General features: G+C 45.4%; 3 protein-coding genes across 4 annotated transcripts; 2 read left to right on the top strand and 1 right to left on the bottom strand.

Annotated features, from left to right (window-relative positions):
* Positions 1–8,608: 8,608 nt before the first annotated feature.
* Positions 8,609–39,572, top strand: FAM120C (family with sequence similarity 120 member C). Of its 2 annotated transcripts, none has more exons than XM_075259504.1 (16): positions 8,609–9,394; positions 13,467–13,713; positions 24,996–25,078; positions 26,245–26,373; positions 26,631–26,733; positions 26,809–26,891; positions 27,702–27,982; positions 28,118–28,397; positions 29,591–29,762; positions 30,550–30,799; positions 30,884–30,998; positions 31,076–31,285; positions 31,426–31,627; positions 31,704–31,842; positions 32,644–32,707; positions 33,377–39,572. In XM_075259504.1, exons 1-16 carry the CDS (start codon positions 8,846–8,848, stop codon positions 33,599–33,601), a joined length of 3,132 nt encoding a protein of 1,043 aa, XP_075115605.1. In that variant the 5' UTR covers positions 8,609–8,845; the 3' UTR covers positions 33,602–39,572. The 2 variants fall into 2 exon arrangements, with proteins under 2 accessions (XP_075115605.1, XP_075115606.1); XM_075259505.1 differs by having other exon boundaries at positions 31,728–31,842.
* An 8,266-nt stretch (positions 39,573–47,838) lies between these two features.
* FGD1 (FYVE, RhoGEF and PH domain containing 1) lies at positions 47,839–100,840 on the bottom strand. Its single transcript, XM_075259507.1, has 18 exons — positions 99,930–100,840; positions 68,696–68,887; positions 66,659–66,836; positions 66,040–66,490; positions 63,517–63,606; positions 62,499–62,647; positions 62,169–62,325; positions 59,922–60,060; positions 58,788–58,846; positions 58,109–58,255; positions 57,689–57,781; positions 57,527–57,606; positions 56,329–56,359; positions 53,861–53,962; positions 53,611–53,736; positions 52,746–52,904; positions 50,598–50,741; positions 47,839–50,514 (listed from the first exon to the last, which is right to left on the bottom strand). Exons 1-18 carry the CDS (start codon positions 99,955–99,957, stop codon positions 50,248–50,250), a joined length of 2,592 nt encoding a protein of 863 aa, XP_075115608.1. The 5' UTR covers positions 99,958–100,840; the 3' UTR covers positions 47,839–50,247.
* Positions 77,317–85,012, top strand: ITGAV (integrin subunit alpha V). The gene has a single exon (XM_075259529.1). The coding sequence runs from the start codon at positions 77,393–77,395 to the stop codon at positions 80,528–80,530; it is 3,138 nt and encodes a 1,045-aa protein (XP_075115630.1). The 5' UTR covers positions 77,317–77,392; the 3' UTR covers positions 80,531–85,012.
* Positions 100,841–128,460: the final 27,620 nt, after the last annotated feature.

Genomic DNA, 128,460 nt, shown 5'->3' on the forward strand with positions numbered 1-128,460 from the left:
TTCATGTGGCCCTGCAGTGTCACCATGCAGCACTTAGGGTGCTAGGTAAGAAGTTGGGGGTGGGGCAGTGACGACACAACCTTTGATAGTGGATGGGGCTGTCCCGGACTATGATTTTGACTGCTGCAGCCTCTTCACTACTTACCAAGCACAGTGCCGTTCATTGTATAGTGTCTGTGCTTGGTATTGCAGCTCATCCCTATTTATATGAATGATTATGTGACCACGGATGTATGACCACGGGCCTGAGAAGAGGAAGTGGAGCTCAGGATCCTAGTCCTGGACACCCCTCTTTAAAGTGCATGTTGTATATAAGATGGTGTAGAGTTGTGATCTCCTAACTTGTGGCTCTATGTAGGCTGTCAGGACATGCTGGGAGTTGTAGTACCACACGAGCTTGAAGGGTAATAGTTTGGAGATTACTGTTCTAGAAAGAGTTGCTATACGGAAACTAAATGGCTCCAGTAAATCTATTCAGCAGCGCCCTGTCTGCATGGTGATCATGGTGGTGACAAAGCAAGCAATCCTTTTGTCAGAGCTGACATTATTCTCTTTTCCCCCTCCATTCCTTGTATTGAGCAGGAATCATTGGGCGGGAAGTAAGCACCTTGCAGGTCTGACATAATCGTGGATTTGCTTATACAATGCACAAGCAAGTCAATCTTCATGGTCTGAAGTCCAAAACTCTGCACTGAACAATTTCTTAATATATCTTTAGGGGGGCCCAAGCTCAGTTTTCCTGATGCAGAGCTCTAAATCCTCTGTATAGTTTTAGAACATGACATGCTGGTTACCTGCTGCCACCACTAGAGGGAGCTTCTTCCATAAACAATCACTCCATGAGCTCCCTCAAGTGGTGGATGCAAGCTAGTGTATTTCATTTTATGTTTGTGGGGATTTGGTGCTCTATCACAAGAACTGAGCAGTGAACGCTCTAAAGATAGGAATTGGCTTAAGATGATACACCATGGTATACATTAGACCAATAACCATACAATCAGATTGGAGCCTCATTGTAAGGTATATCATGTCTTTCACTGGTTTGGTTCTCCACACTCGCTGGCCTAGGAGAGGTCGATGATCTGGATGTTATTGTAGCTACAACTGAACTGTGAATACCCTTACCTTTCTCTTTCTGAAGCGCTGGATTGTGCAGGAGCCATGTTCTAGTAGCCTGCAGGTAGTGCTGTCACATGGAGACTTTGCTGTTACACAGCCGGAAGTGTCCTCCTTACACACGTCTGCTTTCCTCTTTTTACTCTGCTGTTGGTTTGTCTTAAGGTGAATGTAGCTTTGCAGAATGTATTCCACATTTCTCCAGCTCCCCAGTGATCAGACCACACTGCTGGAGGAGGTTATGTATGAGGCCCCCCACTCCTCACTGACTATGTGTCCTGGAGACGTCTTCTGCCCAGCTGTTTACTTGCATGATTCTGGGAAAGCTGGGTTCAAGGGAGTATTCAGATGGGTGGGACCCATATAATGAATTAACCCATATAATTTTGCAGCCAACTGCACCCCCAACCATACCGTCTGAATAAACCCTTAAAAACATGTGAAGTATTACAGCTCCCCCTAGCTCACCACTTACTTCTTAGTCCCACATACCTAGCAGGCCAGGGGAAAAGCTGAGTGATAAAGACAGCAGCAGTCGATACAACTTTTGGGGGCGCTACAGTTACCAAATACATATGTATTGGCCAAATCAAAGTTCTAACAACTTGATGATAAAGGACGACTCCAGGATTTGTATTTGCAGATGATAGAGGGCCGCTCACTTGTCTTTGATGTTTTAGTAAATGCTATAGCATTGGGCTTTGTTGTTCCTCTATTATTCCTCCTGGAAATGTACAAACGATTTGACAACTGGTTATGACTGTTCCTTTTGTCAAAGTCAGTGGCGATAGGGTCTGCAGAGAAAATAGGACCGGTTTTTCCAGGAGGAATAATAGATGGATGGCAGGAGGTTTTAGTAAATCCTGATAAATCTGACCTGTCTGGAGAGGAGAGCGGTATTCTTTAAGGGACCATGTAGTAGTACCGTAGTACTGTAAACCTTACAAGGAGCAGTGAGCGGGTGTGGTAAGTGTCATGGCCTGGACCAGCACACAAGCTTTATTATCTTATGCTGTACTTACACTGCGTCTTTGCAACCAGGTGACTCTCGGCTCTCAACAATTTGCGGTTTTCGCGGTCTAAAAAGCAAGAATCCGGTTTCCGTTCCTTTACATGAGCGCCGTCTTTTTCTCTGTTTGAGACCTTGCGCTGCGATTTTGGTCTCTGATCCGTAAGATGAGCCGAGTCGTAAAGCTTCATTCACACTTCTACACAACCTACTGATTTCGGAACAACGTTTCTGTACACGTTTGTTTTTTTTAACTATTATTTTATTGTCGACATTTCCAAACTGTGAATATTTTTTCGCTCTCTCCCCAGGGATTTGTTCAGAATGTCTGTCCCTTTTAGCGCTTTGTTGCCCCCTCCCCAATTCCTTGTTTCCTTTTTACTGCTGGATACCAAATAGCAGTGAACATTGCAACGATTTAAAGAGCCGAAGCTAAAACCAGCGTTTCAGTTCTGTTGAAATGGCGGCTCCGGCTCCGTCTCTTGTGTGTGTGTCTCTCTTTGCCTTTTTGTATTATTTCTTATGAGTCTGAACAGATCCCTGCTTTAAATCTACCAGTGGTTTGTGTTTTATACATAATATATATATATTCTTATTACAAGTACTGTGTTTATTTTTGAAAGTTGGTCTTTTACTGCAATATACTTAAGTTTAGAGACGCAGCATGCACTTTTTTGGGGTATTTTAGAATACTAACATTCCATCACTGGAATTGTAATTGTTTAACTACAGGAGGGTCTTGTAAAGTTTGCATAAAAAACAAAAAAAATCATTAAACTGTCATTATTAAACGTTTCCATGTCTTCTTTCTTGCATGGGCGCTCGCACAAAGTTGTGGTGTGTTTGTGGTGTGTTTTGTTTTTTTGCTAATGTAGGGGACATTTTGATCCCGACCCCCTTATAAGGGAGCCTGTGTGATACAGGGGCATGAATTGAGTGGGTGCAGTCACGTCCGGGCCTAGAAGCCTCGGGTCAATAAGGAGACCAGGACTATAAGCAAAAATTTTTGCCTTAGGGCTAAGGCGTTTCATGTTGTACCTCTGACCAGAGGATTCCTCCGATCCTTATCGCAGACACCACATCCTGATGGGTTTGGTTTTTAGGCAAAGGCCCCACATTGTGAAAAAGCTACGCCTTTATTTATTTTGCTGCAGTTTCATAGCAGTATTTGAGTTCTATTTCAGAGGCCGGTTTTGTTCATTCATTGGGTCCCGTTTTTATCTCCTTTCCACTTACAGGACCTTTCATGTCCTCACAGGTCATTGGTATTACTGTATACACCACTAGAAAGCTGAATTCAGCGTGCTGTCTGCTTTGCCAGTATGTGCCTTGGTTTCCGTATGATATCTCTCCACTGTCAGAAGAGGCAAGCCTTACAGCTCATCATCATCATCATCATCATCATAGTGCTGTGAGGAACGTCCTTCTGACAGTGAAGGGTTATTTCTTCCGAAGTGAACTGCACCAATATCTCTTGCACCTTGGCATATACTGGCATGTAAAGTTCTTTAAGTGAATGGGCCTGAAGCCCAATACCAAGCTCAGCAACTATACAGTGTACAGCGCTATGCCTGCTGTTCAATGAAGAAACTGCAGTTTCTTCAAACCCCCACCGATCCGATATCAATGGCCTCCCCTTCGGACAGGTCATCAAAATTTGCTTTAGAGCAGTGGTCCTCTCTGACTTCTTTACACCCTGCTATGCTGGGTTAACAGGTCTCTCCCTATTTCTGTATAGGCAAGAGTCAATAAAGCCAGACTAGATGATGCCCCCTAGTGGACAATTCTCTGGCCTGCTTGTAAACAATGTCCGCTCTATGTCACAGGAGAACATGGCTCAGTCTGTTGGTGGTTTGGTCGTCCATGAATCTCCTGACTGGTTACCTTTTAACAAAGTTAGAAACTTGAAGGTATGATCCCAGAACCACAGCTTAGCCCATATTTTTAGGACAGGTAATGTGGGGTATCGCAAGGACAAAGGTCCCCTGTTTTCTTTATAGATACTTGTGTTGCTATCTATTTAGCTGCTAGAGCCGGCCATTCTGTCTGAGGCAGTACTCAGAGTGCAATGTGTATACATGACCACACTGCTTACTTCTAATGGAAAACAAAACTCTGACATAACATGGTCATGTGCTTTATGGTCCCTGGTCAAGTGGTTTATGGTCCCTGGTCATGTGTTGGACACAGGTGCACAGCTCGTTATCAGGCAGGTACCGTATTTTTCGGACTATAAGACGCACTGGACTATAAGACGCACCTAGGTTTTAGAGGAGGAAAATAGGGAAAAAAAAATTTTAAAGCAAAAACTGGTAAAATATTTAATGTATGGGAGTTGTAGTTTTGCAACAGCTGCAAGGCCACATTGACAGGTGACCCTGCAGCTGTACGGGGACGCATAGAGTGTTTTTTTTTTGCGGGGCCAGAAGTACTTTTTAGTTTACCATTTTGGGGAATGTCTATTGCTTAGATCACCTTTTATTGAAAAAAAAAACGGTGGTTTATGACATATGATCTTCTACTTTTATATATATATATATTCTAGGGACAGGAGGTGATTTAGAACTTTTATTTATTTCATATTTTTATTGTATATTTTTAAAGCTTTTTTTTTTTTTTTTTTTTACTCTTTAAGTTCTCTCTAGTGGCAGAGGCAGGTTGCAAAAATTTGTGAAGTGCCCAGGAGACGCCTGTGGCATTAGCTGTGCTCAGATGATCAGACTGGTAAGAATTCTGGTGGGTGGTGCATTTACATTGGATTTGACAGGGTGACCAGTCATTTTGGTTTTTGCTAATACTAGGAGGAAGATTTCTATCTCACTATCTATTTGCTGACTAGTACTTGGAAAATCTAGAATATCTGACAAGTGGTCATACACGCTCCATGGATGAAGGGAGGAAAGCAACATTTAGCCAGTGTGATGTACATGTGGAGAGATGGGGGGGCTTTAGGGATTATTAACGTGGCAGATTTGTTGCATACATTTATGACTGTCCCATCCTCTGAATCCATACATATGCTTCACAAGAAGACCCCCGAACAATTCAGATATATGGAATGTATTTTCACTTGCATAAATGATGCAGTAAATGTGCCCCATGTGAATATAACCTTATGCAGTATAACCTAAAGACCCAGGACCCCAGTGCAAACTCTGCACCAAGCCCCCAGATATAACGCTGTACCAAGCCCCCAGATATAGCTCATTTATAGCACTGGGCTTCTGACACACCTTCTGGTCCCCTAAGGCTCAAGGGCCACAGTACAACTGCAGTGCTCTACTAACAGCCTTCTAACTCATCATTGGTGTGAACTGCACAATCCTGCTGGTCTGTGCTGGTGCCTGGGCGGTGTACCCCTTGTTGTGGGGGTGTATGTGCACTGCGGCCATCATATGTACATCAGAAGAGCCTGCAGGGAGCATGCCCATGTATAGGAGATGTCACTGATGGTGCTAGTGATGGTTGCAAAGGCTTGTGTTCCCAGCCAGTACAAGGGGTGGGAAAAGTAATATCTGGAGCACTTGGCAGGATAGGTAAGACCCATCCCCCCCCCCTATATCCCCTTCCCCGGAGCACTTGGCAGGATAGGTAAGACCCTTCCCCCCAATATCCCCTTCCCCGGAGCACTTGGCAAGATAGGTAAGCTCTCTTCCATGCCAATTTGTGTATCACAATAAATCTCTTTAGATCTTCTCTGTGTGTAATTCTGCTGACAGACTCCCCTTTAAGCAGGTGGTGTCCTTCCATAGTGGCCTCTATGGTATATACTCTTTAACCAAATAGGCTAGGGCTATACAGTGATCTGGATCACCATGTTAACCTGCAATTTGGTCACTAATGTAAGTGGAGACGTGTTGTGACTAAAGGGGGCTACAGCTGCAATTACTAGTTAGAAAATGGTCCAGTTTTATAATACAAAATGGGAACATGACAACTCCTACGGCAAAGGCTGCTCCTGGTAGATATGTTCAAATCAGAAATGATAAGAGACTAGTAAGGCACTGGTGAGATAAAAGGTGAACGCTGCGGCTGTCGGTGATACTGCTGATAATCTGTCATTACGTGTGGGAACAATGATTTGGCAATAACCCGGCAGCTGACGTGTAAAGGGCCATGGGAATGTGATATCGTCTTGGCTGGTGATGCCAGCGGTCCCATTTACAGAAATAGCATTAACACTGGTATGCCAAGTAGAGCATAACATGAATATAGCAAGTACTGCTCTGCAATGACATCCTTAAAGGGATTGTCCACTGTAAAGGGCAAAGCATCACAACTAGAAATGTAGATGTTAAGTCACACAAATGCAGTAATACCATCTTAGTGGGCATGAACACAGTGTGACGTATTGTATGAAGGCCGCCATGCAACGAGAAATTATTGGTGGTGCTCAGATCAAGTAGTGAGCTGTAGGTAGAGTGGTGCAGTGAGCAAGAGCACTATTATCCTAAGAAAATGTATGGTATAGGCCAGTTTCATACCCAACGTATATTATGCGCATTTGCGCAGGTTTTCCTGTGGTCCAGGATGCTGAGAGTTTGCTTTAATGTACTCCTATAAGGCCAGGAACACTTTACAAGGTCTTAAAGGGGATGTATCATGAATGAAAGTTATTCCCAATCAACAGAATAGGGGATAAGTGTCTAATCTCCTCACAAAAATTGAGTGGTGGTCACACATGGCCATGTAAATTGTCGAAACTTCCTAAGTTTACATTATTTTAAACTTGGTTTACTTTGCACAAGGAAATCAGCGCCACATTTGTTCATTTCTGTTTCATACATGTCATATAGAGACACCCTTCCCATCCTCGCCCGCTTTGGCACATGCTCATCATAAATAGGCCGCGCAACCATAAATTTTGCCGCCAATGGAAAAGCGTCTGATTTCTATTGGTAACTATGCCCTATGGAGCAGTAGTGTGCATGTGTGATAGATGGAAGGACTTGGGGCTCCCATTCCCATGGAGCAGACGGCCATCCCCATCTCTTATCCTGTCCACAAGCCAGAAGCCCTGCAGGCCGATGTGTCACCAGCTCCTCTGATCTGTGCACGATGGATGGTATGTCCCCTTAACACGCCGCTGATTTTGTGGCAGATTCTGCCTCCCATTGTTTTTGGAACAGATTGACGTCAATCTTACTGTGGATTCCGCGGCTCAAGACTCCCCATTTTTTCTGCTACGGGTGGAAAATGAAGAGGAATCTGAGCCTGACGTCCACCTCAAGCTCTTATTCCGATATCTCAACAGGGCCTATGTCGGCCTTATTCTTCAGACTGAACACAGACCCAGACTCCAATGAAGTCACTGCCATTGTCAATGCCGTCCTACCTGACGGTACCATGTTATAGAGCAGGACGTGCCAAGTAGGTTGATTATATAGTTTTTTAAAGAAAATATTCAGTAGAACTTGCATTTTATTCATGAAAATCTCCTTCTGGGCTTAGGAGTCTGGTGGGCGGTGCTAATCAGTGATTGACAGGTCTCTCTATGCACACACATGCAGAGTAAGCTGCCAATTACTTATTAGGACCGCCCACTGGACTCCTAAGCCCAGAAGGAGATTTTAATAAATAAAACACAAGCTCTCCTGCATATTTTCTTACAGAACCTGACATCGCTCTGCTCGGCTCCTCTTTACCAGGGCGGTAAACGCCATTTCCTGTTACTTAGCAACCACTGGCCTAATGGCGGTGGCGACGCTGTGGCTGGCTCCGTGTCCATGACCTTTGATACTGCTTTATGACTTCTGATACAATGGATAACCCTGGTGGCCACTTTGAATGAATTTGTGTGCCCACCATTTTGCACAAGTACCTGACCCTGTACAGGACACCATTACCCGCCCTGTGTTATTACATGAAGGACTAGGTGCAGGTCAATGACTCCAAATATATCAAAAACTTCCACATAAAACCCTTCTAAGGGCAAAAACTTTATGCATTTTTTTCCGAAGCTGCTCTAAAGAATGGCAGAATCCTGGCGCAAGGGCTGCCGGGAAATGTAGTCCTGGCATTGTCTCAATGACTGCCAATGTGCCTGTCACTGATACGGTACAGACTACACGTCCCAGAATGCATCGGGGCTTTCCGCTTCCCCCTCCTCTACGGGACTAATTTCACTCCTAATCGCCTCCTCACGAAGCAGCAGACGTTTATTACCGTCGCTTCACAGCCGCGGACATGTTGCCTCCGTCTGGCTATATACAAGCGCTTTATCTAACTCCTGGATAAAGCTCATTAGCGAAGACGGACCGTGACCCCGCGGAGGCTCTTGGGAGTTGTAGTCTTCTTCTCTAGATTAGCATTAGCAGATAGCGAGGAGAAGACTTCATCTTCCAGAATTCACCGCGCGTCACAGAGACGCTGAGAGAAACATTGACCCCCGGGATTTGTAGTTCGCTTTCTCATAGTCATTCGTCACTGCTGAGGAGGCGGGGACTACACATCCCAGAGAACACCGCGCCCCTCAGTGTGTCTGAGGGGGAGTGTGGGGCGTAGTAGTAAGAGCTGCCGAAGAAGAAGGCGATTAAGATGGCGGCTTGTGCCGCGCAGGGACTCTCCCCCCGCACCCAGCTCCTGTGAGGAGGAGGCGGCCGCTCCAGTCAGCGCTCTTCGTCAGCCCGCGCTCTTCTCGTCATTCGCGCTCTCCCTCCATTCTCCCGCCTCGTTTAATCCGGCTTTCCTCCTTAGCTGTCCCAGCCTCGGCCCGGCACAATGGGGGTGCAGGGCTTCCAGGAGTTCCTGGAGAAGCGATGCCCGGGGGCCGTGGTGCCCGTCGACCTGCTGAAGTTAGCCCGGACAGTGGCCCGGCAGCAGCACCGGGCAGGCCTGTCACCGGGGGGTTACCCGCCAGCCCCGCCGCCCCCTCCTCCTCCTCAGCCCCCCTCCCCGGCGGCGCCCCCTCCTCCTCCTCCCTGCCGGGTCCTGGTGGATGCGGACTCTGCTCTCCAGCGGCTCTATGGCGGCTACCAGACTGACTGGGTGTGCGGGGGCCAGTGGAACGCCATGCTGGGCTACCTGGCGGCGCTGTCCCAGGCCTGTCTCTATCAGGGGGGCCTGGAGCTGGTGGCCATGTTCAACGGTACGCTGGCCAAAGAGAGGTTACCCGAGTGGGCCCGGCGGGCACAGGGCGAGCGGCAGACGGCGCAGCTCATTGTCAGCCACGTTGGAAACAAGGGCACCCCGCCCCCCCGGGCCTGGTTCCTGCCACCCGCCTGCCTGGCTCACTGCATTCGCCTGGCCATGATCCGGTTCAGAGTGAAGGTAACCAGGACTGAGCAGTGTGCCCACCCTGTGCCATGTCTGTCTGTGCCCCCTCCTCAGCTGCACGGCATTGCCCATCCCCCACACATGTGCCACTTGTAGCCTAGCCCTGAGTCATGCTATCTCTGCACAAGCATGCCACATATGCCAGGTGTTAGCATGGCTTTTAGTCCAGGTGTAGCATCGCCATAACCAGGTATTGGCTGCAATGCTGTGGGCAAGTTGTAGTCTGCACCTACTTGCCCATTCGGCCACTCGCTGATCAGGAATGCATGGCATAGGAAGCTGAATACTGGAGCACCGTTACAAGTAAAAGTGGCAAAAATTGGGCATCAATACAATACGGCATAGTTTATTTAGGGTATGGCGAGTAAGGTTGTGTGGCATCTAGTAATTGTCGTGTTGGCAAGGTGCTTTTCTGGGCCAAAGAGTGATCACTAACATTATATTGGTGGGGCTCAGACACCTGCCAGTGCATGGGAGCTGATCTGCAGTACCCAATCTGACCACTACAAAGAGAACAGTGCTGTCTTCTTCCTGCTTCATTCTCTGTTGTTCAGTTTCTGATAACAGCTGATTGATGGGAGTGACAGACCCCCACCTATCTATGTTTAGCCTGGAAATCCCCTTCAACACAACTGACACACAACTCTGCCAGTGTGATATGCAGCATGCCACATGGAACATCTTATATAGATGCACAGTAGCGAGTTGGAGATTGTTCGTAGGTTTTGATGGCATGGCTTCTTTTGGGCTTGTGATAGTTGGAGCTTACAAAGGTGGCCGTACACATTGTGTGTGCAGGGGTCACATGGCTGGCACCTTAATTGCTATTAGGTGGGTGAGAACAGGAGGATCCCACATACCCAGTCATAGAGATCAGCATTGCCAATGGCATATATCAGCCTCTTCTCTCCATCTCCCATGCTTGGCGAACACTCGGGCAGCCTAAAGTGAATGCAGTGGCGTCATGGCATGACTCAGTTCTAGTCTACCGGTGAAAAAATTGGGGTATAAGGAACCATTGTGTGGCATGTTGGCTTCCCGCATAGGCACAGCTGGGTTTTAGCAATTGTTAGACTGGGAGACCGATGTCCACCCCGTGTCCGTGAGCTGAACCCACATTACTATATGTATCTGTAGCGATCACTTGCATGGCAGGGGATCTGACTCTTGTAGCTGCAGTGTAAAGGCTTTGATGCTGCAACATGCTGACATCTGAAGATAGGGGAGATTTCTCAAGATCCTTATTAAATTTAGTTACAGAAGTGTGTGTGGAACATTGGCTCATAGCAAACAACCTGGTTATTAGATTTATTTCCAAAAGGACCTCTGAAAATGTCCATTATAACTTGGTTGCCGTGGACATTCACTGCTCCTTTTTTATTCTATGGACTACGATTGAGAAGTCTCCCCTCGTGCCCACCTGTTGCTTTGCAGACTGGCAGGGTTTGGCATCTTACAAGCAGAGGTGCTGGTAAACGGCGGTATACTTATAAGCAGTCTTAAAGGGGTTTTCTAGCTTGAAAAATATTGTTAGCCATGTGATAAGAAACGATAAGAGGAAGCAGGAGGTTGAAACCAAAGGGGATGGTGGGCAGTGTCAGAGTAGGAGTAATGGGTCATAGAGGTTTCCCATACTGAGCCTGCTGGTAAACCCACCCCCATATCACCCTAGCCCTGTATATCATTGGATATAACCTTTGGGGTGTACATAGCTCCTTTTATTTTGATTGTTCCTTCAGAGGTAAGGAAGCACTTCGGCTATCCCATTGAACTAAATAGAGCGGTGCACAAGCTGCTATATGTAAATTGGGGTACAGTATATAAGTTTCAGTGGTCACAACCCACCAATTTAATAAGGTGCCTCCTGTCCTTTGGATAGGGGTAACCAGTTGTTACTGGAATAACCCTTTAATCTGATACAGCCCCTTGTTGTGTGTTAATGACCCGTAGCTGGACTTTGGCGCGTCATGGCAGTGCCAAGTTGCAATAGTGCATGACTTCCACGTGTATGATGTGGGGCAGTGAGCCAGGTTATTACACCTCCATCCTCGGAGGCCAGTGTCCCCTGACTAGCTAGGAACATGTGACTACTCTGCATTGTAAAGGGCTTCATATGTTGTCATATGTAGATTTATTTATAGCAGAATACTCTGACACTTGTAAAAGCGTCCTGATATATTCTACATACTGTTAAACTAATAGATTTATCTGACCAATTGAGTCCAAAGGACACTTGTTCTGGATCCATTGGATAGATAGTAAGAGGTTTTCCAGGACTTACATATTGATGGCTTGTCCTTAGGAGAAGTCCTCATTGTATGGACAGAGGGGTCCTACCAATCACCTGCCTCTTCCCTGGCCATGTATTTAGGTTTGTCGGTCATATGCAATCCCAAGCACAGCCCATATGATATGCATGGCACTGTGCTGGATATCCAGTGACCAGGCCGGAGCACTCACCTGAGGGCTCGATCTCATTCAGCCAGCTGATATATGGGGTTCTCAGGTGTTGGACCCCCACAATTGCATATTGATGACCTCTCCTAATGCTGCCATGAGTATACAAGTCCTGGAACTTTTTAAAGGTGCAGTGTGCACAGAGCCTAACTTGGACTCACTGCATTTAAATTCTAATGCCCTATTAGTTGTCACCTGGTTCTCCTGTATGTTGGTCAGGGGCCCCATAGATGCCAGCTGTCTTCTAGCGTCACCCTGTGAAGTGGCCGCCTGCTCTAGTGAGGGTCTGACCCCTTTATGCTAGATATTGTACACACTGAACTGCAATGACAGCTGTGCTGATCAGCCTTTATTTACATCCGAGTTGCCATCCATTATAGCCAGGTTTGCTGTGTCTAGGAGATTTATTACATGGCGGCCATTGATATGATTGGGAATTGCATAGTACATGGTGCGTTATGTTCACCATGGCAGCATGGTGTAGGGTGATGTCGCCATAGAGATCCCTTTAGCATTTTCCACATAGGCGTCTAGGCTGTTATTGCCCCCTGTGGGCAAGAATATGGATGCATAAGGTGTAATAGTGGTTTCTCATATCTGAGGACTAGAAGAGCTGCCTGCTCCATTACCAGTGAGTACATAGGAAGCACCTAAAGTAATCCAGATGAAGCAGTCAGCAGATGTCAGATCACATTTATAAAGGGCACTGAGCAGAGGTTTGTACATTGACGCAGCCAGTACCAAGGCGACATTTACTGGGCTTTTATCTGTAGTGATATTTTAGATATGACAAGCGGGCAGGCGTTGACTGGTTTTAACTCTGCTTTTGACACTGCTTGGTTGATTCCTTATCAGTGTCGGACCAGGAAAGATCACTCGGGTGCTGAGAGATTGAACAGGAAAGGCATTAATGGAGTGGCAGACCTAAGGGGTATAGGGATGTGCCAACAAGTGGCCAATGCCAAGGTAACTGACGTTGTCCAATCAGTGTCAGACTGTAGGGACACACCCGTTTGACAAACGGGATGGTATCGCCTAGTTGCCCATTTAGTCATACATTTCTAGGAGTAACAGGAACAACAGTGTACCAGAATTATTTCATGGGGAGTGCAAGTATTTACTAAAATGGAGGTGTTGGGAGAGGTGACAGGGCCTTGTTCTATCATGAGCTAACCATTGCTCGGATGGTACTGAGTGCCTATCCCTTTCTCTTGGGAACAGCTAGCATGGGGCTGGGTCATGCTTGATACAATCTTAGCGTAACCTTTTTTGTTTTGGGCTTTTTTTTGTACATTTTTGTGCCATGAAACAATGGAAAAATGTTTTATTTTCCCTTAATAATAAAGTTTTTGAAACCGCTTCATTTTTTATTTTTTTTTGGCTTAAATGTTTAATACGCTGCTTAGTTGTCCTGCTTTAACCCTTTGCTCCTGTGCTGACCATTTGTTGCTATCACCCTTCCCTCGGCTGTGGGTGTCTGTCCGGCTCCTGTCTGCAGTCTCCTGTGTTTTGTCTTTCGGCTTTTCCTGCTCCATATCCATTGCTTGGCTGCTGAATGTGACCCCAATAAGTGATATTCACAAACACGGTGACCCTTCCTGCATTTCAGGTGTTTCAGAGTTTGGAGGATCATCACCTGGAAGTGGTCTCTTTCTTCCGGGAGAATGGATTTCATGGCCTCATTGCTCATGACTCTGAATACGCCTTGTGTAACATCCCTTCTTACTACAGTTCTCACGCCCTGAAGCTGAGCTGGAATGGGAAGAATCTCACTACCAACCAGTTTCTAATGCAAGAGGTAGCCAAACAGCTGGGCCTCAAGATGAGCAACTTCCCCATCTTCGCGGCCCTTTTGGGTAAGGCTGCAACCAAGGAGCGGGATTCTGCGGCTGTAAAGCAGGACTGTGGAGTCGCTAGGCCAAAACCTTCCTAAATTTTTCCATGGTCTGAATTTAACCCCTTTGTAAATGGATGACAGGGTCTGGCAAAAATAATAAAAAGCCAGTGAAAGTAAATAATGTAACTAATTATACAATATTAATAATTCTAAAATGCTGAGGCCCTACGGTGCAGAAACGCAGCTTCTTTTATTGCTGATTCTGCTGCATTTTTTAAATCCAAATCTAGAATAGGCTACAAAAGGAATGGGAAATGGAGAGGAAGTGATTATACTTTTATGCTTCTATCTTCTACTCAATTCACTCCTAGCTTTGACTCAAAAACTGAAGCAAAATCTGCAACTGAGGCCTTAGCCTAAGGGGACATTCACACGGAGTAAAGTGGCGTTGATTCTGCCACAATAACTGGCGGCAGAATCAGCGCTGATTAAAAAAAAAAAAAAAAAGACTCCCATTGACTTCAATGTTTTATGCCCGTTAAACAGAACCCATTGAAGTCAATGGGACTCTTTATCAGCGCTGATTCTGCCGTGAGTTATCGTGGCAGAATCACTTTACTCCGTGTGAATGCCCCTTAAAACTGTTCTTTTTACGCTAGTGTAGATGGTACCTTTTTTTCCTTCTGCAGCTCCACCCAAAATTGTCCCCAACTCTGACTCCACCGCCCTGCTTTAAAGGGCATGTTCATGCAGCGGTAGTGTATATCTATGTTAGGTCTCACAACCTTGATTAGTATTTGTAACATAAAGATCCTATGTGCTATACTAAGGCCAATTGAACTCTGCAAGCTGAGTTTTGGCAAGTAAAGATCTATTCACATGGTGGAAATTGATGAGGCATTTGCGTCCAGTTCTGCTCCACTAATTTTGACTCCTCCTTTAGTCTTTGTCTCGCATTGAATACAATGAGTGGCAGATTCAGCGTCAGATTCCTTCATGTGAACGTTCCCTAAATCTGGTTGATAGGCTGTTTTACCTCAACTATGGTGGTGGTGTTACATTGGAGAGAAAAGTGTTCTACATGGAACTTTAATGTGAATCATTACTATACGACACGCCCAAAATGTTTTGTATGAGGCCTCAGGGTTAGAGGTTTCTAATGTAAAAAAAATGCACCATTTTAATGATTTAGATTAAGGAGGCCCGTGTTCTGCTTTGAAATGTATTCTTCATACTGAAAATGGTGATAAAAGGGTATTCTGGTAATTTCCTATTATATTCCATTCCTATCATAGAATAGGGGTTATTGCTGAGAAGTGGGGGGTTAACTGATGAGATCCCCTTTGATCACAAGAATCTGGGTCCTATTTGCCCCGTATCAATGGAGCATTAGGTCATGTACAGTGTTGGCCAAAAGTATTGGCACCCCTGCAATTCTGTCAGATGATACTTATTTTTTTCCAGAAAATGATTGCAATCACAAATTCTTTGGTATTAATATCTTCATTTAATTTGTCTTCAATGGAAAACCACAAAAAGAATTATCAAAAAGCCAAATTGGATATAATTCCACACCAAACATAAAAAAGGGGGTGGACAAAAGTATTGGCACTGTTTAAAAAAAATCATGTGATGCTTCTCTAATTTGTGTAATTAACAGCACCTGTTACTTACCTGAGGCACCTAACAGGTGGTGGCAATAACTAAATCACACTTGCAGCCAGTTGAAATGGATTAAAGTTGACTCAACTTGTGTCTTTGTGTGTACCACATTGAGCATGGAGAAAAGAAAGAAGACCAAAGAACTGTCTGAGGACTTGAGAAGCAAAATTGTGAGGAAGCATGAGCAATCTCAAGGCTACAAGTCCATCTCCAAAGACCTGAATGTTCCTGTGTCTACTGTGCGCAGTGTCATCAAGAAGTTTAAAGCCCATGGCACTGTGGCTAACCTCCCTAGATGTGGACGGAAAAGAAAAATTGACGAGAGATTTCAACGCAAGATTGTGCGGATGGTGGATAAAGAACCTCGACTAACATCCAGACAAGTTCAAGCTGCCCTGCAGTCCGAGGGTACAACAGTGTCACCCCGTACTATCCGTCGGCGTCTGAATGAGAAGGGACTGTATGGTAGGATACCCAGGAAGACCACACTTCTTACCCAGAGACATAAAAAAGCCAGGCTGGAGTTTGCCAAAACTTACCTGAGAAAGCCAAAAACATTTTGGAAGAATGTTCTCTGGTCAGAGGAGACAAAAGTAGGAAAAGGCATCAATATAGAGTTTAGAGGAAAAAAAAAAGAGGCCTTTAAAGAAAAGAACACGATCCTTACAGTCAGACATGGCGGAGGTTCCCTGATGTTTTGGGATTGCTTTGCTGCCTCTGACACTGGACTGCTTGACCGTGTGCATGGCATTATGAAGTCTGAAGACGACCAACAAATGTTGCAGCATAATGTAAGGCCCAGTGTGAGAAAGCTGGGTCTCCCTCAGAGGTCATGGGTCTTCCAGCAGGGCAATGACCCAAAACACTTCAAAAAGCACTAGAAAATGGTTTGAGAGAAAGCACTGGAGACTTGTAAAGTGGCCAGCAATGAGTCCAGACCTGAATCCTATAGAACACCTGTGGAGAGATCTCTTGATGGCAGTTTGGAGAAGGCCCCCTTCACATCTCAGGGACCTGGAGCAGTTTGCCAAAGAAGAATGGTCTAAGATTCCAGCAGAGCCTTGTAAGAAACTCATTGATGGTTACCGGAAGCGGTTGTGCAGTTATTTTGTCTAAAGGTTGTGCTACCAAGTATTAGGCTGAGGGGGCCAATACTTTTGTCCGGCCCATTTTTGGAGTTTTGTGTAAAATGATCAATGATTTGACTTTTTTTTTCATTCTCTTTTGTGTTTTTTCATTGCAAACAAAATAAATTAAGATATTACCAAAGAGTTTGTGCTTGCAATCATTATCTGGAAGAACACGAGTATTATCTGACAATTGCAGGGGGGCCAATACTTTTGGCAAACACTGTATGTGTATTGTCCGTCTATTCAATAGCGTCCCATAGGGATGAATGGATTGGTTGAACTCATGCACAAACTTCAGCCCTGCTCAGAAGAGGAAATCTGGACTCCACTGATGAGTGAAATGTCTTGAACACGGGGAATAACTTAAAATTATCAGACTACCCCTTTACTTAATACATCTTTTATGCAGACCACTGTGTCTCCAGACCCAACTATCTGCCGATTCTTACTGACTTGCATTTTATGTTATGTTATTAGTAAGGAGATGGATGTCTGAACCACTGCAGGGTCATATATGTCTGTTACAGCTAGTTCTGCTTAGGAGCAGTAGATACAACAGCTTAAGGGAGCCTTCACACGATGTAACGCTGCGCTCATTCTGATAGGAAAAACACGTTCAGAGAGTGCGCGTAAAAAGCAGCTCCCATTGACTTGGATGGGAGCCGGAATACGTGTGCTCCCCATTGAAATCAATGGGAGGCGCTTTTTTTTCCCCTATGCTTTCAATGTATTACGAGCGTATCACATTGAAAGGAATAGGGAAAAAAGCAGCCCATTCATTTCTATGGGAAGCGCACGTATGCCGGCTCCATAGAAATGAATGGGATCTGCTTTGTACGCGCTCATTCTGAACGTGTTTTATGTTCAGAAAGAGCTTAGCGTATACTCTGTGTGAGTGCACCCTTAGATATACCAAACGGGATTTTTAAAAAATGGCATCGCTCCGAAGTCACAATATAAAAATTAACTCTTAATCAAGTATGAAAAGTAAAAAGAGCAAATAAAAATGAAGCAATAAACCCCTAAAATATGAACGGCTTGGGCGTTTTGAGGATGTAAGCCCCATAGCATAGTAAAACAGGAATGTTGTTTCTTTATATATCCTATAACACCTTCATTAAAGGGGTTGTCCCACATCGCATACTTACCCGTCTTCGTTCCTCTAAAATCTTCTGTCTTCCGGCTTTGTCTCGTCATTGGTGGGCGGGGTCACATATGCAAAGCCAAGCGGCGAGATGCCGCCGGCCCTGCGTGCGCGCTCATACACCAGTCTACCCTTCACAATGCGAATACAGACCCGACACCCTGCGGGTCTGTATTAGCATTGTGAAGGCTAGACTGGTGTATGAGCTTGCACGCAGGGCCGGCGGCATCTCGCCGCTTGGCTTTGCATATGTGACCCCGGAGCGGAACAGCATCGCTTCTGCCGCTGCTGTCTTCATGCAGGGCAGAAGCATAGCGATGTGCCTGTGCCAGCGTCTAACAGTCCCCAGCATCCGCCTATTACAGCGGATGCCGGGGAGTTAGATGCCGGCACAGGTGAAGCCAGCAACATCGCTATGTGCCTGCCCTGCATGAAGACAGCAGCGGCAGAAGCGATGCTGTTATTCCGCTCCTCCGCCCCGGAATAACAGCATCGCTTCTGCCGCTGCTTTCTTCATGCAGGGCAGAAGCATAGAGATGTTGCTGGCTTCACCTGTCCCCCAAAGGGTAAACTACCCCTCCCCCCTCCAGGCTCGCTCCCTGCACTTAGCCCCTCCTCCCTCCCCCTGAGAGCAGGCAGACACATCACTTGACTCAGGAGCAGCTAGGTCAGGGCTGTGGCCACAAAAAAATGAATAAAGTGAGATAGTGGCCAAACAAAGCAGTTTTGCTGAAGCAGTGTATTTAGGAAAAGTCTTACATTCACATTTACAAGCATTATAGATAGGATCCTTGTGACGGGACAACCCCTTTAAGTCCACCTGACACACAAAACAATTAACCCTTAAAGAGGATCTTTCATGTCCTCACTCACCTGCAGTTTTATATACCTCTAGAAAGCCGACAGTCCTCTGAGTTCAGCACGCTATCAGCTTTCCCATTATGTGCCCCTGGTGAAGAGCTATCAGTGCCATTACCATAGCTCTTCACTGTCAGGTGTTTCTGACTGTCCGTGAGGAACTCCCCTCCTGACAGTAGAGTCCATATCGCTGTACTGTCAGAGAAGCATTCCTTAACACCCAGTGATGACGCTGAGTGGTGAAGAATGCCCCTCGCCGCCTGTCAAAACTCCTCAATAGACTGGGGGGGGGGGGGGGGGGTCCGCACCACGCAGTGTCATGGCTGAATTCAGCGCACTGTCGGCTTCTTAGCAGTATATAAGACTGCATGTTCCTGAGGACATGAGAGGTCCTCTATAATTAGCTCGATTCCATATTGTATACACACATAAAACAATCACATACATACCTCTATTATACCTATACAGAAAACACCACTTGTCTCCGTAGATGTAGTTAACATGCTGGGAGACTTTTTGAAATTGCGTCCTTTTTGCTGCAGATTTTTTTCTGCAATGTGTGGATGGTGTTACCCTGTATCCCATCCACTTTGCAGGCGGTGTAAAACACTGGGGGGTTTTTACAGCGTTGTGTCTCCTGCAGCCAAAACAATGTGTTTTTGCAACGCGGCACCCTGGCCTTAAAGGGGTTTTCCAAGACTTGCCATTAGAGACACTTAACCCTTTAGCTTGTAGATAGGGGATAAGTGTCATATACCTGGGGAACAAAGGCTGGGCCTCCCATTGATCCACAAAATGGGGGATTCCTTGGGAGTGGAGCTCGAGTATTGCATGACCAAGCAGTGCTTCATTCACTACTGTGGGGTTGCCTCTCACCGTGGAGAATGAAGTTCCGGTCATGCACGCCCACCGGTGCTTCATTCATGAGGAGGCTTATGGGGAAGCACCAATTCCCCATTTTCCTGATCGCTGAGGAACCCAGTGATCTGACACCTATCCCGTCTCCTGTGATCTGACACCTATCCCGTCTCCTGTGACCTGACACCTATCCCGTCTCCTGTGATCTGACACCTATCCCGTCTCCTATGGATAATTGTCTGTAATTAGACAACTCTTTTAAGACTGAGGTGTAATTCCTGTTACGAGCACTAGTATGGAGCTGTGCTTGGTAATCAATGAACGGGCTGGCTGGATGTCGGACCCTCACAAATCCCATATTGAGGGCCTATCCTATAATATAGTCTTGAGTAGCCCCTTAAAGTTTCCCAAAGTTGATTTTATTTTTAGGTGGATCAATAAATAATTGTTGTGGATTTGTACTTAGCCCTTAAGGTCTATTAGTGGGAGAATATGTCAGAACTGGTACCAAGGAAAATGGAGCGGTTGCCAATAGCAACCAGGTTTACCAGAAATGGTTTAGGAAAAATGAGTCTGGCTGGTTTCTTCCTTCATTTTACCTTGTACCAATGTTTCAGTGTAGATATCCCAGAGGATGTGTATGATGTCCCACCGCAGGGAGACGTACAACCACCGCTACAATCCTTGCTGTGAGCATATGTTGTTGGGATTGGGGGCCCCCTGTTTCTTTAAGTGATCATAGAGAGCCCCAGCAGTCTTGCATTTATCACCTGAATGGTTATTCCCCCTACGCCAAACAGCAGCACAAGATGGGGTATTCCTGCCCCTGTGTGCTGTTAGGACAGGTGGAACTTTTAATTAGCTAACAGTTTTTCCCCCTATAAGAGGCCAGAGCGACCTCCTCCCCCCTGTGTTTTTTTCTGTCCTGTGCGACTGGACAGGTGGAGGAGGCTGTGGCCTCCTCTAGGGTTTAGAATAAGGTGTCTTAGATTCTTTCTTCTCTTTCCCTTCTTTCTGAGTGAAAGATCTAGGTTTATACTGCAGTCTTTTGTCTTACCTGCCTTGTGCAGGTTACTGACTTTTTCAGCTGCAGTTCATTTACTGCCCTGCTGTAAGGTAAGCCGTGTCCTCTTTCAGCTTTCCCTCTGTGTTCACTGCAGAGACTAAAAGCACTAATTTCTATTTGCTATGGGCACTCTGTCAACTTCACAATATCGAAGTCGATTCACCGCCATTATGGTAAGATCCAACCAAATTTTTGTATTTCTTGCTGTTTTTCAATGTGCATTTAATTCCTAAGCGGGGACTATATGCTGTGAACCTAAAAGAAGGGTTCATATACCTATGTACTATCATTACTTATTAGGTGCATATTTGCTTATTGCTCACATGATGGCCACCCAGTACAACGCCAAAGTGACAAGGTTTTGCTCCCTCTACCGGGAAGACAATCCTTTGGCGGTAGATGCCCTGTCAATACCTTGGAGGTTCAAACTGGCATATGTTTTTCCTCCTATTCTGATGATTCCGAAGGTATTGGCGAAACTCAGGCAGGACCAGACTTCGGCAATAGTGATCATGCCGTTCTGGCCAAAAAAGGGCATGGTTTACCCACCTCATCCTAATGAGTCAAGGGACCTACTGGAGGCTTCCACAAGTCCAAAACCTGGTAATTCTGAACTGACAGCTCTGCCAGGACCTGGACAGGTTCAACCTCATGGCCTGGAGGTTGACCGCATCGTATACGGAGATAGACGATTATCCCAGGCCGTTCTAAGAACGTTGGCCCATTCAAGAGCGGATTCAACTAACAGGAGTTACCAAAGGATCTCGGATAGGCAGCTTAATAACTCTGCTATCGAATCGGTCTTGGAGTTCCTACAGAGTGACCTGGATAAGGGGCTAACTCCAGCTACCCTGAAGGTTCATGTTTCAGCACTTTCCGCTCTTCTAGGGACCTGGTTATAACAAGATCCTCTATTAAAGTAATTCCTTAAAGGGGCCTCTAGGCTCCGCCCTCAGATACGGCCCCCTGTCCCGCAATGGGACTTGGCTGCGGTTCTTCAGGGGCTTTGTTCTCCCCCGTTTGAACTCTTAACAGAGGTGGACTGGAGATATCTCTCCTACAAGGTAACCTTCTTGTTGGCAATTACCTCTGCCAAAAGGATTGGAGAATTACAAGCTTTGGCTGCCTCGGAGCCATTCATTACCTTTTTCCCTGATAGGGTTCAACTTGGGTTCATCCAGGGATTTTGTCCTAGGGTCGCATATATCTGCGCATATATTTGGATTGTACAGCTTCCTTTCGAAGAACCTGCTCATCAATACCTACGGCCGTAACAAAGGTGTTAAAGCCACCCTGTCAAGATTGATCAGGGAGGCCATCGCTTGCTCTCTTCGCGCTCAAGACCTACCAGTACCGGAATTGGACCAACTTCCCGGTCAGAGAGACGCTCGCTCTCCTTAGAGCAGATATGTTCCGCTGCTTCCTGGAGTTTTCATCTGATGTTCGCCAGACACTGCAGATTGGACTGGCGCAGCTCAGAGGCCACAGCCTTCGGACATTCTGTCTTGGCATCTGCTTGCCAAGATCTCCCACCCTAGTTGGGATTTTACTTGCTAGATCCCCATCTTGTGCTGCTGTTTGGCGTAGGGGGAATGGAAGATTATAAAGATAATCTGTTTTCCCTTAGCCCAAACAGCAGCACAAGGCTCCCTCCCATTGTTTATGGTAATGTTTGTATTGTTATATTGCCTTTTATACTTTTTGACTAACACAGGGGGGAGGAGGTCGCTCTGGCCTCTTATAGGGGGAAAAACTGTTAGCTAATTAAAAGTTCCACCTGTCCTAACAGCACACAGGGGCAGGAATACCCCATCTTGTGCTGCTGTTTGGGCTAAGGGAAAACAGATTATCTTTATAATCTTCCAATGTTCTTTATATCACTGAATTCAAAGTGTACTCTGCCATCCAGAAGAAAAAAAAAATTATGCTTTGGCACATGATGCTGTGAGTACGGGACAGCAGTGGTGGGGTCATTCTGGAACTCGCAACATCACAAATTACTAGGAGAGCTCAGTTCTGATAAGCCATGGTTGGCCTGAACATGCAGCCATCACATGGGCTGTATTCCCCGGCCTGGACACAGACATGTTAAAGGGGCTCTCTCATTGGGGAAAGTCATTTCTAGCTAAGCACATACTTGCATAGCCTTTAGAAAGTCTATTCCACATGTACCTTTTGTATGTAAATTGCCTCAGTAGGTTTTTAATAAATTTGTTTTTATTCATATGCTAATTAGGCTTCTCCGTGCACCCTGGAAGTGTCTGTGTGCACCCTCTATTCACTATGTGTATGAGAGCAGAGAGGCTGCTGTGCTGATGACTCATCTCTGTACTCTCACACACATAGAGAATAGCAGACAGTGCACACAGACACTTCCAGGGTGCTCGGAGAAGCCTAATTAGCATACGAATAAAAACGGGCTTATTCAAAAACTACTGAGGCAATTTACATACAAAAGGTAGGTGCGGAATAGACTTTCTAAAGGCTATGCAAGGATGTGCTTAGCTAAAAATGACTTTTCCCAATGATACAACCCCTTTAAATGACCATAGCAGTGTCAAATTTGGTGGGGGACTCCAAATCTTAGCATGGCTGCCCATCAGCTGATTGAAAAAGGCCATAACACTTTGTTGATTACCAGCACAGTGCCATCCTTTGCAAAGTGGCTAAACCTGGTACTACAGCTCAAGTGAATGGGGCTGCAGTACTGGGCACAGCATCTTTGTGGAGATGTGCCTGGTAATAAAGAAGCCGCAGTTCTTGCCCTAGTGCTGCAGCCCTTTCAGCTGCAGGGCATGGGTGCCAGAGATTGTACTCGTGCCGTATTGAGGTTTATCCAAGTTCCTGGACCTCTTTAAATAGTCTTTAGAAAAGCCATATTCGGGTGTCGCTATCGTATGGACCCACCTGTTTGCTTTATATTGCTTGTTTATTCCTCTATTGTTGTGCCAGTCTTTCAATAAAGAGTTGATAAATAAAATAGTCTTTAGGAAGAGTTATAATCCCGATCAGGCGATGACATCTGCTCTTCATTGTCCTAAAGGAAAGCTCCATTTTTGCTCAGTTTCCATCTGTATAACATGAGAACTATAGTTGTCATTATCTACGATCTGCTGCCATTTTCATTATGTTTTAGCCAAAGATGTATTCAGGGTTCTGCAGAGAGCAGTGCATTGTGGGAGCGCAGTTGTTGGGTCACATGACTGTCTTTCTGCATAGTGCAGTTAAACTGCGGACGTTTCCAAAAGAGATCCTGCAGAATTGAACAAAATTCACTTGTCTGAAACCAGACCCAATGCAGTCCAACCCCATGACCCCTACTCCACGGCCCTGTTCTCAAGAGTCAGCACCTTTATTATGTATGTATGTTCATTCATCTCCTCGCACACCCAACATACAGTAGAGATGATGGAGAGTAATGCATGGAAACAACCACAGTACCCTTCACTGCCACTCCGAAGTACATGGGGTGCAGTATAGGCATTGAATATCCCCATGATGCTGTAGGTTCAGGTCACTAGGCCTTCAATTTGGGTCAATAAGGCAGTTTTTTCTTTGACTGAAGCACTGTATGCAGTATGTAATAACCATTATGAGTATAACACATCTACTATACCAGTAGCCAGATGCATTCAATGTAATGGCTTACAGGTGAACTATATACCATAGTAACATTGTTGTAATGAAAGGGGTTTTGTGGGACCATAGGATAATTTCTGGTCGGGGTCAGACACCTTGGTCTCCAGATAATCCGCTCTTTAAAGATAGTACAACATTCATTTGAGTCATGACCAAGATGCCCCTTTAAGAAGGTGATCCACAGGGACCACCACGGTGTTAGGGGTAGGTGTTAGACCTCCATAGGTTTTCAATAGATGAATTAAAAATAACACCTTTAAAGTCTGCGTGTAGTTCTGAAGTAAACCCACCTCATACAGACTATCATGCTGCCACCTCACAGCTGTTGGAACTTGCTATAAGTGAATGGAGTCTGTGCAGATTGGGGAACAAATGTGCAATTTGTGAACCTAAAATTATCAGATGAAAGGGGCAATGGGTGATGAGTGAGGTGTGATTCTGTGTTTGAGGTTTAGGGTCAGAAAATAACTGTAGAATTTAGTTAAACCATATGTTAAAGGATTGCCCACCAAACCCTTGGCACTACAGCTCTGTCATTAGGATTGAGGTAAAAGAGGGGCATGCTCCCTGTATACCAATGTGTATCATAGTTTGTGAGCCAACCTTATGCCGCATTCACACCCATGAAACTCAGTCTGTCTGTGTCATATTTACTGACCTGCACATCATGCTGGGTAAGGGACTCGTAGTATTGTAGTTATCTGTGATGATCGGCGTCATGTCCTATAGCATACTATAATCCTATAGGCAGGGATGCCTGACATCATTGAGCCCCTGTCCTGACAAAATGTTCAGGTCAGTAAATACAGGTTGAACTTGGTTGTGTGAATGCTGTATAATGCTCAGATTAGAGGCATCCTAGGGGCACAGCTCCATTACACATTCAGGTGAAATTATTAAGGTCATATCTAGTCTATTAAACAAGTCATGTGATCTTGTTGTAGGTAACCATATACTTCCAGACGAAGACCTAGCCGCATTTCATTGGAGTTTGCTGGGACCAGATCATCCACTCGCTTCACTCAAGGTGATTATTTCCCTCCCCACACTACTCTATATGTACATATATACTATTATTATTATTTGCACTGCCCGTTTCTCCCGTCCAGATAATAATATTAATACATTTTATTTATATAATACCAACATATTCCGCAGCGCTGTACAATTTGTAGGGAACAAGTACAGACAAAAAAGATACATTACAAAGAAATAGTCACTTCACACAATGGGACTGAGGGCCCTGCTCACAATATCCTACAATCTATGAGGTAGAGGGGCGGTATCGGAGCATATATAGCATTGCTTATACAGTGGTCAGACATTTTTGTGATAGAGGTTACTGTCATTACACATATATAAAGCTGTATGAGCCCTCACCAGTCGTGTCCTTAAATATACAAATTGTGCCTGGACATATAAAGTTAGTCTGAAATGGCATCATATCCTTTGGGGTAATGTGGGAGCAGGAACAGAGGAGGATTTGTTTTAGGGATTCTAACTATGGAAGGGTTTACATTAGGAATTGTGATAGGCCTGTCTGGAAAGATGTGTCTTTAGTTTGCGCTTGAAGCTGTAGAAGTTGGGAGAGTTGGGTTGAAGAGAAGATGTACCATTAAAAGTTATATGATCAGTTGACGATAGATACACAGCAAACAGATCCCCTCTTGTGGGACAATCCCAGCCCATCCAGCTATTATTGTTAAGGACTGACATTTGATGCTGCTTGATTTTATGAGCGAACAATGTAGGACAATGTAGGAAATTTATTTAAGACTGTCGCTCTGTACGCCAGTCATACTGAAGTTTCCAGCTGGATTCAGATGCGTTTTGGCCTCTTAATAATTCAGACACATTCCTATGCATCACAATTGAATTGTACCCCAGTCAGGTGCGGACATATGTTTCAGTTATAGCTGACCCCAGTTTTCTGGCTTGAGTTATAGTAAACTTATGAAGCCGAGGCCCCCCTAGTCTGTCTAGGTTTCCACCCCACTCCACCCACTTTTGTAAAAGGTGCAAGTGTGATGCAGAAAGAACAATTTGTCACAAAAAGGTGTCCATGTCCAAAGATGGACCATATTTACATGTATTTATGCCAGACAACTGGTATAGATGGGCTAGCAAATTCTCCTGTATTACTTGTGTCTGTGGTCCTAATATTTGCTTATTTCCGTGACTCCATACTTCCAGGTCCGTGCTCACCAGCTTGTCTTGCCGCCTTGTGATGTGGTGATAAAAGCCGTCTCTGAGTATGTGGCAACTATTAAAGACGCCTCTAATCTGGATGCTGTGGGGAAGGAGATCTTCAGACACTCGCAGGTGAGTAGATCATCAGATGGCTGTAGTTACTGACATGTTGCAGTGACTGACAGCTCTCCCTGTATGTATGTGTACACAGAAGGCTGTCAGGTGTGGAGGGGTAAACAGGACTCCCACTAGGTCTTCTCTTTTCTCAAATCAAAATGTAGCGTACCTGCGTAGAATCAAATTTGCTCCCAGTAACTCCTACGAAGAGGGCAAGCTTTTGATACTTCCTTGCAGCTTGCATTATTTACAGATATTTTTTTGCATTTTAGTCCAGGACAGAAGATAAGATCGAGCGATTTAAAAAAGCCGTGGAATATTATTCAGTCGCCACCAAGCAGCGGCCACCTCAGCTCAATCCTTCTCCTTTCGTCGGTGAGTTTGTTGGGAGTGGTGTCTGTGCTCAGTACTTGTTGAAGAGTAACATCTCTAAGCTCTTTCACTCCTTAGTTGCAGGATACGGACCCAATCAGTTTGGAATGCCCCCCCTACCACACAACCAAATGGGAGGAGTACCTGTTGGCAAGCCTATGGTGAGCGTACCTGTCTGCTTGTGTGTCATATACCGTAAATGGTCATTCTTGTTAATCCCTTGACCACCCATGCCATAATAGTACAAGCCCTCAGAGTACGTGTGACATACTTCTGCCACGCTCTGCACTTATTTAACCCCTTAAGTGCTACAATTGAAGCAAAATGAAGCATACAAGGGAAGAGCAAAGATCCCTGTGATGTGATCTATACCCATCCCTATATGGGGCTCACAATCTACATTAAAAAAAAGAAAGAAAAGTTTTTGGGTTTTTTTCATTTTTTTTTTTTTTTTTTGCATTTACATTAAAATATAAATTGCTAACATACTGGGTATTGAATGTAACCCAAGTAAAAGAAACTAATCTTGCAACAAGCTAGCCCTCAACAGTACAACTACTGTATGTTATCAGAAAGACCCATTTACTTAAAGGGGTTCTCCAGGAAGCCTGTGAATACTTACTTTCTCCAGAGTTTTTAGCCACTGAGCCCAGGGGTTCTGGACTGATCCTGCTCCTGGTCACGTCACCAGAACCAGAATCCAGCCCCCAAGTCGCTCTTCTTCCTTCCTCCTCTACCATGTCCACATGTAGTCACTTGTGTTTTGGTGGCTGGCCTTACTGTGACCATGGAAGAGTAGGTGGGTGACCATTACAAGAACTAAGGTTGGAACCAGCCCAGAACCAGCGTTCACCACCTAAAAGCCCTGGAGGCAATAAGTATTTATAGGCTTCAGGAGGAGTTGTATAAATTTGTGACAAATTCTCTGACTTCATTAATTCTTAAGAAAATAAACCTGTCTTCCTTTACAGTTTGGACACCAGATGCCCACAAAGCTGCAGTATCAGCACCACCCGTTTCCCCCTGGTCCCAACTCTGGCTTTGTGTTCCCTCCTCACCACATGGGTGACTTGTCTCACTTCCACGATGACAACCTTCTGAAAGGGGGCCCGTTTTCTGGCTGGTCTCTGCCATATGACACGACAGCTTCCAAGTTCCCCAATCACTTGACTTTGAAGCCTTCTCCTTCATCAGGCCAGGAATCTTCACCCTCTTCTTCCTCCGATGAAGACCAGAATGGCGCCGCATCCAAGTAATCATTTCACCATTGTTGTAGAAACCTGACATCTTTAAGATGTGTTTAGTTTACTTGCGGCATGAAGGATATGGGAAGTCATGTATGTAAGTCTTGCTGTAAGTGAGAGCCTTTTATTTTATTTCTACACAGTCACGTGACCGATAACCGTCAGCATAAGACTAACTGGGAGGAATCGTCTGGTGACAAGCTTTCCCAGAACTGGGGCCATCAGACAGGAGGTGGTGAGCCTGGCCAGAACATGGGGCACAATGAGTCACAGATTCCATCACTGCTGTCCATGGCAACAAGGAACCATATGGACATCACCACTCCACCGCTACCTCCAGTGGCCCCCGAAGTCTTACGGGTGGCCGAACATAGACATCGTCGTGGTCTTATGTACCCATACATTTACCATGTCCTTACCAAGGTAGGACACAAAAGGTAGCATTATCTTTGCATATCTAAAGATGCGCCTACACCTTCAATAGCTGTCAGCTGAATTCAGCTCTTCCTCTCAACTCCTTCATACACATGCCTGCTCTTTGCCTGGGTGTGTATGTGTATTTCGTACAAAGAGGGGGGTAAGTTGCTGCCAGATACCTTCCCTGAGAACTAAAGGACTGGACATGTTGAAATCGAACAGCCTAATCCTCCTCTACACTGTCTTTTGCTATTGAGGGGAAAGTTATGACCCCCCTCCCTCCATGCACATACGATAGTCAGATATCAGTGGTTTTGGCTATTTTTGCTCTGAAGTGTATGACCACTTTGTAAGGTGTTATACTACAAATGTAAGAGTCCCATAGAATTGAGTTAAGTGTCAATATGCTTGCTTGACCACATCTCTGTTTAAACACAAGGACTCTGGATTCCCTCATTCTCTTAACCATTGGTACCCCTGTGGCTAGACCCTAACCACTTATGAGAACAGCAGTGACCTTGCTTAGAGGCCAGTACGCAGCTTATGTCTTTGGGCTTTATATTTCCATGTGGCTGTCGACAGTATATGGACCTTTGGTCTTTTGCACTATGTGGGGTTCACAGTTTCCCCACTTTATAACATAAAAGTTCATCTGGAGGGGCCACGCGATGGCTCAGTGGTTAGCGCTGGAGTCCTGGGTTCGAATCCTGCCAAGAACAACATCTGCAAGGAGTTTGTATGTTCTTCCCATGTTTGCTTGGATTTCCTCCCATACTCCAAAGACATACTGATATGTCTATGGGGCTCACAATCTGCATTAAAAAAAAAAGTTTATCTGGGGTCTCCAGCAGTCTAGTAGCGACTCAGGTCTCTAGTAGAGATGAGCAAACACTATTCGAAACAGCCATTTCGAATAGCGCGCTCCCATAAAAATGAATGGAGGCGTGCTATTCGAAACAGCTGTTTCGAATAGTGTTCGCTCATCTCTAGTCTCTAGCAATTCCCCTGCTTTGGGTAGAACTGTAAAGGGACCTTATAATTTTGTGAATGGTTGCAGATTTTAGGATCGGAAATTGCTGCACATTAGTCTGCTTTGGGTAAAAACCTCTTTACACTATACGTCTCGTATAGCATCGCTGTAATGCAAATGTCTCTAGCGATCAAGATGACTTTTCTACATCTTTCCTTTTTTCTTCTAGGGTGAGATTAAACTGCCTGTCTGCATAGAGGATGAGTGCAATGCCGACCTTCCTCCTGCCGCCATCCTCTTCCGCCCAGCTCGCCAGTATGTATATGGAGTCCTTTTCAGCCTTGCTGAGACACAGAGGCGTTTAGAGCGACTAGCCATGCGTCGTCGCTTGCCGGTGGACGGTAAGACATCAAAGCATCTATTTTATACGCTGGTTTGATTCTATATATTGTATTCATACTTGGTTTTCATGTTGTGTCTGATGTACAATCGGTGATTATTAGGTTACTGAGATCAGGGTATACAGAACGAGGTGCGCTTTCTACGTGACACTTGTTTACTTCCTGTCTCTCTGCTCGTTTTTCGCTTGCTCTACGCAAATCCTTTGTTCTACTAAGCTGACTTATCTGAAACATAATCTTCCTAAGGATATTTCTGTCTGCTGTTTGCCATCTACCCTTCACCACTGCTGCCCTGCTGAGTTGACTTATTTTGTGCATGTTCGCTTAAGGGTGTCTGCAGTTCATAGGACTACAATGGCTATGAAAAACATGCGATGACTAAGGGATCGTTTTTTTGAACACCCGAAACGCATAAGCCTTTGTATGATATTTCTTTTACCTGGATCCATACCTATTGTTATAGGTTTTTAATTATGCTTCAGTAAAAGTTATATTTTATTATATACGGCATGCTGGAACTTTTTTCTTTTGCATCTATCTTGTTATCCCGAGTAGCAGTCCGGGAGTTTTTCCGTGCAGCCGGTTTTTTGCTCAGTATGAATACGTGTTTATATACGGTAGAGCGGTCAGTGACACTTGTGGTGTGTTTGGACTAATCAACTTCTTAAACACCATGCTCAATGCTGTAAAGAATGATGTTAATAAAAACCCTTATGCAATGAATATATTTGGTGCAAAATGTAATGTAGACATTGTAAATGATATCTCATTCATTGTCTTCCCCCAGTTCCTCCAGTGATCATCAAGGAATGGTCTGCCTATAAAGGGAAGTCTCCTCAAACTCCAGAGCTGGTGTCGGCTTTGACCTTTAGAGAATGGACCTGTCCCAATTTGAAAAAACTATGGCTCGGCAAAGCTGTAGAAGACAAGAACCGTAGAATGAGAGCTTTCTTGGCATGTATGAAGTCGGATACTCCCAGCATGCTAAATCCAGCCAACGTGCCCACTCATCTCCTCCTGATGTGCTGTGTACTGCGGTAAGGAGAAGCGGCCTTTTTAGTGTTGGAGATGTTGTTGGGCTCCTTGGACATGGAGGAGTCACGGTCTCTTGCTATTTGCAGGTATATGATGCAGTGGCCAGGAGGAAGGATATTACTGAGACATGAACTGGATGCATTCTTAGCCCAGGCGGTATCTTCGCAACTATATGAGCCAGACCAACTCCAGGAGCTGAAGGTAAGGGATGAGCACATACAAAGTTATGAGCAGTGTGACTACAGTGCAGTTGCTAATCCACTGATAATATTGAGCAGATTGAGAAGTTGGATGCCCGTGGAGTGCAGCTGGCAGCTCTTTTCATGAGTGGGGTGGACACTGCACTATTTGCCAATGATGCCTGTGGCCAGCCTGTACCTTGGGAACATTGCTGTCCTTGGATTTACTTTGATGGGAAGCTTTTCCAGAGCAAGCTGATCCGAGCAGGCCGCGAGAAAGTCCCATTGATTGAACTGTGTGACGGCCAGGTAAGGAATCAATGTGAATATGGCTTTTCCAATGTCACTTATGATCACACTCCCCTCTATAGGACGATGACCCAGGGATGTGGCAGGTGAGAGATGTTTTTCGCGGTAAACTACATTATGTCAATTGTTAACCACTGCAGGCAGAGCAAGCAGCCAAAGTGGAGAAGATGAGGCAGAGCATCCTGGAGGGGATCAATCTTAATCGCCAACCACCTCCACCACTTCTTCCGCCGCCACCATTCATGCCCCCTATGATGCCACCGTTTTACCCTGTTCCACTGTATCCTAGAGCCATGGGTTCAATGCCCCCACCTCCCCCTGGAAGAAACAGAGGCTTTTCAGGTAAGTGCTTTAGATCTCCTAGGACTTGATGCTGTTTACTTTATTTTGGTCGTAACTTTCTTTTTCTCTAATGCAGGAGTTCATCCTATCCCTCCTCAAGGAGGCAAGTTGGAAATTGCGGGTATGGTTGTAGGCCAGTGGGCTGGAAGTAAACCTTCCCGAGGTCGAGGAGCTTTCGGCATGCAAGTTGTCTCTGTTGGGGGTCCAGGAAAAGGGTGGGTATACTATAGGTTACATCTAATGCTGACCATACATTAGATATCCGCCAAACAGGTGTTTGTCGCTGCCAATCCCCTTTACAAATGCACAATCATCTGAGCCAAGCGTGCAAGTGTTCAGAATAGGGCTCAAGCAGTTCAAAACCAACAGGCCTATCCTTACCGCCTCCAAAATCTGCATCATAGAGAGGCTGATTACACATTAGATGGTTATCTGTCCTATCAAAATTGGTAGGTTCAGATGTCAAGCATCCATTGTGTAAGGCCAGCTTAATGGGGTCTCTGACTTCTTTCAGACTAAGTCATCATTAAGATAAGATAAGATAATCCTTTAATAGTCCCACATTGGGGAAATTTCAGCGTGTTACAGCAGCATAGTAATACAGATACAGGATAATACAGAGTAATATATTGCGGGGTCTGACACTCGGGACCTCTGCTGATCAGCAATGTGAAGGGGCTGTGGCTCTCATGCAAGTGCTGTGACCACCTCTTGACTGTTTACATTGTACACCGATTGGTTCATGTTGGTCAAGTGATGTTATAACTGCCTCATCCCATAGAAGTGAATGGGAAAGTCTAGTTACATCACATGGTGACCATGAATCTGAGGCAATGGGGTCCATCTCGCGACATATGGAGCCTCTGTAGAGATGGATGAGAGCCTTAGATTTTCTGTGTATTATTGGCAATTATAATAACTGACTGAATATAATTATATTAGTAATATTGACTGTATGACCAGATTTATATTGTCGCCTGTCATAGTCACTTTTGTTTTTTTTTTCGTATTTTCAGACGTGGACGAGAGAACAACTCTGTTAATAAAGTGACAAAACCCAACAAAAAAGTGAACAAACAGGTAAGACTCTGATCAGCACGGATAGTGATGTGTAGTTCTGCAGCCATCATTATATTATGTTACACCTCTCAGTTGTAGGTATAGACAGTACAATATGGTAATATGCAGGTTTATGTTTTTGCTCTTTAACATGGCATCAGATTTTGGTTCTGGTGATCCTATAATGTGTATGTTTGGCCAGGCCATACGCTTGTTATTTTTCTATATGTTACTGAGACAATCTGCAGTCAGACACTTCTAGAGGAAATTGGGATCAGACAGAAAAAAGTCCATTCTGATCATTGATTCCCCTAATAGCATATATTAGATCTGTGATGGGTCCCTCAAAAATGACTGGTTCCCAGATATCTCAGGGCAGCATAAAGGAGTTATCTGAATCCATATGTTCTGATGGGGCATATGGATGGAATATGAAAGTGCCCCCTGCCTAGTGCCCAGCTATTAGCCAGAGCAGAGGGCATGGATGGCACTAAATGGAAGTCAGTGGCTTCTGCTGCTTACCTTGCGGGTCCTGAGATACCAGTCATCTAAATATTGGGGGAGTTATATTGCACTATGGCTTTAGATCCACTATTGGTAGAGTATGACGGATGTCACTAAGTACGGATACATTGTCATATCCATTCTCCATATTTCTGGCGGTAATCTCTCTGTTACATCTTTCCCTAGGGATCGACAGACAGCCGTAGCCCGTCCCACGTGAACGGGACCAGCGGAAACACAGTTACTGAGGAAGATGCCAGCCCTCAAACCGTAGCATGTGCCTTACCCAGAGAATGCAGTGAGCCTTGCAGCAATGGCAACACCCCTCACTTCACAGGAATGAGCAGCGAAGGCGGGGACAACTGCCGTGACGAAAAGTTGGGTCCAACACCCCTCCAGAAGGAGGAGTGAGCAGGAAAATACAGGGCAACAATGGAGGAGGAGAGTGTCCTAGGGAGGCACAGACATCTCCCTTGGCCCCCAAAATATGCTGCAACAAGTTTGCAGTTGATCCCTCTGCACACACATAACCAAAATCTACTATGGTGCTCTGATTGTCAATTTCTACTGTGGTGCCCACTTACATTGTCCTCAGTTCTTCTGCCTGGCAGAAGAGCCCGGCTTTAAGAATGCTGACGCAATGTGATGCCGGTTGTGACACGAGGATCTGACTCGTGTCTTATCTCTCCAAACCCAAAGTCCTGGTTTGACTCATATTGCAATGCTGCTAGTTGTTCCTGATCATAGAAGGAATAAGTTGCAATATGTGGCATTAAAAAATTGCCATGTGAGCAGGAAGGCCGCAGGATACTACTCCGATGAAGCAGAGCTATATGGTCGGAGTAAGCTAACCTATACTGACGGATTCTCAGTATTAAGCTGTGCCTCCCTCATCACACCCTCCTCCTCCTCTCCTCAGACGAGGACTCCTCCTGCCAGACTACCCAATCCTGTAGATAATGTGGGACTTTTTGTCAGAATTTTATTAATATTATTTTTTATATGTACATATATATATAAAAATATATATATAAATATGGCCTTTGTACAAAGGGGACATTCAGGAAAGAGGACTGTCATGGGCAGATTTTTCCTGCCCTCAGATAAGGTCAAGCCTGTGTTTTTTAGGCTGGGTCATTTCAGTTGCTACCGAAAAAAAAGCGAAACAAGCCGTCTCCATTTCTTTCTTCCTTTGGAGCGCTATTAGCCATATATATCACGCTGCTGAAATGACGTACCCAGGGGGTCGCCAGCAGCGTCTCTGTACATGTCCAGCTACCTTCATTTCCTAACAGGCTCCATATAGTGAATAGCCCAACCACTTGTATATTGTTGGCTCGAATGTGAGAAGGAAATGGAGTAGGGAAGGGTTCTCTGTTTCACCCTCTGGTAGCAAATGGTATAACCCAGTACGGCCGAGACTCGCGCACACGTTGCTTGACATCACAATAGGTTAAACCTCAGTTTTGGTCGAAGATGTACTGTGAATGATTGTATGTGCATAACGCGATCTGCCGCGCCGCGGATACGTGCCGAGTACGCATCTAGGACTTGTCTGACAAGGCTCACTGTGTATATTGTGAATATGCATACGTTTGTGCACAGACTTTATGTACAGAGAGAGGCAGAGAGAGATCTATTTATGTAACCTATAAATATATATTTAGTTAAAAGCCACATTTGCATCCTAAGCAGATCCAGTATTCCTCGAGAACGCTGCCGCTGCTGGGGGGAGGTTTGTGGTGACTCTGAACTGTACTCCGGACGTGTAATTCACTAGGAGAGGGCAGAACTTTAGCTCTCGTGTCCAGCGCTCCATTTTGGAATCCTTCGCTCGGCGCCCACCTCTCCAAAAACTTAACGAAAAATGAGATTTTTTTTTTTAAACTATGTTGTTGATGAAAGAAACACCCCGACACCCATCGGCCTTTTCTCTGTTTGAGGGTTGCTCTGCGCCCGTCACTAGAAATGTAGGAACGACTTCCCTTTTCCCGGTAGGAAACAAACCCAATATTGAAGCACTCTGGAAATTCTAAGTCCTTCCTCCCATCTTTAAGTTGTGTTTATGTGGTTCTCTGAGCCCAGACTGTGGGCAGCGTCTTGTATCCTGTAGGAGAGGACTGTGAAGCAGTCCCCTTTAGGAAGATTTGGTTTTTTCTTCGCCCCCTGTTCACACTGTACCTAGTGCGATTATCACTAGGATTGATGGTTTTCACGTATCTATCCATTTTCGTTGAATGAGTGGCTGTTGTGGTTGGATGTGATGAACACCTTGCTCAGCTATTTCTATATGGGGTGCACTCTTACTTGTGGGTGGGTGGGTTATTTTGCACCATTTTAATACTCATGGTAAGTACACCATTACAGGGAATTTCTGATCAGAATTTTTTGTAATAAATGTCGCAAAATTGGTTAAATGTGTTTTCCAGGACTTGTACATTGTTGAACTATCCATAGGAATAAGTCATCAATGTCTGATCATTGAGGGGGTCTGACACTCAGAACCTCCGCAGATCAGCTGGTTCAAGAGACTGCAGCATTCACATGAGTGCTAAGGCCTCTTCACTGAATGCCAAGCACAGCGCTGTACATAGTCTAGTGGCTGTGCTTGGTATGGCAGCATAACCCCAATCTCTTGAATGAGATGGAGCTGCTGTTGTATCCTTTGATTCATGAATGTAATGTCACCGGCCACAGGCTCTTCAGACAGATGATATGTAGTGTTTCCGAGTGTTGGATCCTCATCGATCACATACTGATGATAGTCCTGGAAAGCACTCTCAAAATATATAAAAGAAACCGTACTCCCTCCCTGCCTCCACTACAATGCGTTTTGGACCCTCCTGATACGCAGAAATACTGCTCAACCAAAAACAGGCTCTAGTGGTGACCCGCCTCAACCAGTGTTTGGCTGAGTATAAGGTAGAGACCAGCAGGGAACCCAAACTACTAAAGCTTCTTAAACCCATTCTCAGCCATTTATAAAAAACATTTTACTTCTTTTCATTGAAATATCCCCATACAGAAGAACTTCCATACGCAATTGTGCCACAAAAATAGCAGCATTGAGAAGAGTTTGTAAGGTTAGTTTCTGACCACTGTAACATCTGCAGCACCCGGACCCTACATGGTTCTGCTTATCTTATGGTCAGTAGCATCCCAGGGGGTCCTCCGGGTGTTGTGGCCCTGGTTTGTAAGACTACTGTGACAGAGCTCACTGAGGTTCCCCAGTTGCCTCTTTTGGGGACCTATTTATTGCTATATTTACACTTACTATATCTGTAAGAGAATCTGCTCTGGTGGCCTTTTAAGTGATAAAATGAACAGTTTTGGGGTTATTTTCGTGGATTTAGTTTTTTGTATAATCCCAGGCATTGGTATTGAGCACAGCATTATGGACCCACTTGGTGTATGCCACATCCGACCCCCGAATGGGGTTATGTCAGGGTGGTAGTAAATGTTATATGCCACATCCGACCCCCGAATGGGGTTATGTCAGGGTGGTAGTAAATGTTATATGCCACATCCGACCCCCCGAATGGGGTTATGTCAGGGGGGAGTAAATGTTATATGCCACATCTGTGAGGGTGGTAGTAAAAGGTTCCGATACTGATTCCAGTCCATGCCCCACCATATTAGTACATTGTCCCTTCCATCCCGCGTTGACTAGAAGTGATGTCAGTGTGTACTGAGCAGAGCTGAGCCGATCTCCAGCATACAGCTGGTACGATGGTTTTGCAGTGTTGCGGTGCTGTACTCAGCCCTTTACATTGCTTGTGTTTTTGGGTATTTTTATCAATTTTTTTTTTTTTTTTTTTCCAAACTTTATATGAAAGAAGGGAGGTAACATTACAACGGTCTTTACAAACCTCAACAAATACCATTCGGCAGCATAAAAGGCTCGGGCACTCGCATTGCCGATGATAACGGGAGTCATGCCAAGCCACTTTCTGACATTGGCATCCACTGATGCCCTGCTGCTCGGATCTCTTCTTTTAGGCATTGTTATCAAATACATTGTCCTGGGGGGGACACTCAACCCAGGAGTCGTGACGAAAATTCCCCTCTGTTTATTACTACGGCCATATGGATGGACTTTTGCCATGGCCGGGGATCATGCCCATGATGGGTAACAGAGGGCTAAAACCGTACATAAGGGGGGAACCTGTCCTGATATTTCACAGGGAGAAAAGAACAGCGAGTTCCCACCCAAAGTGTCAACTAGTGATTTTTATTTTTTTTTTCAGCCGTTTCTATGTAATACATTTGTTTTTTTGTTTTTTTTCATTATTACTGCATTTCACAATTAAAACTAATTTTAATCACACATGAACATCCACTTATGATCCACTATTAATTGCCGTATTGATTTTTATTTTATTTTTTTTAGATTTTACTAGAGTACAATTTTTATTTTATTTTTTATCATGTGTTCTACACACATTACGTATCTGGCGACGGGCGATTAAAAGAAAAAAATCCATAAACCGCCGACTGCCAGGGCTTTGTTGAAATGTTTCTCACTAACCATAATCTCTGACGTTGAATTAAAGTAACCGCTAATCTCATTTATATCACGCGCACTTTTTCCTGATACCTTTCTGACGTTAAACACGCGGTCTTCCACCGGTGGCGATACCACCGCACGCTCTTGCCTGCATCCAGGACGTGCGCAAAGACAGCTCAGCATATACGGAAATCTAACTTCTTCTTTTTTTTTTTCCGTCTCGTTTGATTTCAGAAAGGTAATTTTTTTTTGAGCAAAGACTTGCTGGCTTATACCAATTAAGCGCACGTAACGTAGAAGGGGTTAGTAGCTGCCCTTCCTTCTGTTTGCAATGTTACCCGGCTAGGTTATATACTTTTTTGGTGTTAAGGGGGAGGGGAGGGTGGGCCGTTATTGTTGATGTAACACTGTTCTTTATTATATACATATTGCTCGAATTGACTATGGTAGGTTCCCAAAAAACCCCCCCTGTAATCTGTATGAAGCTACACGGGCTACTTCTCTTCGTGCCCATTGGACGGTAGGAAGTTTTGGGAACAGTAGTTATGTGTTGCCTTGTTCCTTGTATTGTGCACAGTCTGACGACAAGGCACCGCCATGACACTTTACTTGATGCTACACAGCAGTGCAGTACTGTGACGTATACACCAGACTGCAGCCACTCCTGGTATTCCCCATGACACATCGTAGCTGGAGTACACAAGCCTTTATACATTACATAGACCCTTACCGTAATGTCATGGCCGTCTATAGTCCTGACATCCATAAAAAGGCTTCAACCGTGTTGTGTGCGGAGACTGTGGACTGCGAAGCTGCCCGCTACCAGCGACATCCGGTCACCCCTATGACCGATGTCTCACCACAGGGCAGCCGATGATCCCATTCGTCTTTTTTACTTGCTCGTCATATATTTCCGATTAATATATATATATTTTTTTTTTTTGGTTTTTGATCACATCCTCGGAGATGACTCTCGCACATACTGCTGAATTAACGTGTCTTTTATCATCTATATTTTTTTTTTAGATGTTCTGAAACAACAAAAAAAACATACAAGTAAAACTAACATTTTCTTGTTAAGACTTTAATGAAGAAAAAAAAAAATATGAAAAAAATTCAAAAAAAAAAATACTTGTCCCGGCACCCGATTCCCTTTGGGTGTAGACTTTGACCCATCTGTATCTGCTGCACATGTATTTGTGATATTACGCTTCTTTTATTCCTGGTTTAGTGGTAACTAATCGCTAATGAATTTTTGTTTTTTTTTTCGATAAGAAACCGAAAACCTTTGAAAGGAAATCTTGCCGACTTTCAAAGCGTACGTATATATATTTTGTAAGCCCGCTCCCTGTTAAACCCGATTAATATAAACTTCCCGCTTTCTCTTCAGGATATTTTTTTTTTTCCGTTTTTTTTTTTTTTTTTTCTGATTTTTTTTTTTTAGCTAGGTGAATCTTTCACTGCGATGAATCTTTGTTAGTAACTTCATGTTTAACTGATACTGTCTGTGTTTAATTACAGTCAAAAAAAAATATCTAAAAACAAAAAAAAATAATAAAAAAACCCCCATGGCTTCTGGATTATATTTTCTCCCCTGTTAATACAAGCCCCCTTTTATGCTAGTCACCTGTTTAGTGGATGGGTAATGTGTAACTATCTCCCACCTCCCAAAATCTTCCTGTCCTGTAATCCCTGCCCCCAGCATCTCCATAGTTTATCAATGTAAGTTAGAGCGGCACAACTCTTGAGAATGTCTGCTGTTGTTGAGAAGGTGGTGAACTTATGATGCAGAATGTTTAGGAACGCTTCATGGAGGAGCTTGGTTTCCAGTTAGAAAGACTTACAATGCTTAATAAAGTCTATTCTTTTAGTAAATCTGTGTCTCTCGCATTTCTTTCCTGTCTTTCTATTTAGATTCTCCTTCTTCTGTTTCATTCGGACGTTTTTCCATTAAAGAGAACTTTTCACCAACTCCCAGCTCTTTCCATCCTTCCAGTCACCGCCCCACTGATGCTGGCACAGTTGGAATTTTTTCTCTAACCCCCACCATTCCTGAGCAATCTGTATTGTTAGCTTTTGTACTTGATCTCCTAACTAGACTCTCTAATGGCTAGTGGATGGTGGTAAGCAAGAGCAGGCGAAGGGCATATGACTTACAGCTCTGACATAGTCCACCTATGATTGGAGCTCTATGTCAGAGCTGTAAGTCATGCTCTTGCCTGACCTCACCCACTTGCTAATAGGGAGTAGAGATGAGCAAACACTGTTCGGATCAGCCGTTCCGAACAGCACGCTCCCATAGAAATGAATGGAAGCAGCTGGCACGTACACTTTGCCGGCGGCCGGTCGCTTAACCCCCTGCGTGCCGGCTACGCCCATTCATTTCTATGGGAGCGTGCTGTTCCGAACAGTGTTCGCTCATCTCTATTAGGGAGTCTAGTTACCATATGGGCACAAAAACTAACTGCACTGATAGTTGAGGAAAAGGGGGGGCTAGAGGAAAATTGCAACAGCTTGAATCAATGGAGGGGTGGATATTAAAGGATGTAAAGAATAAGAGTTGACAGAAAATGAGAGAGGTCTCGCTGACCTATAGGTGTCTATAGATGGCTAAATTTGTATATGAATTAAAATTTTATTTTCTCAGCAGCAATATTATACGTTATATGTTCAAGATGTCACTAAACGGCCCTAAGAAAGTCTGTGGTAAGTGTGATACATGGGACTCTGGTGGTGGTAAACTCCTTAAAAGAAGATCTTTCATGTTCTCTACTGTAAGGCCTGGTTCACATCTGCGTTCGGTATTACGTTCAGGGAGTTCGCATGGGGAATGGAATATCGAACACATTGACAAGTGGTGAGCAGTGAAAGCACACGTGCCCCTATACTATAATGGGGTCTGTGTGCTTTCTGCGCGGAGTCCACATGATTCATGCGGACAGGAAAGTACTTCATGAACTACTTATCTGTCCGCATGTTCTGGGCGGAAAACACACAGACCCCATTATAGTCTATGGGGTCCGTGCGCTTTGATGAGCTCACCGCTTGCCAATGTGTTTGGTATTCTGTTTGGGGGTCCCCATGCAAACTCCCCAAACACAGATGTGAACCGGGCCTTAGAAGGCTGATCCCAATGAAATCAGCAGGGTTGAAACTTCTGATTTTAGAGGGGGAACCCGCCCTCGAGTCCTCTTCTGTTTTAACCATTAGTCATTTGTGCTATAGGGACTGGCTCTGCCAGGTTACCAGTAAACGCAGACGAAGAGGAGGAGGAGTGACCCCTGAACCTTGGTGCCGGTCTTTATCACATGACCTGGGGTCAGAACAACCCTAAATATAGTATCTAAAACAAACAAACAATGGTAGTACCGTATATACTCGAGTATAAGCCGATTTGTTCAGCACAGTTTTTATGCCGAAAAGCCCCCCTCACCTTATACTCGAGTCAGGGTCCACGGAGCACAGAGAACTGAAGGACCTGCATAAATTAAATGAAAGGGGAGGTCCTTTAGTGCTACTGCTCTGTTATTGGCTTGTTATGTAGGTCACGTGACTGTGATGTCATCATAGGTCCTGTAGCCACTAGAATGTAACATCTGCAGATAAGTCAGTGGCCAGGATTCATTGTGTCTTTATAGAAGATGTCTGTCGTATCGAGGAGAGGAGGCTACAGAAAAGAGTAAGTAAAACAGGTCCCTGCTGTGCCTGTTACTCTGCCTATGTCAGATATTTGCGGTTATTAATCTAGTTTCTGTAACTCCATGTGCCTCACATTAATAGCAGTTAACCCCATCATGTCCCTCATATTAACCCTTGTGTGCCCCATATAAGGGTTACCAATGCGTGAGACATATGGGGGTACTAATAAAGGACCTTAATTATGAAGATACCTAATTATTACCTTCATGTGTCCCACTTATCAGTAACTCTTATGTGAGGCACACAGGGGGTTAATGTGAAGGACAGGATGGGGTTAACTGCTATTACTATGATCCCCATGGAGTTACTAAACTGTAAGACACATGACCAGACTTTTATCTGCAATGGTAAGCAAAAAACGGACACTCTCTGGACAATCTCTTTAAGTAGATAATGTATAAATGAATGATTTATCTTTGTACCGTATTAGCCAGTGGATATGAAATGTAAAGATTGAGAGTTTTCAGTAGTAGTATAAATGTGCTTGCCTTCAGATATTGTGTGAAATTTCCCCAATGTGGGACTATTAAAGGATTATCTTATCTTACACAAGCCTGATGAAGGAACCTTACAGCAGTTCTGAAAGCTTGTAATCTGTCATCATTTTTGTTAGGTTTTAAAAAAGGTATCAACTACTGAGAAATCTCAATCTTTACATTAATTGAATGATGGCAACCTCCTACCAGAGGGCGTATGGCCAGTGTGTCATTAATACTGGATGTTTTATGTTATTTGGTATGTGCATGGTGTCTCCTTCCTTGTGCATTGGTACTGGTCACCATGTCCAGTGGGAATGCCCCAGTGGGGGGAGGATCCGAGTTTAGAGCGGCATGCACTCAGTGCCTTCTGCTCCCCCATTTGACTTTGTGTTCTGATAGATAGGACTTGCTGTATAATCATTGAAACGGAGCGGACCAACAGACGCCCCCTCGGACAGCCCACTCAGTTGTGTGAATGAGGTCTTAGCACGTGCAGAGTCCAGTCCATGTTTGGGCTGTAGTACCCAGAGTGAACTGAACTGTGTGCACAGAAGTCTCTGCATTGTAGTCCGTTCTTAACTGTAGTGATCGGCCCTTCGGGGCCTGAGAAGTCGCTGCATTATAGTCAGTTGTTATACAATATGTTCTCGGCTGAGTTTAGTCCAGGTACTACACACCTCCCAACTTTTGAAGAACCGAAAGAGGGACAAAATTTAGCCCCACCCACTTTTGTGTTGACTCCGCCCATTCTCATTAATTTTTCATGTGCCCGTACACAGTATTATCCTCCTACAGTCACCCGTAAATTATGTCTCCCCTCTATCTCTCCCCCAGTTTCATATACACTCTTCATCTACCCCCAGTTTCATGTCCCCTCCATCTCTGTCCCCAGATTCATGTCCCCTCCATCTCTGTCCCCAGATTCATGTCCCCCATCTCTTCCCCCAGATTCATGTCCCCTCCATCTCTGCCCACAGATTCATGTCCCCACATCTCTGCCCCCAGATTCATGTCCCCACATCTCTGCCCCCAGATTCATGTCCCCACATCTCTGCCCCCAGATTCATGTCCCCTCCATCTCTGCCCCCAGATTCATGTCCCCTCCATCTCTGCCCCCAGATTCATGTCCCCTCCATCTCTGCCCCCAGATTCATGTCCCCTTCATCTCTGCCCCAGATTCATGTCCCCTCCATCTCTGCCCCCAGATTCATGTCCCCTCCATCTCTGCCCCTAGATTCATGTCCTCCCATCTCTGCCCCCAGATTCATGTCCCCACATCTCTGCCCCCAGATTCATGTCCCCTCCATCTCTGCCCTCAGATTCATGTCTCCACATCTCTGCCCCCAGATTCATGTCTCCCCATCTCTGCCCCCAGATTCATGTCCCCTCCATCTCTGCCCCCAGATTCATGTCCCCTCCATCTCTCCCCCCAGATTCATGTCCCCTCCATCTCTGCCCTCAGATTCATGTCTCCACATCTCTGCCCCCAGATTCATGTCTCCCCATCTCTGCCCCCAGATACATGTCCCCTCCATCTCTGCCCCCAGATTCATGTCCCCTCCATCTCTGCCCCCAGATTCATGTCCCCTCCATCTCTGCCCCCAGATTCATGTCTCCCCATCTCTTCCCCCAGATTCATGTCCCCTCCATCTCTGCCCCCAGATTCATGTCCCCTCCATCTCTGCCCCCAGATTCATGTCTCCACATCTCTGCCCCCAGATTCATGTCTCCACATCTCTGCCCCCAGATTCATGTCCCCTCCATCTCTGCCCCCAGATTCATGTCCCCTCCATCTCTGCACTCAGATTCATGTCTCCACATCTCTGCCCCCAGATTCATGTCTCCCCATCTCTTCCCCCAGATTCATGTCCCCTCCATCTCTGCCCCCAGATTCATGTCCCCTCCATCTCTGCCCCCAGATTCATGTCCCCTCCATCTCTGCCCCCAGATTCATGTCCCCTCCATCTCTGCCCCCAGATTCATGTCTCCACATCTCTGCCCCCAGATTCATGTCTCCACATCTCTGCCCCCAGATTCATGTCTCCACATCTCTGCCCCCAGATTCATGTCTCCACATCTCTGCCCCCAGATTCATGTCTCCCCATCTCTGCCCCCAGATTCATGTCTCCCCATCTCTGCCCCCAGATTCATGTCCCCACATCTCTGCCCCCAGTTTCATGCCGTCCTCTCCTTCCTCTGGCCCCAGTTTCACGTTCCACCTCCGCATTACACTTACCTTCTCCTCGTTCCCCCGCTGCACTCTGCGCGCCTCACTCTCTCACTGGCGCAGTTGTTGACGCGATGTGACATCATCACATCGCGCCTACAAGCCAGTAGGCGGCGTTCAGCGGCGAAGCAAGGAGCTGACCTGTGTCAGCTCCTTGCTTCAGCCACGTATGAGTTCAACTCAGATCTGCGTCCTCTGGACGCAGATCTGAGTTGAAATCGGGACATACCTCCCTCCAACCGGGACCACGGGACATGTCACTGGAATTGTGAATGTCCTGCCGAAATCGGGACGGTTGGGAGGTATGGGTACTATGGCCCAGGCACAGACAGTTTCCACAGATAGGATTTGATTGTGCACAAGGGTCCTTACAGCATAGCAACTTCATGGCCTCACATTAATAGCACTTAAAGAGGACCTTTCATATGTTTGGGCACAGGCAGTTCTATATACTGCTGGAATTGCCTTTCACAATCTGTACCCTGGGTGAAGAGCTATCAGTCCCTGTACCGTAGAAGAATGTCCTTCTCCACAGCAGCGCCTATAGCACTGTACTGTGTGAACGGGGAGGAACGCCCCCCCTCCCCGCTCACACTGTACAGCGCGATAGGCGCTCCTGTGAAGAAGGACTTTCCTGACAGACTCTCAAGAACGCCCTTCTGACTGTAATGAGCTACGGTACCGGGAGTGGAGGCTTCCCCCAGCTGAGGTTTGGGTGAGTTTGGCAAGGGGGTGCAAATACGCCGCACAGTTAGCCTTTTTGGTGGCATAGAGTGTACACAATGAACGCCAACTGTCACTTGCTGAGCCACTCTTCTACTTGTAACTTCATGATAGAACCTGCGTGTCTATGCTTTCTTGAGTTATAGATAGATTGGGGCACCTGCATTTTAAGTTTATGCCCCATTCTTTTGCTTTAGCCCACAAACAGATATCTCTTTTTGTGCCAATTCAGCCGTGCCACCCTCAGGATTAATTCTTTCACCCCCATCTTGCAGTTGTCACTTGCCCCAGCAGCGTATACAGTGTAAGGCCCACCTTTTTGCTTCAGCCCACAAACAGTGAAGTAGTAGACAACCAGGAAAGCTGGATTAAGCGTATATACAGATTTGCTATATACCACTTTTTTTTTTTTTTTTTTTTTTTTTTTATTGTGGGATACACCAAGAAATGCTGGATTAAGCGTATATGGCCTGACAGATTTGCTATATACCACTTTAGTTTTTTGGGGGGTATACACCGAGGAAAGCTGGATTGAGCGTATATGGCCTGATGGATTTGCTGTGTATACCACTTAGGTTTTTTGGAGGGTATACACCGAGGAAAGCTGGATTGAGTGTATATGGGATCCTATATACCCTATGTGAGTATACAGGTTTCTGCTTACCCCTATGGGACAGGTATATACTGTATACCAGTGGTTGGGAGAAAAGGGCTTTTGGGATATTTTGGCAGGTTGAATCACTATACTGGACATGTATATCTCATGCGTCCAGCAGGGCCGCCCCAATACACCACTCCCTTCCCGTGTCGGGCTGCAGACACGGTGACACTAAGCCAGTCCAGGACAGCTCGTCCTGGACTGGCTTAGGTCGGCAAAAATGCCGCCCTCCCTGGGGTCCTGACATAGCGCCGCCTGAAGCGGTCGCTTCAGGTCGCCTCATGGGAGGTGCGGCACTAGGCTCTCCCTACAGTGTAGCTCTGAGAAGAGCTGTTGTTTTTCAGTTTTCCTATCTAACAGAAGTTACAATTCTCTCTGATCCTCAGCAGATGTCTCTCCCAATCTCTCCAAACTGCAACTAAGAAGAATATGGCTGACACTATTCTTCTGAATCCGAGGTCACCTGATTTTTCCTATTTTTTTCGATGCCTACGTTTTCCTGCTTCCTGTCCCACCTCCCCTGCACAGTTATTGGTGCAAAAAAAGCGCCAGGGAAGGTGGGAGGGCATACGAATCTTTAGTGCATTTAGCGCGAGGTATTTGATTGGAATCGAATATCATGAATACCTTACTATTCAATCAAATACCTATGCAATCAAACAGTATTCGCTCATCTCTAATTATAATATAATGTCCTCCTCTAGTTGCCCCTACAGTTTCATGCCCCCCCCCTCCTCCGTTTTGCCCTCACAGTATCACATAGCTCTAAACTTTCAAAGGACAGAAAAATGTGTGAATTTAGCCTCACCCACTTCCACTCTGACTCCCCCACACAGTATAAGGCTCTGTTCCCACGGAGTAACGCGCTGCTCATTCTGACATGTAAACACGTGTCAGAGTGAGGCACTTCTTTGCTTTCAATGTGTAGCGCGCATACGCCAGAACCCATTGAAGTCAATGGGATCTGTTTTGAAGCACCTCACTCTGACATGTGTTTACATGTCAGAATGAGTGGCACGTTGCTCCGTGGGAATGGAGCCTCACACACATAACCCCATAAGTCACCCTAACATGCTATACCCCACAGTATAATGTCCCTCTCCAGAGGCTTCAGAGAACTGCAGACGTGATGGGAGTGACATCACCACATCGCGCCTGCAGTTCCCGGACATCGGGATGCCGATGAGTTGGAGCAGCAGGATTGACCCAGGGGTGGCCCCGCTGCTGTAGGGTCCTGTGGTTAAAGCAGCTCTGATTGGAATTATACTGGTGAACCAGCCACTACTTTGCCATGAATGAATCCCGCAGTGGGAATCTACATCATGTCTGAATTTGTTACAATCCTATGCTGTAACACTGCAGAGCTGCTTCATCCACAGGGCGAACAGTGCATCTGGCGATATGGTATTGGGGCCCCCGCAGCCTACCTAGATCAAGCAGGACAGTCCCCATTTCAGGTGGAACGTCACAATTTCAACTATATCTCTGTCCTGAGGAGGGTAGATAAACTTGCATACAATGGTTGAGCATAAATCTATCTGCTCCAGCTGGGCCGGTGACATCACTATAGCTGGGGCCTGCAAGCAACTCTGTGGGATGGGGGCTATGCAAGTATAATTTTTATTTTTTATTGGGGGCCACTTGAAGACATTATATGGGAGGGAAATCCTTGAACTTGGCCCAACAGCCCTGTAACATTATACTGTACTTTGCCAAATCTATAGTAAGATTCTTCAAGAACCCCAGAACAACAATCAGGAATGTAACCATATGTAAATTTGTAGCTAAAAGTTAAAAATGTCTTGATCTGTTGATGGAAACAACCATGAATGAAGGAACTTTCTATGGTCAGAAACCTGGCCATGATGCCCTTATTATCAGGAGGGAGGCTATATGTATGAGAAGATAACCCAGACAGAAGGACATCATGGCGGGAAAACCATAGAAAGTTCCTGCATTCATGTACAAAACCATTGGCAACTGATCAAGACTAGAGATGAGCGAGTACTGTTGGGATCAGCCGATCCGAACAGCACGCTCGCATAGAAATGAATGGACGTAGCCGGCACGCGGGGGGTTAAGCGCGCCGGCTACGTCCAAGCAGAAGTACCAGGTGCTTCCATTCATTTCTATGCGAGCGAGCGTGCTGTTCGGATCGGCTGATCCCAATAGTACTCGCTCATCTCTATTCAAGACAACAAATATCACCACTAAGATGGTAAAAGGAAATCTTATAATACAATTAATTTTCTATAAATTTACATAGTCATTTTATTTATAGGAAATCTCTTTGAAGATCTTCTCTTGGCCTCACCACTTTTGGTTTCCTTGCCATTCAGATCATCGAGTCTCGTATAAAACGTCCCATGATGCTCAACCAACTTTATTGATGCCTATTAAATAGTCTATACAGAAATAACACAAGCAGACCGGGTGCAATAAACAGACTGTATTGAACAGACAGAAGGGATCTGCAGCACAGGGGGAGGGGCACGTTTCGTACAAACATCCCCAGTGGCCTGCCACCAATGTCACATCTCCACCCACCAGCTGACATAGATTGGAAGCAGAGAGGAGCGTCGAGACGTCAATACTGGCAGCACGTCGTGTGCAAACATCACAGAACGGCGGAGGGGCATTCACAGGGCGGCAGGAGGCGGTAGAAAATACACATGTACAGAATTGTATAACATGTCAGTATGAACAGACACAAACAGATCTGCTACATCGCTGCTTTCTTGTGCCGAAATGTCACAATTGGCTGAAACTCATCCAGTCTATCCTAATCGTGTAATTTGGCAAAATTCACAAGTGAAAGTTGTTTCTTGGCACATCCTCTAAATGGAAATGCCCTTGAGATGAGCGCACAGGTGGAGGTGGTTTAGGGGCTGCGGGTGATGTAGGGGAGTCACGGGAAGGAACAGGAAATCTAAACTTGAAGCTTCTAGGGATAGGATATGGGGGCGATATGGCCACTGCTGTCATGGCTCCTGGGGTATTGGTTGTAACACTGGGCAGCTTCATTTTAGGCTACGTGTCCTGTCCCCATGCAGTGGCGACAAATCTGCTCCCCTCTGCTGGACTAGGTTATAGGATCAGCTCTGACTTGTGAGGACATTGGATTGGCTACTGGCACCATAATGGACTGATTTGTCAATATCACATTAGCTGAGTGTGACGGCAATGACAAGTGCTGGGGCTGGCAGAAGTAAAGGAGACTCTTTCCCTTAGAATAAAGGAGCACACCAGGAAAAACCAGACAGTATCTGACATGGAGAGGGTGGAGCATGGCACAGGAATTCAAAGAGCACCACAGAGAATCCTTGTGTTATGCCCCACCCCCTTGACATAATGCAGTGTATTAGTTCTGCCTGGAATGTTCCTTTAATGGTTATAAATGAAGTTGGCACTAGTATGGCAGGAGACCCAGCCACCATGGTGAATGTGGTTTCAACTATTTTGTAAAGCCTGAACCAGATTGACCCCCTTTAAGGATGCCCATTACATGTTTATGGGCCACTCCTACAGGAAAAATAGCACAAAAGCTAAGGTGGTGCAGTGTCTGGACCAGGCATGTCGTTGTAGCTCCTAGGGCGACCTAAATTTGGTTCAGGATAACCACAGTGGGTGTCTGAGTATTGCACCAGTGCATGGATACTACAATGTGGGCTTTGGCATAGTCTGCAAATATAGTGGATTCAGCCCTTGCCATCCACATTGGGGGAAGTTTATCAATCCCTCTACGCCAGGTTTCCGACATAAAAGGATGATACTGTGGCACAGATTTGGCGCTCGGTTCTGCACCTTCCTTGCCATATAACTGTAGTTCCTAGCTGGTGTAGATCTCCATCTTGGCACATGGGCATGCACCTGATCAAGAAACCGCAGCGTCTTCGTAAATCAGTATTTCGGTGAGCCAGTCGAGGCCTTTATCAAGGCTGGTGTACGAAATATCAGTCTTAATAAATCTGCCCCGTCATGTATTATCAGGAAGAACTTCTCTCTTCTCTTCACTTCTGTTACTGCCCCATATGTTAAGACTGAGTGACACTTATTCCATATACTACCCCCCATGGTGTGGTATATACAAACTGAATTTGGATAGGGGCATGCTGGGACAGCAGGGGTGGGGTGAGGTCTATGGCACTGTACACATCTGTGCTATTAAGCGCTTTCTCCATTTTATGGCACTTTATTAGGAATCTACTGGCTTCATTACACTCTGCCCCCATTTTCCTCCCACAGGGACATGTGGACATGGAGTCTGGAATGACGATGATAGAAACTTTAAAAATGGACCCAAAGGCCCAGAACAAGCAAAAGAACAACTTAAAAAAAGTGTTGCTAAATATTATTAAAATAATTATAATACATATTAAAAAAGAGAAAGTGCCGGTGATGGGTTTGAGTAAGAATGAGTTCAAGAGTGCGGAAGCATCTGTCAACCTAGGAAGGGTTAACTGGTCAATCCAGCCATCCGACTCTTTCCTATGCAGGTGATGATGGGTCGGTCCAGCCCCATCCTTCGTAGCTGGCCCAGAGGAGGTCAAGTCCCACAATGATCCTCTGGGGTAGCGTCTCAGTTCTCGTTTCGGGTCCTTTGTAGAACATGGAAGTACTATGGGTGAGTCCAGCCCTCCCCATGTGAAGCCAAGACAAACAAATTTAGCCCCACTCGGAATATTCCCCTGTTGATGATGAACGGATAAGTCTTATCTCCAGCCTTGTGGATCTACAAAAGGAGGAGGTGTAGTGGATCAGTCCTCAAGTGTCCCCTAGAGGGTCCTCAGTCCCATCATTCTCTTCTTCAGCCTCGAGGAGTAAGTCTTTGCAGCTGCAGTCTTCGCCTCGGCCGGCTCGGGACAATGCCTTCACCCAGCGGTGCTGCAGCTCCTCGGTTTCTGGGCTAAAGTAGAAGCTGAGCTGGCTCTGGCTGATCTTGAAGACATGCTTGCGGTCAGAGCGCTCACATTGTTCTGTCGGGGTCACTTCAAAGCCGATCAGAGGGATGCTGCGCTGAGCCTTCACGTCCTGGTCGGTAGAGGAAACAGTCAATAACCTCAAAAGAGACATACACAGAGCGTTCTGCAATATGCTGGTGATATTATACTGACCTGGGGGGCGCCATAGATGTACAGGACCAGAGGCTCATTCTGGGGGATGACAAACCAGCCCTTGTGCCAGCTCTTGGCGCCCTTCTCCATATAATGCATATAACTGCACATTACACTGTGCTCTGCCACCACCGATGCCTGTTTCTGTGGGGGGGAATAACACGGGATGTTCAGGATTTGATGGCATTTAATTAAAATTGTAAATTAAAGGAAACGTTTTGGGTTGTGGTAGAATTTCTTTATATGGACACCAAATTAGGAATCTCACACCTCCCAGCCAAGAAGACAATAAGACATGTAGCATTTGTGTTGTCTTCTGAAAGACATCCCAGCAATCTTTCCTTTTTATAAATGGGAACAGGCCTTACAATTTAAAGGGGCTCTATCAGCAAAAGTGCTACTGCGCAGGCTCACTCGCCATTTTACTTAATGGCAGTTCGCGAGTGAGCCTGCGCAGTAGCGCTTCGGAGGGAAGCGCTACTACGCAGGCACGGGATTTAAAGAGAAGAAGCCGGAAGACACGGAACCAGAGGGCGTCGCTTCAAGAAGACAGAAGAGGCAGGCGTGCCCGAAGCTGACGTCGCATCGTTTATCCCCGCCCATGGTGCACGATAGGTAAGTTTTGCATATATGTTTTAATACTTTTATTTACAAACGGGACCGGGAATTAATGTAACATTTACGGTGCCTGAATAGCCTTTTTAAAGGCTATTCACGCATATGTGGGGCTCTATTAGCAGAATTTTGCTGATAGAGCCCCTTTAAAACGAGGTTTTATCCAGTAGGAATGGTGCCTTTAGGATGTTGCTTCACATCAGATTTGCCATAACATATGATGCATACATTAAATGTTAATTATATGACACTGTACAAAATGGGAAACACAAAGGACCATCTGGCATCTATTATACAGTAATAAGCATAAGAAGTACCCAAGAAGTGACATTGCATATTCTGCAAACTACCTTATCACCTGTATACACTGTGATATACCAGGCTTATGCATTGGTGATGTAATACACATAAGGGCTGGAGTGCACATGTGCCATCTAAGTATAGCAGGCTGCATGTGTGGCATTATAATGCAGGAGAGTTTGACTCCAGACAGTGCTGGATATTGCGGGACGTGTGGGAAGGATTTAGTAAGGAAAGCGAAGACTACCCAACAGCACAGACTTCATCTGCCCATCAGATAAAATGTCCTTTGTATAGGATACCACGGGGACTTTGGGGTGCACCATTTGGGACTGTACTTAGATAAGATAACCTGTGTAATGACTTATGGTACATGCCCATCATAGATTTAGTAGGGTCCTGCATAAGGGACCCTTTTAGGTAGCGCAAAGATCTGCTACAAACAGCAACTCCTACACTGGAGCAGGGGTACTACAGTATTACAGTGGCAGCAGCTGAGGTCAGCAAGGGGTGCCCTGCTCAGGCTACTCGTATGTAGTCACACCCTGCTGCCACACATCAAAGGAACGTTGGTCAGGAGATTAGTGTAAGGACGTTTCATGCCGACCCTCTACACCTGTAATGGGGGCACTAATATGGCGGAGGGAGGAGGAAATAAATGCACATCATTATTGTATGTACAAATACATTGAGGGGATTATACTGTGGGGGGCACAAATTTATCATAATACTATGTGGTGGCACAAAGGGGTATTATACTGTGTGGGGGGAACCAACATGACATTACAGCATGTGGAGGCCACTAAAGGGGCATTATACTGTCTTGTAACTAAAGGGGTGTTTTACTGTGTGGGGGCACCAACAGGGTAGTAGGTAATAGTGTAGGGATGCTGAGGCAACTAAGGGTGCATTATACTGTGTGGGGAGAATACTAAAGAGGAATTATACTGCGTGGAGGAACTAAGGAGGCTTCATCACTGTATGGTACACAGAGGTGGGCACCATTACTGGGCCACAGGCCTGGGCAGGGTTAGAGGCTTGCCTTGACACATGGGAATACTGGAGATATTCAGACAGTGTTCAGCTTGGACCTGAGGGCAAACCCTGACCAGTGGGCCTTTACTATAAGTAGCCGAATAACCCTACTCAAGAGGATATGAAAGGCTGCCATGTAATACCACATATGCCTTCCACCTGCAGAAGGAGGATAACCCCCTCATATGTTAGCATTACCTCTAGGATGGACTTCCTCCGCTGAGGTGTATGGGAGTTGTACCTGGGGCTGGACGTCGAACCATGCAGGGTGCTGTAACAGTCCACACATACGCGATTTGTTCGGTTATTGTCATAGACGAGTCTGGCACGAAACTCTGAGCATTTCCCGCAGACAACCTGTAAAGTAAGGAGCATCAGATGGTTTTAATATCTCAGCAAAAGGAAATGAGATGCAGTGTAAAGCAGGAATAGACAAGTTAAAGAGGACCTTTCACCATCTGGGGCACATGCGGTTTAATACACTGCTAGAAAGTAGACAGTGCGCTGAATTCTGCGCAGTGACGGCTTTCATGCTCTGTGCCTCGGGTGAAGAGCTATCAGTGCTGGTACCGTTCCTCACTGCTCAGCGTCATGGCTGGGCAGTAAGGAACACCCCATCTCACAGTACAGTGAATAGACTGCTGTGAGGAAGGGTGTTCCTGACTGACTGTCAGAAACGTCCTTCTGACAGTGACGAGCTACGGTACTGGCACAGATAGCTCTTCAGCGGGGGCACAGAAAGGGAATGCTGATAGCGCGCTGCACTGTCTGCTTTCTAGCGGTGTATTACACTGCATGTGCCCCTAGTGGTGAAAGGTCCTCTTTAAGATGGTGAGTAGAAAAGGCTCGTCACATTCTACAATGCAGGATGGATGGAGATAAGTAATGACAACGTCCACCAATAAGTGGTCCAAATACATCTAGAACCATCAACAGAGGGAGCCTGTTTGATAATCTATACCTTCAACCTCCTCTAGGGGCAGCACCATGTATAAGTCTATATAGCAAGGCTAAGGTGTCACACTGGGTGGGGTTCTCTAGCTTTAGATCGCAGATAACTTACGTGTCCGCAGGCCTTGCAGTGGTGCCTCCTTTTGGTTATGGAGTTGAAAGCTTCTTGGCACTTCATGCACATGGTCACCTCCTTCTCCCGGATTGGAGTTGGGGCTCGCTTGCCCAAGTCTGTGTTCTGTATGGATGATGGGACTGGATTAAGTGACAGCCATACTACTAGCACATGACTTATTTACCTGCTGTGCCCCTCCTCCCCAAACCCCTCTCCCCCAGCCCTCCTCCAGCATGTGAATAGTTACCGGTGAGTTTGGAGGGGTGTCCTCATCTTCCCGGTGGGTGGAGTTTAGCAGTTTGTAAGTCTCCATTGTCTGCTCATGGCGACTCATTGTAGCTTCAATGGCCTGTGAGAGATCAGGAATGTTACAAAATAGTCAACACCAAAAATGTCATCAAAAGAGACTGTACAGCCCTGTTTTAGGTGTGTGTGCATATGTGACAAGACTGTACGGCCCTGTTATATATGTGTGCACATAAAAGAAGATTGTACGGCCCTGAGTCTACGTGTGCACATGTGAGAAGACTGTACGGCTCTGTGTATATGTGTGCACATGTGAGAAGACAGTACGGCCCTGAGTATATGTGTGCACATGTGAGAAGACAGTACGGCCCTGAGTATATGTGTGCACATGTGAGAAGACAGTACGGCCCTGAGTATATGTGTGCACATGTGAGAAGACAGTACGGCCCTGTTGTATATTTGTGCACATGTGAGAAGACAGTACGGCCCTGAGTATATGTGTGCACATGTGAGAAGACAGTACGGCCCTGTTGTATATTTGTGCACATGTGAGAAGACAGTACGGCCCTGAGTATATGTGTGCACATGTGAGAAGACAGTACGGCTCTGTGTATATGTGTGCACATGTGAGAAGACAGTACGGCCCTGAGTATATGTGTGCACATGTGAGAAGACAGTACGGCCCTGAGTATGTGTGCACATGTGAGAAGACAGTACGGCTCTGTGTATGTGTGTGCACATGTGAGAAGACAGTACGGCTCTGTGTATGTGTGTGCACATGTGAGAAGACAGTACGGCTCTGTGTATGTGTGTGCACATGTGAGAAGACAGTACGGCCCTGAGTATATGTGTGCACATGTGAGAAGACAGTACGGCCCTGAGTATATGTGTGCACATGTGAGAAGACAGTACGGCCCTGAGTATATGTGTGCACATGTGAGAAGACAGTACGGCTCTGTGTATATGTGTGCACATGTGAGAAGACAGTACGGCCCTGAGTATATGTGTGCACATGTGAGAAGACAGTACGGCCCTGAGTATATGTGTGCACATGTGAGAAGACAGTACGGCCCTGAGTATATGTGTGCACATGTGAGAAGACAGTACGGCTCTGTGTATATGTGTGCACATGTGAGAAGACAGTACGGCCCTGAGTATATGTGTGCACATGTGAGAAGACAGTACGGCCCTGAGTATATGTGTGCACATGTGAGAAGACAGTACGGCTCTGTGTATGTGTGTGCACATGTGAGAAGACTGTACGGCCCTGTTGTATATGTGTGCACATGTGAGAAGACAGTACGGCCCTGAGTATATGTGTGCACATGTGAGAAGACAGTACGGCCCTGAGTATATGTGTGCACATGTGAGAAGACAGTACGGCTCTGTGTATATGTGTGCACATGTGAGAAGACAGTACGGCCCTGAGTATATGTGTGCACATGTGAGAAGACAGTACGGCCCTGAGTATATGTGTGCACATGTGAGAAGACAGTACGGCTCTGTGTATGTGTGTGCACATGTGAGAAGACAGTACGGCCCTGAGTATATGTGTGCACATGTGAGAAGACAGTACGGCTCTGTGTATATGTGTGCACATGTGAGAAGACAGTACGGCCCTGTTGTATATGTGTGCACATGTGAGAAGACAGTACGGCCCTGCTGTATATGTGTGCACATGTGAGAAGACAGTACGGCCCTGTTGTATATGTGTGCACATGTGAGAAGACTGTACGGCCCTGCTGTATATGTGTGCACATGTGAGAAGACAGTACGGCTCTGTGTATATGTGTGCACATGTGAGAAGACAGTACGGCCCTGAGTATATGTGTGCACATGTGAGAAGACTGTACGGCCCTGTGTATATGTGTGCACATGTGAGAAGACTGTACGGCCTTGTTGTATATGTGTGCACATGTGAGAAGACTGTACGGCCCTGTGTATATGTGTACACATGTGAGAAGACTGTACGGCCCTGTGTATATGTGTGCACATGTGAGAAGACTGTACGGCCCTGAGTATATGTGAGCACATGTGAGAAGACAGTACGGCCCTGAGTATATGTGTGCACATGTGAGAAGACAGTACGGCTCTGTGTATATGTGTGCACATGTGAGAAGACTGTACGGCCCTGAGTATATGTGAGCACATGTGAGAAGACAGTACGGCCCTGAGTATATGTGTGCACATGTGAGAAGACTGTACGGCCCTGTTGTATATGTGTGCACATGTGAGAAGACTGTACGGCCCTGTGTATATGTGTGCACATGTGAGAAGACTGTACGGCCCTGCTGTATATGTGTGCACATGTGAGAAGACAGTACGGATCTGTGTATATGTGTGCACATGTGAGAAGACTGTACGGCTCTGTGTATATGTGTGCACATGTGAGAAGACTGCATGGCCCTGAGTATGTGTATATGCCTCCTGTATCCTCGCCCTAGGCTCTGACATAGAAGATGTTCTCACCTGGATCCAATCTTTTTTCTCTTCTTCGGTTCTATGAAAATAGAAAAAAAAAAAAAGAAAAGAAAAATTTTAAAAAACAAAACAAAAAATAAACAAAGTGGTTGATAAATCAATACAGTGACATGCGGGTGATGGCAGAGCAGTCAGTGATACCCAGGTTAAATGTAACCGTGTGGCACAGATCTATAAGATAGTGCCAACAGATTGGTCAGTGATATCCAGGTTACATATAACCTGTGAGGTACAGATCTATAATACAGTGCCAAACAGTTGCTGGAAGACCGGTCAATGATACCCATGTTATATGTGACACATATTTATAATACAGTGCCAGGCAGGTGCTGGCAGAGCAGTCAGTGATACCCAGGTTACATGTAACTCGTGAGACACAGATCTATAACACAGTCCCAGGCAGATAATAGCAGACCAGTGAGTGATACCCAGGTTACATGTGACACAGATCTATAACACAGTGCCAGGCAGGTGCTACAGACCGGTCAGTGATTCCCAGGTTACATGTGACACAGATCTATAACACAGTGCCAGGCAGGTGCTGGCAGAGCAGTCAGTGATACCCAGGTTACATGTAACTCGTGAGGCACAGATCTATAACACAGTGCCAGGCAGATAATAGCAGACCAGTCAGTGACACCCAGGTTACATGTGACACAGATCTATAACACAGTGCCAGGCAGATAATAGCAGACCAGTCAGTGACACCCAGGTTACATGTGACACAGATCTATAACACAGTGCCAGGCAGGTGCCACAGACCGGTCAGTGATACCCAGATTACATGTGACACAGATCTATGATACACTATTCTGCTATAGGCCTTTGCATACAATTTTGTTTGTTTTTTTCCTCGTGGAGTGTCCAAGAAATGTAAGTCAGTCCGCCATGTTATGCTAGCAGTGAAGTGTATATATAAACCTATAGTGCCGCAATATGTGCCAAATTACAGGGTCTGTGTATGTGCTATTGCCATGTACAGGTATCACACACACGGGCCATGTAATGTTTCTGTTCTCCTGTGGTGGCGCTGCAGTGAAACTAGCCTGCCCCAGGTCCAAGAAGTTTAGCCTTTTGGGCTATCCTACCAGGTACATGTTCTACAAAGTAGACAACTCCTTTACATTTTGGACCTGTATCAAAGCAAATGCTGCCATTGAATCCACCATCTTGTCCTCAGTCATACCTGGCCTGTAACTCCAGTGACCGCTGCTTCCCAGACACTAAGAAGGTCCTGGTGAGGTTGGGGCTGCTGCTGTGCTTCAGCTAAGGAAGAGAAAAGATGACCTGTGAGGAGCGCTGTACTGTGCAAGAGCTATATAGCCCAATGCATACATCACATACATACCTCCATTCCCTCCACGTCAATCCTCGCCCTCACGCTGTATTTCTGGCCAATGAGACGCAGCTTTGGAACGCAGTACAGCAAGCGGTCATTGAACTGTGAGCAGATAGAACAAGACATTATTAGAATCTGTATCCGATTCATGGAAAGATGGGTGATTCCTGATCAGCAGTATGACAATATTTGACTGTGGAAGCCATACTGCTTGTCACCCAGCTTTCCCAGGAACAGACAGCTAAACGGAGTATGTCATCATGGAGATCTGTTACTTGTATAAAGGCACAAGACCTTGTAATGTATCCAGCCTGAACTACAACGCTCAGCAGGCACTGAGAACAGCAGCGAGAGAGTTGTAGTCTTGCCACAGTTTCAGATCAGTATCAATGATGATCCTCCATAGACCGTGTGTACAGGGGCACTCACCAGTATGAGGTATCGGTCCTGGGTGGTCCCATTCTTGGCGGACAGTTTAAGTATGTGCCCCTCTTTGATAAGCTCATTGGTGGGGCTCACAATGTCCTCTTCTCCGCCCAGGAGTTCATACACTTTCAATAGCTTGTGCATCCTTTCCTGTGGGATGGAGAACACAAACATGAGCACAGTCCTGCCGAGATATCAGCGATCCCACTGACCTTACTGCTAACTAGAGGCCTGCACAGAGCGGTGTCACAATCTGCCCTGTCCTCGATCTACTACTACTACTGAACACTGGGCAAGGTAATGGGGGCACGGGGACTTTACTGTGAAAGGGGGGGGCATAGGCAGTATCAGGGAGAGAGGGGCTATAGGAAGCTGATTAGGTGAGGATCAGAGAGGCATTTGGACTTTGCTGCACAAGAACTACCATGTGACCTCAGAAACATCAGAGAGACCTTCTATTTACACACCAACCAATGATAGAAAAAAGGGGGGGGATGTCATGGTATGATAATGTGATTTATTTAAAAAAATAAATAAATGAAAAAATGAAGTGCAGGATGTGGAAACACTGTGTAGACAATTGGTCTTGCAGACAATATAACGAGTCAAAAATCACTGGATTATCCCTTTAAGGGATCCCTCAGAGAGTACTGAACATCCTGCAGAAATGAGGATCACTCACCATTTTTCTTATAGCTGCATTGGAATGCTCGGCGGCTGTTGCAATAAGATCCAAAGATTCTGCAAGAAGAGAAATCCATACAATAAGAGGTTAATCAGCAAGCACGGGGGTGAAGGAGAACATTCAGACAAGACTGTAGAGGTGCAGATGTGTCACTGCCTAAGACTTGTGTTCCCAAGCACCAGCCACAATATACCCAGGCAGCTGCTCACACCCATAACTGGGACAGAAAGTGGTGAATTCTTCAGTGGGATTATCTCAATAATATGAATTGATGCAGAGCAGTAGGGCATAGACTTTGCTACCACTAGAGGGCAGTGTAGCTCCACTGCAGTGTATACACATGGAGATAAGAGAATACACTGCACATGTCACGGTACGGAGGAGCAGTCTAAGTTATTAGAACACAATCTGGAATATAATTTATGCAGGGGCAGATTTTATGCCACTCGGGGTAAATTCCCCAGCACTACAATGTACTATATACAAATCCCTGACATGTATACAGTATGAATAAGCCATGCCAGATACCTCTGATGGCAGTGTTAAAAGTGGAGGACCCCTTAACAGGGAAATTACAATCTGAAAGGATATGATGTCACTTTATGATCGGGTGGGGTCCAATCTCTGGAGGGGGGAGGTCAAATCATTTACTATTCCTCCTTTGCTTAGTGGCACTCTGACTACCAGTTTTGGGAAAAAAATTAAAAATCTGGGTGGCCATATCAAGTGAATGGGGAAGGCTGATGGTCCCTGCACAGCTGGGTGGTCAATAGTGCCAGTAATGAGGAAGACCCTGATCACATGGCAGAATACGAGATGCTCTGCTGTCTCAGATTCCTCTCCAAATCCAGGGGAACCTGTGAGAGAATGCTGAAGCTGAGCTTTGACTTTCCACCACAGGTTTGCATGCGGACTGGCTTCACATACAATGAGGCTTATTGAGCACGAGCCTCATGTCATTGTCTCCATGTAGTTGTCATTCAGAATCAATGGAAGTCCCAAAACCAGTCATATAGTAATGACATGTGTTAGTGATACAGAAGTATTTTACGAGCTAGGATACCCCTTTAATTGGTACTGGCTGGGACATGTAGTTCCACAACAGTTAGCTTTGTATGAGGTGTAACTCACTTTCTGCGTCCCTCCGGTCTCGGGAATCCTCTGACAGTTTCTGAAGATAATCCTTGAGGAGCAGCTCATAGCGAGGAATCCTCTGGACAGGCTCCAGCATGTGGTGCTGTAATGTCAGGTTACCACAGGCCTCCTCCTTCTGAAACACAAAGCACATCACACACTGACTACAATGTCTACATGTGGGACTAGGCGTATACAAGGCCTTGCAGCCATATCCAGAGCAACAGCCATACAGATGGAGCTACAAGGGTCGGGGACGACGAGGTGACTGGCAGGCCGCAACCTGTCCTACAATAGCCCTGGCCACATGGGCAGGTTATAGATTGACATTTACTATTGCTGACAGGCTCCAAGGGCCACGGTGGGGAGTCGGATTCTTAGAAAGATAAAACACTATATAAGAGACACAAATGTCATCTCACCAGACCTGGAATGAGGAGTAGGTGGAGCAGACCGCTGCCTAGGGCGCCAAAAAAGGGGAGGGGGTGACAATTTATGGATTATAGAAAAATCCTGCAACTTCTTTACAAACCAATCGGATGCAGCACAGTTGATATTGCGACATGACACATATACGGATGCCAGTAACACACGCTTAAGTGCATCACCAGCAAGGCTATTGGCCGAATTAGGCAGACATGTGTATGGGATTGGTAGTGTCAAGAGGAACAGCCGTCTACTGAACTGAGCATGCACATGTATAAGGGTGTCGGGAAGAATAGCGCTCAACTGAACAGAGCATGTATGGGATTGGTAGAGTCAAGAGGAATAGCTGTTGACTGAACAGACCACGTGTGAGTGTGTCATAAGCAAGAGCTGTCAACTGAACTGAGCATGCGTGTCTTTGGAAGTGTCAGGAGGAATAGTCAGCTGAACTGAGCATATATATTGCATGGCTGTGTCAGCCTGAACTGAGCATGCATGTGTATAGGTGTGTCAGGTAGAAAAGATGTCAACTGAGTTGAGCTTGCATGTGTATGAGGGTGCCCAGGGGAATTGCTGTTAACTGAACTAGGCATCCATGTTAATGGGTGTGTTGGGAGGAATAGTTGTTGACTGAACTGAGTATGCGTGTATGTGAGGGAGTAAGGAAGAGTGGCTGTCAACTGAACTGAGGATGTGCAAGGATCTGTTGGGTCACTTGACTGCTTTTCAAGGTGTTTGGGCACTGATGACGAGTGAAAGTTCTGATCTTGGGGATGTCACAGGGTGGACACGGCTCGGTTACATAAACTCTGCACCCCTGCCCTGACATACAGGCTTTTCTATTTCAGCAGGACAGGAAGTGTAAAGAAATTATAGCCTGCGCATTATTGTGGGAACATCAGGTTTAGTTTACAGGGCCTGAGGAATTCGGCCTCACCCACCTCCGCACCACAGACAGACTTCAGTAGTCCTCCCTCTAATTCTGTGTAACCCAGGTGACATTTAACCCATTAATACATGAGGTGAGGCTGGAGGATCGCCCCATATGATTTGAGGGGGTGGACTACAACACTCCTGAAGTATCTGTCCCCAGGACATCCAGCCACAGGGGTTAAGAGGAAGTTCACATGCGCAGCGTCTTTACAAGGCAGCCAGAAATTCCTTCTCCCTGCTCCAATCTCCGCATCTGGTAATTATTGGTCATAAAATAAAATGGGAAGAAAAATCCCAAGACTGGAGCCAGATCATTAATGGAGTTCACATCTTACTGTGCGATATGGGGGGGCCATATATCATCAAGAGGGCGCAGGAGTCACAGATGGGCTTTCATACAGACAACTGGCTTTGGCATTTCTACATTGTATGGAAAATTGCAAAATGACAACAAACAGCAGTCACAGCAAAGCGAGCGGCGGCCATAGTAAAGGCGAACGCCACACACAGCAAAGCGAGCGGCGGCCATAGTAAAGGCGAACGCCACACACAGCAAAGCGAGCGGCGGCCATAGTAAAGGCGAACGCCACACACAGCAAAGTGAGCGGCGGCCATAGTAAAGGCGAACGCCACACACAGCAAAGCGAGCGGCGGCCATAGTAAAGGCGAACGCCACACACAGCAAACCGAATTACACTTCCCCTGTATACACCTACACCCTTGCCAACAAGCGCTGATCACGGGGTGATACAGAAGCTGAACTCTTGGCCATCACCCATTACTACAAATAGACCACTTTAATACTACATGGGACTGAGGCACGGTCATGTCTTGAAAGCCTCCGAAGGCTGTGAGGGATTCTGGGAAACCCTTGAGAAGACTTACCTGCACCTCCTGGATGATGCTCTTGAATTGGGAGGAGCGCTCTGTCCAGGTGTTCACCAGCTCCATGGCCCTGTCAAAGTTCTTGACATACTCGCCGTACATTTTAAGGAATGGAGCCAATTTCTGTAGAATGTCCCCAATCCGAGGGTTGCTGTCCCTAAAGGGGGGCAAACATGGGAGTTGTAGTTTTGCCGCAGGTGGAGATCTGCGGACTGGAGATCATCGCCCTAGCTTTGAAATCCATTGCCTTGTAAGCGGCTTCTAATAATAGAGTGGCGACTAACACAAATGAGCCCCAGCCCCCCCTTTCCCCCTCCTTCAATAACTCACCACTCCTGCATGCGTTTCTCCAGTTCGGGCAGCAGGAATTGTTGATGGAAGCAGTAGATGGAGCAGATGTTGGAGAAGATGCCCATAACTACTTCCCCGGGGAATGAGCCCTTCGTGGCAGCCTCCTCCATGAGCCGGGCGCAGAACACCTGTAATTGACATGCAGTAGGGTCAATGTGAGGCCACAAAGTCTGCTATGGGGCTCGATGTGACAGGGCGGTTCTGTTAATTCCCGTTTCGTTTCCCTACATCTCTACAGAAAACATGTATGACCAAATTCCCTTTTGTCTGACAACTATACACATGCCGTGGTTGTCAGAAGAAAAAAAGAAGTATGCCATTGTCAGACCTCACTGGTGTTGTGAACCAACGATCAAGTATATGCAAGTTCAGTTAGTCTTGCTTTGAAATCTGCCATTGTGAGCAAGACAAGACATCACCAAACAGATAGTAGGTTAGTAGACTGATAGTCTTGTCATGTCTCTGGTGGTGGTTTAAAGGGGTTGGAACCAAGTTTTAACATTATTCTCTATTTACAGGATAAGGGATAACATGCTGATAGATTGGGGTCCCACCAATCAAGAAAATGGAGCAGTAGGTCGAGCATGCGGATTGCTGTTCATTCACTGTCTATGGAACTGTCAGATATAGAACATACTTGGCAATCTGCAACAGTGCTACATAAAGAATGGAGCAGCAATGCATATGCTTGTCCTACTACTCCATTAGACAGGTGCACAGATCCCCCCTTCTTGTGTTCAATGGGAGGGGGGCACTATCAATCAACATGTGATTTCTTATCAGCATGTTTTTTTCTTTCAACATCTGCCATAGGGTTGAAGCTCAGACCCCCATACACATCAGATGGTCTGTCAGCTGTGTTGGGTTCAGACCCCCATACACATCAGATGGTCTGTCAGCTGTGTTGGGTTCGACCACCATTCATTTACTGAGCTGAAGGTGAGGAGGTAAATGGAGCAGATGTGAAGACTTACAGTACTGGAGATGTCATCCTCACCTGGTCCAGGAGATGTAAACGGGACACATAAGCCTTCTCCGTCTGCAGTAGCTCATTTGCGATGTTATACACTTTCTGGCGGGCGGTGAACTGTAAGAAATAAGGACACTGGAAATTAATATTAGAAGACCCTAGTACAGATTGTATGTTCTCAACGTCACAGAGATCTATGTGGACTTAGCCTGGACCTGGCTCCATACTGGATCGGTCATCAGAGTGTGATCTGTGAGGATCCAACATCCGGACCCTGCACAGATCAGCAGTACCGGCAGCCTCTGGGTGCTAGAAGCTGCTAGTGGACAGGGAGCATGTGCTGCTTTTATTGCCCCAATGCTATACAGTAGATGGTGCTCGTTGTGCTGCTCCTATTACTTGTATAGCAGCAACCCGCTTACACTGCTCATCCACTAGCAACTTCCAGCTCCCAGAGACTACTGGAACAGCTGATCTGCATAGGGTCCTGGTATCGGACTCCTGCAGATCACAAGTAGATAGGACATCAGTATGAAAAATCAATTTGGATAAACCCCTTTAAATGTATAGAAAAGAATATATATAAGTAATGAGCTGCTGGGCACAAGGAGTTGGATATTTGGAGATTTCCGGTGAGTAATCCTCCATGAGGGAGTGTCTGACCTCCAGACACAACACAGATAACACTACGGCTGATTCTGCCGAATTCACAAGCTGCTGTGTTGGCGTCACAGTATCTGATAGGATTTGGGTTCATGCCTTTATCCGAGATAGACTGGCATCATAGACCCTGACTCAGCCAGCCTCCTGGGCCACTTAAAGGCATGATAACCTACAAACAGATCTGGTATGGTGCCATGTGAACGTACCTCACCCACAATTACGTTACTCATTCTTCCTGCTAGGGGGCCCCACCTCTGCTATTGTGTTATATGAGGATTAATCACAGATCTCCAGGCCTGCTGGAAGAGCTGGAATAAGAGGTAATGGGCACGACAGAGGAGAGGAGTATAGATGGCTTGACCTGTGTATTATAGCCGCAGTGTCATGACCGGCGTGGCGGTTTCCATCGGCATGCCCAGACAGAAGTTGGGGTGATGTATCTGCATTAAGGGGAATCCAGTAATAAAAAGTTACCCCTTATCCATTAGAGAAGATCTGATCTGTGGGGGGTCTGAATGCTGTGACCCCACTAATCATGAGAAAGGAGGGGTTTTGTACCCCAGTTTGATTGAAGCTGCAGGTTGGGCAGACTGTGCACCAGACCATTTATTTCAATTGGACCGCTAGAGATAGCCAAGTCCTGGGGTTCGGTTATCTATGGTGGTTTCCATTAAAAGTAACGAAGTGATACAAAACATCCCAGTTCTCATGGTCGATGGGGGTCTACAGTTCGGACCCCCATTGATCAACAATTTCTTATTGCAGACTATAGTTATTCTGTAGTGATTATGGGCAGAGTAGGGCACGTCCACTGTCCGCTCTCCTGTGTGGTGTTGGATACATTACCTGTCTGTTCTCTTCCTCTCCATTTTACTACATACTTGTTCTCCTCATGAAATAACAATGCTCAGCAAAGCTTTTTATCACTGCATTATGATGTCCCTCTGTTATTCTTCTAGGAAAAGTATGAATGAATGAACAGTTTGGAGTTCCAAGTTGAAGGTTGTTCCCAACAAGAGCTTACACTATTGTGTATGGACACATCATTTTTTTTACAAAGGAAATGGTAACATCCAATTATCAATTTAGCCATACATTTCCAGGAGGAACAAGAGGGGATCCGCACAATGTGAAGATCTAATAAATATGCTCTACCTCGCTAGTCACTGAATGTGAGAGGGATTAACGAGTAGAGGATTTGGGGGTGTCCTACCACTGAGACCCTCAACAATTCAGCAGCAAGAGTTAAATCTCCCTGCAAAGCCCCCACAGATGACATTGCTGTCTAAGAGTATCTAAAGGGTTTATCCACTCTCTGATATTGATGGCATATCCTAAGCATAGTCCATCAATTGTAGATCTGTGGTACTGAGTCAGCGCGGGAGAGTAGCGGCGATTGTAGGTCCAGAAGCTCAGTCCCGTTGAAGTCCATCCTAAGGATCAATTGTAGAAAGTGGATAACCCCTTTAAACTGGATTTCCACATCAGACAGTTCACAGGCAGTCCAGGCCGCTGAGATACGGGGCGATGTTAGAACAGATTGGTCATTTTCTTTCCATAACTAGCAAGATATTAACTCAGCTCATTAACCCCGCACAACCAATATAGTTTTTAGTTGGGAGAAGATATTTCACCTATGACCACAGCGTTCTCCTTATGGCACAGATCCTTTGGCTTTCTGGATGGATTGGATACTGTACCTACTGATTGTACACCTGCCATGTCATGTAAAATTGTCATGAACTATTTCATAGCTTGGAACAAGGACGACGTGGTGTGATAATTTTAATGCGTTCCAGCCACATTCTAATATGGCAGCGCTCATGTTCCTCAGACACATGCAGAGCAGCTGTGTGTATGGAGCTGAACGAAGTGACCTCATCTTACCTCACATGGATCCAGTCTTCTTGGAGTCAATTCTTCTTCTCCTCCGCTACCATCCTCCATGTCGCTGTCGCCTTCTGAGTCCCGAGGTGAGCTGTGTTTTACTGTGATAAGAGGGGGCTCCATCTCCTCTCTTCCCCCCTCTTCCACCTCGCCAAGGAAGCACATCTCCTCACTTGTGGATGGAGAGCTGATACTGTCAATGCCACTGTCCCTGTTTGCCAGTTTTCCCAAAGAGTCCTGTTCCCCTCTTTCTTCAGTATCGCCCCCTTCTACGACAAGTCTACGTCTTCTCTCCAGGCTTGCCTGAGACGTCTCCGGCTCTAGTAAATCGAGGAGCTTGTTTCCCAGATCTCCCATGCTGTAGCCAGGGTGCAGTGAAGAAGTGCTGTTGATTTCAGGGTCGGTGTCGTAGGCCGGACTGGTGCGTTCAGCGGGCAGGATGATTGGCTCCCTGAAAAAGTGAAGATACAGTATTATTGATCCATGTGGTGAACAGATCTGTATTTGAATAGTCAGGCCTGACTGTCACATCTGCTCTGATCGGATGACGCCGATCACAGCCAAACCATCTCTACTGTATCTGCTGAATGACAAGATCACCAGGGTCACAGTCACTTACCTTTCAAATTTCTCAATCAGGGAGGTGACTGCTGAGGGTGTCCCATCCTTGTTCTCTGGGCGCAGGGACACCCTGGCAAGGCGGGGGTCTGCTGGCAGTGGACGTGATGGGGGTGGAGGAATGTGGCCAGGAGGCCGGGGTCTTCTCACGCTCTGGAGGTGTGGGGGCTTTGGAGGAACTGCACAGGAAGTAGAGAGAGGGATGTAAATAACAGACCATTCCCACTTAATACAGACACATGAGGCAGCAGGCGTATAGCGGGCACACTTCATATACTGTATGTGACATTCAGCTGTGTAAGAGTTCTTATAATGAGAAAAGCTGGAAGCCACTGCCAGGGGTGAGGGAGGAGTCACAGCTGAGTCTGGCTCCACCCCATTCACAATAAATAAAAAGTTTTAGTGGCCTCTTACAATGTGAAGGTGCACCAGTCAGGGGTAAAGCAAGTAAGCACTGGGTGCAACAGTTAACCATCAAGTTCAGAACATGAAAAGTGTACAATTATTTAGGTTTCCTTTACGTTGATGTCACAGTACAGGGATAATACACATAGTGATGTCACAGTACAGGATAACACACACAGTGATGTCACAGTACAGGGATAATACACACAGTGATGTCACAGTACAAGGATAATACACACAGTGATGTCACAGTACAGAGATAATACACATAGTGATGTCACAGTACAGGATAACACACACAGTGATGTCACAGTACAGGGATAATACACACAGTGATGTCACAGTACAAGGATAATACACACAGTGATGTCACAGTACAAGGATAATACACACAGTGATGTCACAGTACAAGGATAATACACACAGTGATGTCACAGTACAGGGATAATACACACAGTGATGTCACAGTACAAGGATAATACACACAGTGATGTCACAGTACAAGGATAATACACACAGTGATGTCACAGTACAGGGATAATACACACAGTGATGTCACAGTACAGGGATAATACACACAGTGATGTCACAGTACAGGGATAATACACACAGTGATGTCACAGTACAGGGATAATACACACAGTGATGTCACAGAACATGGGTAATATATACAGCATGGGGATAATGCACACACAAAAAAATCGTATACGATGTAACATGACAGCATATGAGGAAAGCAATTCTAATGATGTTACATGCAAGTACAATGATGATCCCTATTTTCTGTAGATGATTATGGGATGGCCATCTTCTTGCCTGAGCCTTCTCCTCTGCTTGGTTAACAACATTTAGTAATAAGCTTTACAGCATAGTCATTGCCATAGGCAGCAATAGACCACAGCTACGGTAAGTTGTTGAAGTCTATGGGAGAGTTTTCTAGACCTGCTACATGTAGGGAGGGGGAGCATATAAACTGTGATATCATCTATTATCATTAATGGACGCAATAAGGACTCAGTGGTGTTATACATAGTGTAAATCTAGTATTAGGCTTAGTGGCCAGAGTGAAAATTCCAGAATACAGTACTTTTTAAAAATCCATAGAGTGTGACATGAAAAGTTAAAAATAAAATCATCAAAAATTCTTAAGAATTTGTCTAGCTTGGTTTTAATAAACCAAGCTGAAAAATCATTGCACCGCTGCTTTTAGGTAGACGGCATGCAACGTAAAGGAACAAGGAGGACGTAGTGCTTGTATGTGCTGCAAAGCCTCAATATTGGGTCCTGCAGACATATGGGGCCCAATTTCCTCTCTACAACATAAGACCACCCCAATATTATAGATAGTAAGTGGGGCCCCATGCCATATTTTGTAGCCCAGGAGCTTCAAGTTACACCTGGGGTGTCTGTTACAGATCAATAGTAAGGTTCCTTCATCTGTGGCTCCCTCCTTATTTGAAAAGAAGTTCTTCAGCAGTTGCAGTGTGTTATACTGTACCTGCCATACTTTATGTATGGGGGCACACTATATCTCGGTGTACCCCTCAGGCGCTGGCACTGTGGCTACTTTGTGGTTGGGTATATGTACATCGCACGCTCTCACTTCCTCTCTACCTATTTACAAGGGGCTCACCTTCAGGTTTGGTGTGTGGGGGGCGCCTAGGAGCTGATGGCTTGGAGGTGGGTTGCTCTGGGGGGATCCCATTGCAGTCGATTGTGTTTCCAGGGTCAGATCGGAGACGCTGGGGTTTATCTGGGTGCACGGAGATATGAGCTGGCTCCAAGGAGAGGCTCTTAACCAACACTGGATTCTTGGGCTGGAGCCCTGAAAGAAAAGAGGAAGTGGTAAGAAACCTAAAGACATGAGAAAGAAGGCTGATTCACAGGCAGGAGAGAAGAGATATGCAGACATATGTATGTGAATTCCAAGACTGGATAGATGGAGAACAGGCCAGACATGTCCGATGACTAGAATTGCTAGAATCATAGTAAAGACTGACACTTTGTAATGAAGATAGGTAATGCAATCCTGAATAGCGATGCCCGTTTATATTTTGCTAATGGAAGTTTATATTATTTGTCGCCCAGATATGCCGCCATTACCCAAACTGAGAAGATAATTGTCATGTGTAAATAAGGTTTCCGCCTAAAATAATAAAATTAAAATAGGTCATCGGACTATTCTCTTTAGCCAAGTTGTAAAAATTTCTACTCAGCGGATTATTAATGTGTGGTGTCTGGAAAAGCTGGTGACAACCCATAAATCCATCACTACTAATCCTATAAATATGGTCACCCAGCTTTCCCGGACTCCTGATCACCAGCTAATACATCTGTAACTCCTCTATTGAAGATCAACCCACAAATCTGTCATTACAGATTCTTTAAGAATTTTCACCCAGCTTTCCTTGACTCCTGATCAGCAAATATTACATCCCTAACTCATATACTGAGGAGCAACCCATGTGTCACTATAGTTCCTATGAGAATTTTCACCAAGCTTTCCTGATCTCCTGACCAGCAGATAATACATCTATATTGAGGATCATCCTATAAATCTGTCACTACAGATCCCATAGTTGTCACCCAGCTTTTCTACACTCCTAGTCAGCAGATAAGACATCTCTGACTAATTCTCCATTGAGTGTTGTTATGTAAACAAACACGATGGCGCCCTCAGTGGTGGTCTCTGAGCCCTGCACTATTCATAGACTTCCCCTTTAAATACAGGCCGGATCTCATGGCTCGCCAGTACACATGCTTGGTGGTGTCGGTGCTCAGACAGTCTTAATGAGATTTGCAATGGGTTTCAAGGGTCACATAACTTTGGTAGTCTGCCAGCCCCACCATGGTCGGTTGTTTCGCTGCATACAAAGCACATTTTTGCCATTCAAGCCGACTTAATCCATGCAATATTTTTATCTGTATCTCCGGCATGTTTACTACTGCCTACTCTTCTTTATGTACCGGCTGCTCCACCCATAACATGTAACTGCAAGTTATTCAAGGCAAAAATTAACCCCTCGGATCTTGCTTCGCCAAACCAAGCGCCAACCATACTAGAATAGCAAAAATATAATTAAAGCAACGTTAACTGTGAAATCACTAGTGTATAAAAGTACGCTGTATGCAAGAAAAGAGCTGCCGCCATTGTGTCCACATCTGTACATTGTAGTAGTAGTAGTGGTCATGGGGGCAGGGATCTTCACAACTTCCTGACAGTAGGGAGCTGTTCACACCACATTTGTCAGTGTTTGCTAAATGTATGCGCCAGACTCAAAGCGTGAAGTGAACAGGAGCATAGTCCAAGAGTACTAGTCACTCTGTCTGATAACAGCAGATGTGTTTCAAATTGTAGATGATATAGAATTTAATGTCTCGGAAAATTCTGGTGACAGAAGGGTTAATCCCATGCACGCACACACATCATTGGCGAAGTTCTCGGTGGACAACAGAGCACATAGATGGCATCTGTAGTTAGTCTTTGTTTTCACGGACCCTATCATTAGAATAGACGGAGCAAGGAATAAAGCAGACAGGGATGGGGCCGCCTCCATATTTAGTGTCTCAATCCTGCGGCCCCCACAAGAACCCATAAAATACAAGTGTGTCCTTGGGGCTGTAGAAATGAATGGGTCCGTATACCATCCAGTACTATAGATCCAGAAGAACAGAGATCACATGGACCAAAATGATGGTGGTGTGCACGAAGCCTTATACATGCAGAGGTCAGTGTCATGTTATCAGAGTATACGGCTACTGAGTCAGGTCCTCTTATCCGATTTACTTTACATGTTCCCCTATTATTACCACTTCACGGAAAAATTTTTAGATTTTCCCATCCTATAATGGTTCCTGATTCAGGCGATGATAGCAGTTTTCCTGTTCTTGCATTCTTTCCAGCCTTGGGTTATTTTGTGATAGTCTGCGTCTTTGGGCCTATAGGCAGAATACAGGCTGCCAATAATGGTGTCCTCCAGATGTATATACAGATTTGCACAATATAATCATACACTTACTAAATATCCAATCCCAGAAATATAGGACGTACACCCAGCTACACTACCCCAATCCCATATACTTTCTATAATCCTGAAGATTACACCTTACCAGTTGAGGGCTCGCGGTAGGGTAAATATAGGTTTGGTGGCAAGCCCTTTGGTCTATTCAGCATCAGTAATGTTGCAGAAACATGACATAAACTAACCCAATCCCCACAGCTCCCTCCGCCGCTCATACCTGTCTCCTTGCCATACACCTGGAGTCTCCAAGAAGTTCTTTACTCAGCAGCTGTTTCTGGCAGGCACTGGAGGAGGGAGTGGTGAACGGGCAGGAGGTAGTGAGTGACAGCGCGGGAGGAGGGGGGTTCTAGTGAATAGCGTGTGAGCCAAGGAGTTAGACAGAGATGACAGAGAACAAACACACAGCCATCTCTTAGGGTGGTGAGACAAGGGAACGGAAACACCTCTGTGCTGCATACCTGCCTGGCCTTCAGATTGATAGCCTCAGCCCCTCCTTACACTGACAAGGTATGCATGTGTTCTCAATGAAGAGCGGGTAATAGGAAACTGACAACCACTTATGGCGGCAGCTTAGCTTGTTGAAATCCAGCATGAAAACCCCTTCTTTTCCTCAACATCTGCCATTAGGGGAGTCAGAACATCCCCTTAGGCCTTATTCACATGAAAGTGAAAAACAGCCACATAACAGCCATTATAAGAACAATGTGAAGATTTAATAAGACTGGCGTTCAGTATGTCAGTCTTAATAAGGGCTTGACCAGGCACAGGGCACGGCAAGTATATAAAGAAGGGTACCACAATATCAGCCTTCTATGCCAGATGACTGCTGTACAGTGGAGATACATTGCCCCCAATGACAGTGAATGCACGGACTCACAGGTCCAGGAAATCTCTGCTTTTATTCTTTTTTTTATAATGATCCATTAAAAACAGATGAAAGATAAATGACAATCGGCTGTCACATAAGCACCATTGGGCATGGGACAGATACAAGATGGCTCTTAAAAGCCAACCAATTAGTTATGTAAATAAGGCCATACACATCACATGATTGTACAGTCCAGCCAAAATTTGGGGGTTCACCCTGACATTAATCTAATGTGGATGGCGACCTTAAAGGGGTTGATCCATCACTAACAACCCGGGTCAGAATGCAGCCCCCAGGGCAATCAGATGAATGACTACCCTGTAATACAAGGGCACCCCCTAAAGTCTGTCTGAACAGCCTGAATAGGACACATAGACAGCGGGCTATATTCACACTGTGTTTGGGGTACACACTGGGAAAGCTCTTGCTGGATATGCCAGACATCAATAGGGCACCAGTGAGCGGACATATTCCAGTGTCATACATTGGGGTGTCAGCATACCGTGCCTTTTACTGGTAAAAGAATAGTGTAGCTGAATAAAGCTCTGTTCAGATTGAATACAGCAGGAGGATCAGGCTGCCACATCCCCTGTGAGACCAAAGATCGCCATCTTGGACAACGACTCCTTCAGTAATGTAAGTGAATGGAGTCATGCAGTGACCTTGGCTATGTGGCCACCATGTTATTTGTGTGCTCAGAAGTCGCAGTCACAAGATCCCCCTAGATCACAATGGGACTTACATTAGTGAAGGAGTCACAAGGCAATATGGCAATCATTGGTGGTCCCAGCCTTAACCTCCGATGGCAGATTCTGCCCTATGCCACTGTGTAGGGACTATGGCTACATTGGGCATATGTCATGTATACATAATAATAATACATTTTATTTATATAGCGCCAACATATTCCGCAGCACTGTACAATTTATAGGGTTCAGATACAGACATACATAACAAAGAACGTCATTTCACACAATGGGACTGAGGGCCCTGCTCAAAAGAGCTTACAATCTATGAGGTAGAGGGGGTGACACAAGAGGTAGCAGGGGCGGCATTGCTTATACAGTGTTCAGACAATTTTGTGCATTAGGAATTGTGATAGGCTTGTCTGAAAAGATGCGTCTTTAGTTTGCGTTTGAAACTGTAGAAATTGGGAGTTAATCTTATTGTCCGGGGTAGAGCATTCCAGAGAAGTGGTGCAGCTCGGGAGAAGTCTTGTATACGAGCGTGGGAGGTTCTGATAATAGAGGATGTAAGTGTTAGGTCATTGAGTGAGCGGAGAGTACGATAGGGTGAAAGACAGAGATGAGGGAGGAAATGTAGGGAGGTGCGGCATTATGGAGAGCCTTGTGGATGAGGGTGATGACTTTATATTTTATTCTATAATGAATAGGCAGCCAATGTAGTGACTGGCACAGACCAGAGGCATCGCTGTAGCGTCTAGCCTGATAGATGAGCCTGGCCGCTGCATTCAGAATAGATTGTAGAGGAGAGAGTTTAGTGAGGGGAAGACCGATTAGTAAGGAGTTACAGTAGTCAAGGCGAGAATGAATTAGAGAGACAATAAGTGTCTTTAGTGTATCTCCTTTGGAGTACTGTATACTGCATTGTGAACATACGGAAATGAATGGGTATCTGCGGCAATACTGGGCACATCCCATAGATGTGATTTCTGGGGGGAATAGTAGCCATGTTTTTGTAAGACAGGCTGTGTTGGTATAGCAGGTTCCTGAGCGATCAGCTGTGTCCACAGGAGATCAGTGTCATGTATCTGCCGTGTACATGTCACATACAGGAGAGCGCAGGGAAACCACTAGGACTCACATTGCCCATAGCAACCAATCACATCCTACCTTTTATTTTCCCAATGGAGAGTAAAAAATAGTAGAAGGGATCTGATTGGTTGCTGCTCTGCCACAAAACCTATAGCAGCCCATAGTGACTACAAGTCCCAGAACTTCCTGCTCAGACTTGTAGTTTCACAACGGTGAGGATTCCCCCCAATTACAGAAGGCGACATCTGGTACCTATTATTATTAGTGCAGCCTTTTTCCCATAAAGTTCGGGCCCCATGGCGATATTACATATGGTGATGATTGCTCTGCCCCGTCACTATAAACCTCTGTATAATACCGCATGTGATCACTGCTCATATTAACCTATGAGGTACAGGAAATAGTAACTGAACAATCTGAAAAAAAAAAATTGCAAAAAATATATTACATTTTTATCAGGTCCGTAGCACCCCCTATAGTATAAAAATAAAGGAAAAATACTGAAAACACCTAAAACTGCAACGTACAAGTCTCTACTACATGATGATCTTTATATTAAATGGAGGGATCTGTTAGATATGATCTGTCCAATCACTACCCAGTCCCCATTATTGTGACTATTGCATGTCAATGACTGGATCTGTTAGATATGTCCTGTCCAATCACGGTCATTGTGACTATTGAATGTAAATGACTGGATCTGTTAGATCTGATCTGTCCAATCCCAGACTTTGTGACTATTGCATGTCAATGACTGGATCTATTAGATATGTCCTGTCCAATCACGGTCATTGTGAGTATTGCATGTCAATGACTGGATCTGTTAGATCTGATCTGTCCAATTGCATGTCAATGACTGGATCTGTTAGATCTGATCTGCCCAATCTCAGTCTTTGTAACTATTACATGTCAATGACAGGATGTAGATGGTGGACTCTGGCAATTACTGGGACGACGTCATGACTGGAGCCATCATCTTTATGTATGACAAGGTAATGGGGCAAATAAATACATGTCTCAGCCTGAGAGTGACGGTCACAGCTCCAATGATGGCGGACATGTCATGTAATACGCATAGTACCTGGGAAATACACGTAATAAATAACAGCCAGTACATGGAAAATAACAGAGAAGAGGTGGGAGGGCGATCCGGGAAAGGGAGGGACAGCCTTGCATTCCTAGCACATTACCTGTCACTATGATCCAGACAGCTGCATGTGACGCACGCTTCCTCACCCCGGACACCTGACGTACTGCGGCTATCCCGCCTTCACACCTAGCAATCCAGCTGTATAAACCTTTACTGTGTGGATAAAGTCCACCAACAGAAAGCTAGATCTCTATAATGGGACATGGACATTTTATTTGTGAGAGATTAAAAAGTAGCTTCTTTCTTCCAGAAATAGCACCACCCTTGTCTGTAGGCTGTATCTGGCAATGAGTCAGAGCTGCAATACCAGGTGCAGTCTGTAAACAGGAGTGGCACTGTTTCTCAAAGAAAGAATTCATATTTTTACTGACGCTTTTAAAAGAAAACCTGTTCCCACTTTGGGTCGACTTTTATGCAGGGGTACAGCTGTAGCAGTCACTACTAGGTCCTGAAGGGTCCCCAAAGACCATTCTGCCACATAAAACATGGGGACCATACCCCAAAACAGATCCCATTATAATCCGATACAACCTATAATTGAGGTGGCTATAATTGTGGTTCTCCTCCCGCCTGGATCCAAAAAACAGGGGGTAACGCAGACTGCAGATAAAGCCAAAAATATCATTTTCCTGAGAGCAAGCAACCACAAATTGTCTGCAAGTTCAGTCCTGTAGGTAGGTAAGTTCACCTGCACAATGTATACATGGCCCGGGGCTAGATAGCGAGCCTTCCCAATGTTATCTGCCGCCACACGCATAATACACAACGGGCGACCATGTGGTCTTCAGAAACAGAAAAGGAGCGCGGCACTGTCACCCCATTCTAGAAATCACAGGGGGCCATAGCACTAGGACCTACAGCTGGCATAGGCATTGATGTAGTTTAAAGTCACACGTCCCTGGTCACCACTGCAGCCATGTTACTCTATAAGGGTGCATGCACACTACGTAACGCCGGGCGTGTATGAGAGCCGTACACGCCGGCGTTACAGCAGGGCTGCTGAACACTTCCCATTCACTTCAATGGGAGCGCTCGTAAACAGGGAATTTTCCCAGATCACTGGTACTTTCCAGGTAAGGGAACCTCCCTTCCCCCCCCCCCCCCCCCCCCCCCACACACACACACACACACACACGTAGCACCAAAGTGACAGTCACCAGCTGAGGGATCTGGATTAAAGGGGTATTCCACCAACACTCATGATCACAGAAAATCAGACGTCTATTTCTTAGTTATATCTGCTCTTTAGAAAGCTGGGTGGTAACCCACCGATCAACAGAATTGGTGAAAAACTAGAGAGGTGCTATTTGGGGGCTATAATTGAGGTGATGCTGGGTGTCACTCAGCTTTCCTAGATACATAATTCAGATGTGTCAGCTGTGCAGGCTCTAGGGCGATGAAGAAATGACTGGACTGCGGCCATGCTCATTATCAAGAGGCTCCATATAAGGACACTGGAGGAGCCGCTGTTTACTTTATGCAGAGAATGCAGGGCCCAGGCAGTAACCGGTGCAGGCAGCAGCCCCCATTAACCCTTCCTATGCCGCAGCACATTCTCAGGACACCACTTCCTTACAATGAGAGACATATGTGTATTACTAGTGTCACACACAATGAGATACATGTGTGTCATGTCACAATAAGGGGGGGGGGGGGTGATGTCAGCAGGACAGGGGGTGGAGGGGGAGAGAGGAGGGGGACAGGGAGGTCTCCGGGCTCAGACAGAATTTATACAGAATCAATAGAATTATCCGGATTATGGTAGAGAGGTAATGTGCAAAGAGAATGGGCACTGCTGCCCTGCAGCCCCCGCCCAATATCCCTAGCACTGCCTGATTAACCCCTGCAGCCCCCCTCCCAATATCCCTAGCACTGCCTGATTAACCCCTGCAGCCCCCCTCCCAATATCCCTAGCACTGCCTGATTAACCCCTGCAGCCCCCCTCCCAATATCCCTGCCACTGCCTGATTAACCCCTGCAGCCCCTCCCAATAACCCTAGAACTGCCTGATTAACCCCTGCTTCCCTTCCCAATATCCCTGCCACTGCCTGATTAACCCCTGCAGCCCCTTCCCAATATCAATAGCACTGCCTGATTAACCCCTGCAGCCCCCCTCCCACTGCCTCATTAACCCCTGCAGCCCCCCTCCCACTGCCTCATTAACCCCTGCAGCCCCCCTACCACTGCCTCATTAACCCCTGCAGCCCCCTCTCCCTCCACATCCCCCTCCTCGCCTGATACACTGTATTAACCCCTGCAGCCCCCTCTCCCTCCACAACCCCCTCCTCGCCTGTTACACTGTATTAACCCCTGCATACACCCCCTCCCTTCCTGCAGGGCTGACATGCCCGGGTCTGGCCGTCTCCCGCCCGCACTCCCCGCCCTCCCGGGATGACTCTCCCCCGGCCCGGCCTCCGTGCCTGCCCCCAGCCCGTCTCATCAGAAAACAAGGAAAGTCCCAGGATCGGCGGAAGTTTATCCAGTGTCCAGGCTGGGGCTCGACTGCGTCGGTCTGATGGGAAGAGAATCTGCCCGGAACAATCTCAGACGGTGCGACACAATGGGCGCCGCCGGCCTCCTCCTCCTCCTGCTGCTGCTGGTGTCCGCGTCCTCCGGCTTCAATCTGGACTCCGACAACCCCCTGGTCCACTCCGGCCCTGAGGGCAGCTACTTCGGCTTTGCTGTGGACTTCTTCCTCCCCGATGCCAGCTCCTCGTTCCTCCTCATCGGTGCCCCCAAAGCCAACACCTCCCAGCCTGGCATCACCCAAGGTGGAGACGTGCAGAGGTGCGACTGGAGGAATGCCCAGTGCCAGTCCATTGTCTTCGACTCTACTGGTAACAGAATGTTTGGCATCAATGACCCCATAGAGTTCAAGTCCAACCAGTGGTTTGGGGCATCCCTGAGGGCCAAAGATGACACTATCCTGGCATGTGCCCCCCTGTACCACTGGAGGACCCAGCAGAGGAAGCAGGAGAGGGAACCTGTTGGGACTTGTTACCTGAAATCTGGGAGCAAGATTGTAGAATACGCCCCCTGCAGGTCCAACTCCAAACATGATGCCCAGGAGCAAGGCTTCTGCCAGGGTGGATTCAGTGTGGACTTTACTAAAACCAACCGGGTACTACTGGGTGGGCCTGGCAGCTTCTACTGGCAGGGGCAAATAATTTCAGACGCTGTGGACGATATCGTAAGTAGCTACGATCCAAACAACTACAGCATTTTGTATGCCAAACAGCTAGCCACACGCGCTGCCAGCCCCCAGTACGATGACAGCTACCTGGGCTACTCGGTTGCCGTTGGGGACTTTAATGGTGACGGCATTGAAGACTTTGTTTCAGGTGTCCCCAGAGCTGCCCGCACACTAGGCATGGTATCCATATACGATGGCCAGAGTATGACATCAATGTACAATTTTACTGGAGAACAGATGGCCGCCTACTATGGTTATTCCGTTGCCACCACTGATATCAATGGGGATGGCTTGATGGACTTGTTTGTTGGTGCCCCGCTTTTTATGGACCGAGGTTCAGATGGGAAGCTTCAAGAAGTCGGTCAGGTGTCTGTTTACACACAAAGCAAATCTGGCCTACAGGTATTGACCAAATTGACTGGGTTTGACCCATTTTCAAGATTTGGGGGTTCTATTGCCCCACTAGGTGACTTGGATCAAGATGGATTCAATGACATTGCAATTGGCGCACCTTACGCTGGAGAAAATAAAAGGGGCCTGGTCTACATCTACAATGGCAGAAGCTCTGGCATGAGTACAACACCATCTCAGGTTCTTGTAGGACAGTGGGCATCCAACACCATGCCGGCAAGCTTTGGATACTCGCTGAAAGGTGCCACCGATATTGATGAGAATGGTTACCCGGACCTGGTGGTTGGAGCCTTTGGGGCTGATAAGGCCATACTGTACCGATCCAGGCCAGTTATCACTGTGAACGCGGTACTGGAAGTGAACCCCTCACTCTTAAATCCCGATAGTAAGACATGTAACCTTCCCAATGGAGCCCCAGTCTCCTGTTTTGATGTAAAATTCTGCCTGAAGGCCAGCAGTAAAGGCAAGGTACCCCGTGACTTGGCCTTCAAGGTCGAACTCACACTTGATAGGCTTAAGCAAAAAGGTGCGGTGAGACGGGCGTTGTTTCTCCACACCAGGCAGCCCACTCATTCCAAGGACATGACTGTGATCAATGGTGGAACCATGCGTTGTGAAGAATTAAAAGCATATTTGCGGGATGAGAGTGAGTTTCGAGACAAGCTTACGCCTATCACAGTCTTCATGGATTACCAAATGGATTACAAGGCGGCCGCTGATCCATCTGGACTAATGCCAATCCTAAATCAGTTTACCCCTGCCAACGTAACCAAACAGGCCCACATATTACTGGACTGTGGTGAAGACAACATCTGCAAACCAAACTTGATTTTGTCAGTAGAAAGTGAGCAAAAGCAACTGTATATCGGAGATGACAGTCCTCTGACATTGTTGGTTGACGCCCAGAATCAAGGTGAAGGGGCCTACGAGGCTGAACTTTTTGTACAAATCCCTCCCCAAGCTGACTTTATTGGGGTCGTCCGAAACAACGAAACTTTAGCAAGGTTATCCTGTGCATTCAAGACGGAGAATCAGACAAGGCTTGTTGTATGTGATCTTGGAAACCCTATGAAGGCCGGAACAAGAGTGGTAGCAGCCCTCCTCTTCAGTGTACATCAGCTAAATGAGATGGATGATACCGTCAACTTTGACCTCCAAATACGAAGCTCAAACCAATATGACAACACCAGCCCCCAAAAATCACTGCAGATAGCCTTGGCTGTGTTAGCAGCAGTAGAAATAAGAGGAGTTTCTACCCCAACTGAAGTTTTCTTGCCAATTGCCAACTGGGAACCCAAAGAAAACCCAACAACAGAAGAAGAAGTTGGTCCACTTGTCCAACATGTCTTTGAGCTCCGAAACAATGGACCAAGCACATTCAGCAAAGCAATCCTCAATATCCAGTGGCCTTACAAATACCAAAGCAAAACCTTACTCTACATAATTCAATATGAAATTGATGGCCCCATGAACTGTACTTCCGATGTTGTCATCAACCCTCTCAACCTCACGCCTTCCAGTTCACTGGCAGATGACATAAAAAATGTCACCCGTCACGAACGCAATCGCCGTGAAATTGTAGAGGTGGAGGGGGACTTGCAGACTCTCAGGTGCGGAACAGCCCAATGTCTCAAGATTGAATGCCATGTAGAGCGTGTGGAGAAAGGAAAAAGTGCCATTTTATATATTCGATCAAGACTATGGACACCAACCTTCATGAATAGCGAGAACCAAAATCATTCCTACTCCCTAAAGTCTTCTGCCACATTCCGGGTCTTGGAATTCCCATATAAAAACATGATCCTTCCTGATATAAACAATTCTACAGAGGTCACTACTAACATTCTTTGGGTTAACCAGACATCTGGGGCCGGGGTACCCATCTGGGTCATAGTACTTGCAGTGTTGTCAGGTTTGCTACTTTTGGCTCTAATGGTCGCCATTATGTATAAGCTTGGGTTCTTCAAACGTGTACGTCCTCCTCAGGAGGAAACTGAGAGGGAGCAGCTGCAGCCTCAAGAAAATGGTGAGGTAGCCACTGACGCATGAGTCCACCATTCCTTCTCTTCAGTAACAATGTTTGGTGTCAAGCTGACATGAAATCATAGAAAATTTTTGTTGGATAGACCAACATAGCAATTCATTGAGAACTGAATAGAATATGATATGGTGGTGGATCAATAGGCTCCATTCTAATGAATAATGTCTCTTATCACGGATGACCTCATGATGTGTAGGACTGGGCCATGATGGTACAGGTTGTCCATAGTTCTATACGTCCTTCTTACATGATACAAGATCCTATAGATTTCAAAAGAACCCAAGTATTTCATCAAAAAGTTTTTAGATTTTTATAAATTATGACAAGTAGCTTGTGAACTTTGTAGTTCCTTCTAATGTTGCAAAAGTTCTTACCTTGGTCCACCTGCACCCTCATGGCTGAGGGTAACCTGATCTCCTTTGGTTGATGTCCACTCTTGAACATATCTGAGGAGACCAGGTAGCTTGCCTTCAGCCACAGGGGTGGGAGAGGACAGAGCTGAACGTTTTATCTGGAGATCTATGATGGAGACTGATAATTTAATGGTTACAAGAACTTTCTCATGCGCCAGTAACATTGGGATGCATTTCTGGAATACTCTGAATAGTTTCTATTAGTGGGTGTGATCTCTAGTTGCATTAACCCCGACCATTTACCTCGAAAATAATTCTGCATCAGTTTAAGTAAAGTTTTGCAAGTACTTTTTTTTAATGGAACTAGAAGGTCCTAGGAGTGGTCAGTGTAGGGAGTATACTGAGTGACATCATCAGAAGAGCTTTTTTTTACATCAGATTTTTGATTCGGAGCAGTTCTTCCTGTTTTTGCGAAGAATTAGACTCCCACTTTGTTGGCAGTTTTTTGAGGCCGGCAGATGTTTTACTGACTAGAGTTGTTAGGAAGGTCTTGACAGTCTATGGTCAATGCAAAGTGACATTATTGACGTGTGGTAGCTTGCTGATGTCTGGATTTTACACTTTTTGGAGCTCATCCCTTAGATCCACAGTTTCACTACTTCAAAAACTGTGGCTTCAAGGCTCATGCACATGGTGTAATACAGCACCAATATTACCCCTACTGTACCTCCATATGGTAATGCCAGAGCATGGGTTATGTATTTGTATTCTGTTGCTGTAGGAAGGCACAACTGTGGCACTGAATTTAAGATACTCCCAACTGTTGTTCTACATGCCCTGTGCCCACAACTTATCATGTGCATGAGGGCCTTAAGCCCATGTTTTATGATGTAGTCAATATAGTATAGATTTGTTTTGAAGAGGGTCTTTCACTCCCTCCACCAATTCTTTGGCTCCTTAAGTAGGTGATTCTGCCATAGTTGGAATTTTCTCTGTAGTCCCTACCATTCCTGAGCAATCACTTCTGCTATCTTCAGCACAGTTATACTGTGAGTATTCAGGTGGGCAGTCCTGAGCCAGAGCAGGTAGTCTGGGACCGCCCACCAGACCGTAGAGAGCGTATTTAGCAGATTGGGTGTATCAACAAATTACTCAGGAACGGTGGGGGCCTTAGAAAAAATTCCAACTGTGCCAGAATCAGTGGAGCCTATTAAAGGATGCTAAGAATTACAGATGGTGAGAGGTCCTCTTTAATTATATGTAATTTCCCTTTTCATATATATATGGTCCTATCCTACAGATCAATGGGATTTTATATATTGCTTAACACTGCCAACCAAGATTCAGCTACTAAAAATTAAAAAAAAAAAAAAAAAAAACCATAAGTACTGAGCGAACACATCCTAAAATATTAACATGTAAGTGCACTTTTTTAAAAAAAAACTTTTAGATTTTTTTTTTTTTTAATAACTGCTGATGTTAATTGCTTTTGAATTCATTGAGCATTCGTGTTACTGACTTATCACTGCCAAAAGATACTGCAAAGGGGAAAATCACCCGCAAAGAAAAAAAAAAATCACCTTTTTTATAGTATTAGTAAAGTCACTTTTGTTTTTACAATGTTATGTATGGCTATGTATGTAAAGCATGTATGCGGAAAATTGTGGGGAAGGGTGCCTGTTTGTTATGGAGTCTCATGGCTGCTCTTTCTTTAAACAGCGCCACTGTAGAGCATGGGCTGTATGTGGTATTGCCGCTTGCCTGATTCGCTGGAATGGATTGGAGTTGAAATACCATACACAGCCTGTAGACAAAAGGTGCGCTGTTTTCTGAAGAAAGCAGCGATATTGGTCACACGTGTCAATGTAAAAACACCCATCAGCATGTAATGTACATTATATGCTCGGGAAAACCTATATACTGCATAGATGTACCTAAAACGGTATTTAGGATATGGATGGAGCTGCCCTTTAAGACTTTATGGTACATTTCTGAGGTAAATTTTAGAAAACTGGTGTATATAGAGTAGTAGAGTTGCCCATGGCAACCCATTACGTTATGATAAAATCTAACTGGTTGCTATGGACAAATGCTGGGGCCTGGTGACACACTCCCTTTAAGAGGGTTTCCTTATGGCCGTCCAGTTCTGGTTCTTTTTCTACATACCATGAATTGATGTAAGACGTATTTGCCTTGCAGAAGTTAGAAGGAAACTGCTGATGTTATCAGTCTGTCTTGGTTTTGCAATGGAGTCATTGTGAGGTAAACCAGAGAAAAATGCGCTATATATAGAGAATGAGCTTGTAACTTCCATGAATTTTTTTGTAAATGTATTTTTATATGATGGTACTTTTTGGTTTTTTTAAAAAAAAATAAAAAATTCTCGTTGAGCTGGTTATAGATGTGCCAATTCTCTGTCTGATCCAAGACGTATTGGGGCGATATCATCATCGCTGACCGTTCATTCTTTTTGCAATGAAATGGGGAGGGGATATAAGCGGTGCCAGATGTGCTAGGCCAGGAATCATCTGTCGCACAACGCATCGTGCCCCTTGGTTGTGGGCGTACAGGGCTTCGTAGAAAGAAAGATTAATGGGATCTGCCTACAGGAATATATGTAGAGCTGCCATTGGGTTCCCACGCTTTATTGTGTTTTGCCCCCTGTCTTTGAAAACCGGGGTGACAACTTTTTGTAATATGGATATTAAAAAAATAAAGGAGTATTTTTCTGGTTGTGGGTTGTTTTTTTTAGGAGGTTGCACAAGTCCTTAGGCTATATTTAACAATGGCCGATTCTTAGCTAAAGCCGCAAGGGTCTGTTATCTTAGAACAAAGTCAGTCTTGAGTGACTAGTGACAAGGACTCGCTTTTTAGAGGACGACAAAAAGACAATGGTTCCTTCAAAGCTTGTTATTTTTGGATTTTAGGTATGTGCTGTATATTGTTAGTGCTACGGCTGGGAAATACTGGGCAGACTGCCCCGAGGTGAGAGTAACCTGCGGTAATATTACCGCACTGCGACTTACATCGCGTGTTGTACAATGGATTGGAAATGTATAATATGGCCACCCCATCCATTCATCTACATGGTCATTGGTTGTCCTAACTTCTGGCCATCTTTAGAGGGGTTCTCCTATAACCCCTAGCTATGTCTCCTACGTAGATACCCACATTGAGACTAGTGGTAGGGCCACAAAAATCAGAATATAAAAAGTTGCCAAAGTGACGGAGAGGTTAGTATAACGCCGGTACAGTTTTTTGCACGATTCAATGAATTGGCCTTTTTGGTAAAATAAATTGAGACTTTCCATAAGTGCCTAACATTATACAGAGATATGTTACTTAGATAACCCTCAATCTTGAGCCTCATCGATTTGGCAAAGCAGAGAGCGTCTGTAAAGAGTGTCTCTCACTTTGGAGGACCCAACACATCCGTGCATTATATGGACAGACCATTGATTTCAATGGGAAATGTGTAATACTTCATTTCTCCTGTGGTGTTGCTGTAGAGAAATTGAACACCTGCTGTTTGGTCCAACCATAGATTACAGATGATTGCTGGGGCATCACTGATGATCAGCCTGTTGTCATGGGACTGTCCAGAATGGGAAAACCCCTTTAAGAAAGTATTGATAGATATTGACCTCATTTTTATTGTAGTAAAAGTATATATAAAAGTATAACTGAACACCTAAGGTACAGTGCTAGAAGGCGGCCATTTTTGGGGCTGAACCACTACTAATGAAGGGGGGGGGGAGGTTAATAAATAATAGGAAATTAATGAAAAAAAATCCATATTAATACTGCTCATTCTAATGTTATTTGGCAAGTCATTCATAATGAGATCAGCTTAGGGGCCCAATATGACCACAAAAGGGTAAAACCGATCCACAGGACCTGAGGGGAGCCTGAGTTTGAAAATTAAAGAAGTCACCCAATAGGTTGCTATGGGCAACTGCTCTGCTTTATGTTTACTTACTATTACTACTAGTCAGCACATTTTCTAGGCCTTCTTTTATAAACTTTTGTTTTCTTTCCTTGGATTTTGCACTGATTTTCATATTTTCTCGGTTTTGGATTATAGTTACGTACCCTGTGATGCTTGACTGTTTGTAAAAAAAAACATTTCAATAAACTTTACGCTTAAAAGGACTTGTGATGTGTCTTTGTCCTCCATTTTCATCTAGACAACATTTTGGGGATCACATACATGACACTATGACAGATGCCCCAGAGAACACGACAACAACTCATGTCACGACAACTTTCAGAATTATACCGGTTACCCTTGGAAACAGACAACAGGATACAGCCACTCTGTTGTCGGACATGTGACCTAACTGCTGAGCTGTAAAGGTGGCTATATACCGCCTCAGGTGATCGTATAGTAGCCAAAGGTGTGCCGAAAGACACTTTTATCATACGTGAAGCCAATGATGCTCTATGGGACGTTACACATATATGTCAGGAGGCTTTCCTAGATTTTACACCAAACATAAAGCCCAAAAGTGATGTGAATCTTGAATGTGCTTGAAGTGTGAAAGGAGAAGAAAAAAATACAAAATAGATTTTTAACTGTATGTAGATTTAGAACTGGTGCTGGCACAATATAGAGGTGGACATGTACCATGACAGATGCCAGGGGTGTAGGTAGTAGTTGCCCTAGGCAATGATGCCAGACAGGGCCCTGTGTTATATAACAAGACTGCACTATTCTATATGGCACACATGGTAGATAAAAGGGGCTGTTATAGATTTTGCTTTGGGACCGAAGAGCATGAAGTGACCTCTGACAGCTGCTCTGGCTTTTGGAGGCCATTCAGCTGTTAAGCTGACCATACACATTAGTCTTCTGTATTTTTATGGCCACTATTTGCTGTCTTAGACATTTTTGGCCAGCCAAATATATTAGTGTTTTACATGATCATCCAAAAGCGTCCAATCATCATTAGTAACTAAGCTACCCCAATTGGGCATTTTAGTTGATCCTGTGGATGGTTGGATCATTCGTACATCGAATGAATGGCCGCATGAAGGCAAGCTTTGGCCACGACTTTGCGCTACCTAAGATCGCTGTGTTGTCTGCGATTCCTTCACCAGTGTTTGTAAATGGCGTTGCATTGTGCACCCAAGAGTGCTGTGATTTCTAGTCGCAAAAAGTTTGGGTATTGCTGGAGGTTTTCATAACACTTTGGGGGTCGAAACAGAACTCAATTCATTCACATTGGAGAAGGAGTCACAGGGGGACATGGCAATCTTTAGTTGAGACCAAGTAGTGTCATGTAGTCTAACAATTAGTCAAATATCTAAAGTACATCATATATTAGGAGACTGCCCTCTAGGGGCAGAAGGATGAATCTGTATGAAACCTAGTGTGTAAGTATTCATAAGTCTCCTTGGGTTGGATTCTTGTCGGTCTGTACCCCCTAGGTGTCACCATGTCTCATTCTGGCTATTCGCACAGAGTAGGTTTGTTACATTGTGTACTCTTCACAATTTTCCCATTATGATATTAGCAGTACAGTCACTGGAAATTATCTCCAAGGATAATGGCTCTAGGCTGATGTATACAAAGAATGTACCCAACGTGTCACTTTCAAGTAGGTGGAAAAACAGAGAGGTGCCAGCAGGGGTGTAACGAAAGGTTCATGGGGCTCTGGTGTAAGCGCTCAGTTTGGGCTTCTCTGCGCACATCTCCCATCTGTACATTTTTCAGCATTTATATTTTCCTCTCCTTCTCTCTGGGTCCAGGCCACCATGACGACTTGTTCACAATATGTCTGTAGTATACATAAGCTTCCAATTGTGCCACAGATTTCCAAACAAAATCCCTCCTGCTGATCAACTAGTATTTTGCTATTAAAGCGTGACTCTCCTTTCTGACAGTGGAAGGCTGTGTATCATAAATCTCCTCCCTCCAGAGGGCAGGAGGAATGAATTTACGATGCACAGACTGCCAGACATCAAAGGAAATGAAAGACGTTTCCAGCCCTAGTACGTTGAGGCCACCCTCTATAGCTACAGTAGTGATGTCTAGTAAGATAATTCCTTAATATAACAATTTTTCAATGTGTGATCAGTGATGGCCCCCTGCGTACAGCACCTCCACTGAAGTCATGCACTCCAAGTGGCTGTGTCTGGTAATGCAGCTCAACTCATATACTTGGGTGGGCTGAGCTGCACCACCAGGCACAGCCACTTCTATACAGCCTATGCTGGTACTGGTCGTTAAAGGTAAGGCCCAAATTCCAAAAGTGTATTGTAACAATGGTTGTTAATGTAAAATCCTGAAAAAAGCCTTAAAGTTCCTTAAAACTGGAATTACACTATGGATCTGTAAGGGTTCCCCCAAGGATCACAGAAGCTATAGCTGTCACTTTTACATTAGGAAGAGCTAGATGATTTAAGACTAGTCCAGAACATGGCTATAAATGCAGGTAATGGATCCAACAAATCTCAGCCTGGACACTGCACTTTACCTGCTTATTAAGGTAAGAGTATGAGTGTGGACTCAATGCCAAAGGCTGTCCTAGATAAGTATATATATACAGAGTGTGAACATGAGATAAGGAATGAATACAAAAGTGTACAGGAGCCCTTAGTCTTTTGTTGCCCTGTTTCCACCAGGTGGCACTGTCTTATAGGATGTATAGATAGGTATGCATCTTCTTTTACATATGTCTGCGCTGGAGAAAATGTAGAACACATGTGAGACGTTTTATACTATATGGTTAGTACAGCAAGAAATGCTTCAACGTGGACAGGGCCGTACTGAAGAACATTAGCGTAAGACATCCAAACCCTCCCCAAGGTTATTTTATGAATGCAGAGTCCAGCAAACATCTTGGACAATAAAGTTCTGCAACCCTGGCAATTTCTATATAGAAAAACATACACAATAGATTCCATTAAAGCCAATGGGGTAGCCCAGGATACGTTGGTTTTTTAAAGAGATTTAAAGCTATGCTCACATTTGCGAAATATAAAACAAAACAAAGACACCGAGCGCACTAAGTGTAGTATTTGAGAATACACAGATGATTAAAAACTGGGTAAGTATTAACGTGGACCAGATGACCTCTCACCTTATGAGGTTGTGGATAGTCACAACACTTGAAATCGTATTCGGGTGAGAGTGGCAGCAGTTCAATCCGTCACCGGAGAACCGGAGGAAATACTGAAGAGGAAAAAGGGGACCAAAGGTCCGTTGAGGGAGAACCGTGCACACTGGTATGTTTAGGAAGATGGTAAACCAGGGTCCAATCACATAGGGTTTATGGGATAGTTAAAAATACAGCATATAGCACGACGCTTTTTAGGCCTTACACTGGCCCTTTCTCAAGTGCAAAAAACAAGAGCAGGTCCTGTCAGGTCAGAAGCGTCTGACCTAACGGGACCTGCTCTCATTTTTTGCACTTGAGAAAGGGCCAGTGTAAGGCCTGAAACACGTCGTGCTATATGCTGTATTTTTAACTATCCCATAAACCCTATGTGATTGGACCCTGGTTTACCATCTTCCTAAACATACCAGTGTGCGTGGTTCTCCCTCAACGGACCTTTGGTCCCCTTTTTCCTCTTCATGCTCACATTTGCGTCAGTGAGAATGGAAAACCCAATCTGTCTAGTCATCTTTAGACAGATTGGGTTTTCCGTTCCTCTGATAGATCAGAAGAACAGACAAGCTGATGAAGATGTGATCAGAGCTTTGTTAAGGGGTTCTCTGTAATGACCAAAATACATATAGTGAAAGATTATAAATAAACCACATGCATCCCCTCCTGTCTACGATTTGTTGATGGAATTAAAGGGTTGATGACTTATCCTAAAGATAGGTTACTAATATGAGATCTGTGAGGGTCTGACTCCCTGTACCCCATAGAGGTTCTTAGGCACTGATGCACAGAGAATGGAGCAGAAAGAACACAGCGCTGTTCCCTGTGTAGTGGCAGTCTTCCTCTTTCTCTTCCGTTTTTCCTTAGCTGCTATGGACTCCTAGTACCGTATTTTTCGGACTATAAGACGCACCTAGGTTTTAGAGGAGGAAAATAGGGAAAAAAAATTTTGAAGCAAAAAATGGTAAAATATTTAATATAAGGGAGTTGTAGTTTTGCAACAGCTGCAAGGCCACATTGACAGGTGACCCTGCAGCTGTACGGGGATGCATAGAGTGTTTTTTTTTGTGGGGCCAGCTGTACTTTTTAGTTATACCATTTTGGGGAATATCTATTGCTTAGATCACCTTGTATTGAAAAAAAACCCGGTGGTTTATGATATATATTTTTTTTTTTTTTTTTTTTTTCTAGGGACAGGAGGTGATTTAGAACTTTTATTTATATTTTTAAAGCTTTTTTTTTTTTACTATTTTATTCCCCCCCGGGGGCTTGAACCTGCGTTCACTTGATTGCAAGTCCCATAGACGGCAATACAACTGTATTGCCGTCTATGGGACATTCTGTCTATTAGTATTACGGCTGGTCATAGAGACCAGCCGCAATACTAATACAGCAGTGACAGGCCTGGGAGCCTCATTAGGCTCCCGGCTGTCACCCGAACAGGTCGGCTCCTGCGATATCGCCGCGCAGGAGCCGGCCTGCAACTCTACAGGTACGGGGCCGGTGGGGACCGGCCCTGGGGGAGAAGGCCACCGATACTGACCCGGCATCCGCTGTACTAGAGAGGCGGATGCCGGGGAGGGATAGACGCTGGCACAGGTGCCGGGGCCTGAGACATCGCTGCGCTCCACTGTCCTGCCTGAAGCCAGCGGCGGGGGGACGGAGGAGCGGAATAGCATCACTCTCCCGCTGCTGGCTTCATGCAGGGCAGAGGAGCACAGCGATGTCTCAGGCCCCGGCGTCTATCCCTTTCCGGCTTCCGCCTCTCTAGTACAGCGGGTGCCAGGCGCCACATTCGGACTATAAGACGCACCCTTCTTTTCCCCCCAAATTTTGGGGAAAAAAAGTGCGTCTTATAGTCCGAAAAATACGGTATATCTTCTCTTCTCAGCTTATGTGTGTCTACGTCTGTGTTATATTACTGTGTATTATCCTGCATCTGTATTACTATGCTGCTGTAACATGCTGAAATTTCCCCAATGTGGGACTATTAAAGAATTATCTTATCTTATCTTAATGCAGATCAACTCCCATTCATTTGAATAGGAGCTAAGCTGCAGTACCTCAGTTCTGGCATCACTCACAGAAGGCGCTGTCTGCTTCCTGCTCCATTCTCTGTGCATCAGCTGCTGAGAACAGGAGCAAAGGGATGTATGAATAAAAAAGAAAAAAGAAGTGACCAAGAATTAGAAACATAGGGAAAAAACTTTATAATAAAATACACTGCAGCTGCTGAATAACCTCTTCTTAAAGACAGAGGGAGCACTACAATGATTGGTAAAGGAAGAAAAAAAGCAATGCCTCATGCCGCACAGTTCACCTCTGAGTAATGTCTGATCCTGACATCAGAACGGGAGTTTTACACTAACATATAATACTAATATATTATGTACAGACATGTGATGTCAATGGAGCAGTCTCAGTGGCGTAACTACCGAGGTAGCGGCTGCCACAGGGCCCGGGACATTAGGAGCCGGGCGATAGCCGCTACCGCTGCAGTTTTTTTCTTATCTTAATAGGTCGTTACCGGCTGGAGTTACTCCAGCCGGTAATGGGCCCTATTTATTTACCGATTCTGACAGGGGCCGGGATTGGTAAGTGATGCCACGGGCCCCACAAGCATCATTATTATACTTGGGGGGGTCTTTTCAAATCCCCGAGTATAATGATCAGAGGTCCAGGGAAGGTAAGAGAACATAAAAACCGTGTTATTTACCTCTTCGCAATCCAGGCAGACTTCTCTTCGGGCAGGCTTCTGTGACTCTTCCTGACGTCACATGACCTGGGCCTGCGTCCCGGGTCATGTGACGTCCCAGAAATCATTGAAAATGGCCGACACCAGGGAGGACTGCAGCGGAGCCGGAGATAGGTAAGTAACAGTGTTTTTTATGTTGGTACCCCCCTTTGATCTACAATTATTATACTCTGGGGTCTGAAAAGACTCCAGAGTATAATTGTTCATGGGTGTCCACAGTGGGGCATAATACTATGTATAGGGGCCACTATGGGACAAAATACTGTGTGCAGAGGCCACTATGGAGCATAATACTTTGTGCAGGGGACAGTATGGGACATAATACTGTGTGTAGGGGTCACTAATGGGCATAATACTGTGTGCAGGGGCCACTATGGGGCATAATACTGTGTATAGGGGTCACTATGGGGCATAAGACTGTGTGTAGGGGCCACTATAGGACATAATACTGTGTGCAGGGGCCACTATGGGGTATAATACTGTGTGTAGTGGCCACTATGTGACATAATACTGTGTTCAGGGCCCACTATGGGGGATAATACTGTGTGCAGGGGCCACTATGGGGCATAATACTGTGTGCAGGGGCCACCATGGGGCATAATACTGTGTGTAGGGGCCACTATGGGGCATAATACTGTGTGCAGGGGCCACCATGGGGCATAATACTGTGTGCAGGGGCCACTATGGGGGATAATACTGTGTGCAGGGGCCACTATGGGGCATAATACTGTGTGCAGGGGCCACCATGGGGCATAATACTGTGTGCAGGGACCACCATGGGGCATAATACTGTGTGCAGGGGCCACCATGGGGCATAATACTGTGTGCAGGGGTCACCATGGGGCATAATACTGTGTGCAGGGGCCACCATGGGGCATAACACTGTGTGTAGGGGCCACCATGGGGCATAATACTGTGTGCAGGGGCCACCATGGGGCATAATACTGTGTGCAGGGGCCACTATGGGGCATAATACTGTGTGCAGGGGCCACTATGGGGTATAATACTGTGTGCAGGGGACACTATAGGACATAATACTGTGTGCAGGGTACACTATGGGGTATAATACTGTGTGTAGGGGCCACTATGTGACATAATACTGTGTACAGGGGCCACCATGGGGAATAATACTGTGTGCAGGGGCCACTATGGGGCATAATACTGTGTGCAGGGGCCACCATGGGGCATAATACTGTGTGCAGGGGCCACTATGGGGCATAATACTGTGTGCAGGGGCCACCATGGGGCATAATACTGTGTGTAGGGGCCACTATGGGGTATAATACTGTGTGTAGTGGCCACTATGTGACATAATACTGTGTTCAGGGCCCACTATGGGGGATAATACTGTGTGCAGGGGCCACCATGGGGCATAATACTGTGTGCAGGGACCACCATGGGGCATAATACTGTGTGCAGGGGCCACCATGGGGCATAATACTGTGTGCAGGGGCCACCATGGGGCATAATACTGTGTGCAGGGGCCACCATGGGGTATAACACTGTGTGTAGGGGCCACCATGGGGCATAATACTGTGTGCAGGGGCCACCATGGGGCATAATACTGTGTGCAGGGGCCACTATGGGGCATAATACTGTGTGCAGGGGCCACTATGGGGTATAATACTGTGTGCAGGGGACACTATAGGACATAATACTGTGTGCAGGGTACACTATGGGGTATAATACTGTGTGTAGGGGCCACTATGTGACATAATACTGTGTACAGGGGCCACCATGGGGCATAATACTGTGTGTAGGGGCCACTATGGGGGATAATACTGTGTGCAGGGGCCACCATGGGCCATAATACTGTGTGTAGGGGCCACTAATGGGCATAATACTGTGTACAGGGGCCACTACGGGGCATATACAGTGTGTGTAGGGGCCACTATGGGGCATAATAGAGAGCGCAGGTATGTGGAGGGGGCCTCATGTTAAAAGTTTGCCACGGGGCCCTTCCATTCCTAGTTACGCCACTGAGCATTCTTATATACGTGTATACAGATGTATAAGGTGTAGCTGCACTAAAAGTCCTCTGGTAATACAACAAAGCCATAGTTATATCCACGTGCAACAAAAAACTTCTGCATGGAAAATGACCTGCGGTGCGGTAGATCAATGAATGGAAAACTGCTGCAAATCTGTAACTAAATCTGCATGTAAAACTAAGATCACACAGGACAGATCTGCTGCAGGATTTCTATAGCGGTTCCAGCCATGGCAAGCTATCCGAAATTGGCTGGAACTCGATTCTGTGGCTGAACCAGAAACAATAATAGACATAGTATGGTTTAAAAACTTGCAGCGTAAGACACTTTGCACTGCGGGTTTTTCCTATGATTGGTGGATTATCCCCTATCTACATGACTGGGAATAAGTGTCTGATCGGTGAGGGTCTGATCACCAGGCTCCTCAATGATCAGGAGGACGAGGAACCAAAAGTCCTCCTAAGGTCTCCTTGTGAATGGCGCGCCAGTGCCCTTGCCATGCTATAGGGATGTCGGAACTGTACTATCCGGCAGTGCCTGCAGACCCATAGAAGTGAATATAGCATCGGTCACACATATGGTGCTCCATTCTCAAGGTGGTCACCCATTCTCTGATTGACAGGGCACTAGTGATAGGGCCCCCAACCACTGGACACTTATCCCTATCACAGCACAATCCCTTTAAATCCCATCGTGTGCACTGCTACTGTACATCACAGTGAACTCGCCCTGTCTGTTCCTGACTCAAAACAAGAAAACACAATGAATATCTTTACGTCCCGTGCGCAATAAACGTGAGGTTTGGAAGCCTGTTAATAGACAACAGGGAGGGATTTATAAAGACTGGTGCTCTCAGGTCTCACTTTCTTAAAAAATGCCGAGCATAGTGCAGCCATTACAATGCGGTGCAACGAATGTGCCCGATTTACTCCCCGACATACAGGTTAGTAGATTCCCCCAATGAGTCGAGTAGAGAGTAGCGGGGGTTGTATATTTTCCCCTCCCTGGAGTAACCCTTTAAGTCTAGCTTCCACCCAAGGTTCACCATTCTTCACCCACCTGCACAAGGCCGCTGACATCACCATCACAATGACGTCAGTCACACAATGCACTCACTATTTTTGGCCCCAGGTACTCCATATCTGTGGTCAATGTGCAGCTGTGACAGGGATCACTGCTCTCTGTGAATGCAGTTATTTTCAGGTAACCCTGCTGGTGTGAACTGACCCCTATCACAACCCCTGAGCTGCACTATGTATGTCACTCTCCACAGCAGCGCTCTCGGGATAAACAATAGCGCCCTGTGTATTCCTCTCCATATTACATTACGGTATAATCCAATATATTGTAATATGAATCAGTGGTTTATGGGAGCCATGAGACACTCTCTGGACTGTACACGTGTAGCAGAGCTGAATGTGTCATGTGAAGATGTCATCTTGTAATGAGTTATCTGCGGATTTACATAGGACTGCAGGTCCTGGAGACATGAATGGAGCAGACTCATGGAAATCAGATTTCTTTACAGATCAACATCAAAAGGACCCAGAGACATTAGGCTCTGTTCACACTTGTGTCAACGGTATCCTTGTACTGAGCAAAAACAAATATACTTGAATAATGTCAATGAAGGAGATCTGTTACACTGATCAGAATCCATCATGGCTCCTAGAAGAATAGAGCCCTAAGCTCTATTCTTATTATCATCAAACCAGAAGAAAAAGGAATATAGTGGAGTGCCATCAGATGGCGGAAACCAATGGTGCCCATCAACTTGCTGAGTAAATTTTTCCATCAAATAAAATGGAAGTGTGAACAGAGCCTTAGATTGTCAAGATTCGCTAAAGTATTTCTTAGGAGGACTGCGGGTGTCACAGTGCCAGGCATTTAGACAAGGGAAGGGGGGGGGCAGTTTGGGTTCTGCCACGCTATCCGTCAATTTGATAGTAAGAATGGTGCTGCATGCTGTGCTGTTTTTCCCATAAAGAAAGATGAAAGTGTGAACAGAGTCTTAGTTTGGCATGATCTGGAAATATAAGTTTCTAGAGGACTACTAGTGTCAAAAGGTAGTAAAGTGGAGTAACTGATATATAAAGGTTATGCACCAGGGTAGTTCAAAACAAAAAATGAAAAAGTGCACTAAAATATAACTTTTATTAATAAAGCTAAAAGCCTAAATAACCACACGATAAAAATGGTCAATTCAATAAGGCCTTATTGAATTGACCATTTTTATCGTGTGGTTATTTAGGCTTTTAGCTTTATTAATAAAAGTTATATTTTAGTGCACTTTTTCATTTTTTGTTTGGGACTACTAGTGTCGCAGTGCCAGCCATTTACCATGGAGGAGGGTCAATGCGTCATTTTGACAGTTAGAATAATGCTGCATGCTGCGCTATATGACCAGCAGTAAGATGGAAGTGTGAATGAAGCCTCAGGCTAGGTTCGCACTAGCGCTGGGTTCTCAAATGTCCTGAACAAAGGAGAGCTGTTACCTGTGGACTATAATAGGTATCACCGGGTGTCCATTGGGTTCCACCTTTTTTATACTGGAACTGGCAGAGAGAAAAGTCCACCGCGCAGGACTTTTCTCTCCCCCGATTTTCAGTGGAGTCTCAGACTCAGATGTGAACCTAGCCTCAGATTAGTAAGATCTGCTAAAGTAATACTTAGGAGGAGCGCTGGTGTCATGGTGCCATGCAGTTAACAAGGCAGAGGGCATTTTGACAAGAAGAATTGTGCTGCATGCTATGCTATATTCATCAAACAGGATGGAATTGTGAATAGAGCCTTAGCCATAGGATCCATTCGTGTAAAGCTCAGGAGGACCAATGGTCTCACAGTATAGGAGCAGAGGGTGGATGTGACATGGAGCAGTCAGCTCGGCTAAATCTGTAGGTCACTGGCGTGTACAAGAAGGGATATGCTGCGCAGGTTGAAAGGAAGTAAAAATAACAGGTTACCGCTCTACTCTATGAAACCACAACGGATTTTTTCTCTTTAAATGTCATCCATTGTTTCCTTGCCGTACAACAGTCGGTCAGATCACGTACCCATCCCACCATTTAAGGAAGCCTGCCATGTCTGTTCCCTGACACGCGACGTCCTTTATCTCCTGCGCTGTGCCCTCATGTCTGCTTCCTCTGTGGAAGATACTGTAACTGCAGAAACCTGACACTGTCATGTTGCGTCTATAGGCCGAGCGGGACTAGACTGTATAATACATATATATATGCTGGTGTAATGCTGCCATGAGCTTAGCACAGGCAAAGCATCAGCAAAAGATGCCAAGGCACACAGCCTAATGGCTGTCCTAGAAAGCTAGATAACACTGCTGGGGGTCCCAACAAAATGCCCTCCAAATCAATGATAGAAGCAGAACCATACCGGGGTGGCCACAAACTAATGAAGCACTCCAGAAATAATGTTTATTATGGATATGCAAATCAGCATGTAAGTGCACTGGGAGTGGGGCCTGATTTAGGAGCACTGCCTATAGACAGCAGAGACACATAAATAAGGCTCCGCCCACAGTGCACTTCCCAGCTGATTCCTATATCCAGAAAGAGATGAACTTCTCGCATGGCTTCATTGGTTTTTCTGCTCCTACTAAAGGCCCCTATATGGCACTATTATTAGTTTGGGATCCATTTTAGACCTGACAGACTCCCTTTAAGGTGGAATTCTCCTTTAAACAAGCTACACTAAAAGTCACTCGGATGACTAGTGAGACAAGACCTAGTTCCCCATTAAGACTGGGTAAACACGAACATGTGAAAAATCATCCAAAAAGCAGACAATTTTTTTTATACATGTGTGCAGTGTAAAATCGTGCACAGTGAACAGCCGATGGGGTGGATTTTACCATACACTATTATGGGTTTGTGTGTGTCTGACCACTGTACACAAGGACCAGAAATACGGCCATCAGCATTGGAGATTGACCCAAACTCTTGGGTCCATCCAGCACGCCGTCATAAAAAATCATAGCCTAATGCATATCTCCCAACCATCCTGGATTATGGGTCCTGTCGGCGGGAGGTATGTATCGGATTCAACCTCACCGGACGCAGATGAGGTGAATACAGTGGTGAAGCAGGAGATCCTGCTTCACCACTGTTCCCCTCCCCATACTCCGGCCTCAGGAGCTGTAGGCGCGATTTGATAACGTCACTCACATTGCGCCTGTAGCTCTCTGTGCACTCCAAGAGAGGAGACAGAGAAGCAGGTGAACGAGGAGAGATGGATAGTGATTTTAAACTTTGGGGGAGCATTAGACTGGGGTGAGATAAAAGGGGGACATTAAACTAGTGGCAGATGAAAGGAAACACACTGGTGGCAGATAGGGGGGACATTAAACTGGCGGCAGATAAAGGGGGACATTAAAATAGTGGCAGATGAGGGGACATTAAATTGGTGGCAGATGAAGGGGGACATTAAACTGGGGCAGGAGGAGAGGGACTTCATACTGGAGGAGAACATTATAACGTAGGGTCTTATAATGTTAGGGTGACTGTAGGAGCATTATACTGTGTGGGGGACAAAGAAAAATGGATGAGAATGGGCGGAGTCAATGTAGAAGTGGGCAGAGCTAAATTTAAATTTTGTCCCTTTTTCTGTCCTGTTCATTATTCTAATGGACCAAAGTCATATACTAGAAGCCATGTGCTTAGTGCTACGGACCATTCATGCCTCATGCAAATAGTAAAGGTGTTACGACTGAGCCAGTCCCTATTGATCCATAGAACCGTGCCGTGTGCTGCATTACATCACCTTTACTTGACAGTATAGGCACATAGACTTCAATGAGTGGCATAGTGCAGATGCATGTTGCCATGTGCATAAGTCCATTTTTAGCAAAGTGTGCGTTTGGGTAGACACAATAATATACAAGCCCTACATCAGAATCACCTAATCCACATTACAGCGGATCCCGGTCTCCTGGGGTTTACTAATGGAACCCTGCAGACATAACTAATAGACCTATCTACTGTACCCCAGGGACACTGTTTGGGAGGAGAAGCGAGCAGTCACAGGAGGCGAGGAGTGGCGGTTTAATATTTTTGGTAGGGACTGATGAATGGCCTTGCTCGGGAGCCAGCAGCTGTACACTGAATTAATTATTAACTCTTATCTTAATTATTAATCAAGTGATGAGTAATTCTCAGAGATCAGGCAGCCGAGCGAGACGTCAACCTGCTTCACCTCAGCGCCATGTGCTGCCCTGTAATTGATGTCTAGGTAAGGATTCTGGGTAATATGGTCTAAATTAGTCGGATTACATCTTGGTAATTGAAACAAAAGAGCTTACACCAAAAGAGACCATAATAATGAGAGCTGGGACAATATCAGGTCAATGGAGTCTGTACAAAGGGGCAGCGTCAGGGTCAGAATGGCCCACCGGAGGACCCCAGACTCAGAAGACAACCATCTATGAAGATGCAAGTGGAGATGATCACTTAAAGGGATTGACCAGCACTATGATAATGATGGCTTAGGTTATCAATATCAGATTGGTGGGAGTCAGGCACCCAATATTCCACTGACCAGTGGTCAGGCATCTGGAGAAGTACTTCAACTTCTTGCTAAGCACAGTAACATACAGTATAGAGTGACTTAGGGTAGATCCATCAATATCAGATTGGCGTGAGTCAAGCACACGACACCTCACCAACCAATGGTCAAGTGGTTGCAGGAGTGCTGAGGCCTTTTACCAAGCACAGTGCCATACATTGTAAAGTGGCTGTTCTAGGTATTGCAGATCAATTGCATTCATTTCAATGGGACTGAACATGACATGACCTGTGCCGAAGAGCTCGTCTGAGTACCGCAACTTCAAACAGTCGATCGGCAGCAGGGCTGAATGCCAACCTCCCCTACAAAACAACCTGGTACTGACCAATGCTAAGAATAGGTGGTCAATATTTTAGTCCCAGAAACTCCCTTTAAAGTGGACAACACATTTAATGAATACCTTTACAGTGGACAAATCATCTAATGTGTATTTGGCAAAAATTGGGAAAAGAAGAGGATCGACGTGCTTTCCAATTGTGAACACATGGCTGATGTGTATGTGCATGTGTATAGGTAGGTCAAAAGTTTTGGACTGGCCCACCAGAGTACTAGAGGATCCTCCTGTAGACCGTAGACTCCTTTGAAGGACTATGGTTTATTTCTTATGGGTTGTTTGAGGGTGGGCCACAGAATCATTTTTAACCTGGTGGAATCAAGGAACCTCACTCCAACAATGTAGGTCAAGAGGACTAGCGGTCAGATGTATAAGGTGGGTTCACATCTAAGTCCAAGTCTCTGTTCAGAATCTCAATTGCAGTGTCCATCTAAAATCGCCAGAAAAAAAAAGTCCTGCAAACCCAAATTTTTCATCTGGTGCTCAGTTAAAAAGATCAGACACCTGATGGATCCCATTACAGTCAATGAGCTCCGTTGGGCTCCATCGGTGTCCAGTATTTTAGTGGTCAGTTTGTCCTTTGTTCTGGTCTTTTGATGGACCAGAACAACGGACACCCCAATGCTATTGTACACCATCTATTCAAGGTGTATAGTCAACTATACTTCTAAGGTTTATCACATCATGAGTGCCCAATGATACCAGAGAAGGTTCCCATGGAAGTAATAGTGGACATGTTCTAAATATCTAGAGATAGGCCCTAATGGAGTTAACCCTTTCCACATAGCCATAATACTATTGAAATGAATGGGAGTTCTAGATATATTGTCAAAAGTACATAAAAACCCAAAGGGTTTGGTGAACACTCAGATAGAAATTGTGATCCCCACCATGAGACCCCTATTGGATGACAATACGGTGGTATACTTCCACATACATACAGTACACGAGCATTCATCTTAGCTAAAACCAGTAAGACTGAATATTTACACAGGCCCACATGGGAAATTCTCACCAATTTAAGTGGCTTGTTTAAACTGACTATCCCTTTAAGAGGTTTCCTTAACTAGAAGTATTCGGGGGATATCCACTTCTAAATATGTACTTAGGATTTTCCTTGCCTTCTACACTTCCCAGCAAACTTCCATTCTACAGTAAAGGTAAATGAAGAAACAATGCAGGAAATCCGTCAAGGATGCAGGACGTGTGGTGCGTGCTTGGGTTTCCATACCTTTTTACTATATGTTCTTAGAACCAAAACTAGTAAAGAAGAACCGCTTAGACTTACCTCGCAGGTTGCTCTTGTCCATATACATGTCCAAGTAGAGTCACCAGGGGTCAACAGCAACAGGTATGGAGATCTCAGTCTCCTAGGTCCAAGGTAGTTCTAGAGGTTTGCAACCATCTTTGTAGTTGGATGCTTGAGGACACATATAGATTTGGCCATTTAACTCCAAGATCCTTTCCTCAAGTAGGCTGCACCTTGCCTAAGGGTCATAGTCAACCAAATCTTGAAATTTCCATGAGAAAAAGAAAAACATATTCCTCCAAAAAGTAACTATGGACAGACCACTCAGAACATCTTCATGTTACCTTACCCAGGATTAACTCAATGGACACTGATCACTCCAGACATCTGGTTCTCAGAAGTTCTTGACAGATACATGGTTCCATCAAAGATCTTCAAGATCTGTAGGAACGTTCTTCAAAGCTTACATCTTCAGGGCTTTAGCTTCGATTTACAAATCCAAAAAGTTGATGCTGATGTCTTGATGTAAATCCGCTCAGTTCTTTTGATTTGGTCTTGGATATTCTAAAAGGAATCTGAGAAACCCTCAACCTCAAGGATCCTGGTAGGATTCAACACGTGATCCAGGACAATCTTCCAAGCATCGGATGGATCCAAAAAAGTCAGTTACCGTCCTCCAGGTCCCTTGACAGCCATGCAAGTTTTACGTCTAGCTGGTCGGTTGTTAGGAATCTGACAGGGACAGGATATGGGGACATTGGATTGTATCCCAAAATCTTCCCAGGAATCCTCGGTAGTGCTGGGAATCCAGGAACTCAGTCAGAGAGCTTCCTTCTCCTCCTCTTCTGGCAGAGCTCAGCCCCTCTAACAGATTTTTCACTCATTTTTTTTTTTAACCCACTGTAATTTTAGCTGTCGTTAACCCTCCCCGGGCACCACCCCCTCCCCATTCAAAAAGCATTGCCATGGCTACTAATTGAGGCCTATAGGATGGGTGTTAACAAATGAGGGAGCTGCAACTCTGAAAGGCGGAATCACATCTTGTAAGAGGAGGGGGGAGAGAGGAGAAGACGAGGCGAGGAGGAGGGATGGAGGAGGAGAGAGGGGAGTGGAGTGGAAAATACACATGAAAATAGAAAAGAAAGGAGCGAGAAAGAAAAAAAAAAAAACAGGAAAAATTATTCTGATTTTTAACTCTTGATGTGACTAGCCCTTTAAACAGGCAGATCAATTATATTACATGGGAAGAGCAGAAGAGGTTAAAGGGTGAATTAAAGTAATTAACACGTCTTTGATTAAATGGGGGGGGGGGGGGGGTTTGACAAGTAAGTCAATGTGACTCATAAGATTGCAAATGACTAAAGGAGACAATAAGCCAGCCCCATCCATGTGGGTTGTCAGACCTGTTTATCGCTATATGCAACCAATATAGGATTTGCATTGTACATGTAAATGACATATAGTGTGCACAGTGACAAACCACATTCAAACAGTGTTACTAGTGCCTGCTATTATATATGTGGATGTTATTGGTTCCCTGATGTCACCCATATTACTAGATCAGTTATGGGATGAGTGACAACATGTATACGCATCACCTGAGTCAGCAATATAGACATAGATATAACACTACTATGTAAGGACAGGGACCATAGTGGTGGTACAAGTGGCAGCCATAGCTGTCAGCAATCACTAGTATTTGGGACTCTAACGCAGTGTCCATCGAAAAAGGACGGAAGAAACATTGCTGCAAGTCTGACTTTTTCGTCAGGTAGTTTAGGTTTATGAGAACAGACACCGAACAGATTGTTAACCTTCACCAACCCACTGACCTGGAGTCACAGCCCTGTCGCTTTTACCAGCACCATGTTGTATGGAGCGATGACCAAGCATGCACTCAATACATCTTTATGTCAGGTACTAAAACAATGGCGCACCCCAACGTTGGGACCCCACCTATCTGAACCAAATGTAAGAGGAGTTGTCAGGAACAGCCAGATGACGCTACACTCACATCTACGCTTTGATTTCCAATCTTCTGGTCTGCCAGGGAAGAACAACGAAAAGGTCAAAAACGGGTCCTGAAAGTGATAGACATGAGTGGACCTGAGGGACCCCATCGATTATGATGGGGTCCTTCTGGTGTCCATTTTTTAACTGGATAAAACAGTCAGGTTTTGCGCACCTTTTCGTCTGGTGATTTCTGATGGACATTTGCCATAGATGTCCGGCTATAAAGCTGACAAGTCTTAAAGGGGTTCTCCAATTTTATTACAATCTCCACTGCTAAACAGTAGTAAAAAAAAAAAAAAAAGATTTAGGCTAAGGCCCCACGTTGCGGAAATGTGGGGCCTCTGCCTTACGCAGTGTTACTGTACACCCAACATTGCCTTGTTTCTGGCAGACTTTACTGCAGTCCTGGCATTATATTCCTAAACCAGGATGAACAGAGCTAGACTGATAGTCCCTAAGAAGGAGGCTGTCTTAGAAGACTTAGAACCAATCGATAAGGATCACCGCTGTTCATAGGCCTATATAGTGAGTGATCCTTATCATTTGTTCCTACTGGCATTCCATTGACACCAAGAGTGGCACGGATCCTGCAGCTGTAACACCTAGGCCTATAACACCTAGTCCTATATAGTGGTTGTACTCACAACCACCAAAGGTGAGAAGCTCTTTTCCTTACCTCCTCCACCTACCAAACGGTACGTCAACATATACAGCTCGCTGCTGTTTTCTGTTTTTTTCTCCGTATTAGAAGATTTAGAGGAAGGATGGGGAACTAGTTCCGCATTATTAAGCAGATTTTCTATATATAGGCTTTATGTGTATGAATCCAGAGAACCCCTTTAAATTCGCCTTCTGTCCCTTTCTCTGGTGAATTCCTCCAAGTACAGGGAACCCATGCATAGATTTTCTATTGTTCATGTAACCCTCATTACTAGTACAGCCTGGAGTCCCATGATGCTGCAGGGCTAATAGTCGGGTGTGAATATAAACCAGGGCGGTAATGTGGCTTTTGTCTTATCTATAGCAGATGACATCTGCATTGTACCTTTGAACCCTCGGCTTTATGCCCCTGGAGCAGACTCAGACCACAGGCGATATCAGCCACTACTACTTAAAGGATCAGCAGTGCATCCTGAAAGGAGGAAAAATCCTCAATCCATTGCAAAGCTGTAATTTTAAGAACCTAATACTAACAACCAATATGGCCGCCCTTATTGCACCTGCTGAAGTTGTCAATGGTCTCCTCTACACTCCAATACTGCCTAGTGCAGCAATAACACAATCCCTGCTCCTATATCACTCCCATTCTGCCACGTGGAACTTTGAGCTATTGTCTTCTGTTATCAGCCACTTGACTAACCGCAGCCCAGTATAGAGAGGGCAGCAGATTGGAGACAGTCAGAGGTTTTGCTGGGTGCCAGTCATTAGATAATGGCCGTCAGTGAGACGGCAGCCATCTGCTAAGGGGCAGCTGTGCAGGAGACAATGACTGATGTCAGCGCCTACACTGGCCATAAGGGAGGTCACTCAGCTATACACAGACTCACAATGACATAGAAATGAGCATTTTTACAGTTACAATTCTCTGAGTCTTCTTTACTAGTCAACGGAAGTGTCAGTCTTTACTGTTGCTCTGGTATTCTATTCACACACAAGAACAATTAGGATAAATATAGCAGCTTGGACATGACTGATGCAAAGTGTGAAAGAACAGATACCGTACATAAAAAATGAATAGAATTAAAAATAGATATTTTTCTATTGAGAAGTTTCCTATGTAAACCCCCCCCCCCCCATATTATTTAGGTCAATATCCAGAATATCCAAGCTGTTCATTTATAGTCGGGGCATGGTTAATGTATTCAGACGGCCATATGTCACCGTCCTGGCTGGGATCTGACTCGTCTGATGTTATATAAAGTGAGGTCGGCCGTCCTTTTGGGACAATGCCATGTCAGATTGGGGGTCTCCAGAACCAGAAACATTTTACCTGGCGTGGACCATTAAGCACTGTTCTAAGGATCTTTCCAATTTCATAGAAGGGGGTCCTTCATTCAGTAACAACATCCGTGTCTGGAGGACCCAAAATGTAAGAGCATATCATAGACAACCCACTGATTTGAATGAAATTGTCCATCCACCTTAATTATGAAGGTATCTAGGACAATCAAGGTGGTGAGGAACTGGCCCAAAGGTACTGGAAGCGGTGTCTAGGATGAAACAAAAACCAGGTCCTTATGCACTGCCATGGGCTCAGTCAGAGGTGGCCTGAGGTTCCTTGGGTTCACTAGACAAAACCATTCTGGATGCCCACCTGCCAACAACCACTATTAAACTACCCTTTTATGTGGGTTTCTTCTGTTGGAGTCTGAGCCTACCTGGTAATCTGGCAAGCCAGTCCGACATTTGGCCCAGTTTGATCCTAAGGGGTACTTCACTAACCAGTCACTCAATGGCCTGATGGATGGCCCCTCAGAAGTGACAGACCCTAGGTAAAGGCCCCCATACACATTAGAGAAAACTAGGCTAAAGCCAACAATTTTTTTTTTAGATGAAGATGACTATGTTGTCGATTGTACACTGATTCCTGGGGCTGGCTGGGCATACCGATTCCTGGGGCTGGCTGGGCATACCGATTCCTGGGGCTGGCTGGGCATACCGATTCCTGGGGCTGGCTGGGCATACCGATTCCTGGGGCTGGCTGGGCATACCGATTCCTGGGGCTGGCTGACTTTCTTATGCATGGGGACTCCTGGCTGAAATAAGGATCGGACATGTTGAATTTAAACACCCAGTGCTTTTGTTTTCTGAGAGGGTAGGCTACTCCCAGGGGTATCTGTAAGTGGCCTACTCCCCCTCCCCATTCAGAATTCTCAGCCAAGCTAAATGTGTATGGTGGAGCTAGGAGGAACAGTGGTTGGCCAAGCATTTTGAAGGTCTGGACTGAGGTTCCTTGGGCCCACCAGATGAACTGATTCTGGGGCCCACCATCCAACAAACCCTAGGAAATATACCATTGTACCCTTCAAATTTGGGTGACTTCCACTGGATCATTATTGTTAGAGCCTCAGCTCACTGGAGGATTCTATGGTACTCTGGCGGGCCGGTCCAACAATACTGAAGCCATATCCACCTCAAGAGTGAGGCTATCTTGTGAAGTGCCATCCAGGCATAGACTGTCTGAACAGATACTATTATCTTTATTAACCTTTCATAACCCATACCTATGACGCATGCCCAGCGGACTTCCGGGGGATCAATACGGCCTACCTATTACACCTGCAGCACTGAGCCTAATCCAATAGACAGAACAATCATCGGCACTCATTTCCATGTGCGTCTTCATTGAGCAGACTTGTTAATATCTCGGACTAAGTGCACCCAGCATTATCCTCCAGCCTGGTATTCTATTTCACGTCTCCAGTACGCGCTCCCTCGGCGAATCTGCGGTTAGCACAACAGACCGATCAGATGTTTAATACACCATTACCTTTAATTGAATCTGCCCACGAAAGTAAATGCCGGCGTTATGGGACTCACAACTCCAGCGTTAATGTGCTTGGCGAACATACAAAAAGGTCAAATACAGTCTCGCAGATCATTCCGATAAGAGTCTGGGAAAAGGTGTGCCACTGCCCCCTAGAAGACTTCCTTCCCTAATAAACAAAGCCTTGTTCCTTTCCCCCTCGGCCGCTCATTTCAAAGCATTGTTCCTTATCAGCCTGATCATTGCGGCCTGGAGGTGGCCTACGTGGGGTATGGATTGGGGCGACCACAAAGGAGGATTTTTTATTTTTGTAGCTGAAGGGAAACTCAACTTTATTTTTCTTAAACTTTTATTGGCCTCCTGATGTTCCAAAACAATCACCATGACCCCCTCCATCACCGCCGCACCTACCTACACTACATAGAAGAGTGGCCATAAAAAGGATGTGAGAAAATACTATAATCCAGACAGCATGAGAAATGACGGCCGCACATGCTGAGGCCAAGGCTCCAGGCCAACTCAGGATACTGTATGGACATGGTGTCCACCAACTGAGTGTAGAAGAGGATGGCAAGGGATTGCCTGACCAAGGTAAGACGTGGGGGGTTTTGGGAGTAGGATGGCATATAGGATTTGATCAGTAATCATTCAGGGTCAGATCTCCGGGCCCCTAGATCCTGAGAGTCAACTTATTTATCTGCAGGGCTAGGATGATATCCTGGGGTCTGGTGACATATTTCCTTTAAGTCCATTTAGCCCGGAAACCAGCCTAGATTTCCCAGGTACAAAAGTCACCCTAGGTCTATTACAAAACCTTCTTCAAGACTGTACCTAGTCCATCTCCATGACAGATCTGGTGACCTCTATGATAATCTTAGACTACACTACAACGACCAGACGTTCCGGGTCATTGAAAACCATGAAAAAGACAAGCCTTGTAGACACGAGAAGATAATCTGTCATAATAATGTCCAATGAAGAGAGAAGATCACCTTGCTTCCGATCGGCCAAAATTACATTACAAATCAAGAGCATGGAAAAAACTAAATGTCCTCTTCATGGTCCATTAAACCTCCATATAAAATGACAAAAGATCTGGCATGATAAGGAGGGGGCTCAGTGCCCTGACATCAATCCTAACTAGTTAGATGTCCCTATAAAACTAGGTGCCCACCTGCCCTCTATATCTACTGAAGCCTCCTATGGAAACCCTAAGAGGAGTTCATTCCTAACACCTATGGTAGTGTCCAGTGCCATGTGGACCTTCCAATGTTCCCCTTGTGAACTTTTTGAGACTAGCAAAGAGGGCATAAGGAAATCAATGTGACCTATACTTAGGATAGGTCATCAATACCAGATCAGTGGGGTCTGACACCAAATACCCACAATTGGTGACACCTCGTATAGAGCTCAGATTGCTCTTCATTGCCGACCAAGCACAGTGACAGACACTGTATAGTGGTTGTGCTTAGTATTACAGCTCTGCCCCATCCAGACCTCCACAGATCTAAGGATAGGTCATCAAAGGTCATCAATATTTTAGGTTGAAGGCCCCACAATCATAAACATACTGAAAGGGAATGTAGATTGTGAGCTGTATAGGGAACAGTGATTGTCAATGTCTGTACAATGCTGCGGAATATGTTGGCGCTATACAAGTAAGCAAAATAAAGAAATAATCTAATTTCATCTCTTCCACACAATGCGGTGGAAAAAAGGCTGCAGAAAAGTGGATTTTTTTCTGCAGCGTTTTTTTTAGTTGCGTTTCAACTGAGGACACGCATTGTGGAAAAGCTGCGTTTTTTGTTGTAGATTTTACTGCATAAGTCAGGAGTGGATTGAGCAGGAGGTAGAAGTCAGTCTTGACATTGGCTCAAGAATCCACAGCAAAATCTCCAACAAAAACACAGCTTTTCTATGACATGAGCCTAAATTTGGCCAATCTTTGTTGCAGATTTCATCAGGACCAGCCACCAGTTACATATCTATGGTGCCTGATAGACTGCCTGTCACAGGGATATAGTAAGTTGGGTTTACCCCCTGGGATAAGCGGAGCCGGCTAGAGCGTGTCAGCTACTTATCTCCATGTGCACATGGAAGTCTCATTACTTAGAGAGCGGGTTACAGGAGGCCTCATGAATTGCAGATGTAATAAAGCCCATAGTGCAGCTGACAGTCACATCTATCATTACAAATATGCAGAGAAAACTTTATTTACACACTGCCCATAAATGAAAACAAATGGGAAATTGTCGTTGTGATGGATCCAGCTCTGGATCCTGCCTGGACGGATGCATTAATCTGCCGGGTTACATCAGCACCAGCAAGGCCTGCCCTGAGGACGCGCAGAGGGCCAGACGGGTCATGCTGGTTCATGGTGAAGCAGAGGGAAAATAAATGGTGTCTGAGCGGATCTAGGAGAGAAGTCTTTGTGTATGTTACATTACTCCATGTGTCTGCTCCCCCTACCACACTTCCTGTCAGGTCCCTCCTCACATTCTTATACTGGGACCTCCTCTGCCGCCTGTTACTATATTTAACTCTACTTGCCTTTGCTGCCTCTACAGTCACAACTGTCTATATCAGGACCTTGTCCCCCAGGACCAAATTTTGCACCTCTAGATTTAACACATTAAATAAAAAAGCCATCTAGGAGAGATCCCTAGTCCCGGGTGGCTAATAGGCCTCAAAACTGACCCCCACTGGCTCATGGGGTGGCCAAACCAGCGCTCAAAGTCTATAGTGACTTGTCCAGCTCTGATCTTGGATCATGAATAGTCACGTCAATAAGTGACTAGCAGAGCATGCTGGGAGTTATTGTTCACATACACTTGGTTGCATAGGAGTCACTGTGAAGGAGTGAGACAGGTAGAAGATGGCCCAAGTTATCGCCTGATGGGGCCCAAGCCCTATATGTACCCACTATAATATCACATAGATAGCTGAGGCCCCACATTTGGCATAGTAGCTCAGACCGGGGGCGTCGAGTTACCCCTCTGATCGACAATGATCTCCAAGCTTTTGACAGATCTAGTCAATGTCTTAAAGGTGTTTTCCGGGAATAAAATATTGATGACCTGTACTTAGGACAGGCCCTATTAGAACAAAGGGGGCCTGAAAAATAGGATCCCCACAGATCAGCTGTTCGAAGCCATGTGACATCATGTTTATCAGTAACATGGGCTGTTGCAAGTCACTTCCATTTAAATTAATGGGGCTGAGCTGCAATACCAAGCACAGCCACTATACAACGTACAGTGCTATGCTTTATAAGTAGTGTACAGATCGGACCCCACCAGTTTGATACCGATAAGGATACCCTTGACCAAATACTATGGAACTGAAAGGGATCATGGGACCTCCTCCTATATATAGAGTCAGATAATATAGCATTATATGGCAGTTAACCAAACAATGGGCATCCATACAGTGGATAGATCCACTAGGGCGGGAGCCTTTCTTAAAGAGCACCTCTGACAGGGAGGAAAGTCCTAAATGGGGTATCTTCACCATCCATGTGTCCTAATAGGGCATATGTACAAGGGTTGTCGCCATAAGGTCTTGCTTCTGACCATTATATAGGGAGACGTTTGGGGCTATATCCTGTACTCTCCCCCTGCATTGTAATAGTTCCCCTCCTACCATAGCATTTTGCACTACTTTAGTGAACTCCATAGACGTCCATCTCTGACATTAGCTGCACATTCAGGATTTACAGTCATTTTTATGCTTTATTATCTCGATTATCTTTTATTTGTTGCCAATGTTCCTCGCTGTCAGATTCAGTCCCCGCAGTCTTCGACCCCTAGTATAAATAGCAGCTTGAGAATACAGCTGGCTCCATATGCTAATGTAGACCTGCCAAGTGACTGATACATCGCCATCCATTACATTGCCAGGCCTCAAATATTGCACAAAGTTGTAGGCTATGAAAGCTTCAGGCTGAGACCACACGTTGCAGAAAAAGCTGGGATTTTTGATGCTGATTTTGCTGTGTTTGGAGACGTATAGGTAGAGTAGGGAGAAGTGATTCCTATATATTTCCCTTTCCTTTAGATGTCACTCTTGGCTTTGGCTCAAAAAACCTTATCAAAATCTGTAACAAAGGACGCTTTTCTGCAACGTGAGGCCTTAGCGTTACTGGCCCTGGGTTTGCAAACTTCTGAAAGCTTTTAAAAGGCTAGTCTAGGATCTTAAAACCTGACAGCAGGAAATGTGAGGCCCGGTTCACATCTGTGTTCGGTATTCCGTTTGGAGAGTCCACTTGGGGACCTCCGAATGGAATACCGAACGCATTGCAAAGCGGAGAGCAATGAAACCACATGAACCCCATAGGTTATAATGGGGTTTGTGTATTTTCCGTGCGGTATCCGCATGAGTCATGCGTAGAGTACCTTTCTCTCCGCATGATTCGTGCAGACACTGCAGAGAAAACACACGGACCCCATTATAGTCTATGGGCTCCGTGTGGTTTCATCGCTCACTGCTTTTTAATGCTGTCAGTATTCTGTTCGGGGGGTCCCCAAACGGACTCCCCGAATGGAATACCGAACGCAGATGTGAACCAGGTCTGATAAAATAAGAAATACCCTCTTGGACTGCCCCACCACCTTATTTCTGGCAACCCTTGATGCTCTTTGTGACTTTCCTGTAGGGATGACGTGCCGTACATTTACGTGACCACTGCAGCCATCCTCTGGGCTCAAGGCGATGCATGCATATAAAACACAAGACCTCTCAGGTCACTTAATGGTCACGTGTATATATGTGACATCATCACAGGTAGATGGGGGACTGTTACAGATCTTGCATTGGTGTGTCACCAAAAATTACCTATTTTTAAACCAAGTTTTAATTTTAAAGATTTTTTTTTACATGTTTCAGGTCACTGTAGTTTAAAAAAAATACTATATCCTGCAATTTTCAGTCTGGCCACTAAGCCTAATAATAGACAGACAATTGCCAATTTTATAGAGGATTTCTTTGTAGTTGACACGTCAATTACATCACATACAGATAACACCATTAAGCCATGATTACATCACTACTGACAATAGATGATGTCACAACTTATCTCCTCCCCCTCCCCACACATGAGTAGAAAACTCTCCATGAGTTGGCTCCTGATTATTGCTGCCTGTGGCCATGGCTTTGCTGTAAAGCATATCACTAAATGCTGTGTTACAGAGCTGCAGAGAAGCTCAGGCAAGATGGCTGTTCTCATCCATAATCATGAACAGAAAATAGAATTAAAAAAATCTACAATCAGAAAATAAAATCTGGTATTAATAAATAAAAGAAACTTGCGAAGCGTTCCTTTTAGGTTACGCTTTTGGGTATGTAGATCTGCTCTGACGGATACACAGGACTGACTGCCGTGTTTCGTAGTTTTCTCATAAGTGAACATTTTAGTGACCTGGAAAAATTTGCTTACATGATCAGATTCTGCCTGTAGAGGTTACCTTGCAGAAAGAAAACGAATGGCGACCTTGGCGCCTGAGATAATGCTGCAGGTCAATGGTGCCTATGTGCTCGGCCGCACTCCACTATCTGCTGGCAGTGCTGTCTTATCTCAGCTGTTGCTAGGATACCGACTAATCGCAGCAGTCATGAGGAGAGCTGGCAGAGCGGCCTAGCAATAACCCTATATAAATAGGCCCTGATACAATGCTGTAATACAGATCTGACTCGCCGGAGGCACACCTAATCCATGCTACCCAAAAACAGAAAGGAAAGAAAGAAAAAATGGCGGACATTCCTCCAACAATTAGGCCGGGACCACATGGGCAGTAATCGCAGCGGGTTATCCAGACATTCTTCAGCGTATCTGTCCCATGTGGTCCTGGCCATGAAGAGTATTTTCTGCAGGGCCTTCAGCCATTGCTTTAGTCAACATGGCTTCTCGGAAAACATGGAGACAACTAACATGGCGGCCATTGGAGAGCCCACAGGGGACCTCATCTGTAGCCTGGGGCTCCACAGCATTAACTGTACATTGCAGTAAAGTGGGTATCAATCAATATGTCGGCCATTATGGAAGAGCCCTCAGGGGACCTCACCTTTTGGCTAAGTCCCTGGAGTATTGGTTGAAAGTTGCAGGATAGTTATGGGTGTAATCCAACAAAAATGTTCCCTGTGACCTTGCGGTGACTACATTGTCAGAGGTGGAACTTAGGTAACAGGGCACCATATACCATCTTTAGTACCGGTGACCTCTTAGGTGTGACTGGTACCTGTGTAATCCTTAGAGCTATTGTGCAGTGATGTCATAATAAACAGATAACACATACAGGTGATGTCACAGTAAAGGGATCATACACACAGTGATGTCACAGTACAGGGATAATACACACAATGATGTCACAGTACAAGGATAATACACTCAGTGATGTCACAGCACAGGGATAATACACACAGTGATGTCACAGTACAGGGATAATACACACAGTGATGTCACAGTACAGGGATCATACACACAGTGATGTCACAGTACAGAGATAATACACACAGTGATGTCACAGTACAGGGATAATACACACAGTGATGTCACAGTACAGAGATAATACACACAGTGATGTCACAGTACAGAGATAATACACACAGTGATGTCACAGTACAGAGAATATGTACACAGTGATGTCACAGTACAGGGATAATACACACAGTGATGTCACAGCACAGGGATAATACACACAGTGATGTCACAGTACAGGATAATACACACAGTGATGTAACAGTACAGGATAATACACACAGTGATGTCACAGTACAGGGATCATACACACAGTGATGTCACAGTACAGGGATAATACACACAGTGATTTCACAGTACAGGGATAATACACACAGTGATGTCACAGTACAGGGAATATGTACACAGTGATGTCACAGTACAGGGATAATACACACAGTGATGTCACAGTACAGGGATCATACACACAGTGATGTCACAGTACAGGGATCATACACACAGTGATGTCACAGTACAGGGATAATACACACAGTGATGTCACAGTACAGGGATAATACACACAGTGATGTCACAGCACAGGATAATACACACAGTGATGTCACAGTACAGGGATCATACACACAGTGATGTCACAGTACAGGGATCATACACACAGTGATGTCACAGTACAGGGATCATACACACAGTGATGTCACAGTACAGGGATAATACACACAGTGATGTCACAGTACAGGGATCATACACACAGTGATGTCACAGTACAGGGATAATACACACAGTGATGTCACAGCACAGGGATCATACACAATATGTAGTAAAGAGATGATGTATACAACAATGAGAACACTATTCAGGTTATCATGCCATCTTCCATAGACAGAGTGGTAATGGGTCCCGCGCTGTTGAGCCCCAAGCAGCTGCTATGCCTGGCAGTTGCGCCAATGTTGACAACCCTTGTGGGATCTGTAGTGACAGCTATCTTGGTTGTCACCCAGCAGAAAGGTGACCTGACTGTTTCGTGGAGCGGGACACAATCACTAATAGTCATTGCTGCGGAGCCCCCTTCATCCTTTATTATTTGTCAGTGGTCATGAAAGTAGTAATAAAACTGAGTAATAAGTATAAAGACTTTACAAGGAGCCTGTAAGACATAAATGTGCACTGCCTCTATACTTAATGTGTCTGCAAATGCCATTACACACTGCTATAGGTATCTGTGGCCTCAGAAGCAGGACCAGGAAAGCGACCTTTGCTGCCAGCTCTGCATCGCTCTATCCAATAACTTTTTATTTCCCTTAATTTCCCAATGTGACATATGGAAAGTATTACCGGAGCGGCCGCAAGAAGAAAGAAGAGCTACTTGTGAGCACATTCAGATTCTTGTGCTAAAGAGCTGAGGGAAGCAGTTCTGCAGCAGGGCCGGGGTCGTGGGCAGGAAAACACCTTCACATTTGCAGGCTGCTTTTGTTTGTAAACTGCTCAGAAGTTGTCAAATTTGTCATATGGGAAGGTATACGCTGTATATACAGGCTTATATACAGCGTGGTACCACATGGCAGCTTCCCTGCCGCCATCAGTATACAGGGCCTCCAATTAGGCCTGAACTTTAACTATTTCTGAGACTCGGTGCTTATCGGGCTAAGGGATGGTTGAATGCAGCAGTCACACAAACACACGGCACACACATGTACAAGGCATGTGATTACTAGCAGATGTACAAGTGCACCTTGTCAGGGGGCTACCCCTTTGTAGACCCCAGATCTTCCACATCCTGATCTGCCTCTACATCAGGAGCCTAGGTTATGGTGCTAGGTTGTGCTACACAGGGATTGGTGTTTTGTTCCCCCTCGATCATGCCCTATGCTAAAGAGAACTGCTCAGGTTTTCGTCATCCACTTTTCTGAACTGGGACCCCTTATTTCACAGCACATGAAACTAAAGGTTCACACACCCATATGCAAAAGCTCAGCTTGGGCCCTCTTAACCATCAGTCGCATCCCATTTAGGGGTGTAACTTGAGGGGATACAAAGGTTGGTGGTCATATCCAAACCCAGGGGCTTTAAAGGGGCTCTATCAGCAAAATCATGCTGATAGAGCCCCACATATGCGTGAATAGCCTTTAAAAAGGCTATTCAGGCACCGTAAATGTTATGTTAAACTAACCCCCCCCCCCCCCCCCCCGTTTTAAAATAATACCCTAAAAAAGAATGTGATCTACTTACCGAACGTGTACGGGGGGCGGGCATTCAGGGTGCGCTGTCTTCTTCATCCACGCCTCTTCTTCCTCCGATGTCCTCGGGTCCCGTCCTCCTCCGGTGCTCGCAAACGGACATTGATAAAAAAAAAAATGGCCTGGGCGCCTGCGCAGTAGCCGTAGTAGAAGCCACATGCTACTGCGCATGCACCCAGGTCATTTTTTTTTTTTATCAATGTCCGTTCGCGAGCGCCGGAGGTGACGGGACCGGAGGACATCGGAAGAAGAGGAGGCGTGGATGAAGATGAAGACACACCCTGAATGCCTGCCCAGCGTGCACATTCGGTAAGTAGATCATATTCTTTTTTAGGTTATTATTTTAAAACGGGGGGGGGTAGTTTAATATAACTTTTACGGTGCCTGAATAGCCTTTTTAAAGGCTATTCACGCATATGTGGGGCTCTAGCAGCATGATTTTGCTGATAGAGCCCCTTTAAAGGTGTCATAATTGGTGTCTTCCCAAAACTATATAGATGATACATTATAGCTGAGGAACCTAGTAAACATTTTGCAGTATGTACATTTTCCTTTCCTTTTCTATCTGGTCCCAGACCGCCATGACAGCTTGTATGCAACATATATGCAAACTTCCCATCATTCCTATCCCTTGGCATAGTAACTGTGCCCCATTTTGTGCCCCAGTCTCAAAAAATTGGCTCCCTTTTTGGCTATATGCTATTTTTGCCATAAAAGGTAAATCTTCTCCTCTCTGACAGAGGAAGGCTGTGGATCACAAATCTTCTCACTCCAGTGAACAAGAGGGCAGGGAGAATACATTTACGATTCAAAGACTACCAGCCATCAAAGGAAATCAGGAAGAAGTCGTTTTAATAACTCTAGCGTGGTGAGGGTGACCTGTGGGTCCCCATTGACTCTGGGCCCACTACCCACTGCAAGTCCTACATTTTGGTCAGTGGCAACTGACTAGTGAAGTGAATCTTCCCATTGAAGACACCACAATAAAAATCCAGATGGGCTCCACTGTAAGTCAGTGGGATCCATCAGAAAATGGGTTCCATCATGTGCCACTGGTATCCATCATATGATGTATCTGGAAGAGCAACATGGCTCTTGCTAATGACTGAAGCCATGATGCAGATGCAAGCAGAACCTGAACCAGTGCACAAGAGCAACAATGTGAAGGCCTACCAACTTCAGCTGCCTTTACCAATGAGGCTGATGCCAAATGCCCCATGAAAATGAGTCTACCACCACAACATCCTGCGGCAGTGAATTCCATACCTCACCACTCTTAAGCTGGGTTCAAACGGGATTTTTTGGGTCCTGGTTTTGACGCGGAATCCACATCAAAATCCGACTCAGAAAACCGCCTCCCATTGTGACTTCAAAGCGACCTGCCCTTTCTCGTCACAGATTCCCTCCCGACTAGACCCATTCATTTAGGCCTAATTCGGAGCGGTATGCCGCGACTGGATGCCGGAAAATTGTGCGCACTGCAACAGCATCAAGTCCCGGTGTGAATCCGGCTTTACAGTAAAGAATCCCCGTCTATAGTGCCAGTAAACCTTTCCTTTGGGCGCAGAGGACATTCCCTTGTCACCATCACAGGCCTGTCTCGGGTTTCTATTGATCACATATTGATGAGCTATCAGTCCAACATAGTCCTCCATAGAGTATGGAATATGCTGAAACCATGGAAAATCCCACTCTACGACTATAGCCTACCCTTAGGGCCTGTAGAACCCACAACATAAAGCCTTACAGCGTACATGGAAGATCGTGATAAGATTTACAAACACAGAAACTATTTTAGGAAGTTGTTGCTGTACATACATCTGAACCGAGGTTATGCTCAAGGGGGCAACTGAGGTTAGGATAGAAAATATTACTTAGTCGTAAAAAAAAGTTTGGAAGACTCTCCAGGCAGATGTAGTTAAGAATGCTAAACAGGCTTGTGATAAACACCGACGTGTGCTAAGAATAAATATTAAAAAGTGAAAACGGGCAGACTGCACGGCAGAGATTCCTCTACTACACGGGCTGTCCAACTGGCGGACCACCAAGCCGTTACTATATCTCCTGGCCTCCACGGAAGCAACGCAGATCCTATCGGGTGACTTTTTCCGACCTTGTCTTACTCCTGTAGCTGTAATTGAGATTAAGAATGACGACTGTATTCGGTGCTAGTCTTTTATATGGCCTATTAGAGCGAGGGGACACCAACTGGGAAGCTGGGAGTGGAATCGTACGATGACCTCCATGGCCATGGCCCATGCCTCTCGTAACTCCATGGCAATTACAGGTGACCATGGAAGGGGCTGCTCTGTATGGACTATCCTATTATAGGAGCTTTCTTGCATGCCATTATTAGAACACACAACGTGGTATCTATGCTGGCCACAACAAATCAGAAACATACCCACAGCAGAACATATCCCTACGGTACCTTATCCATAAAGACAACTAATATTTCTTTATGGATACACTGGAAGATTAATTTGGTGACCCGTACCAGAACTGTGGAGTCTATAGGCCAAATCACCACCTCCAACTTTTCCATAGCCTGACTATGACTACAACTCCTTCATGAATGGAAAAGATTAAGCCCAACCAGGGAATAGCTATAGCAGGTGCAGAGGTAGCAATCACTGCAAGTCCCCGGAGCCTCAGGGCCCCAAAGGGCTCTACAACACAAGAAGATCCTAGGATTGTAGAAGGCTCATGGTAAAACAGGGACATTTGCAAATTTTGGGGCCTAAAAGCTTCAAATTACGGCACTGAGCATAACCTGCCATTTATTGATATGAATCCTGCTTGCTCTGGAGTTTAGGAGTCCAATGGGCGGTCCTACTCATGTAGACAACTGTCAATCACTGAGCAGGACGGCCACTGGACTCCTACATCCAGAGCAAGCAGATTAGTTTAGATCAGGGATAGGGAACCTTCGGCTCTCCAGCTGCTGGGAAACTACAATTCCCATCATGCTCCATTCACTTCCATGGGAGTTCCAAGAACAGAAGAGCCTGTATGCATGCTGGGAGTTGTAGTTTTGCAACAGCTGGAGAGCCGTATGTCCCCTATCCCTGGTTTAGATAATTACAAGTTACACTGAATATCAATACATCAAATGTGCCAAAAGAGCACCCTGTAAAGAACCCAGCTGAGACAAGTGGAGAAGGCTTATTTTGGGTTGTAATTTTTGGTAGATCCTGTTGCAAACCAGTCTCTGCAGGAACTTGATTCTTACCTCTGCTGCCTTTTGATGTAGGAGTTATGGAGACAGATCTAAGGGTCTGTGTCCTCCTTGGTGCACAAGTTCTCTCCTGCTCTTGCAGGGGTCAGTGCACTATAACACAGGCCGCTACACGTTATCTCTCTGCTGTGGGGTCACTAGGACAATGTCACTGATGTGGAAAGTTGGATGAGGGTCTTTGCTAGAGATCGTGGGAAAACTACACAACCCTGTAACCTGAGGACTACAACCCACTGTACAGTCACACTGCTGACACCGCGTACACTGTAATACCACCCAAGTAGTTACAGACACTAAACCTACACACACAGATCATAGAAGTGCTAATCCTACATATTACCAGAATCCTTTGGGGATTTTTTTTTTATTTTTTTTTTACAGTTCAGCAGTAGAAGCCATAGACAAGTTGGGATGTCCCACAGGAATCGCATGCCTGAGACTACTGCGGGCATATACCTGTGGAAGGTGGTGCTATAGAGGGAAACCAAAACATTGTGGCTGAGGAACATGAGGGGCCATATATAGATAAGTTAGTTATGTGGGCTCATCTGTGGCTAATATACTTATTAAGGAAACCCTATGGATAAGGCAGTTATAGGGGACTTTATCGCTTACCGGAGTACACCTGGGATAGTGTTAGTTATGGGGGCTCATTTTGGGGCTGAAGCACTCATGGAGATACACCAGTGGATAACACAGTTATGGGTGCTCATGTGTGACAGACACATATGGGGGGACACAGCAGTCACCTGTAGCCTAGGCACATATAGGGAATACACTATGGACGAGACAGTAAAGGGAATCATCTGTGGCTTATTCACATATAGCAGGCATAACTATTTATGACGCAATTATGGGGGCTCAACTATGGCTTAGGCACATATAGGGGCAACACCTATAAATGAGTGGGTTATGAGGGGGGGCTGAACTGTGGTATAGATACACATAGGGGCCACACTATGTATGAGGAAGTTATGGGAGCTGATCCGTAACTGAGGCACATGAAGGGGTATTACCTTTAGCTGAGGCAGATATAGGGGTCACAGCCATGAATGAGGTAGTTATGGGGGCCAAACTGTGGCTTAGGCACATATAGGGGCAACACCTATCAATGAGCGAGTTATGGGCGCTGAACTGTGGCATAGGTACATATAGAGGTCACACTATGCATGAGGTAGCTATGGGAGCTGATCTTTAACTGAGGCACATAAAGGGGTATTATCTTTAGCTGGGGCAGATATAGAGGTCACAGCTATGAATGAGGTAGTTATAGGGGCTGAACTGTGGCTTTTGCACATAAAGGGGCTACACCTATAAATACGTTTATTATGGGGGCTTAGCTTTGGCTTAGGCACATATAGGGGGGACACTTATAAATAAGGCAGTTATGGGGCTCATCTGTAGTCGAGGCACATACATGGGACCCAGCTATAAACACGCCAGTTATGGGAGCTGAACTGTGGCTTAGGTACATATAGGGGGGGGGAACACCTATAACTGAGGCAGTTATGGGGCTCATCTTGACTTAAGGCCCATATAGAAGGCACAGCTATGAATGAGGCAGATATAGGGGCTTATCTGTGGTTGTGACATGTGAATGAAAAACTTGAATGTGGAACATAAATCTTCCATTTTACTATGACACTATGGAGTCCTCTAAACATATTTCTATGTATACGGGCAGATTTTAGTCCTCACCTCATCTTCTTAAGATGTGAAAAAATTCCACTGGGCCATTTCTTAATCATATTCGTTTCTAGGAAAACTAGGAACCAAGCAATATGGCTGCCACAGCAGCTCCAAAAGCAGTCCCCCAATTTTCCCGGGCCGATTTCCATCCATTGTTATTTCTGGGTTACAAGCTACTATTACCCTTCTAAGTTTCAATCTTTGCAGAACTTTCTGGTGTATTCTCCAGCACAGAAGTAGTTAAGTCCGCCTGCATCTGCTGGGCCCAGCCTGGCTTCCTTTAATCTGACAGAAGCGACTGCTGCATTGTCTTTTATCTGGAGATAAAACAAACTGTAAAATAATGTAGTGAGCAGTATCTGGCAGGATCAGATTTATGGCCACAACTCCATACAAGGCTCTACAAGCCTCGGCTTATCTCATTATCAGATGCAGCAATGAGAGATTTTCACTCTTTTGTTAAACTGTGGGAAAGTGAAGTACGTGCCGTCATTGAAGAATAATAATAATAATAATAATAAATGAGACCCCAATCTCTTATAACATCTACATAAACACCGCCAAACATCTGCACAGTGCTAAACTGAACACATCATGAGGTTATGTACAAAGGTATGGAGACACCTGATTGTCACATGCACCTCTCCCATGGGAAAAAGGAAAAATAGGACTGTCCAAGATGGCGGCGTACAAGATGCTCGCAGTGTTGGACACAGATTTGCCCTTTCCCCTATAGCCACACACAGGATGGCATACCCAATCAATGTTTTCCATTTATGCAGGTGTCCCTATACCTTAGGACCACCCTGGACTACCACGGACCGATCTCACTGTCTGCGCTTGGATATCTGAATTCCCATTGAAAAAGCCATAAATATATATTGATAAAATAATAAAGACTACTAATACCACTATACAGTATATATATGTACCCACATACTACTACTTACTATATACAGTAGTAACCATACAACAGTACCTTAAAAAGGCCCCATAGTCCCGGCACAATACTACATTACAGTTCTATAAATGGACCACTTGCACCTTATTTGTTGTAAAATTATAGATCTATGTCCCAATGGTCCCGGATTATACTGTAAAGGGCACAATGGAGACATTATACAGTGAAAGGGCACTATGGGGCAATATTTTGTGAGGAGACACACTCTAGAGGCAGTATACTGTGAGAGGGTGCTATGGCGGCACTATAATATGAGGGGGCATTATAGTGTGTGGGTGAGCATTATGGGGGGTGCTACACATCATAAAGTTGGTCCATCTTTGCACCCTATGGGCGCTATACACTCACCGGCCACTTTATTAGGTACACCTGTCCAACTGCTCGTTAACACTTAATTTCTAATCAGCCAATCACATGGCGGCAACTCAGTGCATTTAGGCATGTAGACATGGTCAAGACAATCTCCTGCAGTTCAAACCGAGCATCAGTATGGGGAAGAAAGATGATTTGAGTGCCTTTGAACGTGGCATGGTTGTTGGTGCCAGAAGGGCTGGTCTGAGTATTTCAGAAACTGCTGATCTACTGGGATTTTCACGCACAACCATCTCTAGGGTTTACAGAGAATGGTCCGAAAAAGAAAAAACATCCAGTGAGCGGCAGTTCTGTGGGCGGAAATGCGTTGTTGATGCCAGAGGTCAGAGGAGAATGGCCAGATTGGTTCGAGCTGATAGAAAGGCAACAGTGACTCAAATAGCCACCCGTTACAACCAAGGTAGCCAGAAGAGCATTTCTGAACGCACAGTACGTCGAACTTTGAGGCAGATGGGCTACAGCAGCAGAAGACCACACCGGGTGCCACTCCTTTCAGCTAAGAACAGGAAACTGAGGCTACAATTTGCACAAGCTCATCGAAATTGGACAATTGAAGATTGGAAAAACGTTGCCTGGTCTGATGAGTCTCGATTTCTGCTGCGACATTCGGATGGTAGGGTCAGAATTTGGCATCAACAACATGAAAGCATGGATCCATCCTGCCTTGTATCAACGGTTCAGGCTGGTGGTGGTGGTGTCATGGTGTGGGGAATATTTTCTTGGCACTCTTTGGGCCCCTTGGTACCAATTGAGCATCGTTGCAACGCCAAAGCCTACCTGAGTATTGTTGCTGACCATGTCCATCCCTTTATGACCACAATGTAGCCAACATCTGATGGCTACTTTCAGCAGGATAATGCGCCATGTCATAAAGCTGGAATCATCTCAGACTGGTTTCTTGAACATGACAATGAGTTCACTGTACTCCAATGGCCTCCACAGTCACCAGATCTCAATCCAATAGAGCATCTTTGGGATGTGGTGGAACGGGAGATTCGCATCATGGATGTGCAGCCGACAAATCTGCAGCAACTGTGTGATGCCATCATGTCAATATGGACCAAAATCTCTGAGGAATGCTTCCAGCACCTTGTTGAATCTATGCCACGAAGAATTGAGGCAGTTCTGAAGGCAAAAGGGGGTCCAACCCGTTACTAGCATGGTGTACCTAATAAAGTGGCCGGTGAGTGTAATCGGCCCCATTCAGGCTGTATTCCTGCTCACCAGTGACATTCTTCGTGACATGTAATATATGGGAACTGCAGATATTTGGGATCACAGCCTTTGGTCGATAGACATCCTGGAGCTCGCTCCCTAGTTACCATGGTAACCGTAGTACGCGCTCGCTGCTGGGGTTACACACATCTTACAGAGATATAGAGTGCCGCTCAATGCTTATCTGTACGGCTCTGTTCACATTATGCTTAGGGCCTATGTTTGGTGTACATGTATACACATATATAGGACTCCACTTAGTGTCCCCTCCGCATCTATAGGGACAGTATGTGTCAGTATACTTTTTGCTTGTAGTACGCTATTCCATATAAAGGTATACAGAAAACCCAAACCAGCAGAGCAACCCCCGTACACTAGGGGGCGTAATATTCATGGTACTTCCCACATATGCCCCTCTGATCTGCCCTCTTTACCATTCAATACAGGCACCAAGTGTCAAATGACAAATTTCCTTGCAACCCGGGCTCCGTCGACACAGACTGGACCCAACCTGATTCCTGAATTTGGGCCCATTGAAAGGGGGCCCCTTAGACAAGATTCACATGGGCTTCCCATTGGTATGCTGGTTTTGGCACTCAAGACCTGGGGTTCTTTCCGCCTCTATGCCCCTTGGACCAATTCCCTACCACCTCATTTGGAATGCAGAAGGTGACCAATTTTTTTAAGGATCTTCAATTTTTAAAAATTTTATTAAGAAAACCAGATGATATTAAACTGATCACTTTTTTTCTAATCGGTCTTTATTTTCTGATTGTTAATCTTTTACTTCTATTTTCTGTTCCTGCTTATGGAGGCGGCCATCTTGCCTGAGCTTCTTCTCTGCTCTGTTCACAGAATTTAGTAATATGCTTTACAGCAGTCATGTCCATAGACCACAATAGTCTGGAGCCGACTCATGGAGCATTTTCTAGACATGATCTGTGTCGGGAGGGGGAGGAGATAAGCTGTGACATCATCTATTGTCAGTGGTGGATGTAATGATGGGTTAGAGGTGTTATCTAGAGAGGTGTTACCATTTATTGTAATCCTTCCTGTGATGCAAATAAGGTTACTGCTGCAAAGAAAACCCCTACAGAATTGGCAATTAGTCTATTACTAGGATTCATAGTCTAAGTTAAAATTGCAGGACACATTTTTAAAATGCAGATGACAGGAAAAGATGTTTTAAAAATCTAATAAAATATCTTTAATATAAATACTTGGTTTAAAAAATCATTGATTTTCACAGGAATAATACCGACCAGGGCAGGGCCTCTCTAGGGCCCCACGAACTGCTTTTAGGCAAGTACAGCTCTATGGCTAGGCTTACAGGGCAACATCAGCCCCAGCCATAGCCGGCTGTACAGTAGGATATTCAATTTACAGTGTTATTTCTATAAAACAAAGGGTTCCGCTTCATAGTTCACAGATAAAGCTGCAACCCGCAGCAGGTGGCGGTAAGTAGCATCCTCACACCAAATAGATCTGAAATCGCTGCCATTTACTGGCACAGCGCTTGGCGATTCCTGATATAATCGCGTCTCCTCCAGTATAGCTTTGGCTGCTGAGGATTTGATATCAAAGCAAACAAATAAAAGCCAAGTCGTCTCCCTGAGGAGAAGCATACGCTCCCAAAATAGAAGGCGAAAATTACAGGGCAGCTCGTGGAGATGTTAGCATCAGCGAGCACACTACACACTGCCCGCCTCTGACTGTGGCAGCACATGCTCCACTAATAGGCTGCAGAGAAATGAATGGAAGCTTCTCTACAGGACCCAGGCTATCTATGCTACACTACAAGCACAGGAGATATGCAAGACCGCAACGTGTGGTATAGTACGATACAATTAAAGGGGTTCTCGAGGACCCAGCAAAGATGGATACTGAGAACCTATCCAAAAGAGAGTCGTTCAGTATAAGATCAGTCATTTTGCAACACCAGGACCCTGTGCCGATCAGCTATTTTGGAATTAAAGGGATTGTCCACAACCCAGCAAAGTTGGATACTGATGGCCTATCCACAGGAGAGGTCTTCAGAATCAGATGGGTCAGGATGTAACTCCAAGACCCCACGTTAATCAGAACTTTCGGCATTAAAAGGGTTGTTCAGAACCCAGTAAAGTTGGATACAGCTCTGGAGGAGAGCTGTTTCCGACTGTAAACCTGGTATATGGCTTCAGGTTCTGACGGTCTTGGCTGACCAGTGCCGGGTCCTGGTGTCGCAACCCGACCGACCCAATACTGATGAACTATCCCGTGGCTAGATCACCATTATCCAACTTTGTTGGGTCCTAAACAACCCCTTTAACCAGGTATGAACATAAATACGAGCTCATTCACATTGCTGTATAACAACTTCCAGGGACTTCAATGGGACCCTACTGTGCCTCGTACATCAATTGTGTCATGCTTAACAGAGGTGTAACTTGAAGCCCCAGGGCCCCAAACATTACAGTACACCCAGTTAGTCTTAAAGGGGTAGTGCTTATGCCAGCAGAATAAAAAGGGGGCTATTTAAAATTTTTGTGGGTGCGAATAATATGTATAAACTGGAATATTCCCATTAAAAGAACTTAAAAATGGAGGGTAAGTTATGCCCTCAGTTAGTCGCTGGTATCCTCCATTAGAACAGCAGGATATTGTCAGGATTCCTAGCCTCGGATGACGGGTCAGGCTGTGGCTGCTCTCCCTGCATGAGCGCTCGCGCTGTTATGTGGGCGGTATGGCTTCTCAGTGGTTAGCTGTGCAGGGAGTTTGTATGATCTTCCCGTGTTTGCACTGGTTTCCTTCAGTATTTCTGTTTCCTCCCACAATCCAAAAACATACTTTAAAACTGGCCCTAGAATGCAGAATCTGAACAGAGCTTCAGACTATAGTGATGATACATAAAAGATGTAACACTAAGAGTGCTGCAAAGGGGCAGGGTTTAGGTAAACTCCAAGGTGGAATGGGTGGGCCTAATATAATATATCCCCAGCATGGCCAGACAAAGCAGCAACCACATGCAACTGGGGTCTGGCCCTCCCACTTAGGAAAGGCCATATATATCTGATCAGCAGGGAACCAACAGTTGGCCCACACACAGATAAGCTGCTTGGGGCTGCATCGGATCCCTGTACTACATGTTGCACAGAGCTGGAAACAAACAGCGCCGTACCGCATGTTGTAGCTGGCGCCAGTACTACAGCTGAGCTGCAGTAACAGTGTTCAGCCACTAGACAGTGCACTAAGCTATCTGCTTCCAGCTCTGTGCATCATATAGTACAGGGATCCAATGCAGACCCCAGCAGATAATCTGTGTGGGGGCCAGCTGTCAGCTCTCAACTGATCAGATATTTGAGACCTATCCTAAGGATAGGCCATAACAAGTCCTTTAAATAGACAAGTCAATAATTTGATAGGATACTGGTAGTGCTCAATTCCTCCTGTGGAGGTGCTGCAGGGAAACTGAACACTTACTGCCAGGTTATCTTACAGACCACAGCAGGGGACATTTTATGATCAGCATTGTTTTAGGAACCTAACAAATAGAGATTTCTCAAAGTGGTAACCCAAAAACAGCTACCGTATGTGGAAAGTTAGAGTTAAAGTTATGGTCCCATTAGGATCTATTGCAGCATTTGGGGCTCACTGAGGGTAGCCCTTTGCTCCAGAGCCCCATCTGTTAGGCACAGGACTCCTAGTCTTGGACATACCATGGCCGCCCATTCATTTGGCCACACGTAGCCTCCTCTGGTGATAGGGGACTTGGATATCAGTAAATGTCTGTATTTAATATGCACATAGACACGTACAGAACTGTGGCCTAGTTCTTGACGTCAAATCCTCATCTCAAAAGTTACTGAAAGAGACGTCTCACCCACGGGCCGCCCGGTGGAGAGCTGCCACATCTTCCTGCAGTGTCTGGGCTCGGCGCAGACCACAAGAGACCAGAAATCCTTACTCCAGCGGGTTTGCTGACTCCTTGTCCAGATGTTTCCAGCCCACGCTACATAAACACAGCGCGGCCTGAACAATGCAGCTCTGAGTGCGGGCCTTCTCCTTGACACAGATGAGTTGTCGCATATTTAGACTCCCAATTTTCCAGCAGTAGCTACAAGTCACTATAGATAGCAGGGATATCATCAGCCGCAAACATATAGCAGGCCACAAGGGAAATATATACCCCTGGGTACATAGGGGAGGGCAATTATAGTAAAAGTAGCCAGACAGCTGTATCCGGCAAGATGATGTAATGTAAATGGCGGCCTACTACACAGTATTGATCATGGATGGCTCTGGTCTGGAAACCTTTACATTTAATTAAAGGGATTTTCCAGGATATTGATGACCTTGATGACCTATATTTAGGATACGATAGGATCAATATCAGATCAATGGGGTCCAACATCTGTTACTCGTACCGATCAGCTGCTTGAAGCACAGCTCAGTCCCAGTCAAGTGAGTTCAAGCTACAACTCTGTTGACATACGGCCTGGATCCTATGGGCTGTCACTGTCTAGTCACGTATCTGCCGATCACTTGTGTGACAACAGTAGTATCTCATAGACCTATTGATCCACACGTGCCTATGATATAAGCACCATTCTTCTATTCCCCTGGGATAATTTAACACTACTAAGAGACTTCATTTTAAAATACAAGATTTAAAGGGATTGTCCCATCCCAGCCCACCCCTTTAATATAGGGCTAGCAGCTCCTGAGACACCTGGCAAGCTGATACTTTGCCTTTAAAAGGGTTATACTGTGAGAATTGTTAATACCCTATCCATTTGATAAGGGATAAATGGCTATTTGGTGGGGGTCTGACCACTGAGACCCCCGTCAATCCTAAGAACGGGGGTATTTTACCCTATTCTGTAGACGCAGAATGGGTAGTGGTCCAATATCTCCCGCGCTCTTACTAAAACAAAATCCACAGTAAAACACACCTGTTAGCGGTCAGATCCCACCGATCCACATATGGATAGAGAGCAAATCATTTTTGTAGCATAACTCTTTTAAAGGCAAAGAATCAGCTTGCCAGGTGTCTCAGGAGCTGCTAGCCCTATATTAAAGGGGTGGGCTGGGATGGGACACTCCCTTTAAACCTTGTATTTTAAAATGAAGTCTCTTAGTAGTGGTAAATTATCCCAGGGAAATAGAAGAATGGTGCATATATCATAGGCATGTGTGGATCAATAGGTCTATGAGATACCACCACCACCAGGAGCTGGTGGTTGTTACCTTAAAGGGGTGAGCTCTGATGGGACACAATCAGAACTTATCACTGATCACTGGGATACCCCTCTGCTCATGACAATGGGGGTCACGTGTCCTCTGTTCCTACAGTCCCTTCATATAAGGTCTTTGGGACTGACAATGACAGCCAAGTGCAGTATTCAGCTTCCTTTGTCCCTTCCGTAGATTTTGAATAGAGCGGAAGTGAAAAAGGACAACCATTTAAATGGAAGGACGTGGGATCGGTGGGACCCCCAATGATCATCTATCCTGTGACTGGCACAAAAGTCACCTCCAAATAGGCTTGTCAGCTGCGGAACCTATTAGACCCATTACAGTGCAGAAAACAGGAGCTACGCTGGGTCAGTCAATGACATGTGCATGTCCTTATATATTGACCATTTCAGGTAACCTTACCAAAGAGGTTACATTATACCATTTCTTTCCTGTTTATATTTGTTTTTGGGAAAGCTGAGTGACTACCAATACAGCAGATTCTACCTGGTATGTCATCCAGCTTTCTTAAGCTCCTGAACAGCCCTTGACAGGTCTAACATTCAGGTATGTAAGAAACACTGGTGACAACCCAAGCAGAAGCAGTTACAGTGATCCTATTGGATATCATCCAGCTTTCCCAGAATCAGAGAGAACGTCTGACAACTGAACAGATGAATACTACTTCTTTTCATGTCTTTATCTTGCATTTCCAGACAAGTACGTGTCCTACCCTAATAAAACAATCTTTTCCGACCTAAGGAAATCTGGGGTCCCTGCTGGTGGAAAATGTCAGCGATTTGCAGGAAATCTTTCCTCCGCAGATGGTCCCTATTATTTACATTGGAGCACGCAGAAGGTTTTCGGCCCATATGGGCAATGCAGGTGTTCTGTCATAGAAAGGGGAAGCAATATCCCTCCCTCCCCCATCCAAAATCTAGGCGTAATGTACCATATTATATGACTTTCTGCATATAGTAGACAATATAAGCTTTAATGGACTGGTGGAATCCCATAGGATGTTGTTGTACATCCTGCAGGTGAGCTGCACAGACCATAATGTGTGTGGCCGCCATTAGTTATTATTAGGATATCCTCAGCTTGGGGATATAATCCTGTATCGGGGGTGGCTGCCATATAATTGGCCAGATAGAATGATGCAATCTGGAATGCAACTGTGTCCAAAAATCTCACCAAACAACTTCTCCTAGTGTCCCATCTGTCATAAGGGCATATCTGAGCACAGATAGGAACCACCCTGACACTGTTACAGGCATTCCCCTGGCACTGATGGCCCATCTCCTACCGCTGTATTGTGTACGGTCATTTCCAAATCATAGTGGGTTTAGGGTTAGATGTAACATATGTGTATACATCCATTCCATAGACTACAATTCAATTTGATTTGGTTCAGAGGGCCATTGGTTGTCATTGAGGTGACCCAGGAAAAGCTCCAAGGAACCGAAGTATGAAAAGTAGGTCATGTCACCCAACCCAAAGAGCAACCCAACCATAGACAGCTATTTTGGGTCCTTGACCCTTGTCAGTACTTGTACTATTACAGTTCTAGGATTTGGAAATCTAATGATAAAAAACGCAAACCCATTGCTCTATCCCAGTTAATCCTGAGTGTATGAGCATGCAGTGTGCTAGGTTTTGGCTACATGCAGTGTCCATA

This window comes from Leptodactylus fuscus, chromosome 11, assembly GCF_031893055.1.
Source record: "Leptodactylus fuscus isolate aLepFus1 chromosome 11, aLepFus1.hap2, whole genome shotgun sequence".
Taxonomy (NCBI): Eukaryota; Metazoa; Chordata; class Amphibia; order Anura; family Leptodactylidae; genus Leptodactylus; species Leptodactylus fuscus.

What these genes read in the sequence shown, in the direction of transcription:
- FAM120C (XM_075259504.1), top strand. Translation starts at nt 8,846, where the DNA reads ATGGGGGTGCAGGGCTTCCAGGAGTTCCTGGAGAAGCGATGCCCGGGG. An exon ending in AGATCTTCAGACACTCGCAG is followed by an intron (nt 26,374 to 26,630) that starts GTGAGTAGATCA and finishes TTTGCATTTTAG; the next exon opens with TCCAGGACAGAAGATAAGAT. An exon ending in CAGAATGGCGCCGCATCCAA is followed by an intron (nt 27,983 to 28,117) that starts GTAATCATTTCA and finishes ATTTCTACACAG; the next exon opens with TCACGTGACCGATAACCGTC.
- FGD1 (XM_075259507.1), bottom strand. Translation starts at nt 99,957, where the DNA reads ATGTATATGGACAAGAGCAACCTGCGAG. An exon ending in GTTTACATCTCCTGGACCAG is followed by an intron (nt 62,648 to 63,516) that starts GTGAGGATGACA and finishes TGTCAATTACAG; the next exon opens with GTGTTCTGCGCCCGGCTCAT. An exon ending in GGAGGAAGTCCATCCTAGAG is followed by an intron (nt 50,742 to 52,745) that starts GTAATGCTAACA and finishes TCCCCCCCACAG; the next exon opens with AAACAGGCATCGGTGGTGGC.
- ITGAV (XM_075259529.1), top strand. Translation starts at nt 77,393, where the DNA reads ATGGGAAGAGAATCTGCCCGGAACAATCTCAGACGGTGCGACACAATG.